Here is a 143,039-nt window from a genome sequence, read left to right as displayed (position 1 = left end):
GCTCCTCACCTGGTGCTGAGGCGAAGCTGGCGGCTGATGCTGATGCTGGGACTGGGATGCGCCACTTGACTGCTGGTGGTAATAGTTGGTCGAATCAGTTGGAACGGTTGTTGAGCTCATTGTCGTGACGGTTGATACTGATGAGGATGACGGTTGATAGTAGTTGGAACGATTCACTGATGAAGGTGTGTTATTATTGGATGCATATGACGGACCTGGACACAAAAATGTACATTTGAGGTATAAGGCATTCTTGTAGCTTAACTAAACTAACTTCGATCAACCCATGCATTTCATTTACGATAAACTACTATACGTTAGTGTTAATAATAAAATCATATTAAAAAGCATTTAGCGTTTTCGAATTTTTCTATTTTAATAATAATTAACCTTCGAATCTCCCAAAGAACTAAATAAGCAGACACATCTAACAATTTTTTTTCAAATCAAGTACAACCACAATACATTTTAATTTTAGTCACCTTTAACCACACCAATTAGGTAAACAGTCAAAATAGTCTTATTTATTGTGTTAAAATCATTTGAAAATTTTAAATTTGTAATATGAATCGTATAATATGTAAGATAATGCAATATTCTCAGAATTGGGAACATTTTTTTTTATTATAGATATTTTAACCATTGGGTCATTCGCCTCTTTATTCGGGTTAGAAAAATTTCTTTTAGAACAATTCCTCACCCTGTGTACGGCAGTGTTGCAAAACGAGCGAGAAGCACATCAAGTCCGTTTGTTCGCGGACGTGTACGCATAGCATGCCTAGCGTTCTTCGTCGTTCGCGCCCGGATGAAGCAAAACCGCGAACGGGAATGCTCGCGAGAAACCCTGACTGTGTTCTTTACAGACACAGTTAACCTCACTTTTCTTGACAGTTCGCTTGTACTGTTTACATGGACTTAGAAAAATTTGTGGACGCCTAAAATGACCTATCCACCAACAGACATGAACGTGGATGATCCCCAGCTAATTCTTCTCTTACTGATACAAGTAACCCCATGACTCAGCACATATCAGTACCCTCCCCAGTTAAATGGGATTTGGGTGATCTGCTTTCGAACTCAATCGAAATCGGACTAATTAGTAAATATTCCAAAGATCTCGCGAGATTTGACTAATCACTATTCACAGATCACAGATAACAAGAGTTGTCGTGGGTAACCTCGTACAGGTGAACCAGATTGCTAGATGCACGCGTTATACGCAGCAGTTTAGTATATATGTACCTGCAAATGCAGTGGAAATCGATGGGGTGGTCGCCGAGCCGAGTCTGACATGCAAAGACTTGTTAAAATATAGGGTTGGGTGCTTTAAGGACCCCTCACTTAAACAGGTTTGGAATGCAAGCAATTGCGTGCAGCAAGAACGGAGAAGAATAATACCTCCTACTCCCAAACAGGCTCGTATCTGGTAACCTTTGCCAAATCGTCTCTACCAGAAGCACGGTGGTCGCAATGGTACCAAAATGTGCACAGCAAAAAAAAATCATGTAACTTTACGTCTTGCCAGATGCACATAAAAGGAGCGTCCGAATTCACATTTTATTACATGTACATTACATGGGACCTATATGCATCAATAATCACCAGTATTGGGTTGCTTTCTGCAGCAAGCGTTAAGATGTTGCCCCGACAGTTTTAAAACCCTACACCTATGTAAAGCACCTACTGCACCTTGATCGTAGCCTAAAAAAATGCAAAACATTTCGACATAGCAACGAAACACAACAATTCTTAGCAATTGAACTTAGCCAATAATTCAAACTATGCACTAAATCGATCATGTAAAGCAAACATAAAACCACGAATTACCTAAGTACCAGATAATTCACCAAGCCATGCAATTTACAGTACTAATAATAGAAAGCATAAAACCACTTACCATTATAGGCAGACGACACCGGACCTGCCCCGTAAGGGGGATGTTGCATTGGCGAACCAGCGTACATTCCGGTTGGTGGTGCAGCTGATCCAGCTGCCGATGGAATTGGAGGTGGTGGTGCTGGTGGTGTTTGTTGTGGGTACATTTGTTGCGATTGAGAATACTGATCGTAGTAACCGGAAGCGGCAGATATTGGCGGATAACCACCATAGGATCCGGTGTTGTTATTGTTGGTGGCCGATGCGGTGCCACCGGGGATTAAATGTTGCGATGACGATACCGGCGTTGCTGTTCCACTAAGGGAACTACTGTTACTGTTCTGGCTGTGGTTCATTACCACTGCCGGTGAGGGGGATGGTGAGGAGGATGCTGAGGATGATGATACTGGGTGATAGGGGGAGGGATTGTTGCGTTTGCTCAAAGCTTTTTTGGCTGCATTGTAGTCATTTTTCGGTTTGGGGGGTTTTTTGGCAGCAGTCTTTTTACTCGATGCGGTTGCTTTCGGTTGATACTCCATGAAATTGTCGGTGGGAGTGGGCGATCGAGTAATGTTGCTGAGGCAAGTTTGAAACTCGCTCTGATTTTGGTTGTTGATTAGAGCGGATGTAGTTTTCTCCAGGAAATTCAAACTGGACTCATACTGTGACGGTGGTGGGAGAGGCTGAGAATGGGATGGCGGTCCATAGTATGTGGATGTACTATTTCCTGTATAAGGGTTCCACGAGGAGTGTTGGGTTTGCGATGGTGCCTGTTGGTGTTGATGTTGTTGCTGTTGATGCTTGTGGCTTCCGTAGGAAGATGAATGCATATGCTGCGGTTGATGGAGTATAGAACTCTTACTGGAGACAGTAGAAGGATTTGGCACACCATAGGTTGGTTGTTGATTATGGGTAGGATAAGCCGAAGACTGCTGATACTGTTGTTGAATTTGTTGTGACTGGTGCGGAGGAATCTGTCTGCCTGTTGCTGGGTAGTGTTGTACCTCAGAAGCAGCTGACACGGGCGGTTGTATTGCAGAAACCTGTTGAGCTTCGACTGTGGCCGCTGGATGTGAAGGGATTTGATTTGACGGAACACCTGAAACACATTCTTCTGGAACTGATTTTGTCGGAGTGGAAGCCTCGGGAGCTTTACCAGCTTTGTGCCTGTAGTTTTTCAACGAAGACTGAGAAACTTTCGTTTTCCTCTCAACCAGATTCGGTTTGTAAACAACCTTTTCTCTAAGGGGCGGTATTTCATCTTCGATTGTTACTGTCGTGGATGGGTGTTGGTGCGTTTGTTGGCTAGGAACTTGAGTATGATTGCCAGTATGCTGGAAGTTTTTAGTGGGTCCATGTTTTTGAGGAGCCAACGAGTAAGCGGACTGAATCATTGGGAACTTTGATGAGCCATGCTCCAAAGCGACTTTTGATGCAGCATTAGAAAACGAAGCTACGCTCGCAAGAGGGATTTTTGTCCTCTTGCAACCTACCATGCCATCTCTAATTTCTCCTTCCTCGAGTTCATCGCTCTTCATGTCACAATCAACTATTTCGCCCTTTTCGGGATAATCGTCAATATTCATAGAATCCCTTTCACTATCGGGGTCCAGCGGAACGATGCTGGAATCGGACTTTTCTTCATCATCCGAGTTGGAAGGAATGCTCAGAGAATTTCCTTCTGAACAATCACCACCAATCTTTGAAGCAGCCCCGGCCTTCGTGGCGGTAGAAGTAACACTAGCTCTCCGACCGGCGGCAGTAGCCAGCGGACCACCCTTGCCAATACCATCCTTATTCTGACCCACTTTAAAGGCCGTTCGAATGGCAATTATCTTACCAGTCTCTAGCTGCATGTAAATTCCTTTCGGTGATTTGAGAACCATAACCTTCTGACCGGCTTTAAGAACAATATTGGATTTGTCCGCTGAACTTGTAGGAATTACCACGTCTAATAGAAGAAAAAGCTTTATCTTCCGATAAAACATAAAAACTAGAAATAAACTCACCAATAGGAAGCGTCATTTCCTGGGCAGTCATTCCCTGTCGCTGCCAAACTTCAGCCGGTATCCATCTGGTAGGTCGGTTGCCACCAATCGCATTTTTGCCAGCGTCTCCGGACTGCATTGGACGCACCTAGTTTCAAAATAATAACCGATCAATAATTAACTTGACAATATCAACTACAAACACTCACCGATGCTACTGGTCGATGGATGATTGAACCGTCCGGAGTTCTAATCGCCCTGTAGGTAGTTCCCATCGATGTGTACGAGTAGCTGGGTTTGGTAGCGGCTTGTTTCTCCAACTCATATCCTCTTTGCGCTTGACGTTTTTCAGCAGACGAGAGTTTCTTCTCTTTCCTGTCAATCAGTAAACTCTCATGGGCAAACGGAGCTTTCGTTAGCTGCTTCGAATAAATTTCCAAAAGACTCTGCATGACCACATCAATAAATTTATCCTTCTCGTCGCTAAAATCCTTCACTTCACTTTCTTCTCCATCATCATAGCACAAACTAGTCACTTCCTTCATCGATAGATGCGCATCCGGATTGCACTCATCCACGATTCGGTCGCTCATGCCTTGCTTGTTGATCTGCCGATCGTAAATTTTCTTCTCCAAGCAGTTATCCATCACCAATCGGTAAACGAAGCAGGGTTTCTTCTGTCCGTAACGATAAACACGACAAACGGCCTGCGTGTCGTGGCATGGATTCCAGCTTGCATCGAACACCACTACCCTGTTCGCCCCGACCAGATTGATGCCGAGCGATCCAGCCCGGGTTGACACGAGGAAGAGATGAATGTTGGGATTGGAGTTGAACTCATTGATCAGCTTTTCCCGCTCCTGGGCTGCCGTCGAACCATCCAAACCTAGAATGCAAATATTCGATAGTTAGGTACGACCATACCCCAACTGAATCTCTGGTACAAATCGTAACAGATCTTCTTTCTAGAATACAAAATCACATAGTTTCGGACAGCTGTGGCATGGCAACAAGTAATGACAATGTGACAATTTCCTTATAATACACTTTTGATGTAGATCAGCTCTGATCAGCATTTCTGCCATTTTTAAAAATTGGTTTCCTTCTCGACCCAAGTTTGAGCTAGTAATTAGCGTATGGGCGCCATATAAAATGTTTTCTCAATATAAATAAGCTTATTTTTATTATTTTTGTTATTCAGTTTTGAATTTTTTATGTTATTTTTTATTTATCTTTTACCCTTCTTCATGCCAATTTCTATTGTATTGTTTAAACTTCTTTCCTTTATCTTTATATTTTTACTTCTATATCTTTCACCGTGTTTTTATCTGTAAAGTACAACGGTTTACAAATGAAGTGCTTCCAGCAATACATCGACAAGCGGTTCTCATACACGTTTCCATTTTCCGTTTCCGTTTCCCAGAATAAGAAATTTCAAATAATTGTACCTTCTTCTGGTTCATTGGTTCGAGATAAACTGACAAAATGCCACTCCTGCTGAACCTAAGTGAAAGAAAACTTCTGGTATTCCTGCTAGGCGTAGTAGCCTTTTCTTGTTCGGAATTTCGTCCTGAGCTAGAAGACTTGGCAACTCTTTTTCTTCTGTAAAACGCTGGAACTCAAACTCCATTTTAATGGTTTAGTTCAATGATCAATTGCTCGTTTCAACGTAGGGCCAAGTTGGCACTTCCTTGTCCAGACCATACTGCTCAAATTGGTTTGGAGAAGTACTGTGAATTGCAGTGATGCAGTGATCGAGAAATATTCCGATCTTCTTTGTATCCGACCTTTTTGGCTGTCATATCACACCTTTTGCAACTGATATGTGAACCAATACTACACTACCAAAACATGTAGTTTTTTGTAGCACGGTAGTCGTCCAGTCCGTGGGATGTCCTTAAAACTGCCGATAACGGTAGCCGATTCATTTGCTGTAGTGACCTGTTTACCCTAAGACTTCGTCAGAAGTCCAGATTCCGAAAGTAAAAATCGCTTAATATTTTCTCATTTGGACCCACAATTCCACCATTATGTTCATGAATTTTCCAAGAACTCGCTCGAGTACTCACTGCTACCGTTGTTACTTTTTATCAAACTGATTTGAGATTAACTGAATATATTCCTTATCCCTCGTGACCGAATGGGACGCTGCTTCTCAGTTCTCCAAAATGAGATGCACTTGGGAGGACTGCAATACCAACGCATGCCTTCGTCCACGCAGAACATATATCCTTTGTCACGGCGTTGCTTGTCATTTAGCAAATGCAAGAGCTCCTAAGTCGGTGCTCCTGCTTCTCCTTGCGATAAACCTACGAAACGCTTGCAGGAATCGATCCGTAAAGACGCCCGAAACTATGTGACCTGCCTTCCTGCATAGGCAAACACTGCCGCTCGCCTTGGGACAGATCTTAAGTAAATTGGCCCAAAATAATCTATCCCTATGTTAGAGAACGGACGATATACAGTCACCCGAGACACTGTTAGTTCTTCCATGAACTACTTTACGAGTGTAGGTTTCGATGAAAAGCATCTCTGACACAAATCTCTCACACGCAAAGGTCAGAAGCGAAGTTTAACGACGCTCAATAGCAGTTGTGGTCCAGCATGAAGCAACCGTTCGTGATAGTGTTGTAATATCATTCTAGTCAAGCGATGACGAGTTGAGAGTGCCATGGGGTGTTTGGTATCTTCTGATTCTTTCAAGTACTTCAATCTGTTATCCACCCTAATGAGCCGAGATTGTACCAGCGCAACGGCGATTGAGCTGATACCGGTTCACTGTCTGTTATTGCTTTTCAGTCCTTGGGAAAGGCCTCCAACTGTACACGGTGGACTAAAACTCGTTCTGCTTCCCGTAGCTCGATACTACAGCAAGAAACCCTGATGGCCGGTCTTCAATAATCGCAATCAAATCGCTGTCCGTCGTAGCAATTCCGACCATGACGAAAATTTGCCCATGCACCAATCGTTGAATTTTGTCACAGATGAAACTGGAACCGCATCCATTGTTCAACGCCTTTCCTCTACTCCCTCAACGCTACTCAAATCGCCAGGGTACTCGGGCCACTGATCATGCGCTTCTGCCAACCAACCTGCACCAGAACTCGTTATTATAATATCTTGTGGGAAAATTCTCCTAGAGATCAAATCAGTAGCAATCAGAAGCGTCCACAAAGCTCAAATCTCGGTATCGTTTGAAATTTTTAAGAGGCAACTCTCGAGTTTGATGCAAACAGGCGAGTGGCGCCTTTCCCTTCTGAATCTGGACTCCGAATATAAATGGACAAAACTTGAATTGTCAAACAAACGTCTCGCGGATTACCTAATGACGGTTGCTGCAGGTGAAACTTTCGACAATTGTTACCCACCGTTGCAGGTATCGGCTGATCCGAATCTAATGTGTTGCAATTTGTGTCTCTCAGGGTCCATAGAAGCCGAATGAATAGTTTGGCGGTTGTGATGGCTATTAGTTCCAATTGGTTAAACAGTGTCGCTATTATTGAAAGTGTGCAACGTTTATAGTGGTGATACCAAGCACCAAAATGTTGAACTGAAACCTGAAAACATCGGTATTGGGCATCCATGTTTGCACCAAGGTTTTCACTGAGGAATTTGAGCCCAAGATGATCCCATCAATACCACGAATCGCTAATTTACTTCTATAATTTCTTTCAACACTAATGCTTAGTTTGAAACCTACTTCTTGAGATGAAATCCCTCGTTGGACATCATCTCGTCTTGTTGGATCCATAGCTTGGGCTCTTCATCAATATCATCCGACCCTGTTAACATCCGTAGGCGAGGGACACCAAAGAATACATCCTCCGATTTGACATCGATTTGTCGAAACATTTCTTCGAAGTCGGCTACAATCATTGATTCTGGCTCTCATGATTATCGACCGTAAATCCTCCTGAATTACCGGCCCCGCCAGTAGTACATCGTTCAAAGAGATTCCCGACGAAGTTTTGCAAGATGTGTCAAAGACCAATCCGTGGTTATCCCTCCTTAACCACCGGATGATGCTGTACTGTTGAAATATACTGCACTTTCACTCTCTTTCGCCAGATTTGAATTGAAAACAAAACTGTTACCATCAGCCTGAGTTGATTGCTTCTATAGCGCTCGAAAATGTTGCCCGGCAAAATTTGGAACATTCCTGAATATTTCACAAAACTGGCATCACTGCAACTCACGCGGTTATCATTCAGAGCGTGTTATGATGCTGATGATGGTATAATGACGTCGGGTACTCATCGGTAGCGACGATGCGCTTGTTTGTGCTTGCTTTTTCGTAATCTCTCGTTCTCTCGTATTCAATCGATCAACTAAATAGAACATCGCTATGGCTAGCGTGGGTTGACGGTAGGATTCCTGTTTCACCACAATGGGACCAGCTTAGTCGACGTCAGTGAAGCTGAACGGAGAGGATAGCGTAACTCGTTATTTCGGTAAGTCTCCCGGCAATTGGGAAACCTCGAATGGTCTTACTCGAAAATACTTGACGCAGGATCTGGTAACTCCTCGTACGGTCGAACGTGACTTGGCAACCAAAACCTTTGATGCAACGTAGAAATTAATGGTGAATGTCCTAAGTGAAGTAGCACGATGTGCATTGTCCGTATTAAAAGCCTCGTTACAGAACTCGTACTCGGAAGAATAAGTTGATGTTTTGCTGCTTCTGGTAGATGAGAATTCATCAGTCGTCCACCGACTAGTAGGAGATTATCAGTATAGATCGGATTCATTGCATTAATGTGTTGGCAAGGAATGTTCGATTGTATTCGCTTGATTTTGTCACCAAGTTCGACATGCTGAATTAGTCGCGCAATAATCACAAGAGAATTGCAGAGCTCACCAATGGTCAACCTGCTACGGATAATACGGTCGGTTTTCGTTTTACGAGCGTTATTGATAAAACGATAGACCCATGCGATAACTTTCTGTATTTTCCGGAACGAACTATACTTAACAAACACCGGCAGCTGTTCCTCGATCAAATCTCGTCGTCAGCTATGTTATATGGTATCTCGATGGTGAACACTGGGTCGTTGAGAAACTGAGAATCACATCCAACTCGTTATAATTGCTGCCAGTAGTTGACCACGCGAAATAATGTCGGCCGAGTTAGCGGCTAATCAAATATAGCTTCACTGCAGACCATCGGTGAGTTGTTGAGTTTTAATAATTCGATTTCGGACGAAGACATAGCGCCGACTAGGATGCTTCTTTAACCATGCCAACACTATTTCGTTATCGGACACACACAGCATGACTTACTGGAATTCAATTTGGATGATTGGAAGCACCTTACCAAGTTCAAGAGCAGGAGCGCTGCACACAGTTCCAATCTCGGAATCGGTACGTCGTGAAGTGGAGCCACCTTCGATGGAGGCGTCAGCAAAACCGTGCAGTTCATACCTTTCTGCTCCATCGAAAGTAATTCACCATGGAGTAGATAAATGCTTCAGAAATGTCGGAGACTACTTGAGTTCGTTCCATTGATGCTCAATTTGGTCGTCCACTGGATCTTCCCAGTCCTTCTTTGTGCGTCAAAGTTATTGTAACCATAGTTTAGCGAGGAAAACGGTTGGCGAATACAATCCTGCAGTTTCGCCACTTGAGAGTACATAATTCTTTTTGTTACTGGATTCGGTTAATGTAGATGGCATATCTGCGAGAAAAATTTCATCGACAGATGGATCCCTGAGTAGCTTAAGAATTTTTATTGCTTGGTTGAGGTCGTTATATATCAATCCGTTTCATTGATTCTCGTTCAGCGATCGGAATGTGTTCAAGGAATTCTGAAAAATTTTAACACCACTTATGGAGTTGGAATCCAACCTTTTCCAACATCGATTTGAGCTGATGATGCGCTTCGACAAAATATCACCGACGTAGCAATCCTTTTTATGGTGTTCGGGGCAAGTGGAAACTTTTCGCCTTCGTCGTTAGCTAGTGGCACCAAGCGGCGGGCTACTTGAAACGGAGCTGATGCAATTCCATAAATGACTGTGGTCAACTCTAGAACCTTCAGATTATCTCTCCAGAAGATTCTCCGGAAACAGGTGTCCTTATGATGCATGCGAATCTGTCATTATATTTTTGAGATGTCTGATGAGAAAATACACCTATGCACTGGTCCCACAGCTAAATTCGTCTCGGATGATTTCGCGCTGGCATAACAGCACTCTGCATTTGGTGGTCAAGCCACTTGATCGAAGCGCTGCGTGATGGGGGGGGGGGGGGGCAGAGTACGTAGCTGCAAAATGTTCCTCACATCCTCGTTCTTCGGATGTAGTGAGTGTGATGTTTGGATCGAATCTTCGATATATTGAATCCATGCCACCTGCGAATATTTGTAGTTCTTCGATTAGAGTGAGGTGTCCTGGCTTCACCAGCTTGAATAAAATGGGGTTTTCGATTGATTGACACCGGTGTAGTGGAGTGCACTGAAACTGCACCGTTTTTGCACTTTCTAGCAGAAGTGCAGAAAACTGGGTATGTTCCATTGACACTTCTGCTAGAAAGTGCAATCCACTACACCGGTGTCAATCAATCGAAAACCCCAAAAGATTCGCTGCGATCAGCATATCAATGTTAATGACCCTCCCGACAAAAGGTTAGATCAGCAAGCTTGAGGAATATTCCAACCTTTGAGATCAATGCTTCCCGATGGAATCGTACCTATGACTCTCGGGATCACCAAGCATTATATTTTTGCTTCGAAATCACGGGAAACAGGAAATCAGACTCATCTCGATCTTCTCACGTGCAGTTGTCTTCCAATTGATTCATCCAGCGATAGGAACAACAGATCTCTGTTTCTAGATGCCTAGACTGTTGGCAATTTTCTCACTGAAGGATTAGGCACAAGCACGTAGTTGACACTGCTTACCCGTTCGATTGAATTGAAACGGAGCAACCTTTTGGTTGGTTTGGTTGATTTGAATTCCTCCTTCTCTACCGTAGACGCTATTTTCACTAGGGAGTCGATTTTTTTGCGGTTTCTGTTTGGAAGCCACTTTGCATCATTCCAAAACTTGGTAATGCGACTCTAATATTTGCTGGAATACCGGAAAGTGTTCCGGCCTAATGTACTACTCCCAATGTTTTCAGGTTGATGTACCAGGTGCCGCTGCCAGCAGGTACACCACAATCAACTCAGACATACATGACATCTCCTGGTTCTGGTACTCTAAACTTTCCACGTGTTTTTCGTGCTGTTGTCTAGAAGCTTACGCGACTTGTAGTGAGATTCATAGATCATGCAATGAAATTAAATGAAACCATACACTAGAGCGAGGACTTCTTTTTCGACCTGGCTGTACCCCGTTTCTTTCGCAGTCAAACTTTTGAACACATAATAAAATGCTTTTTCCGAACCATCCGGAAAACGATGTGCTTTGCGGGCGTTGGAAGCGTCTGCTGAAACAACGATGTCCAGTCGGGGATTGTAATGAGTTAGCAGCAGAGAAAACTTCAGAGCGGCTGGCAATCGTCTGAACATTTCTAAAGCAGATCATATTGTCGGTAGCGAAGAATTCGCATCTCCTTACTGTATTTTCCATAGTAATTTATGGTTCCTAGATACGACCAAAGAGTAGGCACATCGTGGGCATATTCACGACGGCTGCAATTTTCTCCGGAACCTGCTGCATCCAGCAAGTTATATATCGAGGACAATCTGATACTTCACTTAATTCATGAAGAACTGACACTTGCTCATCTTCACGATGAACCCATACTCATGCAGACCTGTTGCAAGTTTTGCGTGAGTTTCTGGCGCGTTTACCCGCCTACGATGTCACCCAAATATGGGCAGGTGCACTGTAGCTCACTGGGCATCGCGTCCATTATTGGCTGGAATGCTCCAGGAGGTTTCCGGCAGAGCGACCGTTAAGTTGAAATAACCCCTTGTGGATGTTGATAACTATCAGCTTCCGACTTTCTTCATTGACTTCCACTTGCAAATATGGATCAGACACATTGCCAAAGATTGTACAATTTGCCATGCGGGCAAAATGTCTTCGGGTAGTGGAAGTGTGTCCGGTGGAAAAATCAGCACAGATCCGAACAGAAGGGTCAGGCTTCCGGACAACTATGATGGGAACTGCCCACAGGCAAACGTTATTGGAATATCATTAATATTTTGTGCTTGTAAGCGCTGTAACTCATTTTCCACGATAGCTTCCATGCTATATGCCACCGGCTTCTTCTACCTGAACACGGACTCAAACGAGATGTACGAGTGATAGATGCATCTGCGTCTTCTTACATAGATCCATGTTTTCCCTAAATACTTCAGGGAACTGCGCTTTAAGCTCAGTCACATTAACATCTTCATCCTGGTTGACCACCAAGTTGCAGATGGATGATAAAGGAACGTCGCATAGACCGAACTGATCCATAGCATCTGTTCCTAAAACATTCAAATTTTGATTTGGTTCGCACACGTAACATTTACCCTCTTTGTGGACTACGCTGATTCTAATGGCAACCGAAAACATTACTCAAATGTTGAATTTGTCTCCGAAGGCAGTTGTAGCGGGCACCCCGCTTTCTCCCAGCTTTGATACGAGAGAATGGTGATATCGGAGACAGAGTCGAGGTGAAGATCTAGTGGTACTCCGTTGATGCCGATTGCAAATCATCGACCTTGTTGCACATTTTCAACTGTTACACTCTTGCTCGAGCGTTGATTCTTCAGCGGATGCTTCTTCTGATTGGGCCAGCTCTCGGCTGAAAACAGAAACAATACCCTTCACGATGGCCGATTTTGTAGCAATCCGTGCAGTTACTGCTTGTATGTGCAACGCTTACATAGTGCTTACCACCAGATGTCCACCACGGTGATTTTGGTGCACTATTGCCCCGCTTTTCGCTGAACTTCGCTTTGTTCTTTAAGTCAGATCGGACCGCATTCGAGGACAGTGAAGTGGATGCTACAGCGTTATTGCTGCTCAAAGTCGTGACCTTGAAATTTTTCAAGATTTTGCATTAATCCACTACTTTTCTGAGCGTCCTGTCATTCCTTTCAGTGATCTTCGGCAACGGGTGCTTGCGAAGGTCCGAGTCCTTCGCTTATTTGATCACAAAGATCAGGCACTTGAAATGCTCCCTCCTGATTAAATATTCGGATTCGTCCTTCGTTGTCTGTAGACATTGATAACGAGGATGAAATATCGGCACTAGTGTGACGCAAATGGATTTCAACCAAAAAGCAACCGGACTTTAGCGGCGTCGTCGAGGCACGATGCGTCCTTCTTAAGCATATCTGCGTATCGTGCAAGTCGATTCGAACGAGCATTCTTTGTCCGCGTCGTAGGCAAACTTCGTGATATTTGTCGCCAGGGAATCCAACACCAACTCCTTCCTCGATAAGCCTTGGCCAGAAGTCTGAATAGAGTGCATTTGTTCCGTAAGCTTTGTCATACATTTGTGCTGATTGCTAAGAATTTGGATGATGCTGACATGGTTGCTCTCCGGTGACTGCTTGATTGGTCGCGATTGCTGCGAACGTTCAAGCACGTGCGCACCGCTCCGCGATCGCTGCTGGTTGACAGGACTGTCGTTGACAGCTTTCACTCCTGCTAACAGGGTCGCCCGCCAACACTTTTCTTCCAGGCTATTGTTTATCTCACTCTCGGGATGAGCCTCGGATATTGAATAATGGTTCATTCTAGATTGACAACAAAGGTAGTTACTTGGGTAGCGATATAACCTTTTCAATATATAAAATTCTACTATCAGAGGTCATCTAGAGTATTCTAATAGAATTTCTGACGGATTTGATTTTTTACCGGTTTCTATGGTTACGCAGCCAAATTCTACGTGAGACTTTTAAGAAAAAGCGTTCTTTACTCGTTGCGGTGTAGCGTAAAAAGAGATAACACTCATTAAAATCAAGTTTGAATGAGTGTACCACAAACTGAACTAATGTAGTGCAATGTTACCTTCCGGCAGTCGCCCAAGTCCAAGTGCAACCTTCCGGCAGTCGCGCTAGGGCGCTGAGAACACGGTGCCCTGAAAATCTAGCGAAATCGTCTTAGAGCAACTGCGGCAGCTCGTTCAGTGAGCCACTTCCGGAGAGTTAAACACGAAAATACCTTGAATTCTTCTCACACAACACTAATGTACCTCCAGCGTCAAAACGGAAACGCTATAAAATCCATAATCATATAGTGATAGTATGTGCAGTCGAGTCTAGTAATACGAGTCCACGTATTACAAGTCCGCGTAGTGGGAGACCCGACTTTACATACTATCACTATAATTATGGATCTTACAACTGAGAATGTACAAAACATAGGATTCCGCAATCCTGCATATAAAAATAGTAAAAAAGCATTACTTACGGTAGTAGTTCGTATTCTTCGCCCATTGATTCTCCGTGCCGGGTATTTTGTGCTTCTGCAGGAACCGCTCGATCAAGTTGAGCGTCAGCAAGCTCTGACTAAATACCAGCATACGATCGCCCAGCTTGATACTATCGATGAGAATGTGGAAAAAAATCTGCATCTTCGGTGCACTCTCCATCAGATCCGGTGTGTAACTTTTCATCAGCTCAAACGCCCACTCGTACGGAATTTCATCCTTGTCCTTACCATTGGCTTTGCTGCCATCTTTTGCACCATCTTTCGTTTCCTTCACTTTGGATTCGTCTTCGGTTTTCACCAGTTCGTCCTTCAGTTTAGTTTCATCAATTTCGTCTTTCGTTTCGGTTGCTTCTTTATCTGCTTTGTCCATAGCTTCCGACTTATCTGTCTCGGTAGCCTCAACTTTAACGGTGATTTCAGATTTGACCTCTTCTTTAACTGCCGTTGCTTCACCGACTCTTGCAACGTCCAACTCAGTTTTTATTTCACTTTTTACTTCGGTCTTAATTTCTTCTTTAATCTCTTCCACCTTGGTGATAACCTTTGTATCCATGTCGACAATTTCCGTCGGTTTCTCCTCTTTCACATCCATCGATTTGACCGGTTCCTTGAGATCTTCCAACGATGGTTGGTCGGCGTACTGGGCATTTGCTTCCTGTTGAGTAACAGCAGGATCAACAGGAGGAGGAAGCACCGGCGTGGGTGGTGGTGGTTGCGTTTGATACATAGGATCTACCGTTGGAGCTGACGGATCCCATTTCTGTTCTTGCTGCTGTGTGTTGTATTGATTGTATTGTTGTTGATCTTGTGGTTGTTGCTGATCGGTATAACCATATTGATTGGTGTTGTTGTAGTAATTACCGTTGAAGGAATTGTTCTGTTGTTGTTGGTAGTAGTTGTTGTTACCCCAATAGTTTGAATTTTGATAGTTGTTTGATGCATAGGTATTCTGGTAATTCTGGTCATAGCCGTAGCCGTAGCCTTGATTATAATTGTAATCGTTACGTCCGTAATAGTTATTACCGTAATTTTGATACGGATCGTTCGATGAGTACTGGTTTCCGTAGTTGTAGTTGTTAGGATCTTGATTCATCACGCCTTGATTATAGTTGTATGGAGCTGGCGGTGCAGCAGGTGGAGCTTGTTGATAACCCTGATTTTGATAGCCAGGGTACATTCCTTGTTGCTGTGGTGGCTGCAGCTGCTGGGCAGGTTGATGTGAATAATCTTGATATTCCTGCTTGATAACATTTGGATCTAGTTCAGTCTTTATCGATGGAGGAATTTCAGGTGGATCCGCCGCTGTTTCTACCGGCGGAATATCTTTCTGTAGTGTACTAGGACTAACTGTTGCAGCAGGAACAATCTTGCCATCCTTCCCAATAGCTTGACTTTTCTGTGCTAATTCCTTCTTGGTAGTTCTCGGCTTACGAGGAGTTCCATCTTTCTTCAAAGCCAATGGCTTGGGGGGTTTTGGAGCTGACGGTTTCTTACCTGGTTTTTTCTTTTCTTTTTCCTCTTTTTTCTTCTCGGGAGGCGGCGGCGGCGGAGGAGGTGGAGGTTTTACCGGTTCCGGTGGTGGCTTGATAACAGGTGTGGCTTCAGCTTCCTCTATTTCTAAATCTAAATCCCGCTCACTCTGTTTCAAAAAGTTGTACAACACATCTGGGTGATTCCAAATCTTGCAACATACGGCAAAGGCTTTGAGTGGGTTTGGGACAGCTTTTGTTCTGACGACTTCGTTCATGAAAACCGTGTACAGTTTTCGTTGAAATTCGGTCATTCTAATCAACAAAACGTACTCTTCTTTTTGGGGAAGACTGGTCTGCAGCACGGAATGCGACCTTCTTTGCACAAAACCGAGCAACAAAGAGTGCAACACATGGGCCCTGTAACGCATTAGCTTGATATCCTGCGGAGTAGAGTCGATACACTGTCCATTTTGAATGGGTCGTTCAAACATGTTACTAAACTCTGTTTTCGTACCGAGATAATTCGGACGAACAAAGTCCACCATACACCAATACTCTAGCAGATTATTCTGCAGAGGATATCCAGTCAGCACAATTCTTCGTTTGGACTTGATTTGTTTCAGCGCAACCGAAATGCTAGCGTGTGAGTTCTTGATACGGTGACCTTCGTCACAAACCACCAAATCCGGACCAGGTTTTACCAGTGCTTCATGGATCTCGTCAAACATATTTTTCTGTTCTTCAGTAGATTCCTTCTCATCATCTACCACCGATGGTTCACCCTTCTTCTTCTTTTTCTTTTTTGTCATCTTTTTCTGGCTAAGCAGCCGATACATCTCATAGCCAATCAGCAAAACCCCTCCGCTTTTAGCCCATTCTAGTACAACCTTTGCTCTAGACTTGAGCGTCTTGTGGCTATCGTTCAAGATAAAAATTTTAAAGTTCCGCGGCCTAACCTCACCGTGATTTTTCAGCGGGCTACTTTCCGGATCCTCCGGCAGCCAAGTGTTAAACTCATTCAACCAATTCTGCAGCGTATTGATGGGCATTATAATCAGCACCGTTTTTGAACTGGTGTGTCTTAAAAATATATCACAGAAGCAAACCAGCTGCAGCGTCTTGCCCAGGCCCATAGAATGTGCCAGAATGCAACCGAATCCGGTAGAGGTGTCGTACCGCTCAATCGATTCAATTATGTTATCGAATAGAAACCGTACACCGCCAATCTGGTGAGGCTTGATGATCCGAGCAATCTGTGGTGCTAAAAATATATCCTCCTCGCCCTCGGCATGACCAACATTGATCACAACTCGACCCTGCTCGTCCGGAACATTGTACGAATCATTCACATGCAGTCCACTATTTTGTGGATCGTCATCCGAATCATCTTCTGGTTCCTCTTCATCATCCGACAGAACAATGCAATCATCATCCGAGGAACTATCAATCGTTACCACTTCTTTTTTCTCCGGCGTGGGAATGATCTCCGCTTCACTGTCCTCGTCCTCATCATCTTCATCATCAAATTCCTCTTCGCTATCGACCATGTCGTCAAAGGCTCGTACCGGAATCGATGGAATCTGAGCTGCCAGCGAGGACGATCCAGTAGACTTCACCGGAGCAATACTTACCGACGGTGTTAAATTAGTTTGAATTGGCCGTGCTTTCGGTGGTCTTCCTCGAGTTTCGAACGGATTCTTCACGTAACCCACCTTCACCGGTGTGGATGTTCCGGGTTGTTGAGTTTTCAGTATCGAAGCATGCCCCTGGAGAAACTGCATCACTTTTTGCTCGGTCTTATTTGTCTGCCTCTCCAGTGCTAGCTGTCGCTGTACCTCGCGGATAATTCTCTGTTGTTCCTGAACTCGAGCCAAACGTTCCAATTCTTGACGTTGAGCAGCCAACGTCGACGCATCCAGCTGGTTGTCGTCCATTACCTCCTTGATGTTCTTTCTCAGATTGCTAACCTTTCGCATTGCGGCATCCTTCTTGGTAATCTCTAACGAAATTTCCTCGGTGCATTCCAATTCCTTCACCCTGCTAGTGCTGGCGTCAGTCTTGGAGACCGGTTTCACACTTATTTCGCCCATTTCTTTCAGCTTTTCGGAAATGTCAAAATCCATCTGCTGCGCTGGCGTAACAGTTGACGCTGGCAGTTCTTGCTGTTCCGTTTCTTCCGCTTTTGGTGATCGTTCGGGTTGGTCGGTTTGAATGCCATCATTTTCGTTTTTAGGTGATTTTTCCTCTTCCGATAACGGCGGCTGTGTTGGTGGTGGTGGTGGAGGTGGTGGTGGAGGTGGTGGGGTCGGCGGTAGTGTCGACTCTTGTGTAGGCTTCTCAGTCTCTGGTACTGGCGATGGGGGTTTTTCCTCAGTCCCGGGCGATTTTTGCTCGGCAGGAGGTTGCTCCTTAGGTTCAACAGATGGCGGCGAAGGAGGAGGCGGTGGTGTTGGTTGCGATTCCACCTTCGGGGGCTTATTATCTTCAAGCAAATTAGATATCTGAAAGGAAGATTTGTTCGAGTCTATAGCGCATCCATTGCTGGTAGTCGGGGTGGTGGAGGCAATCGATTCTTGTGCATCAACAACAGGCGGAGGAACACGCTTATCTTGTTTCTCTGCTTCAAGCTCTTGTTTGGATTTCTTGATTAATACATTATCCAGGATTTCTATTTTACGCTTCGGAGGAATTCCTGGAGCACTATCAGTCGTATCGTGTCCTCCGGAACTGGAGCCAATGAGCATATTCTTATCATCACGAATTGAAGACTTTTGGTCTACAGATGATGCTTTCTCTGGTGATTTCTGAAATCCAGAAGGACCTGGAATCGATGGTATTTGCGGAGTTGCTGGAACGGGATTTTGATTGCTGCTAGGATAAGCCGGATAACTGGATGATGGAGGTCCTCCAACTGGCGGTATTAATGAGTGGTGGCTCACCGGAGGATAGCCAGCAGTCGCCGTCTGATGGTGGTACGCGTGCCCTGCGTAAGGTGCTTGATGATGGTATGAATGCTGGTACGAGTGGTACGGGGCATGCATAGAATATGGATCATAGTGACGAGAGGCAGCGGCTGCTGCAGCGGCATGATGATAATATGGATCCTTTGTATGATGGTCCATCATCGAGGGTGGGGCTCCATAACCGTAGTGCTGATAGTGACCACCTGGAGGTGCTCCCGGGTGCATTGGAGGCATTCCGACCGGTGGTGGCCCTATATCATCACTGCCATCTGGTTTGCCGTCCCCAGCCGAACCTAGGGGCGGGTTACCACTGGCGTTTTCCATGGTGGGATTGTTGCTATCGATTATTTCACCCAGGAACTCATTTTAACCATTTTACAAATATCTGAAACAGAGAATAACAGAACATTATTTAAAATATCATTCAATTTTGAGCAGCATCCCACCCACATCTCATCGCTGTATACGGAATGGGTGGCCTGCAATCAAATCCAACTGAATTGGTTTACTTTGCTCTCTTTATGTACAAGTGGCGAGCTGTGCTGTGTGACGTGCTTCTGCTCCGTTCTTCCTGCAATACATATGTGAAATATTTCATCCATGCGCATTCCCACATTTCGAATCTACCACACCGAGTACTGAATGTGTCTATATCTCCAGTGTTAAACTGCATTGAAAGGACAACAGATGCATTCAGGGGGGAGGGATTTATTATAATTATTATAATTCATCAACCAGGATCCCCTCCAGTAACCGGGCGCAGAGGATGTCTAGTGGTTGGCTGGTAATGCCAAATGGTAACTAGACGAACCGCACTTAGTTACCGCAGTGGCTCCCAGTTTCATCCCGGGGACGGCGGTTATCATGACAGCTGGTGATGACGATGATGAAAATGATAAGTCTTTGCATATTGCAAATATCAGGTTCGAGAAAAGCGAGTTAAGCAACATTTTACGCCGGGAACAAAAAAAAATGCATGACGATGCTATTTTCTAGCTTAGATGGTAACGTTTAGCTTGGATCCTTGATACATTTAACCTGGCCCTCTTGCACATTATTGAACGGGGGATCTAATGACTAATTATCTAGACAAAATATCGTAAATGCTGCCGGCAATTTCGCTTGTGTACAGCACATTTGAAACAATAAGAATTTATTATATCCGTCTATATATTGCGCCAATTAAGTCCTGTTTAAGATTACTGTGTCTCATCCCTGCACTGCCCATAATCGCAAGTCAGTCCCATGTTCTATAGGATTCCCTATCTACATGGGACTGACTTGCGATTATGGGCAGTGCAGCAACAACTCTATGTGATACGATGGAGAGTAAGTTATTCCTAATGGACACTAAGCATAGCTGACATTTTTTATATAATTTAACAGTTCTGATATAACGAACCTTTTGCATAATCATTTTTATAATCAGGAAAATGGTCATACAACATAAAAGAAATTCGATATAATTATACCAAATCGGCTTTAAATTATGTGATTCCATAAAATCATCATGGTCAACTTTCAAAATTCCAGATTCCAAATTTTTTTAAGTAAAATTTAATTCCCTGAAAATTCCAGGTTCAAATTCCTTTGAGCTGTTGGACATCATCCCCGATAATGCCGCAACAGCAGTCGACGCTCTCTTGCATGTATAGTCGAAGTGGCTGCCGAAGGTCAGCTTGTCGTCTATAATGTCTCCGAGAGACTTCAGACTCCGCTGTGAGGTGATCACGACTTCTCCCACATGGATAACTGCATGTTGTGCCGACTTGCGGTTGTTGACGATAACTACCTCCGTCTTATGATGAGCGAGCTCCAGGCCTCTCGCGCTCATCCATTCCTCCACCGCGTTGATCGCGTGTTCTGCTGTTAGTTCTACCTCAGGGATTGACTCCCCGTAGACCTCCAAGGTTACGTCGTCGGCAAAGGCGGAACCTTTTTCTGACCGGCATCGGTCTCGTATAGCAGTACGCGGTTCTGGAAGTAGCTTTCCAGGATCCGGTACAGACCCACCGGTAGGCTAAGCCGGTGTAACGAGAGCGCGATGGCATCCCAGCTTGCGCTGTTGAATGCGTTCTTCACGTCAAGTGTCACTAACGCACAGTATCGAATGCCTTGCCTTTTTCGTTGGATCGCTATCTCGGCAGTCTTTATCAATGAGTTGATAGCGTCCACTGTGGACTTACCCTTCCGAAAGCCAAACTGGTTGCTTGACAGGCCGTCCATACCTTCTGCGTACGGGGTTAGCCTGTTGAGGATGATCCTCTCAAGCAATTTGCCAGTCGTGTCGATCAGACAGATTGGTCTGTACGCCGATGGGTCGCCTGGCGGCTTCTCGGGCTTCGGCAACCACCAATTTCTGCCTTTTCCATCTATCGGGGAAACAGCACTCGGCAAGGCATCTCTGCATAGCTAGCCTGAATATGTTCGGGTTCGCTATGATCGCTGCCTTGAGAGCGCTGTTTGGAACTCCATCCGGCCCTGGAGTTTTGTTCATTGCTAGGGAATTAGCCACTGCGAGTAGTTCTTCATTCGTCACCGGAGCAACCATTTCGGCCGTGCCCGCAATGTCTCGTAATGCAGGTAGCCAGGGGCTTGTAGCTCGAGACGGGAAGAGTACTTCGAAAATCGTCGCCAACCGGTCCGGAGACCGTTCTGGGGGTAAAGAGCCTTTGGTCTTGGCCGTCACGAGTCTGTAGGCGTCACCCCACGGATTCGCGTTGGCACTCTCACACAGGTTGTCGAAACACGCTCTCTTGCTGCTTTTAATGGCCTTGTTAAGGGCCAATTTCGCAGCTCGAAACGCTTCACGGAGGTTCTCTCTTGCATCCTCGGTGCGGTCTCTTTGCATCCTACATCTAGCTCTAAGGCAGGCTGATCGTAGAGCTGCAATCTCGGCACTCCACCAGTATACCGGGCATCTGCCGTTTCTTGGCAGGGTTTTTCTCGGCACAGTGGCGTCGCACGCGCGTGATAGAACGGCTACCAGCGCATCCCCGCTTAGACTGTCAGTGTTGGCCTCCAGTCCCAGGGCCGCGGCGAAAGCTTCGCAGTCGAAGTGATTGGACTTCCACCCGCGTACCTGCCAAGGATCTCCCGCCCTCGAATGCTGCACATCATAGTTGATCCTAAAGCGGATTGCTAAATGATCGCTATGGGTGTAGCCTTCGTCTACCCTCCATTCTATGCCTGGAACCAGACTCGGGCTGGCAAATTTTACGTCAATCGATGCCTCCACCCCGTTTCTACGGAATGTGCTAGCGGAGCCGTTGTTACCTAGCACAGTATCGAGTTTCGCAAGCGCCTCCATTAGCGCTTGGCCCCTGCTATTTGAACAGCGGCTGCCCCACTCTACTGCCCAAGCGTTAGTCTCCCGCTATAACTACCGGTTTCCGGCCCACTAGGTCTGACAAGAGCCTGTCGATCATCTGATTGAACTGTTCTATGGGCCACCTTGGTGGAGCGTAGCAGCTACAATATAACGCACCATTGATCTTGGCAATCGCAATACCCTCGGCGAAGGAGTGTATTACCTCTTGAACCGGGAACCGTCCCGTTGTACAGATTGCCACCATCCCAGGCCCGTCCGACACCCAATTACCGTTGCCGGCAGGGATGTTGTACGGGTCTGATAGGAGGGCGACACGGGTCTGTCCTCGACTCCGAGACCGACTGCCACAACAGCCGTTGGGTTGCTGCACAATGGTTAAGATTTAGCTGTGTGACGTTCACGGCTTCTTCTTATTTGTCTCACCGAAGGGACACGAAGGTCCGCCCATAGCATGGTTGCGGGCTTGCTTCTTAGCGGTGCAGATAAGGCATTTATGCGTCTTAGTGCAGCCCCGCTCCTTATGCCCCTCCTCGCCACAGCGACGACATAGTTTGCTCCTGTCTGTACCCTTACATGCGTACGATTTATGGACGGACTCCAGGCACCGATAGCACCTATCCACTGAAGGCGGCTGTGGTATGCTGATTGCGCATACTGATCAGCCGATCTTCAGTTTACCTATCACGGTAACCTATTTGGCATCTGCTTTCAGTAGCCTGAGGTAGGCTACTTGGGTGCCGGAGGGTCCCCCTCTTAAGTGCACAGAGGCCCGCTCGATTGTTACGTCGCATTGCTCCTTGACGACTGCGACGACATCGTCTGCGGTCGTGAACTCGTCCAGTTGCTTACACTCGAGTCATTTCCGCCCCTAACGACCTCACCTGGGCGCCTTCACCCAGGACCTCTTAGGCCAAGACCTTATTGACAGCACTGGATTGTGCGCCTCTCTTCAGCGCCAAAAGCATTTCTCCTGCATTGGTGCGTCTCACGCTGCGCACGTCTTGCCCGAGAGCCGAGAGGCTTTTGGCCGCCCTCATCGACTTTAGGACGTCGGCGTATTTGTCCTTGTCGGTCTTTAACCACAAGGCCTCGCCTCTGTCCTTGGCCTTCTTCGCGGGCCGCGGTGCATCCGGTGTCGGTGTCGGTGTCGGCTTCTTCTTGGTGACCAGCGTCCAGGGGTTTACACCCCCCTGCCCCGGTTGCGCCGAGTTGCTGGCACCTTCTCTCTGCCCGGCGGGGTCATTTTCGCCCCGGTTTACCTCGACCAAACGACGTTTGGCCGTGACGGTTACACGCCGTATGGTGTTGGTTTTTGCACCCTCGCCTGGTAACTTCCTAGGGCGCTTCGCGTTCGACGTAGTCTTGCGCTTGCCCTTACCCTTCGAGTGGAACTCAGCCGCCGCTTCGAGCGACTTGGCTGCTCCATAGAAGGGGAAGGCCCATGTCTGGGTACCTGTCGGCCTTCTCCCTTCCCTCCCTCTTGGAGGCCACTGTCTGGGTTCCTCTGTCGGACTTTTCTCCACACTCCACCGTCTTGGCGTAAGCCTGCTGTTCCTGTCTTGCGACACGAACAGCCTTCCGGAGCACCAGCAGGCTCTGTTTCAGCTCCTTACTGATATTTTGCTTCGCGTTAGTGAACTCGATTATAGTATCGAGCTGCTCTACCACTTTACGCATCGCGGATAGTGGCCCGCCCAGCGCATTGGTAGGGCTATTTTCTACCACTGCTGGGGAGTTACTGGTGCTGTCGGATGCAGCCCCCGTCGCTCCACTACCCTCCCCACTGGGGGGAGACCTCATCAAACCACCTTTAGCAAAGGGGTTCGGCACCTCCGTTTTTGGTTTTTTATTTTTCACGTCGCTCATTGATCCCACGAGTCGCACGAGAAAGAAAGGTCCGCCACACCAGAGCTCCGCAGTAATGTGGTAAGGGACGCTTACTGTGGGGGTTGCCCAGGTACCCCATAGGCTCCGTTAACGATCGAGCATCTTTTTCACCCCCTCGATCACTCATCCCTCGGCACGGGTCGCTTCACGCCTTGGACTTGGGGTTATGACCTATTTTGCTTTACGTGGTGACCGCGGCCCAGATCATCACAACCATCCTCCTTTACCAGGGCTTTGGACCTGTAGCTCTGGTTCTCAATAGTTCCAAGTACGTAGGTTATTACAGACATGCTACTATTGAGATCCGTCATTCGCTAGCGGAGTCCCCTAGGTCTGAAGCGGATCAATCGACTATTAACTAATTCAGATAGCGCTGATGATCGTAATGTCCACGAATACTAATTTCCCTGTAACTATGTATTCTGCCAGTTATTATTCCTGTTCTAATGTGTATTAATGATTGATTTGTTTGATAACCAGAAATAATTTGAAATTTTAATTTTTAGAGCTAAGAAATAGAGAACAGACATCCATTTTCGAACAAATAAGTTTAAAATGCTTGTTTTTTAATTTTAAAAAAATTTGCTAGACCATTACGACCACCATACTGGCTTCCCTAATACACTTCGTATGATTTAAGAGCCTGTTCTGGGTATCATCCAAACAATATGTGGAATCGTTGCACTATATGAGTTAAAGTTCGTGTATATTTTTTATTAGCGATATCCTATAAGTATAACGATCCCTTGAATATCAATTCAGTAACACTCACGCACTAAACGGAATGACGACAGAACCAGCTTTGGTGGTAACCTTTCAATTTCCTTTGAATGTGCCTTTTACTCAACATTTACGCTTGAGATGGATTGATTCTCAGTTTTGCACGACCCAGCGGAAACTTGGCCTTGATCCCACTGCTCTGTCATCGATGTTACGTGATATTCGTTATGCAATATTAATTGTTTGGGGTCTACTAATAAACGATGTCTCACAGAAAAAAAAAGTCTAAAGATTGTTGTTGGTTTTGTTAACTCCGCTCCACTAGTACGTCTCAGTTTTTTGTTTTTCTCTCGGTAATTCATGACTTTTCCCCGACTGTCAATACGCGACATCATTTATGAACGGCCCTTGGTAATATCTTTAGAGCCGACAATCGAATGAAAAATAAAATTGACAGGATTTTGTGCGTTTTGTTTATTTGTTATACATATTAGGAATACCAAATCGTGTGATGTGATGGCCGGAAGATTAGAGAAGTAACCCCCCCACCCTACCCCCAAAGTAAGGATGCAACCAGATGGCTGATAAAACAGGGACATTGATAAAATCGGGACATATATTTTTCTTTCTTTATAAGAAACCGAAGCATTTAAAGTATTCTTCTTTAGTCCCTATATATAGCCTCGGTTGTATACCATTCCCCCGAAAGCCATTTCCCAGAAAGCCATTCCCCAGAATTCCCTTCCCCAGAATGTACCATTCCCCCGAAAGACATTTCCCAGAATGTACCAATCCCTAGAAAACCATTATCCAGAATGCCACATTCCCCAGAAAGTCATTCCCCAGAAAGTCATTCCCCAGAATGCCCCATTCCCCAGAAAAGTTATCGGTTCTATAGCCGCGTACAGAACAAGAGTAACTGAGCTTCAGGAATCAGAATATATTGGCTTAAATGGCACGTTCCCCGTATGTAGTCTGTATTTGATGCCTGAACTGAGCTTATAGGCTTCATATTGTACATGAGTGCTGTTCAAAAGCCATTTTTGGCGAAATATTCGGCTGATATACAACCTACTCCCACTTTTCTACCGCGCCTATGGAGGAATGTCAAAACAATTTGTGCACTGGTTGAGAAAAAAAACAAAATGAAAATGGAGAAGTTGTTTTTCTTTCTTTCTATCTTTCATGATCTATCAGCCACATGTGTTTAACCTTTTTTCAATACAGCGTTTGATCCAGGCTCGAACTTAAGCTTCTAGAAGCTATGGGATAAAGTTGTTCCAGTGCGCTTGCTGTTTGATTCATTTGGGCATTTGGTTATATGAATGATATTAAATCGAACGATTTTGATTAGAAGTTGATTTCACTCACTGACGACCAAAAGCATGGTTTTGCGATTTTTTTTTTTTCAAATTACCTCCTTTCCTACACAAAACTAAAATTTATTCATCGCAGTTTCCCATCATTTTATGGCTTAAAGATTTGATTCCCTTTAATTTGTTTATTGCTCCTAAGCCGATAAGCTTTTTTGTGCTTACAATGTGCGCCATCTCATATTTGTTTTGATTTGGACTTCATTGTTTTTGATTAATAGAAATGTCAACCATTAACGGCGTTATAACGGCATTGCTGGCTACCGCTTACGGCTTACAACTACATAGTTTTTAGGCTCTAAAGTATAGCTTCATATACCCATATACGGTCTATTTTAATGCTTAATGTTCGTAATGCTTATGAACATTCGCAAAGCTTGTATACAACTTATAAACATTTGCAAAGTTGATATACAGCTTATAAACATTTGTGAAGCCCATATAAAGCTTATAAACATTGGACAGCTCTTATATAGTCAATATGCTGCTTACTTTAGTGCTTAGTGGTTTGCTGGGTCATTATTTGTGGTTATGCCAAAGGTTTACGCATACCTAATTAAAGGAACTTATGCGGTGTTAAGCTGCTGAGGATGTGCCGTCGAGAGCGGCGGCCTCTCGCAAGCAAACCTGTTATCCTCTCGTATAACCGGTTTACTCGAACATAGGACTTGGATCCTTCTTTCAAACATGAGCAGTTCTTTGAATTTGTACGCCAAGTAACTCTTGCACGCAAACTTGTGATCTTTTCGTCTGCCCGGTTTATTCAAACATATATGTTGATTCCGTATTTGGAGCTTTGGTTAAATCCATATTAAAATCGAAACGAATGCATATTTTGACAAATGGTTTCGTGGGTTTTTAGAGCATTTATCTTGCTTTTGTATTGGGAATGTTTCGTACGCAAATGTACGATCCACCCGATTGCTCGGTTTACTCAAATAGGTTGCACTAAATACATTCGAAAGTATTTTCATACCTTACGCCAAATGGTCAGGAATCAGGAATCAGAATATATTGGCTCAAATGGCACGTTCCCCGTACATAGTCGGGGATTTGTGCCTTGCCGTGTGTTTTCATCATTTCCTGAGCGGAAGGAAAGGACAAGGAGGTGTGGGGAAGTAGACTTGGAAGGGTGGGAAAAATAACAGTACAAAACAAAAAATAAACAACAGGTAAGTTAAACTCACAAGTAGTTCAACTTGCCTGCGAATAAGCCTAAAGCTCTTCAACACATTGGATAATAAACTTTAGTATGTCTCTGAGTTTCAGTCGACCAAACATGGTTTCGTCTATATAAGGACGGCTGAAGACTCGTAATCGCAATTGCGCTAGCGCTGGGCAGTTGCATATCAGATGATATGAGGTTCCGTAGTCGGATTCACAAAGATCACATGAAAAAGACTCAGCGCGCTGAATAGTTGCCATGTGATAATTGAGTTTGCAGTGGCCGGTTAAAGCCCTGGTCAGCACGCCGAAGTGGAGCTTCGAAAAATGTAAGAGATTTTTCGAAACCACTGGGCATGGTTGTTCTAGAAACGCCTTTGTTTGGCGACACGTTTGTAGATTTCTCCAATAATTGCGGTGCTCGGACGAAGCCCAGGACCGTATTTTTTCCCTTATCCAACTTGTCGAAATTGGCAGCGCGGGCTCAGGACCAACGAAGTCAATCGCTGAACCTGCCCTGACCAATTCGTCAGCCCATTCATTTCCAGTAATACCGCAATGTCCGGTCCCAGACAAGGTAGATAGTGTTGACAATGCTTAGTTCTTCGATTTGGGTTCGGCACGCGATCACTAGCTTGGACCGGGATTTGTCTGAGCTAAGGGCCTTGATTGCAGCCTGACTATCGGAGCAGAAGTTTATAACTCTGCCGGACAAACTCAGTTGAAGGGCCGATTGCACCCCGCACATAATCGCAAAGATTTCTGCTTGGAATACAGTTCAGTATCTACCTAGTGAGTGAGATTGTTCCAGTCTCATTTCACGACAGTAGACACCAGCACGTCCCTCCATCAGAGAACCGTCAGTGTAACAAACCACTTGCGTTTGTTGTTGTCTTTCCATAAAGCCAGACAACCACTCCTCTCGAGAGGGAATCTTAACATGGAATGTCCTGTAAGGAAAACTACAAGTGAGTGTAATATCGCTGGGAGCAAGAATATCTTCACCTCATGTAACCATTTGTGACCACAATCGTGTATGACTGGTAGCAAGATCAACATGATTACTGTTCCAAAGCCCAGTAACCTGCAGTCTGTATGCACATGATAGTGCTTCTTGTTTTAAGTGTATGTGTAATGGTTTGATATTTAGAAGTGCCTCAAGAGCAGCAGTCGGAGTCGTGGCGAAAGCACCAGTCAACGCCATGAGCGCCATTCTTTGCAGATGGTTTAGCTTTGACTGGACTGTCACCACCTCTCCCCTCTGCCACCACACAAGGCATCCGTATGGCAGTATTGGACGTACAATTGTCGTGTAAATCCAATAGATGTATTTAGGTTTGAGACCCCAGGTCTTTCCAAAAGTTCGTCTGCACTGCCCGAAGGCCATGCACGCTTTCTTGACTCTGAACTCAATGTGAGCAGACCAATTCAGTTTGGAATCCAATATGACTCCAACGTATTTGACTTGATCTGCACACAGCAGCTCAGAATCAAAGAACTGCAAGGGACGAACCCCGGTTGTTATTCGCTTCTTCGTGAAAAGAACCATTGAAGTTTTGCTTGGGTTAACTGATAGTTTAACTTGTCGACACCACTGTTCGACAGCTCTTAATGCCTGTTGCATCAACTCAAAGATTGTTCCGATGCAAAATCCAGTAATTAGTATTTGGTAATCGTCAGCAAACCCGTAGGTTGGAAATCCAAGCTCATTGAGTTTCTTCAACAAGCCGTCAGCTACTAAGTTCCATAACAAAGGTGACAGAACGCCGCCCTGAGGACAACCGCAAATACTCAACTTCCGTATCTCAGCCTGTCGCAGTGACGAGCAAAGTATGCGGTTACTAAGCATTGCGTTTATCCAACCTGAGATACATGCAGGTATCCCATGACCGCGCGTCGCTTCCAGAATAGACTGGAAGGACACATTGTCAAAAGCACTCTCAATATCTAGGAATACACCCAAGCTAGATTGCTTGAGCGAGAAGGCTTTCTCAATGTTGTAAACAACATCGTGAAGCAGAGTGATCGTGGATTTCCCACACTGATATGCATGTTGCATTTTGTGCAGTGGATATTCAACTAAACTAACGTTCCTGATGTGATGATCGATTATCCGTTCCAAAGCTTTCAGAAGAAAAGAACTTAAGCTGATAGGCCTAAAACTCTTGGCTTCTTCATAGCTTGAGCGCCCCCCTTTGGGAATAAATCTAACAGTTATTTCTCGCCATGCTTTCGGGATATACCCGGTAGCAAGACTGGAAAGCAAAATCTTTTTCAAGACATGTTTAAGAATATCAAATCCCTTTTGCAGTAGCACGGGAAGTATTCCATCTTTTCCGGGTGATTTGTATGGAGCAAAGCTGTCAACTGCCCACTTGACCGATTCAGTGGAGACCAATGTGCGTGCTAACGCCCACGAGTCCGAATCACCAGAATGAGATCTGTGAACATTGTTCAACTCCGGATCGTTACAACCTGGAAAGTGTGTGTCGAAGAGACAATTAAGAACATCTTTTTCGTCCGTCACATAAACACCATCTCTGGTTTTTAAGGAGTTCATCTGAAAATCATTCGATTTGGAGAGAATTTTATTTAATCTGCTAGCCTCGTTCAGACTAGAGACATTAGTGCATAGGCTTTGCCAGCCAGCCCGTTCTGCAAATCTAAGACATTTCTTATATGCACTACGAGCTGACCTGAAAGCCCTGGAGTCATCACGCTGATGCCGGTTCCAAGCTCTTCTCATAACTTTCTTCATTCTATCAAGCTCAGCCCTCCACCAAGGGGTTCCCCTAGTCGATTTAACAGTACGAAGTGGACAAGCTTCTTCGTAGGATGCTAATATGAATGAGTTTGTCGTATCCACGACGTCATCTAAGTCGTCTAATTGACTAATTGTTGGAAAATATCCATGAAATTTAGTCGCCAAGTTTTCCAAAAAGAGGTCCCAGTTTGTAGATTTAGGATTACGATATGTCACCACATTGAAGGTGACATCAAAATGCTCGAAAAATATATATTTATGATCGGATAGAGACGGTTCAGTTTCATTTGGAACCTGCCAATTTCCCAGTTCATGCAAAATTCTATCAGAGCAAAGTGTTATGTCTAACACCTCCTCCCTCCCAGACCTCGCAAAAGTTGGTCGGTTTCCCACATTCAGAATATGGAGATTTGTACTACTTATGTACTCCATCAGTTCAGAGCCTCTCAGATTGATGTCTGAGCTGCCCCAAATGATGTGATGAGCATTCGCATCACTGCCGATAATGAGCGGAAGCCCATTTCTGCTACAATATGATACAACGCTTTTGAAATCATCAGAAGGAGATGATTCGTTATGCGGTAGGTATGCTGAACAATATATATATTTTTTGTCTACGTTTCCGACAGTCAATGTAACTGTGACAACACAGATATCGCGAGTTGTGAGCTCCGATATGAGACACGCGTCAATAGCCTTATTTGCAAGAATGCAAGCACGAGGCATTTCACGTGGGTTAGTCATGCCTGTCTTGTTGTAAGCAATGAAGGCAGTGTTAAGTAACTTTCCAAAATAGAAGTTTCCTTTATGGAAATACGGTTCTTGAACCAATGCTATGGAAGCTTTACCTTCCTGCATGAGTCGAGATAAATTCATAGTTGCTGTACGTTTATGTTGGAGATTGACTTGTGCTATTCTAACCATTGTTGATTAGAGAACTGTACATTTCATCTCCAACACAAATTGCACAACAACTAGAGGACACCAAGCGAGTTGGGATGTTAACGCATTTAGCGAGCCATATCAGGTTTAAATGGGACATGATCATTTGATTCCCACGATTTGCGAAGAAAATAATGGTCCACTGTGTCAGAGATTCGCATAACACAGCAAGGGCAAAACCCAAAATGCTCCGTGCGCGACTGGCATATTTTAGACCCTCCAATCATTAAGTCCTCGGCACGGAACTACACCTTGACTTAGGGTCTCCTACTTTCAGTCGCCTCCTACGACATGGCAGCAGGACTCCAGTGGCTCAATTCTAGGCCGGATACCACACGGCCTCTGGGCAGGTTCATCTGTACACATCGAAATTTGATAATCGAGACTCAACAAAACTTCACCGAACTACCATCAGCCGAGAGTCTCTGCAAACCCCCAGCCAACAAAAATTCGCCAAAATTAAGTGGATCATCGGTGAAAAAAAAACGGTGTGTAGAGTGAACGTTCCGCTGCGTAATGCAGCATACTGGGGAGTTCGCCCGACTCTTCCCAGGCTCCGTTCGCCATTGAGAATGTTTTAAACCCCCTCAACAATTTTACCCATAGCACGGGTCGCATGACACTATGGAATTGGGGTTCCCTGTTTGGTAGATTATTACCACTGAAACAGGTAGTCCGTAGTGTAATTCTTAGCCGGTTGAAACAACCACTACCGACACTACACGGCTTATCTAGGCTGTTCGGTGAAAGAAGCTGACATTGAAGAACAGCTTCCATATTTAGATGGGCGAACAGCCGCAGAAGGAAGGAAGGAAGGAAGGATAACGGGAGGAGAGGGATTTGGGCTAAGCGCTTATTTAAAGGCGGCACTGGCTCGCCTTGTCAGGGCTGCTTTAGGGCATGTGGTATTTAGGCCTAGGACGTATAGAGCCCACTACCTCGTCCTACTACACCCGCAGTCAACCCCCGCTGCTGGTTCGGGTCGCGAATCACAACTAGTTGCTATCGCGATTAAGCATTATCCACCACCTATGACCCGCCCGGTTGCTTACAGCTCAGCTTCCCACGTAGCGTTCCTCCACCACCACGGGGCCCGGCTTACGCCAAATGGTACTTTTACCACAGAGTTAGACATAATACTCGACAACAATTATTCGTCAATGTTAGCGATCATTTTGAATTGAATATATTATTAGTTGGGACTGTTATCGCATTTGCGATTATGGCGCTACTGACATATGTGCAAGTATACGGGGGATATACCAATTGCTCGTGGGCCTGAGGGCTGAGTAATTTGTAAATGAGTGGTTGGAAGCGTGTATAAAAGGTGTAGCTGGTGTTTTGGTCGAACTAGTGCAACGATATTTTTGCGAGGAGCCGCCGCTTTCGACGGCTTATCCGTACCAGCATCATGTACAGGTAATGTACAAAGTTTTGGTTTCGCCACATAACCTTACTTACATAACACTGTTTCAATCTTTTAGATCCTAGGAAGGGGGCTACCGCTTTCTATGGTTTCTGTTGAATGGCACAGAAAAACACACCTGTACTGAATTTTGCGATTTGTCCTATATTGCTATTGTCTAATGCTGCTACCAGTGCACTTTTCGAGGGGAGCAATATGGGCAACATACTGAAAAAATGTTTTGATTTTCATCAAAAAAATTTCCCACTTCAAAAAAAATGTCTGGGAAATGGTTATAACTGTGGAATGAACTTATGAGCATTGGTTCATTCTGGATATGGTTTTCTGGAGAATAGTTCTTTCTGGGGAAAACACTTCGGTATCTTAGTTTCTGTGGAATGGTTTTTCGGGAAAGTCAGCTATTCTTTATTTAAATTCGGAATAAATAATGTCATCCTAACTTCCGGTTTCAACACAATGCAAATCATTTCAAATGTGACCGAATCGAAGAATGTCGTTCGATGGAAGTGGGTACGAGTCTAGGGGCAGATCACTCTAGCAATGTATAACAAATTTGCATCAAATTAGAAAAATGCATTTAATTTCCATTTTTGCATCAACTTTGCACTCCCTCGCAGAAAAGTTTGTTCAATAAACGTCCTACGCTGATACAAGTTGTTCGACATTTTTTGGAATGTAAGGCTAGTTTTTTCGTAGGGTTTTGACGTCTTGCACGCAACGCAAAAGACATTGCACGCAAAGCAAAATACATTATGAATTTCTATTTTGATGGAAATAAATGCATTTAATTTCGCTGATTTTTAAAAATGCATCACAAGTGATCTGCCTCTTGGAACGAGTAGTACGTTTGAAAAGATCAAATCAATAAAAAAAGTTAAACTTTTCTGGGGAATGACTTTCTGGGAGATGGTGTATTCTGGGGTATGGAATTCTGGGGAATGGTACATTCTAGGAAATGACTTTCTGGGGAATAGTATATTCTGGGGGATGATTTTCTGGGGAGTGGAATTCTGGGGAATGGCTTTCTGGGGAATGATTTTCGGGGGAATAGTATACAATCTATAGCCTCATAACCCTTTCTGATTATTTTGTTAAAATTTCTCTTCTGCTCTCTTCTAAATTAGAAAATTAAAATTCTTATTTTTGCTTATTTCGGATCTCCAAGATAAGAAAAGTATGCTCAAAAAAGATGGGTGGGTAATGTCTGCGACATAACCGGAGAGATGTAGAATACATAAGGAACACGTTCTTCAAATATGTTGATACTCATTGGAATTTTCGGACAAAAGGTGATTTGGGCGAGGAATATTTCAAATTATTCTTTACAAAAATGATGGTGGTCCTGAAAAGGACCAGTTTTGTTGGCGTTGTTGGCCTTGGTGAGGGAGATGGCTAACGATGAAATTAATTGTTAGCATGAGGAAGTCGCGTAGTACTGGCCAATGGAAGAACAGATAATAATTGATTCCTGAAAATCAATTTTTCTTTATTCATGTAAATTATACATACTTACAAATCTAACAGAAGATTCCTGATCATATTTCTGAATCATTAGTGCGAACATTGTGTAATTTGGTTAAGTACAATGAAAGTTACAAACTTTCCAAACTCGACCTTCTGTTCCTTCAGAAATATTGAAATGGGGTGTCTATATTAAACCGTTAGTCGTGGTCACAATAAAAAAAGATGGGTGGGTAATGTCTGTCACATAACCGGAGCGTCGTGATTTCAATTCGAGACGTTAATTTAAATCTAATAATATTCAACAGAATCACGTTTGAATGGGAAATTTTCAAATAATTCTCTATGGTAATAATGGTGGTTCTGAAAAGAACCTTTGGTATCGGCGTTGGTGTTGATGGTGATGCGCTGGATCGTTGGATATTTTTGGCATGATAGTTACGTGCCTGGCGAACTGTTTTGTAGCCTCGAACAAAACGACAAGACTGGCTTCTTCGGGTCCCATTACGGCTGAACTTTATAAGCTTAGCTCGACTTTGAAATCTTGCACAATCTCACGAATCAGACACTAGTAGGGCCATTTTGTTTGCTACTAGCACGGAGCTGCACAAAAAAACCATTTAATGCAGTTAGTTCACGGGGGCTGCCAAAAAGCTTGAATATAAGCATGCGACTTCAACGTTTCTCTTAAACACATGCAACAACACATTCGTTTTGGTAATACTGATAATAACAGTAGAAAGGAATGAAAAAGCAGTGCACGAAACGAGCGAGAGGATAATTTAAATTTTTGTTCCGTGTGCAAGCTACTTCTTTCCACACAACGTATTATGTTGCTTGTTGAAAATTTGCTACACACCTTAAAATGAAAGTTTCAGTTTAACTCTCATTAGAACACAATTGATTGGTCCTGAAAAGAACCGTTGCTTTTATTGTAATTTACGCCCACTCCCACAAACCGACCAAGTAGGCATCACTGGCTTCATTACGGCTGAGTTTTGTAAGCGTAGCTCGACTTTGAAGTAATACACAACCTTACGAACCAGACGCTGGAATGTTAGCCAGCGGATTAGTTGCTCCGTTGCCCTCTAGTTGGGGCGAAATACTAGCACGGCGACAGTTCCTGATCGGTAGTTGGTTGCGATGGGCCACCAGTAGCTGGGGCACTTTTGCGGACCGTCATCATCGCCAACTTCTTTCCTCCGGTGGACTGGCTGCTTGCTAGTGCTTGAACAAATACGAATGATGAGAAAAACCGACCGACCAATATTCATATATGAAAACACGAGAAAGCACTACTATCGCTCTCCCGCTCGTTTTCGTGCCATTCCTGTGCCTTTCCTTTCCGTTCGGCTACCAATACTAGCATAACCAAAACGAATATTCTGTCCTTCCATCGCCTTCAATTTAGTGGCCAGTGCTAGCAAACTTGCATGTTCAGTTTTTCAATAACAACATTTTCAATATTTTCAAAGAATGTTGCAGATTTGAAAAGGAAGGAGAAGATTTTCACAAATTTAAATTCTTTTGTCTTATTTGTTAGCGCTGATAAAGGCTATTTAGTTTGCTACTAGCAAGGAGCTGCACAAACAAATCGATTTATGCAGTTAATCAACGGAGGCTGCCAAAAAGTTCGAATAAAAGCATGCGACTAGTGTACTTTGCATATTCTATATTTTATCAATACTAGAGAGGATCAATAAAATAATTCAAATTGTTATAGCAACATGCAATTGTGGCAACACTGGCCATGAGATGGTGGGAGAACGCGCACATTCGTTTTAGTTATGATTGTAGTAGCAGCAGAAAGGAATGGAAAAGCAGTGCACGAAAACGAGCGAGAGAGGATAATTTAAATTCTCTTTCTTTCTTTCCACACATCGTATTTCTTATATAGCTTTCTGAAAATTATTTGTTATATACCATAAAATGTAAATTTCAGTTTAACTCTTATTAGAACACAATTAATTGGTCCTGTAAAGAACCGTTTATTGTTTTATTGCGGGAGCATAATTCAGACGCACTCCCCGCGGACACGGTGAGCCCGTTTAACTCTTATTAGAACACAGATTAGTTTCTCTGTTGCCCTTTAGTTGGGGCGAAATTCTTGCAGGGCGACAGTTCCTGATCGGGTTGCGATGAGTCACCAGTAGCTGGGGCACTTTTTCCGACCGTCGTCATCGCCAACTTCTTTCCTCCGGTGGACTGGCTGCTTGCTAGTGCTTGAACGAATACGAATGATGAGAAAAACCGACCGACCAATATTCATATATGAACACACGAGAAAGCGCTACTATCGCTCTCGCTCGTTTTCGTGCCATTCCTGTGCCTTTCCTTTCCGTTCGGCTACCAATACTAGCATAACCAAAACGAATATTCTGTCTTTCCATCGCCTTCAATCTAGTGGCCAGTGCTAGCAAACTTGCATGTTCAGTTTTTCAATAACAACATTCAAACAATATTTTCAAAGAATGCTGCAGATTTGAAAAGAAGGAAAAGATTTTCACAAATTTAAATTCTTTCGTGTTATTTGTTAGCGCTGATAAAGGCTATTTAGTTTGCTACTAGCAAGGAGCTGCACAAACAAATCGATTTATGCAGTTAATCAACGGAGGCTGCCAAAAAGTTCGAATAAAAGCATGCGACTAGTGTACTTTGCACGTTCTATATTTTATCAATACTAGAGAGGATCAATAAAATAATTCAAATTGTAATAGCGACATGCAATTGTGGCAACACTGGCCAATTGCTGGCTGGGGGAACACGCACATTCGTTTTAGTTATGATGGTAGTAGCAGCAGAAAGGAAAGGAAAAGCAGTGCACGAAAACGAGCAAGAGAGGATAATTTAAATTCTCTTTCTTTCTTTCCACACATCGTATTTTTTATATAGCTTTCTGAAAATTATTTGTTATACACCATAAAATGTAAATTTCAGTTTAACTCTTATTACAACACAATTAATTGGTCCTGTAAAGAACCGTTTATTGTTTTATTGCGGGAGCATAATTCAGACGCACTCCCCGCGGACACGGTGAGCCACAAAGCACTATTTTGCATCCTCGAACAAACCGACCAAGTAGGCATCGTTGGCTTCTCGGGGCATCATTACGACTGAGCTTTGTAAGCGTGGCTCGATTTTGCAGTCCTGCACAATCTCACGACCCAGACGCTGGAACGATAGCCTACTCTGTTGCCCTTTAGTTGGGGCGAAATTCTTGCAGGGCGACAGTTCCTGATCGGGTTGCGATGAGTCACCAGTAGCTGGGGCACTTTTTCCGCCGTCGTCATTGCCAACTGCTTTCCTTCGGTGGACTGGCTGCTTGCTAGTGCTTGAACGAATACGAATGATGAGAAAAACCGACCGACAGATATTTATATAATCGCGCTAATATGCACTACTATCGCTTCCTCGCTCGTTCTCGTGCCGTGCATGAGCCTTTCCATTCCGTCCGGCTTCTAATGGCCTAACCAAAGGAATATGCCGTCTTTCCCCCACCAACTGCTCTCGTCAAGCAACCCAATGCGAATAACCATAGGAACAAACATGTAGTGGACCTATATATAAACTTTTCATTATTTTATTGTTCGGTTGGTCCACCATTTTGACGGCTCTGTGCGGGATGGGCTGAAAATTTTCACTTTTCCGAGTCGTTTTCGAAAGATTTTTCAAAACACAATTTTTTGTTATTAGTGCATGTTATACATACTTCAAATTTTAATACAGCATAGAGGAACATATTTGCAACAAATTGGCCTAAAAATCAAATCATTCTGTTAAGTATGATAAAAGTTATTAACGTTCAAAATCTGACGCGGCGCCGCAGCCGATATTTTGAAACGGGACCCCTATATTGAAAGCTTAAATGTATTCTACATTAAAAGGATTTACCTTGTTTGCTTCGGAGTTTTTCCAGTTTTTCCTAGTACTGGAACAAACTAGATTTGACATTTTCCCGTTTTTCCGTCTTAACGTCAAACTACGTCCGAGAGTTCGTATCGCAGTCTTGCACTAGACACATGCGTCCGGAGGCACTCGAGGGATTGGTGTGTGCCTCCGTAACAATAAATATAACTCGATTTGGCTACTCCATTGGGTCTTCTTCGGTGATCAACGTCTCAATTCTCTGATCTGTCTTGCAGTGATAGAGCAATGTGATCAGATCTCCTGGTTTTCCAGGACATGTCCTGGTATTTAACTGACTGTTCTGGTATTCTGGCAATTCGTGTGAATCGCTTGATTCGTTTTGTTTTGTTTTTTTTCTCTAAGTCTAAATTAATCTCGTGAATACGAGTCTACGACTAACGTTTTCAAGATTCAATCTATCGGATAAAACAAGAACGTTAGTAACTTTCATTGTACCGAATCAAAATACACCATGTTACATTATTCAGTTGAAAAAATGTTCAATTTTGTATTAAATTTATATGTATGTAAACAATGCAAAAACTGATTTTCGAAAAAGAAATTCGGAAAAACCGGAATTTCCCAGTCTATTTCAACTAAAGCTACAATATGGTGCAGCTAAGAGACCTAATCGAATATTGAGAAATTATGTTAATCCTGCCAGTATATGTTTGTGCTTTATTCGTAGATCAGTAGTTGAACGAGAACATGTGAATGCACGTTCAAACGAAGCAGTAAAAAGAAGTCATTCTGGATTTTCGTCGCCCTCATATAGTTCCGCATATATCTTTGGTTATTTGCGGGTTACGCTATATTATGATGATCGAAGCCCAATATCTAGTGTTTTGCGGAAAGTTCGACACCAAAAATGTTCCATTACCTTGCTTACTGACCGGTTTGCTGTTGAAAACCGTAACAAACCCATTCATTAAAACTTGAACGATTCTTCGGTGTCTTCCACATCGCGACTCAGGCAGGGTTTTCATACTTCCGTACGACTGTTACGGTTAAGTGCACGATAAAAATGATCACTTCGGGACCGGATTGGGGGCAATTGTTTGTCAATTTAATAGGGTCAGGTATTACAACCTCGAATGGAAGATCAAAGACTTGCCTAATCGGCATGCTTTCAGTATTTACATATTTACGTGCAACTGTTACGAAACAAGCTCCAGAATTTTAGGGTCCCTCATTAAATCCCCCCCAGTAAATATCATTGGAGATCACAGGCTGCCTCCTTTTCGATGTAGGCTAGGTTTAGCATTGCTTCCAGTTCGTCGCTTCGCTGGAGCCTATTTCAATGCCCCTGTGATTGCTAGATAAGCCACTCTTTGTATCTAGTTCCAGGCTAGCCTTTTTTCTTTACTTATATGCAGATTCAATAGCAGTTTACTATTATAACTCTGAGAAATTTCACATACGTTGTAGATTCGATAGTGCTTCCTTCAAGGATAGGCGGTTTTATTGGAACTTTTGTTTTCTTTGTAAGTGGAATCTCGGTGATTTTTTGGATATTTATGCAAAGATGCTGTTCTACACCATAACTATGTCACGTTTAGAGAAGCCCAGTCTATTTCCACTTCAACAACAGCCATGAGGTTTGAGCGATTTGTAGTCACTCCTGCCAACAAAAGACAAAAGGTTAGTCAGTAACATTTTAAGGCTGTTTCTAATGACCAGGCCACTTGTAGTTTTCCCATCTGTATATTTCATATCCTTGCTCTTATTAGAGTACTATGAATAAAATGTCCATAACTTTCCCTACCTAGTAATCTCTAGCTAATTGAATATCGTTAAAAAGTAAAAAAAAAAGTTTAGAGTAGCTTCAGTACGGCTCGATATCGTAGATTTACTCTTACCCTAGCAGTGATGACAATGTCGCTGCGTAGTCCCTCACTTCAGACCCCAAATCTTCCAGGTAATTCGCGGAGTCCGTCTGCTATCAGGGACCACAGAAGGGGTGACAGAGCTCCTTCTTGACGACAGCATCCAGTGGTTCTTATGGTTATAGTCTCGCCTCTTAGCGAAGGCTTCACAGTCTGGCGACACAACATTTCAGTAATCCGTTCGACATCTCGGTTTTGTGGTGAGCTGTTCGCAACTTTACTCCTTGCCCTTATTACATGTGTATTTGTATGTGGGGGATTAATATTTTTTGCAAATGCTCATCTCAACTATCCTCTTTGATCCAACGGCGATAGAATGTTTCCAAGTTGTTGAAACTGCCAATTGATATTGTCACCGAGAAAGCAAAAAAATAAACAAATTATTAGAAATTTCATCAGTTATGGTTCTATGGACGTACGACTCATATATTACAATATGTATGTATGTGTTTATTGCGGCTTCAACCTAGTTGGTCATTCGCCCTTAAACTAGAGAAAGAAATTAGATTGTGTGGACCTAGCGTTTCGGGTTTGAATTAAACTTGTCTTTGACGCAATTATGACCAGTCCAATCTGCTTCGTTTCAAACTTCAGTCGATTATATGTATCTACAATGCTCTAAAAGTCAACATCAACGTCGTAGGCGCAGCTAAAAATCTGAACAGACTTCCGTTAAATCGTACGACTAGTGTCAATACTGGTTCTTCATATTACACCCCCCGAAACAAAATTGAACAGTAGAGAAGAGATAAATTTAACAGAGCTGGAAGGTCTTCTTGATACTCAAACGTAGTAAATCAATCGGTCCGTTACTGATTTGATCAATCTTGTCAGTCGTCCGGGAACCCGTGTATTCGAGTATTATATACCATTGATTTTGATACAGTTTCAAAGAAAGCTCGAAAGAAGCAATGAACCCCTATGTTTGAGTAAACCTGGTAGGCAAAAAGATCACAAGCTGCCTGCAATGAGGGGGTAGGCGTGGCGTAGTTGGAAAATCGATTGCATTGTACGCAGCGCACCTGGGTTCGAGTCCCGACCCCGCACATAGGGTTAGAAATTTTTCATAACAGATTTTTGTAACCCGAAGAGGCGAATGACCTTAAGGGTAAAACCTCTATAATCGAAATAAAAAAAAAAGTTGCGTGCAAGAGTTATTTGGCATACAGATTCACAGAACTGCTCATGTTTAAAAGAAGGAATCAATCACTATGTTCGAGTAAATTGAATATACGAATGAATAGCAGGGTTATTTGCGATGCATCGCCGCTTCCGACGGCTTCTCCTCAGCAGTTTTACACCGCATCAGTTCCTTGACTCAGGTAATGCGCATATTTTAAAATCCACCAACTAGCGCAACGCATAGCATTATTTTATTTTTTTAGATTCTAGAAGCGGTTTACAGCTTCCGATGATTGTTGCCAAATGACTCCTAAAAATACCTGCACTAAATTCTATAAATTTAAAAAGACTGCTATTGTCTAGTGCTGTTAGCAGTGCACTTTTCGAAGGGAACAAAATTGACAACATTCCGAATAAGACTATTGATTTTCATCAATATTATTCTCAATTCAAAGAAAATATGGGTGCTTTCTTTAACTTTCTTTAACATCCAAATTGATTTTCAGTTTTTATCTCGCTAATTCATCTTGCGTTACGCTATACCCTAAGAATTTTATTGCGCTTTTGGAACATCGTTATGTTTGTTATACATACTAATGGGATTTTCGATTGATTGACACCGGTGTAGTGGAGTGCACAGGTTCAGCATCATTTTTGCACTTTCTAGAAAGAGTGCAGAAAACTGGGCATTAGACTGCCCAGAAAAATGATAAATTTTTGAGAACTCAGTCGGCCCACCCCTGAGTCGATTCCTAGTCCACCAGGAGTACTTACTTAACCATTAGTTGTAGAGGGCCACCAACTTCTCATCGAATAGAGATAGAATATCAAGAGGTTCGAAAGAATTACTGAAAAATGCCTTTTTCTATCTTTCTCCGTTGAAGAGTCCCAGGCGGTCCCAGGTGGAACTATAATTTTCTAACATTCGTTTTCGAGCTCTCCATCGAGACAGAGGTTGTTTTTTCTAGTCCGTAGTGCTGTGTGAGGCGATAAAGAATAGTTTTAATCCGCATTCAAGGTTATTTTGCCAGTTCGGTTCGGTCCTCAGTCTTTTGTTCGCGTGTGAGGATTAAACAATAGCCAGCTGTATAAGCTGGATCGGTTCGTCGTTGGACACCAGTTTAAAGCTAAGTGGTTTTTGTCTTTTGTAACACATTTATTGCTTTCTTCCGTCTGCGCGGGCGCTGACCCCGTGCGTTGACGTTTTCTATGGTTCCCTCTCCGGATGGTCAAATGGAAGTTGAATCGGGTTCAACTTCTAAGGCTCCCCCCCGGCCCAAATGCTATCCAGAACTCTCAACTGGTCCATTTGTGGTCTTCTTTCGGCCCAAGACTAAATCACTGAATCTTCTTCAGATTTCTAGAGACCTGACGGAACGGTTCTCGGCTGTGACCGAAATTTCAAAGGTCCGCTCGGACAAGATAAGGGTGTTGCTAGCCAACTCAAAGCAGGCAAACGATATTGCTTGCTGTGAGCACTTTACGCGGGATTATAACGTGTATATTCCGGCTGTAAGAGTACAATCCGAAGGCGTCGTAACCGATGAGAGTTTGACGTGCGAGGATCTGCTGAAGTACGGGGTTGGCCGATTCAGAGACCGCTTACTTCAGCCAGTTAAAATACTTGAGTGCAAACGTTTGCACTCAGTAGTAGTTGCGGGGGATGGTTCAAAAACGTACCCCCAATCAAACTCTTATCGGGTGACCTTCGCTGGTACCGCTCTGCCAAATTTCGTCCTCTTGCACAAGGTTCGTCTGCCTGTGCGTCTGTTTGTGCCGCGGGTCATGAATTGCACAAAGTGTAAACAACTGGGTCACACAGCCACCCATTGTAGCAACAAGGCCCGCTGTGGAAAATGCGGGGAGAATCATCTAGATGATTCGTGCAGTAAGCAAGCCGAAAAGTGTCCTTACTGTGCGGAGAGTCTGCATGATATCTCGGCATGTCCCGCGTACAAACTACGCGGGGATAAACTGAAACGTTCCCTTGCGGGACGATACAAACATTCTTTCGCAGAAATGTTAAAGAATGCTACGCCACCATCCTCAGCAAACATCTATACTCACTTGCCTCCTGACGAGGGCGAGGCTGGTAACCCACAAGAGGGAACATCTACTAGGGTGCCTAGAATTTATAGGAAGAGGAGGAACACTTCCTCTCGTAAAGTTCCTTGTAAAGGCCAGAAGGTGTCCCTTGAGGGGGCTCCGAAAGTCACATCTATTGGAAGTGTTGCAACCAAACCGAAGCAATTAGCTCCTGGTCTCGGAGGATTAAGCTCAGAGAAGGAGTTCCCAGCACTTCCAGGAACATCAAAAATCCCAAGTGTTCCTTTGTTTCAGTTCGAGAGTAATCACAGCACTGGAATTATAAAACTCTCGGACATAGTGGACTGGATAATAAAAACTTTCAATATTACTGATCCTATTAAAAGTCTTATGTTAGCTTTTCTCCCTACAGTGAGAACATTTTTGAAGCAGTTGACTGCTAAATGGCCCCTCCTCTCAGCGATTGTATCCTTCGATGGCTAACTCATCGAACGAGGTCACGGATTTGATCACTGTTCTACAGTGGAATTGCAGAAGTATCATCCCGAAAATCGATTCCTTCAAAATTTTAATAAATAATTTGAGTTGCGATGCATTTGCATTATGTGAAACTTGGTTAACTTCCGACATAGAACTCAACTTCCACGACTTTAATATTATTCGCCTGGATCGAGACACCCCCTATGGAGGAGTGCTTTTGGGGATCAAAAAGTGCTATTCCTTCTACAGAATTAACCTTCCCTCGATAACAGGTATTGAAGTTGTCGCTTGTCAAGTAACAACCAAAGGCAAAAGCCTTTGCATAGCTTCCATATATATTCCCCCCAACACCGCGGTTGGGCACCGACGGCTACAAGACATCTTAGAATCCCTGCCAGCACCGCGACTAGTTTTAGGAGACTTTAACTCTCACGGTACAGCATGGGGTTGCCTCTATGATGATAATCGGTCTTCCTTAATTCAGGATCTTTGCGATAACTTCAATTTGACAATTTTAAACACGGGTGAAATGACACGGATTCCTGCTCCTCCAGCGCGCCCGAGCGCCTTAGACTTGTCCCTTTGCTCAACATCGCTGCGGTTAAATTGCACGTGGAAGGTAATTCCTGATCCCCACGGCAGCGACCATCTGCCGATTGTAGTCTCAATCAATAACGGTTCAAGGCCATTGAAATCAATCAATATTTCGTATGACCTCACACGAAATATCGATTGGAAGAGCTATGCTGCCGCGATATCCGACAACATCGAATCTACCCAAGAACTTCCTCCAGAGGAAGAGTACAGCTTTTTGGCTGGCTTGATTCTCGACAGCGCGAATCAAGCTCAGACTAGGCCAGTACCCGGCGCGAACATACAAAAACGTTCTCCCAATCCCTGGTGGGATAAAGAGTGCTCAGACGTGTACGCAGAGAAGGCCGCCGCGTTTAAGACCTTCCGGAACGACGGGTTACCCGTCAGTTTTCGACAGTACGCGACGTTAGACAAGCGAATGAAGAGTTTGATGAAAGCCAAAAAACGCGATTATTGGCGCCGGTTCGTCGACGGATTAACGAGAGAAACATCGATGAGCACTCTTTGGGGAACAGCCCGACGTATGCGAAATCGAAACAGTACCAATGAGAGCGTGGAATATTCAAACCGTTGGATATTCGATTTCGCCAAGAAGGTTTGTCCGGATTCCGCCCCGGCACAGAAGATTTACCGCGCCGCGTCTCCTCACGATAGCGCGAACGAAACACCTTTTTCGATGGTGGAGTTCTCACTTGCTCTCTTGTCGTGTAACAATAAAGCTCCGGGGCCAGACAGAATCAAATTCAACTTGTTGAAGAATCTGCCTGACTCTGCCAAGAGACGCTTGTTGAACTTATTTAATAAGTTTCTCGAGGCTAACATTGTCCCACTCGATTGGAGACAAGTGAAGGTCATCGCCATCCAAAAACCAGGAAAACCAGCCTCCGACCACAATTCGTACCGTCCGATCGCAATGCTATCCTGTATCCGGAAGTTGTTCGAGAAAATGATCTTGTTTCGCCTCGACAATTGGGTCGAAGCAAATGGCTTACTGTCAGATACACAATTTGGCTTTCGCAAAGGCAAAGGGACGAACGATTGTCTTGCGTTGCTCTCAACTGAAATTCAAATGGCCTATGCTAGCAAAGAGCAGATGGCATCAGTGTTCCTAGATATTAAGGGGGCTTTTGATTCAGTTTCGATCAACATTCTTTCAGAGAAGCTGCACCAGCATGGTCTTTCAGCGACTTTAAACAACTTTTTACTAAACTTGTTGTCGGAAAAGCACATGCATTTTTCGCATGGTGACTTATCGACATCACGATTTAGCTACATGGGCCTTCCCCAGGGCTCATGTCTAAGCCCCCTTTTATACAATTTCTATGTCAACGACATTGATGAATGTCTTGACAATTCCTGCACGTTAAGGCAACTTGCAGACGATGGCGTGGTGTCTGTTACGGGACCCAAAGCTGTCGATCTACAAGGACCATTACAGAATACCCTGGACAATTTGTCTGCTTGGGCTATTAAGCTGGGTATCGAATTCTCCACGGAGAAAACTGAGCTAGTTGTATTTTCAAGGAAGCGTGAACCAGCACAACTACAGCTTCTATTAATGGGTCAAACTATCGCTCAGGTCTTCACAGTAAAATATCTAGGGGTCTGGTTCGACTCGAAAGGTACTTGGGGATGCCATATTCGGTATCTGAAACAGAAATGCCAACAAAGGATCAACTTTCTTCGTACAATAACCGGAACATGGTGGGGTGCCCACCCAGGAGACCTAATTAGGTTGTATCAAACAACGATACTGTCGGTAATGGAATACGGATGCTTCTGCTTTCGCTCCGCCGCGAACATACATTTCATCAAACTCGAAAGAATTCAGTATCGTTGTTTGCGTATCGCCTTAGGGTGCATGCAGTCGACCCATACGATGAGTCTCGAAGTGCTGTCGGGCGTTCTCCCGTTGAAAAATCGATTTTGGGAACTCTCATATCGATTGCTCATTCAATGCGATATCTTGAACCCGGTCGTGATTGAAAATTTCGAAAGGCTTGTTGAGCTCAATTCTCAGACCCGTTTCATGTCCCTGTACTTTGACTACATGGCGCAGAATATTAACCCTTCTTCTTACAATCCCAACCGTGTGCATTTCATAAATACTTCTGAATCTACTGTTTTCTTCGACACATCCATGAAAGACGAGATTAGTGGAATTCCGGACCACATACGCCCACAAGTGGTTCCAAACATTTTTTATAATAAATTCCGAGAAGTCGACTGTTCTAAGATGTTTTATACTGACGGATCAAACCTCGAAGGATCCACTGGCTTCGGTATTTTCAATCAAAAGTTCACCGCCTCCTACAAACTCAGTGACCCTGCTTCAGTTTACGCCGCAGAACTAGCTGCCATTCAGTATACCCTTGGAGTCATTGAAACATTACCCGCAGACCATTACTTCATCGTTTCGGATAGCCTCAGTTCCATTGACGCTATTCGCTCGATGAAACAAGGCAAGCACTCCTCGTATTTTTTGGGGAAAATACGGGAGCTACTGAGTGCTTTATCTGACAACTCTTTCCAGATTACCTTGGTATGGGTCCCTTCTCATTGCTCCATTCCGGGCAATGAGAAGGCAAACTCCTTAGCTAAGGTGGGTGCCTTAGAAGGAGACGTTTTTGAAAGACCAATTTGCTTCAGCGAATTTTTCAGTATTACTCATCAGAGAACCCTCGAAAGTTGGCAAACTTCGTGGAGCAGTGGAGAGCTGGGAAGGTGGCTACATTCGATAATCCCTAAGGTATCGACGAAACCTTGGTTCAAGGGGATGGATGTGGGTCGTGACTTCATTCGTGTGATGTCCCGACTCATGGCAAACCATTACACGCTGGATGCACATCTCCGGCGTATTGGGCTCGTGGATAGTGGTATCTGCGCTTGTGGCGACGGCTATCACGACATCGAGCACATTGTCTGGGCGTGCACCGAGTACAGTTCCGCTAGGTCTCGGCTAATGGATACCCTGCGGGCCCGAGGAAGACCAACCAACGTCCCGGTTCGAGATGTGCTGGCAAGCCGCGATGTTCTCTATATGTCCCTTATATACACCTTTGTGAAAACCATCAATATACAAGTCTAACTGCCCCTTGTTATCTCCTTATCATTCTCAGAACGCTCTTCCACCTGTATCAAACCATCTGTATCGAATGAGCCAACAAACACGGGACCTACGGCACGAACATAACACGCTTAACTCGAAATGTAGCCGATCCACATCTGAGCCGTACTACGAAATCGTCTGGAAAAACCCCTGCCATCTTGAGGAGGACCACCCGGCGTCCCAGTACATGATTCCCCTGATGAAGGCCACCCAAGTTTGTAATCCATCCGTTGATCTCACGATGCCTGAAACTGAAATAATTTTCTCTCCCTGCCATCTTTGTCTACCCTCCCTCCCCTGACTCTTATACCCAGAAGTAACACCCCTACCCCCCCCCCCCCCCCCCCCAATATCATCACGAAGCATTTAGCTCGTCTTGTCTCTTCTAGTTTTAACTATTATATTATATAATCTCGTTGAAATTGCCCAACTCTACTACCCACAAAAATAACTATAATTACGAATCTTTACAAAATTCAATCATGCCCTCTAGTTATTCCTAGTTTTAAGTTAGTCGTAAAAAATTGTCCCCCTTAATTAAACATTATTTGCTCCAATAATCTCACTGATAAAAATGTCAAACCATATTGCCACAAAAACTAAATGACCCCCCTAATCTTACGAAAACAATATTATCCCCTTGTGTAGATATATAAGATAGCTATAAAATCGCATTAGTTTCATTTTAAAAAATTCAATATGTAATCCCCTAGTTTTAAGCAATTTAAAATGTAAAACAAAACAAAATTGGCACCTTTAAGCTAACGCAACGTGCCTTATCAAATAAACGATTTGAATAAAAAAAAAAAAATATAATTTTCTAACAAAAACATAACACGTATCATGTACTACAATTCTTCTAAACATACTATTCAGCTAAATTTAAGCATTATCGCATAAAAATGTATAGTTGGTGGGAATCAAGTACCGATACATAACCATGCACTGCTAGGCCTGACTCAGACATCACTTCGTTAAAAGTTTAATAACTTCTTTTAACAAAACCGGATTGACTAGCAGTCTTCGACAAAGTTGTAGACAATTAAATTGTCCTTCTTTTCCTCACTTACAGTGATAATACGATGCATACAGTGCCGTCTAGCGGCGAAAATGCACGCTAATGGGTTTTCTCCATGTAAATTATCGGAAAGTCCCATACAAACTTCAGGGACGTTGGTCCGGTGGTTAGACTTGTTCAATTTGTTTCAAATATGGAGCAAGTACTCCTGGTGGGAGTAGGAATCGGGCCGATAAGGATAATTTTTTCTTGTCACTCTACTGGACATGTTCCATTGAAAGTACAAAACCAGTGCACTCCGCTACGACGGTGCACATCAATCGAAAGTCCGACAAGAATACCAAATCATATGATGTGATAGCCGGAAGATTAGAGAAGCAACCCCCCTTCCCTTCCCTCAAATTTGATCAAATGAGACTTGTTATAGTATGTTATAGTATAACTAAATAATCAAGCAAAAAAACTAACAGAACCTAAACACGTTCAGCTTTTCTCAGCAATGAATATATTGTCAATTTACATTCGTGATTAAGAATTTAAATAGAAGATGGCGTAATTTATATGAGAAAGATAAATAATATTTGAATTGATCGGTTTTTGTCGTAAGAACTACGGGCGAAAGTGCCAGTAGTAAAGAGTTTACTGGTTTTGTGGATATCCGAATATCCTATCATACTGGTTTGGAGTAGAAAATTCAACTGACCTTTCTCAGAATTTTGGTAAAAATCTCAATGATAAAAATGTGAATCACTTTCACTAACATCGAAACTGTTCCAGCAATGACGGAGCGACTGCCCATTTTATTTAAATATAATTATTATTGAAAATCCCGGATTGTTTCATGCCGGAAGGAAATACGTCCAAGGTAATATTTATGTTTCAAGCAAGATACGAAGCAAAGCTATCCATCAATTTTTTACATCGAAGTCAAGTGACTTTCCAGGTTCAATCACCAGTTCAGTGTTTGTTTAAATTTGCTGCATCTGCCTACCCGATTTCGCACGACAAAACTAGAAGCAGAATATAATTTAATCCTCTGCGCAACGTTTTACGAACACTACCACCAGGGCGGTAAATGAAAATGGAATGGCAGTAAACAAATAAAGGTGGAACGTACTTTACCACGACCACATAAGTAATGCAATTTGCTCCGTTATCTTGATGTTCCGACAATGCAATCTGCTTTCTAATATGTTAGGATAACTATTTTGAACATGTTTGACTATTGTCTCTTCAACATACCTCCTAGTCCAAGGGAACCCTTCTTCCAGCTCATCAGTACGATAGATTCGTTTTGTTCATCCAGCTGAACTCATTCGCAATGAGCGAGTTTCATAAAATATTCAACTACCAGCAGCGACAAGTTGAATATTGATTTGCAATTTCTTTTTCAAAAAAATATAAAGCTCAAGAGTGAGCACATAAATACATTACACACTCCACACAGAACGAGACATGAGCCCTTTGCCACTGACTGGTTTGCTTGCTGTAGTCTGCCTGAGCTTGGCTCATTGTGTGTGTCCCGGGGAACTCGTTGCACTAGCGTTATACACTCTACTAGTGGACCCACAAAGCTCGAGCCAACTCCCCATCAGCAGTGGCAGCCGCACAGCAGACTCATCAACATTCCGGGCACCATTTTAATATGTATCCGTGGAAGAGCCAATACTAACAATGGAGCTTCTTGAAAAAATCACTGTCCACGAACCGTGACATCCTTTTTAACCATATTTTACTTTTCTGCACACGGATAATTTTTCACAACCTATCATTCACTACATTAAGCCAGAACAAAATCCAATCGACCGTGAATGGAGAAAAGTAAAAGAAAAAATCTAGAACTTTGTTCAAATTTACCTCCAAAATATCCGTTTTCAAGTCAAAGAACACTTGCAAACTACAACACACTTCACTGGTAAGCCTTTTCGCTTGTTTTCTGCTGTTCAGTTCTTGATTCTTCACCAAATAAACCAATTTTTCACACCGATTCAATCAAGACTTTGCAGGCAGCCATTAAAACGAACGGCGTTTCTTCGCTCTGCTGCTTCTCTTTCACGTCGCGGACCGTCTTCTTTTGCCAAACGTAGCACTCTTTCGGCTGATGATGGCTCGACGGCACCAACACCAGTGCGCGTTGCGAAAATCAAAACATTTTTTTGCTAATGACAGCTGTCAGAAAAACATCGCAAGCACTGAGAAAAATGTTTCAGCAACTAAAAATTGATTTTGCTTGAAACGACAGACTAGATACGGGGAACGTGCCAGAAGAGCCAACATATTCTGATACCTAATTGAGTTTGGGAAACCTGACACGGAATTTGAGCCGCTATGTATTTTGAATAGAGCCCGGGATTTTAAATGCCGCCGTAGGAAATGAGTCTCCACAAAACCGGCCAAAAGAAAAACCTTTTTGCTGAGTCTTCGCTTAACTCATTCTGGTCGCAACGTAAACACATCGAAAAGGTTCCGATCGAGCACCAAACTACCTACGGTACACATTTATGCGGGAATATATTTCATAAATCTCGCGGGTTTTTTGTAAACGGCCAATAAGCATGCTGTCAAAATTCCCTTTGAGAGAAAATTCCGGACAAACCGTAACTTGTCGAGAATGGATGTTAACATTTTATGAAAGAGAAAAGTTTTCTCTGTCGTCTACTGCTATGAATTATAGTCTGCGATTAATGGTTTGTCCGGAATTTTCCTTCAAAGTGAATTTTGACAGCATGCTTATTGGCCCTTTTCAAAAAACACGCGTGAAATAATTAATTGGCGATTCTACGTTGAAACCGCTCGCAGATAGCGCTGGAAGGAAAGTGTTGCTGATTTTATTCTGTTCTGTCATAGTGCATATATTTTATGTAAACATTGGTAAAAAATGACTTTTAAACACCAAATTACCGATCAATTTGTTGATAATTGTTTATGAAAATGAAGGAAAACCATCATTTTATAAGATGATGAGTAAACATCTTGCGAAAAGAGTGTAAAACATAGTGGTTTCTAACATTATTCGCAGAGCTATATGCGCGCTGTTTCGAAATGTAATTTGTTGAGCACCGTAGCCGCCGCAACAGCATTTCCCGTTCGTCCTAAGTTAAGCTAAACCTTCATGAGATGGTGTAAATTCATGAAACTCTCCAGATCACGTGAGGAAAGAATATATCCGGCTAATAGGAAAGTGTTAGCTTTGTATCATGCACAGCCGATCCTTCTCTCCGATAGTCTTCACTGAATCTCCTACGTAGTTCAAAATATAAAGGAGTTTGACATTGGTGCTGATTGGGTCTCGATTTCGAGTTGGAACTTTATTTATGGAACGATTTTTTATAACCACAATAATACCCCGATTACATTTCGAAAAAATGTATGAGTCAAATAGTTGCAAATGGCTGTACTTTCAGAATAATTGCAAATAAAACTAAATTTCTTACTCGTTTCATTCATATTTTGGCAGTGGTTAGCTTTTTCCGAGAAGATAATGAAGATTTTGTTGTGAGCTACGACTCACTTACGGGTGAAAAAAAGCAAATTGTATCACTTTGCCAGTTCATGAGCTGAATCATAGGTGTCGCATGACTAATTTTGGTTTTGCCGCAAATCGCCAATTGTTGTCCAATTTTGGATGAAATTCGTTAAAAAAGTTTTTTTTTGCCTTTTAAAGCAGGCCGTCCCCGTGAACGAGAACTGGCGAGCGCGAATCATTTTTTTAATTGCTAGTTTATTTGACACAGCACGTGCGTTAGTTTTAAGGTTCTGAGATATTTGCGTTAGCTTATATATCTGTTCTCTGTGTTAAAACTATGACGAACAATTTGATAATTATCATTTTGCTGAGGTGGAATCCTTGAATAGTACTGGCTTTTAAGAGTTTTCTCGTTGTTACTGACAGTAGCTAGAGTTAGCGTATGATTTAGTTTTGGAGTCAAGACAAAACGGCATTAGTGTACACTGCCGGTTTACACATAATTGTCCCATGTGCATTCCCATAGAACATAGGACAATTATGCATATAGCGGCAGTACACGTCTAACCTTGCATCTAACTAAAATTTAAAAAAATGTCATTAAGCAGAAAAGGGTGCTTGTAAAAAGGGTTCAGGAACTTTGATAATGTTGATTATGATATAATACAGTACAGAAATTTTAATTAACAAGACACAAATGAACCATTTTAGCCTGGTAACCTGATTACAGCAATTGTCGCTATCTTCTGAATGATTGTTATTAGATCGGTTTTTCCGGCATTTAAAAAATTCTACAAACATCGGAATTAGGCAATGGCAAATAATCAAACATTTTGCATAAATTCGTGTATGAGAGCTCTGAAAAGAGCTTTTAATTTTTCTAGTAATGAAATCAAAACTTCATTCAACATTTAATTTACCTGACCTTAATACAACATTTCCGAAGATAACTGCTGCATTCGAATTAGCAGGTTGTGTATATAGACACTATTTGCTGGAACATAAACCTAATATGTGTATTTACAAGAAATGTTAATCTTAAATTTACATTTCATAACTATAAGGCAAATAAAACCCGATTCAAAAAAAAATACGCACATATAACTTATGTGTGTACATAAGCATTTGTTCGAGCATTTGGTTGTTTATGAAATCTATCTTTCCATTGATATGATTGAGAATGAATTCTAATCTGAATTATGCAAACTGCTTTGAGATATTCCGTTTGAACAAGGCTAATTATGATTGATTTTATTTAAATTTATTTATAAATGTTAATCAGCAACAGGCCGCAATCGGCTGCGATAATGATGTCCTAATCTAAAAACTTTAAAAACAATTCAAAACCTTGTCCTAATCACATTACGAGTTAAATTAAAGTCGAACAGGTGTGATTAAAAGTTCGCTGTAATCCAGTGATGGCCGCATTCGCTGTGTGGTTGAACCGCCGAAGAGGTACTCTCAAAAGATTATTGCTGCGCAACGCCCTAGTTCTATCTTGGACGTTTACTCGTTCGAACGAGGCTGTATCTCTGCGATGCTGGAGAGTGTCGAGTTGAATTAGTAGGCAGCGGCTCACATAGCTAGGTAGTCTAAAACGATCCCGCCAGGGTAACTGTCTCAAGACGAATCGTATAAACTTGCGTTGGATACATTCAATATCGGTCACAACCGTTCATATAGTGCGGGCTCCAAATAGTCGAACAATACTCGAGCGATGACCGAACTAGGGAACAGTACAGGCTCTTTAGGCAGTATATATCCGTGAATGATTTGGCAGCAGGGATGATGAACCCCAGGTGTCGTGATGCCCGGCCAATAACATATGAGACAAGTTGCTTGAAAGTGAGTTTGGAATCTAACATCACTCCAGGATCCTTCACGCAACATTCTCGCGGAATAAGCAGTCCTGAGAGATTGTAGTCGAAACTAATAGATTCTCTTTTCCTCGAGAAGATTATTGCAGTGCATTTTGCGGGATTTAGAACCATTCGATTATCGACACACCACCCGCAGAGATGAAAGAAGTGAACGACAATAAATTTGTCATAGTCGATCGGCTAGGCATGAATCCATGTTGGTCCTCAGAGATATATTGCTTGCAGAAAAAGAACATCGGCTCCATCACAACTAATTCGAAAAGCTGCGCATAGTGCAGAAATTCCGCGATAGTTTTCTGCGTTCTTCCTGTCCCCTTTCTTATGAACTGGAAACACAAAAGCTAATTTCCACAACGATGAAAACGTTCCGGTGGCAAGCAATAACTCGAATAACCCGCGAAATGGCTCGGCAAGGCCGGGAATACATTTTTTTCAAAAGCACAGACGGAATACCGTCCGGGCCAGGAGATGGTGATTATTTTAGCTTGGATGCTGCTGAGATAATATGAAAATTACTCACTTGAAGCTCATTTATCGAACGTTCAAGTTGAGGTACACTACTAGTGGCCGCAACGATCTGGTCCGCTGATAAGGTTTCTGCGACAAAAACGGAAGAAAATTTTGTGGCGAAAAATTTACAAATACCTTGTGAATCATTCACAACTTCGCCGTCTAAAAACATCGTCGAAGGCAAACCGGTTTCATTTCGCTGCTCATTCACATATCTCCAGAAGGATTTTGGGTCCGCTTTCAGCTTGCGTTGCATCTTTCGTTCGTAGCTGGAGAAACAATGTGCACTCATTTTTTAAAGTCGTGATTTAGCCGGATGTAATGATTTCTGAGTGACAGAGTGCGGTGTTTGCTAAATTTTCTTAGCGCTGCTCGTTTAGCTATTTTTAGTCGACGAAGTTCTGCAGTATGCCATGGTCGTCCAACTTGATGATTATTTATTTTCGGGACATGGCAATCTATCAGGTAACTCAGGATATTGCAGAAAGTCTATGTGGCTATGTTTATATCTTCGCAATCCAGAACGATATCCTGCAGTACATTCAAAATACTGACGTAATCGGCGTGCTTGAAGTTGTAAGAGATACCAGTCGAGCCTTCTAAAAAATTCTGACTTGGACCATCCTCGAGCGAAAGAAGTAACGGAGGGTGGTGTTGGACGTGCTTCACTAGCGGTGTGGAGGCGGTGTCAATTTGTGGTGCTGTATCTCGGGCACTGACGAAGCACAGATCCAAAGTGCGGCCGTTCTCATTTGTAATGATGTTGATCTGCTGAAATGTAGCCGAGCTGTAACTATCTAAGATACACAGAAAAAAATATTGGTAAAAGTAAGAGTGTTCCGCTCTTAGCAAAAATCAACCAACGCCAACTATTTGGTTGAAAGTAAAACTTTTAAATTAATCAAGAATAATAATCAAAGTAAAAGTTTTCCTTCCAAGCAAATGAAGAATAGTAATCAAAACAAAAGTTTTATTTTTAAACTAAGAGTATGCGTTGGTTGTTTTTTGCTAAGAGTGAAAAACTTATTTTACCAACATTTTTTTTCTGTGTGTAGTGATAGCAGCGGGATGAAGCTGAGATTCATCCAAATAGGATAAAGAAAACCGCTGTGAGCTGGTCGCCATTTTATTGAGGTAGATTAAAATCGCCTAGGAAAATAATTTCATCTGCAGGTTGTGCCACCGCAACGATGGAAGCTAGTGACTGCGAATGCACATCAATCAACGAGGTTTCGCGTATCCTGTCTGTCGCTAATTATTTTGATTCGCTACAGACATTTAGTATTTCTTCGAAGCAGCACAGCTTTTGGTTTGATGGTTTGGTTTGGAAATTTTTCCTGATAAAAATTCGACACAAATGCTTGCGAAAATCCGTGACTCATTTTCCTGTAGTGTACAGCCCAATTGCATGGTTAATGCTACGATCTTTTCAACAACTAAGAATCCTTTTTGGCTGGAGCTCGACCAAACAACGAATTGAGTCGTAAGACCAATATGATACTAATAAGAAATGTTTCCAAAATTGCATTTTGATTAAATTAAGTGCTGTCAACTCTAGGGGCAGATCACTCTATAAATGTACATAAAATTTCCATCGAATTGTATTTAATGCCCATTTTTGCATCAACTTTACACTCCCTCGACAAATTCCTTGCATCGATCCACTTCGTTCGATGTTTTGTTGGATGTAGAGCTAGTTTCTTGCAAGGCTTTGACGTCTTAGACGCAACGCAAAATGCGTACTAAATTTCCATTTTGATAGCATGAGAATGAAATTAATATTGTTGATTTTTGAAAATGCATCACAAGTGATCTTCCCCTAGAACTGAGCCGTGAGACTACACTAAGAAAAATAGTGTCGTAACATTTACCATATGAGGAGATAAATTCGACCTTGTTGGTATAGTGATTATTAGCCGACCACAGCATTAGGTGACTTTAACTATATGCATATTCAAGTATACTATACATGAGATCAGTAAGATAATAGTAATATTGAACACTCCATTGTAAGTATAACCAATGTATGTACAACGATCAGCGTAACAATATGCATAGTAATATTCACCTGAAAATGTTTGTACTAACAAACCCAGAAGAATCATACTATCATAGTAAAATTGAACACTCGACGTTGTGTGAATCACCATTGTAAGAAGGATGCTTGACATAACAAAAAATCTAGTCATTTTAACCTGGGACTGTTCGTAATAACTAAAACGGTGTGATTTTGACATTTGTTGATTGGTTATTTCAAAATGGAATTTGTGGTTGAATTGAAAATGACGTAGGGTAATATAACCAGCTACACGAGGGATGAATTATAACGAATTCCGAAAAAATAGGAATTGAATTTACTTCGATCTTTTTCTTTTTATTATCTTGATATATGATAAAATATTTGGTTTGTTTATAATGTTGTATCTTATTTATAGTACCTACTTTTTTAACTTAATCAGGTGCATGTTGCCAATTTTATAAATGTTTGGAGGAGGCTCAGCGTTTGCTTCTGCATTGTAAACTGCAGATTTAAATGGACAATCATTCACTTCGAACAAGCAAAAGCAAACCAACAAGAAATAAAATTGTGTACGTATCCAAGTACCAGCCATTCACTATTGAGTATTGAAGATCTTCAAGATAATTGGCAATTATAGCCCTCAGCCTTCTTTTTCCTGACATCTCTCTAAATCCAGAAAACATTAAAAAAATAATAATTTTAGGACGTCCAGATTCTTCATTTAAGAAAATGCTGAAGTATTTACTTACTTGATGCAATATTGATCCAATAAATCCGAGAAAAATCTAATTATTTAAAAGCACTTTGCGCGAAACTTTTCATTGTAATGGCGGCGTTATGTAGAAATACAAAAATGAGAAGACAATCATTGACAAGATGCATAGTCAATAGTAATACAAAGCATAGTCGGCTGAAAAACACTATACGCCAATGGTGCTTCCGATGAGAATCACGTTCACACAAAGAATGTATTTAGTTATTTTAACATTTGCATTTTTAGAAGTACTAAAAAGTTTGTCTTTGTGACTTATTATTATATTGTAAAGAGGACAATTAAAAGAAAAGTAGTCATGACATTATAACTGATTATATTTAAGTTGTTTATATATTAATTTTTACTTTAAAATGGTCATTCCAACAATAATTGCCATTTCAAAACTGACAATAGAATAGTCTGAATTATCATACGAGGTGTTTTATTTTATTCCATGATCATTTTTGAGATGGCAAATATTGTTACAGTGACAATAGTCGAAACGTCATAAATACCAAGAGCATAGTTAAGCGGTAGTCATTTTTATAGTATTTTATACGATACAGAAGTGTAGTTTTACCGATCTTAGGGTCATTACTACTATTTTGGCAAATGGTTGAAACAACCAGAAAAGTCTGGTCGTAGATACTATAATTCTTTTCTCAGTGTAGGATGATACTAATAACACATCTGCGCTAATAATGAAGGTTTCCAAAATCGAACGTTGAATAAATTAATGGCGATTTCGCTTGAACCTGAAACTGAGTCAGGTTCTAACCCCAACAGCTGTCAGTTCATACATTTTGACAGCAGTTGGGGTTAGGAACTGACTCAGTTTCGCCTCAAACAAAAACCACATAAGTGCTGTCAACTACTCTATGCGTAACTCTTTTAATACAAACTCTGATATCACAGTATATTTTGCATTGACAGTTTCAACAATTTATTCGATGAAAAAAATAAAAACACACTATAATCATCGAACTGTCATCATTACAAATTGCTGCATGCATTGGAAAAGTTCAATAATAAATTTCAATTTTACTCATACGGATCGCTAAACAGGTTTAAAGCTTGTACGTTTTCGGCGGATAGCGATAGTATCGCAAATAAAATAATAGATAATTTGTTACCCGTTGCACGGTAAGAATGGATGTACTTTCGAGACCGGCGGAGGAATTCGGCAATGATAGCACTGTGGAGGAGCTGTGGGCTATGAAAGCCGTCGAACATGCTGAAATTTACTTTAACCTCCTGTGCAGTGTTGATCCCCGACAGCTTCACTTGACACCATATGACAACGAAATTTACGAAGAGTTCCGCAAACAGTTCCCAGACATGAATGTGGCAGTGGTGAACGAAAATGAGCTGAAGAGTGCGGAAGGCAAGACAAAGTGGAGAATGTATATGGACAAATTCAACCGACTGGAAGATTACAGCTATGGCACACTGTTGAGGGCTGATGCTAGAGAAGAATTTCAACCGGGTAATGCTATCTTAGTTGTAAGGATCCAGTTCTGGGCGATAGAAATCGCGAGAAATAGAGAAGGGCACAACGATGGGATACGGCAGAACTTTCGCGGACTAAGCAAAAAAGAGGAATAAAATTAAACTTTTTTTTACAAATACCTCTTTGATATGATTGCCTTCGGATATGGTGACAATATTAGTCGAGAAGCTCACTTCTAACATCGAATCCACCTTGTTTTTATTTATTACAAAGAATTGGTATAAAAACGTGGTAGCTCTGCTTTCGAATGTGGCTAGTAACGTTCAAAGAAACATCAAACGGCTTTTTGATAAAAGATATTATTTGCCGATTAGGCGTGTAGTTCACGAGCTTGCTTTTTCTCGATTCTTTGCTTTCTCAGCAACAACCGCTTTTCCCGCTCGTATTCCTTCATTCGGTAAATGTAACTATAACAATTGTTTTAGAGCATGAGTAAATTTAATACTTAATCAGAAACAACGGAATACTCACTCTTCGTATTGGCAGTTTAGGTATTCGTGCTTTTCATGGGCACATTTGTACGCCCAGGGCCACACATCCGCCCGACATGCCATATGAGCCAGTAGCTTGTGAGCACAATAATCCCGATCTTCAAGTGGTAACTTGGCAGCTTCCATTTCCCTTTCAGTTGCAATCATTACTATAGGAAGGTAAAATCCAATAACTATTTGTAGCAATCTAGTAAGCTAACCCCCGTGTAAAATTAGACAATATTGAAGACCGTAAACCGATCACAGGTAAAAATTGTTTACAATTTGATCTGCACTGATTGTGGCCTTTCATAGAATTCGGAAGAAACAGAGCAAAAAACGGCAGATTTATCGGCTAATGTCCCAGACGACTGTGCCATATTCATCTGTCAAGAATGTTATTGTTTTCTATATAGACGTACACTACTTGAAAGCAATTCTTTAGCCACTAGCTATTCATCCATTTGTTATGTAATTTCAAATAAACACACGGGAACTGATTGTAAAACTTGAATTGTCTCTTGATGATCATTCCTGGGGAATGTTTGCATCAAGCCATAACTGCAATAAATGTAACATACCTCGTTCTTTGCGACCATTGGGAAATCCGAAGTTGGCATCGAAACTCGGCTTAACGAGCGGCTCCGGGGTTGCTTCCGGATTGGTGACATACCGCGCAAAATAATTGCCCATTTCAATTTTTGTTACCACTAGAGCCTTCGTAAAAGGTTGATAACAAATAATAGGATCGAAGACTAGATAAAACGCAACTGTTCAACCAACCTATTACGAGCCTCCGAAATTCGTCCGCAATCAACCAAATTCCACTTGGGAGCTGCTGATTTGATTGGTGAAAAATCTCAAAAACACAAGAGAAACGTCAGTGTATGCACCCATTGAAAAAAACAACTTCGAGTTTGGGGTCGAACCTGCACTGATGGAAAAGTGCTTTTTATAAATTTCAATGACACACAAAAACCATAAAAAACCCTACAGAATAAGTTCTTTTAACTTAAATTTAATTATTTTTGAGTTGTGCGTCGCTTTCGCACTTATTAGTGTCGTCAAAAACAAAAACGAGAGATTCGACTCAGTCGAGGTCTTCCGTGCAGTAAGGTACTTTTGAGTTGTTTGGGTATACTCAAAATAAGGTAAATTCAACTTAAATTGAAGTAAATTAAACTCAAGGTTGAGTTATGATTTTTGCCGTAGTTAAATGAAAACTACCTTCAACACGGTTTACCTAAAGACGCTGAATCCCTCTGGATAAAGACTCGCCAACTCTATCTTATTCTTATTATTTACCAGTAAGTGTCATTCCAATCGAGCACAAGACCTGTCAAAAGCCTTCAATCCGAAGAAAATCGCTTCGAATCCTTCTGGAACGAGGGCCATTGACAGGTCTCGTGCTCGATTGGAATGACACTGACAGATAAATGGTAAACAAACGATTGACGTGTCGAGTCTTTATCCAGAGGGATTCAGCGTCGTTAGGTTTACCTAATTTAGCCTTCCTGCACGATACCACGAGATTGAGTCAAAAGTACTCAATTTTAGGTAGTTTTCCGGTGGCGTGTAGATTTTAACCACCCACATAGATATTAACAATAGTATTTAATAGGGTAACCAACCTGATTTGGACCCCTACATATTTTGGACTCTGTTAATGTATTTGCCTCCTACATTGCCAAGTTTCTCTGCATTTGTTTGGTTTGATACAGCAATTACATTCCTTGGGTTGTCTATTAAGTTTCAATATCATTAGTTCATCTCTAATTGTTTAAAATTAAACAGAATCCACAGTTTTCAAAAATATCACCGAAAACGTTTCATGTTTCAACGATAGCCAAAAGGAACCGGTGGATATGATACATTTTCAAATTGAATTTAAATGTACAATTATAATATTTTTTGATAATAAGAGTGTGTTTGCTGAATTCCTAGAATCGCCTGAAACACTCACACGAACAGGAACATCACGATTCAAGCGACGTAGTCCTGCTGTTTTAACATTGCGCCGAACAGTCGAATACCACAAGGCGAAAACTGAAGAAAAAAGGAAAGTAAAGGAAGAGAAACAAAGAAAAACTGAGCTTAAAGAATAACAAGAAACCACCTCGTAAACAAAAGAATTAAAAATTAATTATCAGTACAAGAAGATTCCTGACGAACTTTGAACCTTGATTTATCATCCACTTGAGGATGTTACTCCATAATACTGCTACAGATGAATTGTTACACGAAATATATTATTGTTAACTCTATTGCATAACATTTAATGCTGCTTTGTTAAGTCTGCAGTAACCTAATTGTAGTTTTTCTATTTCTTAAAATAATAGAACTGAAAAAAATACTTCATGCAGTCAGCCTTCCATATAAAGATTAATGTACCATTTTTGATTGGCAGTCACTGATTTGCTTATGTTCTTCTTTCATGCATTAAATATGCTGCAAAGAGAACGAGTGAGTAGGCCAGTTTAGTAGAAAAAACTTCACTGTTTCCAAAATATATTCAGTCTTATTCAGTGTGTCCAAAATATGCTTGGAACACTGTCCAAATTAGTGTGGAAGGGTCCGAAATGTGAGAAATTCATGCTGTGTAGAAATGTCATTTTCTAGTTTATGTCAATGTATAAAACATCCATTGACAGTTTTCTTTCAAGAACAGTAATTTTGGAGCAGACTCGTGCATGTATTGCATTAAAAAACATAGGCAAGCAAATATTTTTTGACGTTCACGTAATTTCACTTCGTCTAGGGGTCCAAAATTTGTTGGTTACCCTATATCTACAGCAATCAATTATTGCTGTCCGCAACAATAACGGTGCCGTACCTCGAAATACAAAGTTGATACCAAACTCCAGAATCCCGAATAATAATGAGTATCCGAAGTCGCATCCACCGACAAATGTTCTGCATCTCGGGCCGAGACCGGAAATTGTACCCTCGATAATACCATCACCTTTAGGATTCCACGCGAATGGGAACGGTATTTCAGTCAGCGTAGGGTCGAATAATGAGCAAGTAGCAGCTCGGCAAGTAATGCCACGCGAATTGCCGAGGTTTAGCGGAGATCCTCAGGAGTGGCCTATGTTCCACAGTTTTTTTCCAAAACAGTGTAGTTTGGGAGAGGCAGCACTGGAAGCAGTTAGAAGCCACTTACCCCTGCCAGCATCTGTACCGTACGTGATGGAAACGCTACATAAACTGTACGGTAGACCAGAGATTCTTATAAGTTCTCTTCTGAAGAAAGTGAGGAATGTACCGCCACCAGAGTCGGGTAACCTGAGCTTGATCGTTGCAAATCCGTAGATTGGTGATTCTAAATTTTGTCGAGTATAGTCGTGATTCGCTGGTTGGACACTTTTTAACTAGACCACTTTTAGTTGGACCTCCGCTAGTTGGACCCTTGTTTAACTAAAAAGCATCTGAACGTCAAACTAACAGTCGGTCAAACTAACGAATTAAATTCGTTAGTTGGACATAGGCTGTGGCCTAGGGGCAGATCACTCTAAGAATGTATAACAAATTTGCATCAAATTGAAAAAAAATACATTTAATTTCCATTTTTGCATCAGCTTTGCACTGCCTCGCAAAAAAGTTTGTTTAACAAACGTCCTACGCTGATCCACTTTGTTCGACGTTTTGTTAAATGTAGGGCTAGTTTTTCTGTAGGGTTTTGACGTCACGAACGCAAACAATATTGCACGCAACGCAAAATACATTATGAATTTCTATTTTGGTGAAAATAAATGCATTTAATTTCGCTGATTTTTAAAAATGTATCACAAGTGATCTGCCCCTAGGCTGTGGCCCAACCAACGAATCACGACTGTATATTATTTTTTCAGATGAACAAGCACATTTGTGGAATCCAATGTTGCTTCAGGAGTTACGACAAACTCATTGGATACGACAAACTCATTCATATTAGCATCCTACGAAGAAGCTTGTCCACTTCGTACTGTTAAATCGACTAGGGGAACCCCTTGGTGGAGGGCTGAGCTTGAAAGAATGAAAAAAGTTATGAGAAGAGCTTGGAACCGGCGTCAGCGTGATGACTCCAGGGCTTTCAGGTCAGCTCGTAGTGCATATAAGAAATGTCTTAGATTTGCAGAACGGGCTGGCTGGCAAAGCCTATGCACTAATGTCTCTAGTCTGAACGAGGCTAGCAGATTAAATAAAATTCTCTCCAAATCGAATGATTTTCAGATGAACTCCTTAAAAACCAGAGATGGTGTTTATGTGACGGACGAAAAAGATGTTCTTAATTGTCTCTTCGACACACACTTTCCAGGTTGTAACGATCCGGAGTTGAACAATGTTCACAGATCTCATTCTGGTGATTCGGACTCGTGGGCGTTAGCACGCACATTGGTCTCCACTGATTCGGTCAAGTGGGCAGTTGACAGCTTTGCTCCATACAAATCACCCGGAAAAGATGGAATACTTCCCGTGCTATTGCAAAAGGGATTTGATATTCTTAAACATGTCTTGAAAAAGACTTTGCTTTCCAGTCTTGCTACCGGGTATATCCCGAAAGTATGGCGAGAAATAACTGTTAGATTTATTCCCAAAGGGGGGCGCTCAAGCTATGAAGAAGCCAAGAGTTTTAGGCCTATCAGCTTAAGTTCTTTTCTTCTGAAAGCTTTGGAACGGATAATCGATCATCACATCAGGATCGCTAGTTTAGTTGAATATCCACTGCACAAAATGCAACATGCATATCAGTGTGGGAAATCCACGATCACTCTGCTTAACGATGTTGTTTACAACATTGAGAAAGCCTTCTCGCTCAAGCAAACTAGCTTGGGTGTATTCCTAGATATTGAGGGTGCTATTGACAATTCCAGTCTATTCTGGAAGCGACGCGCGGTCATGGGATATCTGCATGTATCTCAGGTTGGATAAACGCAATGCTTAGTAACCGCATACTTTGCTCGTCACTGCGACAGGCTGAGATACGGAAGTTGAGTATTTGCGGTTGTCCTCAGGGCGGCGTTCTGTCACCTTTGTTATGGAACTTAGTAGCTGACGGCTTGTTGAAGAAACTCAATGAGCTTGGATTTCCAACCTACGGGTTTGCTGACGATTACCAAATACTAATTACTGGATTTTGCATCGGAACAATCTTTGACTTAATGCAACAGGCATTAAGAGCCGTCGAACAGTGGTGTCGACAAGTTAAACTATCAGTTAACCCAAGCAAAACTTCAATGGTTCTTTTCACGAAGAAGCGAATAACAACCGGGGTTCGTCCCTTGCAGTTCTTTGATTCTGAGCTACTGTGTGCAGATCAAGTCAAATACGTTGGAGTCATATTGGATTCCAAACTGAATTGGTCTGCTCACATTGAGTTCAGAGTCAAGAAAGCGCGCATGGCTTTCGGGCAGTGCAGACGAACTTTTGGAAAGACCTGGGGTTTCAAACCTAAATACATCTATTGGATTTACACGACAATTGTACGTCCAATACTGTCATACGGATGCCTTGTGTGGTGGCAGAGGGGAGAGGTGGTGACAGTCCAGTCAAAGCTAAACCATCTGCAAAGAATGGCGCTCATGGCGTTGACTGGTGCTTTCGCCACGACTCCGACTGCTGCTCTTGAGGCACTTTTAAATATCAAACCATTACACATACACTTGAAACAAGAAGCACTATCATGTGCATACAGACTGCAGGTTACTGGGCTTTGGAACAGTAATCATGTTGATCTTGCTACCAGTCATACACGATTGTGGTCACAAATGGTTACATGGGGTGAAGATATTCTTGCTCTCAGCGATATTACACTCACTTGTAGTTTTCCTTACAGGACATTCCATGTGAAGATTCCCTCTCGAGAGAAGTGGTTGTCTGGCTTTATGGAAAGACAACAACAAACGCAAGTAGTCTGTTACACTGACGGTTCTCTGATGGAGGGACGTGCTGGTGCTGGTGTCTACTGTCGTGAAATGAGATTGGAACAATCTCACTCATTAGGTAGATACTGTACCAACGACACGACCTGAAACTTGATGAAAAATTGTGAAAAAAAAATGATCCGATTCATTTACTGCCAGTTACCAGTATATTGAGTGACCCCTTGATTCGAACGAAAAAAATATTTCTTCAGCAACACTTCTTTGTTTATTGATTTTCAGTTGCTATATAGCAACCATGGTATGTATACAAAATCAACTGCCTAGTTACAGGAAAAACTGGAAAAAAAGTAATTGACATCGTAAGCACTCTCGTTCTTCTTACGAGGAACCTGCAACGGTTGTAGAAACAAGAAGCGGCTATTCTTCAAAGGATACATCACCTGAGGTTGAGCACAAGAAGGTAATGAGGTCAAATTTCTGTATTGTATACATTAATTAAACCAATATAATTCTGATTCTAGTTTAGAGACTCCAGCGATAGAGGTCCGATTTTGATGCGCTTTACTGCCTAACGGGTGTACTCCAATCCAAACAAACCAAATCTGAGAGCGTAAATGCAAAATTCCCAACCAAAGCCTAATAAACTGAAAAAATAAGTTGCGCTGAACAACACTCTCAACAATAATAGTGCAGTGCTTTAACGAGTGAGCTCACGCAGCGGAGCCAGTGTGATGCGGTTCCGCCGCTTATCCGAGGCCAAGGATCCGAAGCGGCGTAAAACCGCTGAGGTTAAGTTGGACGAGGCGTTGATCAACCCGTCGCCGGAGCCACAAGCACACCTGTGACCCTCTCGCTGCCCGGCCCACTCAAACACTTAAAACCGACTGAGTGGCTGCGAAATCGGACAGCACACCAAAAAGCGATGCGGCGCAGCCACACTAGTCAACCGAACACTGATTAATGGGTTGATCAACGCCTCGTCCAACGTAACCTCAGCGGCCCCACGCCGCTTCGGATCCCTGTCCTTGGATATGCAGCCAAGCCGCACCACAGTCACCCCGCTGAACAAGCCCGCTTGTTAAAGCACTGCACTGTCATTGTTATGAGTGTCACCAAGGACAACTCATTTTTTCAGTTTATCAAACTCTGGTCAAAAATTCCACACTTCCGCTCTCGGACTTGGTCCATTTAGGTCAAAATACACCTCTTTGGCAAAAAACCGCATTAAAATCGGACCTCCATCACCAAAGTCCCCAAACTAGACAATTGCCCAGAAAAAGAAAAATGAAGGAAGATGGAAAACGTTGCTCTCGTTCCGTTGGCCGAGGAAGCAGTCCTGTTGCTAGGCATCGAATTGTGGAAATCGGTTGAAATGGCAGTTCCTCGTCGCCCCAAACGTATCGAATGCGGCGTTGAGTTGGAGTAAGAATTGCAAAGGGCTGCTTGTCTGCCGCAACTTAACGAACAGTTAAACGAGTGATCCCAGTGGGTACTGACGTCTAATTTTCTCTCAGTGGGTCGCAAAAGACAGCGACACTGAAGTAGCAGCAATTTGCAAGGGCAAAATTGTATCTCCTTGAACTACAGATGAAAAATATAAGCGATTTAGCAACAGTGGATGTTGTAACTAGTCTATTTTATACTTTTCGAAAATTCCGCAGTATATGCACGATTAATCTGTTAAGTAAAATTTTTCGTTGTTGGGACTCATTCATTCGAGCCCGAACCAGAAAGCCATTTTTTATCTCATTGTAAGTTGCATATTAAGGTTGGACAGAGAAAGGGTAAAATTCGCAAACGAAAAAAGCAGTTTTTTTCCACACCGTATGTCAGATCTTCATAAAAATCAATCAGCAGTACTGTAACAACATTCTACATACGCTGATTGATTTTTATGAAGATCTGACATACGGTGTGGAAAAAAACTGCTTTTTTCGTTTGCGAATTTTGCGCATTCTCTGTCCAACCTTAATGATTACGAATGTTCGAGTAACACCATTATTGTATAAGACAGTGAATTCAATTGTCGCTGCATATACCATCTAAGTGTGTCGAACCTTCCAAGCGATATCTCACGTACCAGAGAACACTCGACTCGGGTGAGTTGAGATTCCCCATTGCGGTTAAATGGGCTTCTCACGTCACCTGAAGTGACTCTTCAGAATTGGGTGGGAAAAGCCACGTAGAGTGAGGTGAGATTAGTCGTTTCACGTCACACGCCGCGCAGAATAGGGCCGACTGTAGTAAGTTGCCTCGATGGAGTGAGGTGAGCATCGGTCGGACAATGAAAAGGATATTGAAGCAAACTGACCTTCAGTAGTCACTTCACAAATCCTTAATACTCAATACACAAATGGAGTGAGACTAAAATTCATGCTCACAGCCAGGCATGGGAAAATTCATTCACTCGCGCGACTGTTGCTGACTGTGGATCACCAAGTAACCACAATTTTGTGCTCACTAAATAACGATGAACAACGCACCAAGGGAGAAAAGTAAAAACTTCACAGTAGGTCACTAGATAAGCAAACTGCGAATAAACAGTGAAGCTTTAAATTTTTAAGAGCAGCGTTTATTGTTCGCTCGTGAATGTTTATCACGTAGCTTCGCGAAGCTCATAAAGGTTTCTTGATGAATGAATAAAACATACCCCATATTTTTTCACAGGATTTTTTGCTCACAGAGTGCGTTATGGGTAGTTTTGTGATACACTACAAGTAATTTGATCTACTAAAGTTTTTTTGCGGTCATTTTTTCAGCGGTGCATTGTTGCAAGTTTTGAAAAACGTTGATTATCGGCTAGTTTTAAAACGGTAGATGGTTTTCCAAGCATTAATTATTTTGTACGAATATGAAAATGAAATAAAACTATATAATGAAAATCCTATGCAAATCGCGAACCGCTCGAGAAGAGCTTCGCGAACGAAGCTATCCGCGTTGGGGAAGGATAGAATAAAGACGCAACTGATGTGCTTCTTCGTTGGTTGTTATAGCTTTGGCTCGCGTGTGTCCGTAGCTACAGGTTGCTAGGTATCATTTTCGAAGCTAACAGAATTCATCACAACTGAAGAAAGTTTGCTTATGAAGTGCGAACGAACAGTTCACGATGCGATTTTTCCCATGCTTGCTCACAGCTCAATCGTTCGTTCAATCGTGATTAAATCACTCCAGTGATAACCTGCCGGATCAAAATGAGAGCCTTATACAACAGAGTAGATTTGCATATCAACTGTGTGGTGACTCTTTCAAAGTTCAGCTCATGATTTTCATTAATCTGAGGGCCACTTAGAACCAGACCCAGGAAGTTCTAACAAGGACGGTAAGATTGGTGATCCGCAAAATTTCTAGAAAATGCTGGAGCTTGGGTACGCAACACGTTTCACAAGACTTCAGTCAAGGAACCGAGAGTTACCTCTACCTGCAAAATATGCGGTAACGACGTCGTCGTAGCACCATCACTTTAACCAGCGTGTGCCGCATCAGACAACGCTGGCGAGATCAGCGAAACCGAGGAAATAGGGCATCAAACACAGCACTAGTATCTGTCACCCATGCAAGCAGATATTACAAAAGGGATAGATTTTAGTGACCAGTTCGACAAGAGCGGCCCTATTCTGCACGTCGTGTGACGTGAGACGACTAATCTCACCTCACTCTACGTGACTTTTCTCACCCAATTCTGAAGAGTCACTTCGGGTGAACTGGGACGCCCATTTAACCGCAATAGGGAATCTCATCTCACCCGAGTCGACTCTCAGAATCGCGCGAGAAAAGTCACGGAAAGTGAGGTGAGATTAGTCGTCTCCCGTCACACGCCGCGCAGAATAGGGCCGGAGATTCATATTCATGCCGGGAGCGATAACTTTGTGCTGTTTAACTATTTCTAAATCAGGTGGACTTCCATGAACACGATAAAGCGCCATCGGGCTGGACGTGGACTTCTAATCATATTTTGTTTTTATAAGATACCAAAATCATCATTGTCTAAAACGCTTTATTTATACCTTTAATATGTTCAATATCAATTAATGTCGTGCTAACCAAATACCAAATTGAATTCGTTTTAACATTTTTGCTGCACTATCCACCATACTAGGCAAGGGAAGATGTTTTGATTTTAGGGAGCGATTTGTTTAACAAAACAGGTATCGATCATTCGAGGGTGCTGAAAGTAGGATGAGTCGTCAATAGCTAGTTCTTAATTAATTAAATAACTTACCTCTGGAAAGCAGCGCTAATTTTGTAATTTATTGCCGAATATACTTTTCACATTTGCAGCCAACGTCAACGGTTTAATTATTTTGTTGATTTATTTTCGTCGGCGTAACCAGGGATTGCAACGGAGCATAATCGTTGTTAGGAAAAAATAACAGCTTCATTAGTGCTGCTAGTTTTGTATATTTTCTAACCATATATCAAATTTGACAGTACCAGTTACCTGAGTCACTGAGGGGTAGTCAGATTTGAGATACAGTTTTGGAATGCAAGTGTCTAGTCGTGTCGTTGACTGTACTGTATTCCAAGCAGAAATCTTTGCGATTATGTGCGGGGTACAATCGACCTTCAACTGAGTTTGTCCGGCAGAGTTATAAACTTCTGCTCCGATAGTCAGGCTGCAATCAAGGCCCTTAGCTCAGACAAATCCCGGTCCAAGCTAGTGATCGCGTGCCGAACCCAAATCGAAGAACTAAGCATTGTCAACACTATCTACCTTGTCTGGGTGCCCGGACATTGCGGTATTACTGGAAATGAATGGGCTGATGAATTGGCCAGGGCAGGTTCAGCGATTGACTTCGTTGGTCCTGAGCCCGCGCTGCCAATTTCGACAAGTTGGATACGGGAAAAAATACGGTCCTGGGCTTCGTCCGAGCACCGCAATTATTGGAGAAATCTACAAACGTGTCGCCAAACAAAGGCGTTTCTAGAACAACCATGCCCAGTGGTTTCGAAAAATCTCTTACATTTTTCGAAGCTCCACTGCGGCATGCTGACCAGGGCTTTAACCGGCCACTGCAAAATCAATTATCACATGGCAACTATTCAGCGCGCTGAATCTTTTTCATGTGATCTTTGTGAATCCGACTACGGAACCTCATATCATCTGATATGCAACTGTCCAGCGGTAGCGCAATTGCGATTTCGAGTCTTCAGCCGTCCTTATATAGACGAAACCATGTTTGGTCGACTGAAACTGAGAGACATACTAAAGTTTCTTATCCAATGTGGTAAAGAGCTTTAGGCTTATTCGCAGGCAAGTTGAACTACTTGTGAGTTTAACTTACCTGTTGTTTATTTTTGTTTTGAGCTGTTATTTTTCCCACCCTTCCAATTCTACTTCCCCACACCTCCTTGTCCTTTCCTTCCGCTCAGGAAATGATGAAAACACACGGCAAGGCACAAATCCCCGACTATGTACGGGGAACGTGCCATTTGAGCCAATATATTCTGATTCCTGATTCCTGCTTCAGGAGTTGATCGATAAATTACTCACCTCACTGAAGATGCAGTACATTCAAGCAAGCGTTTGCGAGCGTCAAATTGGTGACGTTCAACAGTTTCATGTCGGGATTAGTAATCCTCATATATATGACGTTATGAGTAAAAGGTATAGAATTGTTTTCTCGATTCGAGGTTGATGTGGCTTAGGCCCTTTGGCCGGTTAACGTTCTAAATATTTTGTTTTATATAAACTTTTGTTTCAGTGCAAAATTGGAAAATGTCATTTCAGTCGCGAAACAGTCGAAGACGGACGCAAAATAGATAGGTAGTCGAAAAAAACAAAATACGTGTAATAAAAATTTCGTCTACAGGTATTAATATTATCTGTTCTAATCTAATAGCTCCAATCATCCAGTTGCGATGATGACATGGTAGTACGAGGCCGACAGCAGATAGGATCATGAACAATTTGAAGGCACCGTCTCTGCACTCGCTGCTAGATTCGGACCACGGTTCGAATGACAGCCTGCTTGCCGAATCACTGCAGCTAGATATAGAGGAGGTAGGCGTCGAGTGATAAGCCTTATCGGAACCATTTTTAATGGCTAGCGCAATTAAAAATCTATATTTCAGCTGGATGACGAAGAATACTCCTTACCAGCGGTCGATCAGCTACCAACACTGGAAAGTGTCCTCAGTGAAATCGATAGTGACTTGGACAGTGCTTCGGCTCTGGGAAGATGCATCGTGGATGGTGTATCAACAGCTTCTGGTGCAACAGCAAGTGACCGCGGTTGTGGGGTTTTGGGGTCTACTCCGACTCCTTTGCTGAGCGATGATTACATGCGCATGGAGTCCATATTGAGACATGTCGTGCTGCAGGGAGTTACCGCCCAAGTTACATCCGCGGTAGATCGAGTTGATGCTGGTTTGGCTACTTCGTGTACAATTTCCCAGATGATTGCCGTAGGAACATCGCATGGTCACATCCTGGCGTTTGATTGTACACAAACGTTGAAATGGTGCTGCCAGGATGGAATCTCCCAAGGAGCGGTCTCAGCGCTGGCCTTCAACGAGGACAATACTAGATTACTGGCGGGGTTTGCCAGAGGAAGCATTCTTATGATTGATACGTATACTGGAGACGTTATTCGAAGTCTAAACGAGGTTATCACTCCAAACACGGGAGTATTACATCTGAAGTGGACGAACAAACCGGCGTTGGCGTTATGTTCCGATTCGGGGGGTTCAGTGTGGAGCTTGAGTTTTACCAGACGGCTTGGAATACGAGGCTGTGATTCGCGCTGTCTCTTTAGCGGTGCTCGGGGAGAAGTTTGTACGATAGAACCGTTGCTGCTTGGCGATGAAGAGCATCCTCTGAAGAATTATACCCTTGTTGCGCTGGCCACTTTGAGTAAATTTTTCGTCGTAATGATCCGCCCTAGACTGAAAGTAGTCAAGTTTCATCCAATGGCTGGTTATCCGGATTGTTTGCCGCTACTGGCCTGGCAAATGGTTTTGATTCAAGCAGCTGACTCTTCACGGACCATTGATCCTGTTCTGGCAGCCGCCCGGGGATCGGACCTTTACTTCCATCAAATAAGCTACTGCAGTGGTCGGATTTCGCTTATCTTCCTTAGGCACATTCAGCTCAATTATAGACTGCTAGCGCTTCATTGGCTCGGTCCGAAAACGATCGCCTGTTTGGACACGATGGAAGTTCTCCATCTATCCGATGTGCGAACTAATAAAGAATTGGAATCCATCGAATTGGCCAACGTTGGATTAATGTACAATTCGGCGCAGTTCAAAGGGTTGGCTACCGGGGGTAATGTGAGTCCAGCACTTGCCCTCGCTGGAGGTTCCGCTTGTTACAACACGGTTGTTTCCCACGGCAATCAGCTCTATCTGTTGGCTGGGAAAAGTTTGCACGGAATAGGTGCTAGGGCTTGGAGTGATCGGATATCATATCTAACATCGATGCAACGATGGGACGAAGCGATCGAACTGGCCGTAGAAGGGTACAGAGCCGCGGCGGGCAGACATCGACGACAAGCGGTGGCGAAGGAAAGGATTCTGCGTATGTTTGATGAGTATTTGACGGCTACGAGGAAAACACCCGACGTTTGTTTGGAGGCGATGGTGGCTTGTTTGATAGAAATCAATGAAAAGTGAGTTGTTCGAGTTCTCGAAGCTCAAAAACTATTAATCATTTCAATTGCAGAAATCTCTTGTGGCAGGATTTGTACGACCGCCTTCCAACGCCGGATCACTATTTGTCCATCGTAGCGCAGCACATCGAAAACGATGAGCTGGACTCGATTGCACCGGCGGTCGCTCAGGTATTGTGCGATACATTCTGGCGAAAACGGTCCATCGTACGGTTGGAGAATCTGATCCTTAAGCTCGATTGGCAGTGTCTGGATTTGCATCAGGTGCTAACGATTTGCCGGAAGGAGAAGATGTACCGGGCTCAGATGTATCTCAATACGAAAGCCTTGGGTGATTATACGATTTCGCTGACGGATTTGATTCCGCTGTTAAATGACGAAGGTGAGAATGATCACCACAATTTGGGGAACTGTCTATTGGTGTACATATCCAGTTGCCTCGCTGGTCGGGGTTATCCCACCGGGGATATTGCACCAGAAATGATTGCCACGGTAAAACACGAGGTCTTGCGCTGCCTCACCGTGGTGCACTCAAAGCAAGCCCCCGAAGGAGAATTGCCGTATCCGTTTTTGCGAACACTACTGGAATTTGATACGAGAGAAACGTTGAATGTTATTTCACTTGCCTTCCAGGAGAAAGAGTTTAACGGCGAGCTCGGGCTGTCACAGCGTCAGCGAATCATTAACATTCTGGTGGAGATTCTGACCCCCGAGCATGCCAGTTGGTCACAGATTGGATGTCTGCTGAATTTTATTGCCCAACAGATAGCAACCCGACTGCTCCCGGAAAATGATCTGCTGCTGGAAAGGGTGGTAAGCTATTTGACCAGGCAGAGTCAGGAAAGGGAAGACGCTGGGATGACTCGTAGAGAACATTCTGAGCAGGAACAGACATGGCTTGAACTGCTACGTTCCAACTGCTTGAGTCACATCCCGAATGAAGAACTGTTACGAATTTCCAGACAGAGCAGGTGCTATCGGGTTACCGAATACATTTTAGAAGAACTTGGCCGATATGAGGAAATATTTGACTGTTACCTTTTGGACGAGTTCCGACATAATGAGCTATTCACCTACATCGTCCAATACTGCGAAAATGGAAGAAGACAAGTTTTACCCTTACTCATGCAGAACTTTAAGCGTATTCTTGATATCAACGCCGAACAAACGACAAGGGTTGTAACTGAGCATTTCATGAGACATTTGAACCGCTTTCTGCAGCTGCTAGAAGATTCGCCCGAGAAACTGTTTCTTTTCCTCCGACAACTTTTGAAACAGTCAATTCAGCTGGAGACTCGGGATTGTGAGAAATACCTACAGCTGCTCTGTCAATACCAACCGGACGAAGTGATCGAGTTCCTGAAATCAAACGACTCCTACCGGTTGGATTACGCCGTCAGCACTATCAGGAGCCATGGCATGAGTACGGCGTTGATATATTTGTACGAAAAACAGGGTGACTATCAGTCGGCTTACGGAATTGCAGTGGAAGCCCTAAAGGATGCTCCGGAGAGTACAGCTGAGATATGTGCGCTGCAGGTAAGATTTTATTTAGTTCATAGAAGAACGACCAGTTACTACAACATTTATTATTCACAGGTCTCTGGTCTATGCACCCGTGCTTCCGCCCTTCTATCGGAAGCAGAACGCGAGGAACTTTGGTTTTCTCTGTTGAAGATTGTGCTCTCCCGGACTGACCTCACTCAGATCACGAAAAACATTCTTACCTCGGCTAGCGAATTTGTCGATCTGGCGAAGTTGGTTCAGCTGGTGTTGACGTCCGGAACGAAAACCGGCAATTTCGGTGACATCAAACACGTCCTAATCGGTATGCTATCGAATTCGGCCTACGAAACAGTTCTGCTGGAGACCACTTCACGCATTCTCGGCAAGGATCTGCACTCGGTGCTGGAAAGAGATCGACGCTTTGCCCGAAAAGGTCTTTGTGTGAAATCGATCAAGTGTACCATCTGCCGATCGAAGTTGTACAATGCGGCCAAAGATTCGATCGTGGTTTTCGGTAATTGTGGACACGCACTACACAAAGAATGTGCCAGTCGATTTTGTACGGTGACCGTAGAATCACCTGCTGCCGAAGCAAGTAGTCTGACCAGGCTGAGATGCCCCCGCTGTGACGCGGTAATAAGTGAGCGGGAATCGGTGAAAACTTCCGAATGTCGTTTTGATCTTAGAATGACCCGAACTGTTCGTAGCGATGACGCTGAAGTGCTTAAGGTCAGTGCTCCTCCACGGATTGGACTGTGAGTCGGTGGGGTCCGATTGAGAGTTTTTTATTTTCGTGCATGTATCATTACTCATTTCATCGGAGAGTCCGACCGTAAACCGAAAGCCATCTTCAGCTCCGTTCATGGTAAGCTTTTAGAATTCTTGTCCATACTATATCGATGTAAAACAACACTCTGAATAATTTAGGTAAGTTTAATCATTTTAACAAATCTTGATTAGGCGAAAATGAACACTGATTAAACGTTCATATAACGCAAATTCTGTTACATAGGTTAAACAGTTTATATTACTATTACCATTATTTATGAAAGCTTAAGAACTGTATGAGTAAAAGTTATATGAAACATTCAACCAATAGACATCAATTCCTATCATCTATATTGCAGTTATTTATCATTACCGAGAATAGTCTAAGTGGCATTGTGCGATATATCGTGCGAAAGCCGTTCGATAAGCGAAACGAAATAGGCAAATAAATGTTTTGTCAACTGTAAATGTTCACAGAATCGCAAAAGTGCTTACTGGATGACTGCCAGTTTAATCATTTGAACCGAAGGGTACACTGGGCATAGTCAAATAAAAATAAATGTGCTGTCAAGTATGTATGCGATGAATTTTGGGTATGTTGCTTGTACCCTTTTGTTTTCAGTAATATTTTTTTATAGAAAGGTTTAAAAAACTTTAACAGCCAGGTCTGTAGTGTTGTAGCACTGTGTGGGACTCACGACTCACTTTCGTGTTTAACCACAAAAACACTCCTTACTCTTTTCTCGCACTTCTTCCCATGGGAACTACATTGAGGTATTGCTTCTTGTTTCCATCTATTACGTTGCCATTTAGTTCTCGTCCCAGTGAGCCGCTGCTGATTCCATGAGCCATTTAGCTCCCGCTTCCGTGAGCCATTCAACTCCCAGCCACGCCAACGATCTACTCGGATAGTCGTGAAGTCACCTTACTCCGATTGAGAGTTCCCTGATGGATGAATTTCTCCCGACACAGATAATATACTTCCGTGAACCATTTAGCTCCCAGTTTTATCGAGATCTACTCGGATATTATCCGGCGGTTAAATACCCCACTCCGGCTAAGAGTTGTCTGGCAGCGGACTTTCTCTCGGTAGCGATGTCTGTTTCGTGAGCCAATTAGTTCCCATTTTTGTCAAGGATAGTCCACGGCCGTCAATCTACCCTACTGTGAATTCCCCGACGGTAGATTTCTCCCGATACCGATGTTCGACTCCGTGAGCTATTTAGCTCCCCGGTTCATCTCGATCTACTCGATCTAGTCCACGGCGGTGAACCTAACGGGCCAGCGTAGCTTTCGGTTCACTGGCGCCCCAACGATCCTACTCTTGAACTACTTGGTAGGGTGTCGCAGTCGGTTCGGCGATTCCGGTGAAGCCTGACGTTTGGTTCATTGGCGCCCTGAACCCGGTGTTACGCCGACTACTCAACTGCTTCCCGGCGGTGGACCTAGTCAACAACGACGGAGATTTCCTCGGCGACCGTAATTCTCCGAAACCCGATTTGTGGTTTGACGGCGGCTTTCTAGATGATGCCATTGCTTTGTTAATCCTTTCGCCACTTCCTCTGCAGCTCGGAAAGTATACTCGTAACCACTCTGTTGACAGCGTCCCAGATATGCTCGTCGTGGCACATCTCTTCGGCGATATTGTCAACTGTCACACCAGGCATAGCCCTTCGAACTTCTTCCCACCTAGGGCATTTGAAGACCACGTGTTCCGGTGTCTCTTGCACGACTCTCTGGACAAAGGGGTGACAAAGCATGTCCAAACCGATGCAGTTACTTCCGGAAGCATCTATGCCCAGATAATGACGCATACCGCCTTCGACGATATCGATCTGTACACAAGCACGAAAAGTGGTTGTCAACTTAGTTAGGTTCCGATTTGAATTCAGGGCAGCAGCCCAGGCCGGTACGCCATACCTTAGTATTGTACTCTATGTCGATTGTTGGTATTTCTTCTGGTAGTCGGGCTCGGGCCCGTCTGCCGGTCGGTATCAGTGTGATCAGGGAGTCTTGGTGGGACTCAATGGCCTGTATGAATGGGTGAATTGAAGTTTCTGATGCGATGTCCCGTAGAACTGACTGTCAGTTATAATAAAGTGGGGGCGATGTTTTTAGTAACGCCGCCACCCCGAGCAAATACTCATGGGTTCAAACACCACATAGCCCCTTGAAAAGACCTTCAACATGATCCGTGCCAATATTCACAACCATCAAGACACCATAAAATGGTCTCAGTAACCCATAAATAAACCAACATATGGTATTTTATATGGGATCTACCAGACCATGGTGATGGTGTTTTCATGGGTTGAACCCATTTCAAACACCCATGTCAAACCCCATGGGCATGGGTGTATTATGGGCTTTTCGTTTGCTCGGGACTGCATCTCATTGCTGGCAACATATGCGAGAGAAACAAGTATTAAACAGTGTATACGAAACGACGAAATAAAAGACGTATAAATCGATCGGTCCCGTGTCGTAATTTTATTTCATTTTTACCTACGCGAGTCCCTACGGTTAGTTCCGGCTGTTCCGTTTCGGGGAAACTGGTTAACCTGTTCGTTGGGAACCGAGTTTCCCACAGGTTATGGGCCCAGATTTGGTGAAGAAATAAGTTTTTTACGGGACAAAGAGTGCTTCTAGGACAATGAGGTATATATAGGTGTGGCAGAACACACGGTTTGCTAGTCTTGGCAACCAGAAATATGTATACAATCCAGAAGCACAATGGGTCGACGTCATAGCGGTCACACGATTCAATGGGAGCGGAACGACCGCTATGACGAAAGCAAGTCGATTTATACTGTGATCACTCACACCACTCATGTAAGATTCATCTTACGAATACCAAAGTGCCATCTTCTCCAGACCTGTATATACGACATTGCTTCTAGGAAGCTATCAGTGCGCGAAAACTTTCGGCGTCGGTACAGTTCTCACGTTAGCTACTTTTGGTTCGAGTTGCTACACTCAAAAAAAAATAAACGTTATGCCTATTGATTTTACACATAGATTTTTGCAATTAACGGAGGCATATAGACACTATTTGCTGGCACATAAACCTAATGTGTGTATTTACAAAAAATATTAATCTTACATTCACATTTCATAACTATTAGGCACATAAAACCCCATTCTATAATAATATGCACATATAACTTATGTGTGTGCATACATAGTCTATACAGTTGACACATAGAAGGTATGTGTGCGCGTGATAACAATAGCATTTCTTCTTCATATGAATTTTAAGCGGTTTGAAGCAAATAGAATTAACGTTTGGATTTTTTTCAGTGTACGCAGCGCACGGCTGCGATAGTGTGCGTGTGTTTTTTCGAGTGGTGTTTTTTTCTCGTTCTCGTGTGCTTCCTACATGATAGGAGAGAAAAATGAATGAGAAATTTCTTTTCACTCGCCTGAACAACCAGAACTTTCCTGTGTGGAGAACACGTATGGAAATGTATCTGAAGCGTGAAGAACTGTGGAAAGTGTTAATGGGTGTGAAGCCCGAGCCGGTCACTGATGACTGGACGAAGGTAGATGAGAAAGCGCTGGCTATTATTGTTTTGTGTGCGTGGATGACAGTCAGCTTAATCTCGTACGCAATGCTGAGTCAGCGTTAGATGCGTGGAATAAGTTAAAAGCTTTTCACGAGAAGACCTCGATGACGTCGAGAGTGGCTTTGCTACGTTGTATTTGCAGCCTGAATATGACCGAAGGTGACGATATTGAGAAGCATCTGTCCGAGCTTGATGAGCTTTTCGACAAGTTGGCCTGTGCCGGTCAGGAGATGGAGACGTCACTAAAAATCGCGATGATTTAACGGAGCTTGCCTGAGTCTTATGGCAGTCTAGTCACCGCCGTCGAAAGTAGACCAGATGCCAGATCAGACAATGGAGCTGGTGAAGCAAAAGCTGATTGATGAGCATCAGCGTCGGCGAGAGCGTTCGTGTGAAGCTGGTGAAAAAGCGATGAAACTGCAGAATAAGAAGAAAATTGAGAGAGTGTGCTATCAGTGCGGTAAACCGGTGCATTTTCGTCGAAATTGTACACAGCTTCATCAGCAGCCGAAAGGTGATGCGGGGGGTGATAGTGACGTGAAACGTGAAGAAAAGCCTAAATCGGGAAGTGCAAAAGCCAAGCAGGCTGAAGAAAGTGATTCAGCGATTTGTTTTGTAGCGGGGACAAAATGTAGTGGACCCTGGATCGTTGATAGTGGGTGTTCCAGCCACATGACGAACGACAAATCGTTTTTCGATAAATTTGACACTAGCCTAAAAGTGAAAGTGGTATTAGCCGATGGGTCAGAGACAATTTCCGGTGGATTCGGAGAGGGCACTGTGAAATGTGTGAACGGCGAGAAATCTTTCGTGGACATTGGGTTCAAAGATGTCCTATATGTGCCTTCGCTGGACAGTGGACTCATATCAGTGAGAAAGCTGGTGAAGAGAGGACTGAAAGTGGAATTCAGTGGTTCGCGATGTGAAATTTCGTCTGCGCAAGGCAAAGTAGTGGCTGTTGTGGAACCGGGCGGAAATTTATTCGTGTTGAAGGTTGCAGAGGAAGCTCGGCTGGCAGAGAAGCTCGGCACCTGCAGTATTGCCAGCATCCCTGGAATCGCCGGTTTGGCCACCGGGATCCAGCGGCATTGGATGAGATCCGGAAGAACGAGCTAAGTGACGACTTCAAGATTCAGGACTGCGGGATCCGGCAGGTTTGTCAACCTTGCCTTGAAGGTAAATCAGCTAGAATTCCATTTCCCAAAACAGCGAGCAATCGGACCCAACGTGTACTGGATGTTGTCCACACTGATGTGTGCGGGCCGATGTCAAACGTGACACCGGGAGGTGCCCGATATTGCATGACAATCATTGACGATTACAGTAGATACACCGTCGTGTGATGGTGGAGTACATTGGTCATGACCTGAAGAGGTTTTATGAACAAGAAGGTATACAGGCACAGTATGCTGCGGCCTATTCCCCTCAGCAAAATGGAGTGGCCGAGCGGAAGAATCGCTCCCTCCAAGAGATGGTCACTTGTATGCTGCTGGATGCAGGGCTTGATAAAAAGGCCTGGGGGAAGGCGGTGGCCACAGCTGCGTACTTACAGAATAGATTGCCATCTCGTGCCGTAGATAGAACACCGTACGAAAGGTGGTATGGTAAGAAACCAACACTAGCTCATTTAAAGGTATTTGGTTGTACAGCATTCGTTCACATCCCCGATGTCAAACGGTCTAAATTAGACAGTAAGGCGAAGAAACTGTTGTTCGTGGGTTACTGCAATGATAAAAAGGCCTACAGATTCTTGGACACGAATACAGATGAAATCACCATTAGTCGCGATGCTCGATTTACGGAGCTTCGGGAGGAGTCACCAAAGTCGGGTGGACTGTCCCCAGCGGAAGAACATGTTGAAGTGGAGATCACGACCGACGTAACCAAGAGTCCAAGTACGCTTATTGGTCCTGTGCAGCCAAGAGACCAGGATGATTCGGAGGAAGAAGATTTCTTCGGGTGGGATGATGAACAGGGGCAGCTCGACCAAACGGAAGCGACAGCGCGAGACCAAAAACGAAGCACCAGAGCCGTTCTGCCAAGGCGGTTGGAAGACTACGTCGTCAGTGCCGCTATGCTAGCACAGGAGGAGCCAGCAACTTATGAAGAAGCCGTCACTGGTGCCGAACAAGGGCTATGGAAAGAAGCGATGGCAGAGGAATACCAGTCACTTATGGATAACAAAACGTGGAAGCTTGTTGAACTGCCGGAAGATCGTACACCAATTAGCAGCAAGTGGGTGTATAAGAAAAAAGCATGACAGCGTTGGAAATGTGTGCCGTTTCAAAGCCCGGCTTGTAGCGAGAGGGTTCTCGCAGAAATTCGGGGTTGATTTTGATGCCGTTTTTGCTCCGGTAGCGACTCAGACGACGTTGCGGATTCTCCTAACGGTTGCTGGTCAAAAGAAGTTATTCGTTCATCATCTGGATGTTAAGAGTGCTTATCTGCATGGAAAGCTCAAGGAAGAAGTGTACATGCAGCAACCTAAAGGTTTTGTTGTTCCTGGAAAGGAGAAGTTAGTGTGTCGGCTTGAGCGTAGCCTGTATGGCTTGAAGCAAACCGCGCGGGTATGGAACGAGACTATCAGCACGATGTTGAAGGACCTTGGTTTCACACAGTCAATATCAGATCCGTGTCTGTATGTGAAAAGACTCCCCGATGGTGTATTCGTCTACCTCTTAATCTATGTCGATGACATGATTGTCTCAAGCAACTCCGTTTGTTAAGTGGCTCTAGGGATCAATCGTAACGAGCACACCGATCATCCGACTTTGATCTTACCGGCCGACACAAACTAGTTGGTTGCTTTTGAGCTTGTCCCCGATCTACGGCCATTTCAGCAAGTTATGGGCATGCCGGGAGTTCACTTTGACAAATGCCCGTTCCATTTGCGATCGTAAAGAAGTACTGTACCAGAAGACAAGTTTTTACCGCCGCATTTGGTTTTGCCAGAATCCACCACGAAGAGCAGATCAGTAATGAGAATTACGAAAGCTGGAGTTGTTAAGAGTCTGCTGGTGCGGGAGTGAAAGTACGCAGTTAATCCACAACTAGACCATGTGACTGGTCCCTGGCAAAATGGAGGCGCCAAAATCTAGGGTGCAATATCCTTGTTTGTTGGCATCCTCCGCAAAACCACTAATCTGAAACTGCACAGATTCTGAATGCGAGTACGAACCAGGATCGAAGTTATGTCCCATTATTTGAGGATGTCTCCATCAAAATATACTCTTATCACACTTTTAAGGAATGTATACTTCTGTAATAGTCAAATTGGTTGTGAAGAGCGCAATACAATACAATGCTTCAATAAACTACATTCTTTGTGCTACCTAATCAGCATTACAAGCTCATTTTTTTTCACAAATAATCTCAAAATAAGGCTTTGGTGTCTAGTGTATCATGAAACTACACATGAAATGATGACAATTTGTTCAATGTAACAAATCCGTTATGTGACCGGGGTCGGTGGTAGTCTATCTATTATAGTTGTAGCCTAAAATGAAAATATTATTTGGATAAATCCACACGTTAGAATAATCCTGACATATCTAAAGCGCGCGTGGGGAAATTATAAGCAGAGCACCACGGCTCGTATAAACGTAACTAACCGTTTTGAACCACATCGATTCCGGTTTGAACATCATTCTCGATATAAATCCCATGCTACTAACTGGTGCTATTCCGTGCATATGCAAATGCTTCACCGTTGTAAACGGTGGAATATGGAAACCGAACAGAACCGTAGTGTCGTCAACCTGGAACTGATCCTTCAGAACGTTAGAGAGTTCCGTTCTCATCTCTTCCACTGCAAAACATTATTGTCAATCAAATTGAAAAATTCAATGAAAGTAGACTTACGCAGAGGTTTATCACTGACTGTTAGTGGCCGCACATCGCCTATGTGGTGCTTCGGTATAGCCAGCAGGTGGTTATCGGCCGCAGGTCGAATATCTTTGAAGATACAAATTCGTTCATTTTCGAACAGAATGACGGTGCTGGCGTCCTTCCCAGAGGCAATCTTGCAGAAGATGCACCCGTCCGAAAATTGTGTGGAAGCCATTGGATGATTATGCGCTTATCATATACTGATCAGGTGTGACAGCATTTGTGCACTTTGTACAGAGTTTCAAAGGGTTGATTAAAATATTACGTAACGCAATTTTTATCATGTTCAAATCGCTTTCCAATTTTTATGTTGCAAAATGATACATAAGTATTATTTTATGAAACCATTGTCAAATTAGACTGATAGTGTCATACAAGGGCCCTATTATGTCTTTTTATGGGGGGAGGGGAGGGATGTAAGGTTAATTCCATGAGAAAATATTTTTTTTAATTTGTTGTGGCGATAGAGTGCTAGTACACTCAATCAATTTTCAAATAATAATACCACAATTCAATTAAACATTATATTCTCATAATTTCATTGCAAAATACTACAACAAAATCGAGTGACAGTGAATCTCCGCAGGTGCCTCGTCGAAAACTTGTTTTGCGGTGTACATAATAACTCAAAATCCACTAGATCAATCGTTTGGAAATTTCGCACTGTTTTTCCTCACTTAATTCCCCAGGTAACTACAGGAGCTTTTATTTTTTACTCGATATTCGAATTTTTCGTAGCACTTTGAAGCCAAAAGTTCGTTTTTGCTAAAAAAACGATTGATATATTATTGTAAAAATAATATTAAATATTTTGCAAAAAATTCCTGTAGTTACCTGGGATATGGATCTTGACAAAACAATAACAAAGCAAAAACTTTATAGCCCGATACGCAATATTTGAACGAACCGAAAATGTTTTGGATGGCTTTGTTCCAGTATCTGCAGAAACTGGAAGTACTCCGGAACAAACTGGACAAGTCGTTCCTGGTTTATCTGACGTTTAAAATGTTTAAAATACACACTGCACGGTTAAATAAAACAACCTGCAGAATAAGTTCTTTTAACTTACTTTTGAGTTGTTCGTCGCTTTCGCACTTATTAGTGTTGTCAAAAACAAAAAGAGAGATTCGACTCAGTCGAGGTCTTCCGTGGAGGAAGGTACTTTTGAGTTGTTTGGGTTGAACTCAAAATTAGGTAAATTCAACTTAAATTTGAGTATAAAAAACCTATCAATGAGTTGTAATTTTTGCCGTGGTTAAATGGAAACTACCTTCAACACGGTTTACCTAATTTTAAGTTCCCCCACGATACCACGAGATTGAGTCAAAGGAACTCAATTTTAGGTAGTTTTTCGTTTCCGTGTATTTTTATTACAGTTGTGATTCGCTGGTTGGGTCACACCCTCTTTCCAACCAAAGGCTACTGTACACATGTTGAATTGTTTCCGGCCGGATTTTTGGTTCGGAGAATTTTTAAAATCCGTGACGTTTTCCAGAATTGGGTTTACACTTCGGGAATGTTGATTTTTCCGTGACTTTCTTTCCGTCACGGAAAATAGAAAATCTATCTCCCATTTCAAATGGCTGGGGAACAAAATCCCGCGATCAAATTCCCGAGGTGTACAGTAGCCTGAACAGTGCAATCTAAGGGAACAAATCATAATCGAACTACAGAGAATAACAAAGAACGTCAATGGAAATTAAGTCAACACACCGCTGCTGGACTTATCCTTCGCCTGCTCCTTTCTTCCCGAAGATTTTTTTCATTGGCCTGGTGAGGGCTAAAGTAAGTACTACCCAAACCCCATGTAAAATTCGGCCATCAGATGCCACCAAAAAGAAGTGTATCCAAATCGCAATGAGGAATACGCATTTGTAGAAGGAAACCCTTGTACAGAATAAAGTAATTGTATCAACTGCGGCGACAAACGTTCTGCGAGAGATAGAAGATGTCCGATACTGAAGGATTACACCGGGCTGTGATGAAAAAAACCGAATAATTTGCAGATTAAGAGATGTGGTCGCCAAACTAAAAGAACAGTCGGCAAATCGATCGCATACTGCAGCTAAAGATGACGAAATCAAAAAGTTAAGAGAGGAACTGACGATAACGAGAACAGAGAAAAAAAAGGCCGGAATGAGAAGTACGCTAGGAAAAACGCGCTTTCAGCGACTTGAAAAATCACTTGATGGCGAAAAGGCAAGAGGAACAAACCAAAAACATTGGGACCTTCAAATACCTCGGCGAATATATCCAGCAAGGATAAAATAACTATGCCAACTATGACAGGACGATAAACTCCCAAGAGAATGTACATCAGCCAGCACCCGACGACAGAAGGATGAGCCGCAACAAAACCAAAGCAGAGCGTTTAGCGGAATCGTCTGACACATCACGCAGTCCACTTAGCAGTGAAAGAAAGAAGAGGGCTATCGAAGGAACGATGTTGACGGAAAGATCGGCCTACAAAGAAGGCAAAAACTGCGATGAACCAGCGGCTATAGTACACCAATTAACACAAAAACAAAACAACACTAACAACAACAGAGGCAGTCGCATGAAAGATAAAAGCAATCACGAGCCACCAGGAACAACAGATCCACGACGCAAACAACATAAACAAAACACAGACTAACTCACGCAATCGAAAAAGATTACCAATAGGTCTTCCAACAGCACGGAATCGACAAATACCTAACACGTCGAACGAAAAATCAGAAAAGATCCAATTCTGACCAACAGTAAAACTCAAAAGCAGCACAACTACCAGACAACCGAGCCCAACCCCAGGTTGCTCATGGTTTCCAATCACTATAAGCCCGAATAGCACCAGAATTAACAAAGCTAACAGCCCCCCATCAATATGAATAAACGTGAATACAAAATAGCGGAAGACGACGCACTGGCCCTCGGCCCGAGAGGTACCTACTTACAACGAAGAGCCCCGGGCGGCTGCTGGTACGAGGAACTTGACAAATCCGCACTCATCGAACTCCAAATATATCTCGCAAGTCCAACTACTTCACCAACGATAGTAAGAAAAGAATCCCCACACAGTACACAACCAGGATGCCACGATAAAGCCTTTGCACTGCAGTTCAGCATGAATGGCATGCGGTCCAACCTCGGTGATTTACAACAGCTAGTGCATGACGACCTACCCTTGCTGTAACAGAGGGGACGCGATAAACAAGGCAATTGAAAATACCAACAGCATCACGTTGAACGACGGTAGTCAAACCTCTTCAGAGGTCAATTTACGTCCGCGATTGACCTCACGGTGCGCTCCCGAGTCATCGTTGGCTCTTGCACGTTGAACACAATGAAAGATATACACATGGAAGAAAGCATGTACCGACACAGATTCCACCAGCAACCGCTAGAACTAGATTGTGATTTGATCGCGTTAACTGGGAGGAGTACGAAGCGAACCTCGAAGGTTTTATGGTTTGGGAACACAATAAGGTGGCGGAGAACCAACGCGCTTTGGTGTTCTCGAACGGAAAGTGATACTAAAGATCTACGGTGGGGTGCAGATGGAAGACGGAATGTGGAGAAGGCGCATGACCCTTGAATTGCAATAGTTGCTTAGATAATCGCGCAACGAAAATTGGGCATCAGCGATGAGTTAGGCATGTCGTCAGAATGGCTACATACAACGCTGTAGTAACAGACTTGAAACAATTCCGACAGTTACAAGAAGGAGAGGTGCGTTACCTACTGCTCGCTATCCTTTTTTATTTTAGTCAACCTAGTCGCCATTTAGTTTACTGGGTTGTAACGCTGTACCGTTACAATTGATCAGGGTCCACAAGTTGCATGCAAGTTACATTTGGAAAGGTTTTGAATGATCTGACATTTCACCGCAATCGCTTTATTACCTCACAAAAAAAACATTAAAATTATAAACATTTGACTATGTGCACAAACTAGGTAAATTATCACCAAAACTGCGTGGAAAAAGTTGTTTCAACTGTTTTGAAACTAGTGGGGATAGTTTTGTGATCCAATACGAGAAAAAGTTGTTTCCCAAATAAGTGAAACGAGCGTAATCTACGATAAACCTTCCAAATAAAAACAAGAACACTATGTCAGTATGTAGTACTCATAATTGAAGTTAATTAAAAGTGGTTGCCATAGCATGAAACGTAGCAGGAAACAAATTTGAATAAGTATTCAATTCATCCAATCGATCTGTGGGCACCAGTCGGGCAATCATGGCGGAGATGAAACTTGACATGGTATGAAGGGGGTGTAAATGTTCAATGAACAAAGATTAATTTATGTGCTATTTTAGCCCGCCGAAGATGATATGGCTACCAGGGTATTCTGGGAGATACTTTCACCTCTTGGTTACATTCCGCAACCGGTGAAAGAAGCACTAAAATCAACCGGATTCGACAATCTACTTTCTCTGTCCGCTATGCGAGAGTCAGACCTGGAAGATATCTCCGGGCAGCACAAGTTACCGATGGGTCATCGGCGATTGATAAAAGTTTTATCGGAGCGCATCAACCAGCTTGGAATAGATGACCTGACAGCGAAACTATTGCGAAAGTTAGACCGACAGGCAACAACGGTGGTCAAAGTATCTAAACCGACACCTCCCAATCCTACGAGCAGTGACTCGCGAGACGAATTACCGCTTTCACGACCGGTACCCTCCGGGGAAGCACTGGTCGAAATTTATCGAACCAAGCTACAGCAGAATATTCTTTCCTGGCTGACCACCCACGGCGAACTCGGTTCGAAGGATGTTGAGCTGCAAGATATCAACATCAACGTTTCTATACAGGAGGGAAAATTGCAGGGTTCCGTTATTTGTCCTTTCTGCCGCATGGAAATCAAGATTTACATTCGAGCCCCGGATGCAGACAGTAGTGGAGCGATAGCCAATTCGAACTACATCAAACACTACAACCGAATGCACCGGAAGGTACCGTTGCCTCCAAAATCCCCCGCAGCAAATAGTTGGTCATCCCCGTTCAGTCATGGTACACCTCCGCCAGGCACAATGATGGCCCTGGAACAGCACCAGCAAGCATTGGCTCAGCTGCATGCGGAACAGCATGCTGCGGCCTACGCTGCCGTAACGGCCGCCGCAAGTGCTGGTGCGGTTGGGGTTGGGCCGAATGGAAGCAGCAGCAGCACGGCGGGAAGTTCCAGCGGACAGCTTCCTAATCCGGCCGCCATGTACGAGTTGCTGTTTAAACAGGAATCTAACAGCTGGGATGAATAGTTTGAAGATACGTTTTTGATTTTCTTGTGTGTGAATGTTCATGTCCTTAGGATAAGGATTTGATGTCCTCGCTAGGTTAACACTATAGTGATACATTGTATCAGACTCGCCGATAGTTTCTATAACTGTATTATGTAAAAAAAAGCGAAATGTTGCGGAAATAAGGTAGACATTTGATTAGGCAATATCTTATATAACCTAATTAAAAATATTCGGACAAAAATACGATCCCCATGTATACGTTGCTAAAATATACTGTTGTATACATTGTGAAACAGATTAATCAGTGTCATGCTTTGTCTTAGAATAGTAATCTCTTCTGACTGGTAAAGAAGACAATAATCGAAAGAGAAACATTTTATTCACTCCTTCCAGATTCAGTTGCTGGGCTGATGATAGACTTACCTGTTCAAACAATCTTGCTACAAGCACCTATTTTGTCGCCCCGATGGCTGCATCACTGCAGGAATGAATGGAATTTTGGAAGAAACGAGCTGGCCTAGTCTTGAAACTTTCCAGTCACATTCTATATAGATTCATGCTTAATGCTTTCGTATATTGATTAATTTTCTTTATGATGATCTATGCTCTTCTATGCTAGCCAATCATGGCCCTATTCTCACAGTCACGTCACCCAGTGACTAGAAGAAAATTTTGCTCTAGTCACTACGTGACGTTACTGTGAGAATAGGGCCCCATATACAACTTCACGATATAGTCGTTAGATAGCCAGACTATAAGAATAACACTTTACTCGGAACCCTTCCATGCATCATCATGAAATATCACAAGGAATACATCCATTTTCAGAAAACAATAGAATAATATACATCTCATAAACACTCGCTGTTAATCAACATCTGGTAGTGCTGCACATATTCGGTGCATTGTTCATCTGTAAAAGGTACAAACATTCGCTGCCATCGTTAGCTTGAAACCAAATAAAGAAAAAACTTACGCTTCAAAAAGTCCGGCGACCCACGCAGTCTCACGTTCTTCGCCTGGAAAAAGTTGTACACCGAGTGAAACACTAGTGGATCTTTTGTTTTGCTGGCTGCTTCCAGATACTTTCTTGCTGGGAGTGAATCCGCACCGGGCAGCTGCTTAGCGATTCGCAGCGCTTCAATTACTTGACCCTTTTCCAGCAGGACTTCCAAAATGATTTCGCTGGCATTCAATCGAGACAGCATATCCAGGGCCATCTGAGAGATGGAGGGGTCCGAGTTGGAAAGGGATAGCAGAAAACACGCCAGTGGCTTTGATTCGTTGAGGGCCGAGTACTTCAACAACTGCTGCAACGTATCAAACTGTTTGTTCTTGACCAGATCGATGATGATCTGCTTGCTCAGTTCGTGGTTTGCGGAGATTCCGTGGCGTACCAAAGAGTGAAGATAGAGCAGAAGGATCTTTCCAAGCTGTTCCGTGTCGGTTATGGTAGCAAATACTCCGGTATACATGTCCGATTGGTCAATAACGACTCGCGGAGCCAACGATGATTTGTTGGACTGTGCTTTGCTGGACAGACTCATCAGTGCCATTTGGCTCTGGAGTTCACTATCCAAAACACTTTTGTACAGAGAATTTAGTTTGTTGAAGACACTCTCGATTATCGGCAGCATAGTTCCACTATAATTGGTGCTCATCATTTCTTTTAACACACGGAGTAAAACAAGCTTTCCATCAGTCCGCTGCAGCAGAAATTCTACCAACCGTAGGCGATCTGTGATCAGAGTACACAGGGAGTTCAGCTTCAGTAGAACAAACCACATGCAACCAAGTTTTGCATCAATTACAATATTCGGCTGGAACAGAACCCAGTGTTGAGAGTCTGAAAAATATGCATGTATTAGTAGGCAAACAACGCTAAAATCAAGCTACTAACAAAGATCACAATTAATAGTTTTCCCGTCCAGCGAAATACTTGGCACTTCCAGTGCGAACGGTTTGATTGGCTTAGCCGGAATGATTGGCTGATGAATAACTGCACCGGAACCGGGTTCAACTTCAGCTCCCCCTAGCGCGATGTCAAACAGCATCGAAGTGGAAGTGGCCTGATGGTGAACCACCACTACATCATCGACTATATTCATTGCGAAACGACCGTTTTGACCCAAGCGTAATATGTGGGACTTCTTCGGAGCTAATCCCGGCCCATTCAGCAAATAGATAACAATTTCAAACTGACGATTCTGCAACTGTTTCAAGATCAAAATAGCATTTGTCCCGTACAACTGCGCCAGGGTAACGTCTCGTCCTGAACAACCCTGACCGGTTCCCAGTTCCAACCGCGGTAGCTTAGTTATTGTCGATGGTTTTAACATAAGCGGTGTCAGAATCGTTCCCATATTCGAAGACAGCAAAGCAAAGTTAGAGGTGGGACAAAAACTGAACCAATTAACCGTTATGTTCAGCGATTTGATCGACTTTAAAACCCGTTTCTCGAAATTCGGTTGGAAAATCTCCACTCCGGCGTTGGAAATGAGCGCAACCTGACGCTCCTGTACCCACACAAAGCCGTAGATGATGTTCTTTCCTTGATGGATCAGCATTTCCTGCACATTCGGCTGATGGTTAGCGTTGAAGGGAACAAACTCCACCGAAGTTTCATTACGCTGGATAGCCAACACCTGGTTATCCGAGGAGAACTTGATTGATCGGATGGTGCCACGATCCTCCATGCAGAAGGATAAGTTCTGAGCATCGGTAGCACTTTTCACCACGATCCCGGTCGCTCCACCAGAACGGACCGCAAAGACCTGTGGTGTGAGAGATACTCGTTAGATGGAATCAGTGCAACTATTCTCAATGACCAGAACTCACCTGCTGTTTTGCGTCGTCAAAGAACACATTAGTCAGCTGACTGACGGCGTCGAACCTCACCGGTTCTGCCGACAGTTCCAGATAGTAGTGCTGAAAGTCGACGGTCTTGTCCATTGGTATTTTTTATTGTTATTGATTCAAAAACAGAAAAAAAATTGTAACAACCCTACAGGTGACTCATCATACTTGCTTGAACGATGTGTATGATGTTTGTTTACATCGTTTATGTACGACGAGGCGAAAAGAGAAGCAAACGGAAAGTGTCAAAAAATATGAAATGAGATTGCGAGAGAATTGAGAGAGTAATATGTGAACATGCCAAGCATACCGACCATACACAAACATAAGTCAGCTGTTTTCAATCAAAAGTTTTATACAAATTTGCGTCAGCTGTAATTTTATTTAAAAGAATATGAAATAATTTATAATAATCGCTTTATAGAACGGACGTTTTCACTATAATCTGCAGTATTATATTAGTTTCAACCATGAATGCAATAATCGCACTATGTCATTTTTGTGAAGCTCATGGTAAGTACATAAACATACCCTATTTTAAAGTTGATGCGATTGAAATCATACTGAGATAGATAGTCCCGTAGTTTCCATCGCATATGATAAAATCAACATAGTATTTGCGTTGCCATCTGTTATAGTTACAAGAATTATTCTAATAGAAAATTTAATACTCGTTCAATAATAGGGTAACCAACCAACTGTGGACGTAAGTTACCGGCCAATTCCTGACAGCAAACACTTATTTTAAAGGACATGTCCTTAATTTCAATGATTTTGGAAAGCGTCTTTAATTTTTCTTCAAATGTCCTTAGTTTTAGTCCATGGTATATTTAAAATCAATCAGTTTAACTGGTCTCTTCCCTACAGTACTTTTGATTTGTTATGTTCAGATTAATGATTCAAAAGCATTGATTAAGTTCATTTGTTGAAGTAATGTTTCAACCTAAAACTTGTTTCATGTTTCTTATCTTGTAGGGTGTCGGCAGAAAAAAGGATTTTGTCTTCAAATTCGAGCCAACACATTTTGAAAAGCTATAATTTTCTAGCATAGGGTTCTAGTCCTCGTGGTAGTCAGGATCCACAGGGTTCTAGTCCTCATGGTAGTTATCTCGGACTTTCATATTTTTGCGCTACTTAAACGACTTAACCATTTGTTGAAGTGCATGAAATTTTCGTTTACTGACGACTTTAGATTCTTTCTCCTCATCAGGAATGCCAAAGACGCAATTCTTGCAGTCCCAGTTGGATGTATTCGGGAATAACCTGTTAAAGATTAAGAAGTCTACTTAGATTCCGAACTAAGCTTTAAGCACCACATTGAGTATATTATTTCCAAAGCCTCAAAACTGCGAGGATTCATTTTTAGAGTCTGTAAGAACTTTTCCGATATACATTGTGTCTGTTTTCAGAGTTAGCATCAACCCGGCACTTGCTTATTCCTGGAACTAAGTTAGTGTCGGATTCTGATGAGACGAAGTCGTAACGCAAATTGCATAACTAATCAATTTTGTAGTATTATACAGGGCCGTAGCGTAGTCTTCTGGCGCCCTAGGTGCAGTCTCAGTTCTGTACCCTTTTGGTGGAAGACTTAGTTTATGACTTATTCTCATTAGATTTATGAAGCAGATCAACATTTACTCTCCTGGCGGCGTCCTTGACAAGCGGCAAACCACCCGGCTACCAGTTCGCTACGGGTACGTGCAGCTGAAAAAGAATTATAGAATGTTGCGACATTTGTCATAGCTAGCAGCATTGTCAGCAAATATGCCGCGTGATTATTTACATATACAAATGAAAACCACACATAACATCCCACTGACAGAAACGATGAAAAAATGTGGAAACCAATTTTTAACAAAATCTTTGAAAGCGTTGCGAAAAACCGATTTTTCACAGCCCTATTTCGGATAAAGCCATATATACGAAGCACCAATAGAACATTAAAATTTCGTAAAATTATAAGCATAGGTTCATCGCAGTTTTGTCTGTTATAATATTATAACGGCGTTTGAAGGCGACGGACAGAGCATTTTTCCAGAAAAATACGTACAGATCGGCTTACTGAGTGGACAATTTAATGGGGAATTCAACCTACCTTTATCGCACAAAAAATCGCAAATCTTGAACTTTAGAATCTTGAAACCATTGTAGGGTTAACGTGCCCTTATTCATCTCATTAGTCACGATGTCACTCTATTTCGCTGATAACTCGGCTTACACTGATTGGATTGCGCTTAAATAGGTATCAACATTTTTGCTTTGTTCTGAAGAAGCAGATCAATAAAAAATCTGGCTTGGAAAATGTAAAATACTCGCGGTAGAGCGAAGCGAAAAGTCGAGTCCAACGCACCTTTATTCATCTCACCATTTGAGCTAATGCGTTGAATAGAGATAGCAGACACTGCTCTAACTAATGTGTTCAAATGGGTGGGATGAATGGAGGTGCTAAGATGAATTAGGGCGCAGTAACCCTATGTACTTGTGTTTGAATACCCAAACTTTGCCGAAAACCCGCCTACATTGGCCAAAGGCCAAAGATCTGCGACTATAATTTCAGAGTCAAAGAACGGCAACGGACGAGTTCCGGTCGTAATCCGTCGTTGCGTGAAAATCACCATTGATGTTTTATTTGGATTAACCCTTTCATGCCCAATTTTTTCCTAGTGCATGTAGGGTTTCAACACTATTTTTTCTTGAAAACGGTGGGGTCAAGAAACACGAAAATTCTATTTTTTATAAAGATAGGTGCTGCCATGGCAGTGCTAGAAGCTGGTCTATTTTTACCTTCTAATACTCAATACAATTCTCCTAGAATAATTACAATAGTCCAATTACGTGGAAAACGTAGCCAACGACAGTCTAAATTGATAAGTTTTATCAGTTTTCAATAATATTGCACCATAACGAAGATATATGGAAAAATCATTTTCCGTCGTCAACGTAAAATGTCCCTGGCAGCACTGCTCCATCGGAATCCAATCAGACTAATTGCAATAATTTCAGTTCTAGAATTGATCCTTGTAACAGTTAATACTAAAATTAAAGGCAATAATCACATTAATGAGCCTTATTTGTTTTTTGAGCAAATCTCGTCTCAATCAAAAGTTATAGCTGTTTAAAAACGTTGTTGTCCACAAACAACATGGACATGAATTGGTTAACTGATAGTCCAACATGAAGACATCATTGCTAGACAACACATATGCATCAAATAAAAAAGTGTGTTAATGCAAATATCAGTGATCATATATAGTAATCATCGAAACGAAGCTCATTAAGTTTCCTAAACAAGCAATCGGCGACAAGGTTCCATAGAAATGGTGGCAGCACACTACCTTGGGGACATCCGCTGATACTCAGTTTCCTTATCTCTACTTGTCTTAACGATGAGCAACGATTGTTAACCATTGCGTTTATCCAGTTCGTGATATATGAAGGTACTCCATGACCTCTTGCTGCTTCCCAAATGGATTCGAAAGACACGTTGTCAAAAGAACCTTCAATATCAAGAAAAACTTCTAAATTTGATTGCTTTTGCGAAAAAACTTTTTCAATGTTGTAATGTTGTGTAACAGGGTAGTAGACTTCCCCCCGTTGATATGCATGTTGGATTGCATGCTCACCCAAGCTAGCATCCCGAATGTAGTGGCCGATTAAACGTTCCACTGTTTTGAGAAGGAAGAAGGCGAGACTTATCGGTTTAAAGCTCTATGACTGCTCATAAGTGACGTGGCCACCTTTAGGAATGAGTTTTACAATTATTTCTCGCCACGCTATTGGAATGTATCCTGTTGCAAGACTACAATTAAGAACCTTTGTCAAAATATGCCTAAAGTGTTCATATCCTCTTCGTAGTAGAACTGGAATGATTCCTTCTATTCCTGAAGACTTATACATACGGAGCAAAACTTTCAATCGCCCAGTTCATCGATTCGGTTGTCATAATTCTACGTTCAAATGCCCAAGAATCAGAACTACCTAAAAAGAACTCAGGGGCAGTCGTCGGTAATGGCTCCGTACAGCCTGGAAAGTGTGTGTCAAAAAGACAGTTGAGTACTACATCTTCGTCAGACGAATATTTACCATTACCAGTTCTAATTGAACTGACATGGAAATCTCGATTTTAAAAGTTATCTATTTAATCTGCTTGAGACATTTGTGTAGGGAAATTTTCCAACCTCTTCGCTCAGAGGGTCGAAGGGCTTTTCTGTATACTTTGCGAGCCAACTTAAATGCTTCTGATCCGTCCCTGCGTCTACGATTCCAACCTCTTCTACGTCACTTTTTGAGTCGAACAAGTTCGGTATTTCACCAAGGCGTTGCTCTAGAAGTACGCATAACTCGAAGCGGACAAGCCTCTTGGTATGCCGCTACTATGAATACGTTTGTTTTATCCACGACCTCATCCATGTCTAGGACTTGGAGTCAGTTTGACAACTCATGCGTAATACCGTCAGGGCAGAGAGTTACATCCAACACCTGTTCTCTGCCAGCTCGTGCAAGTGTTGAGCGATTTCCTACATTAAGTATGTGCAGATTTGTATTACTTAAGGAGGCGTCACAAAATATGTGGTGGGTATTTGCATCACTGTTTATGCTATCAACAGTCATATTCACCGTGACAGCACAAATATCGCTACTTTGTGAGGTCGGGTAAAATACATGCGTCAATAGATTTCTGTTGTTTATACATGCATGAGGCATTTCACGTGGATTTGTCATTTGGAATGCTACTTACTGAAAGTAGTTTCAGTAAGTAGCATTCCAAAATCACCCCGGCGGCAGAATTCGAACCTGAAAACCTTGACTCCAGTCCTATAACCCTTATGCTATCCTTAGATATAATGACGTCCCAAGAATCGTCACGATTATCGCATTGGCGACAGTGATCGTACCGCTACCTCTAAAGTAAGATCACACACAATAGCCGCTGACACTTTTGATTTTTATCATCTACTGGTGTCTGATTTTTGTTTATTACCCATCGGGCTTCGGTGGGTAACAGAGCTAATGGAGACTGTCGAATTCTGTGACTTGTCCGTTATACCGCTGTTCACTAGGTTGGTCGTGCAGGGGGGGGGGGGGCTTCGTATGCCACGATCGAGGCATCAGAGAAACCGTCCAACTCAACGTTATAGGTTTGATAATGATCTTAGAAGTTTTTGCCACATTGGTGCATCATCTTTGTCGATCGGGTCGTCCCAATCTACCTTGATTCTCCACTCCATTTTGGTGCGGTTGGTGATTATGGGCCGAGAGAATCGTAAAATTGGACGACTTCGGCGTAGAACAACGGTTTGGTCACAACGCCCCTTATTATCGCTGAGTTGAACTGGTTGGGGAGGGGTAATATAGAGTGCTTGTAGATCCCATTGTTGATGTGAATGGTACATTTTGGATGTATCTGTCGTAAGAGCTGCTGGATGAGGAACAGCACGCTACACCACAGGACCGACGAAAAGTACGTCCTGGAGACGCAGAAAATTCGATCTTCAAAGCCACTTACTTTCATCGTTCTGTTAATTTGTTGCCTTATCGGCCGGGCTTGATTATGGAACCCATTTAAAAACGCTCGTGGATTCAAGGATGTCCCGCTGTGCTACGAAAGATCGATAGTTATGTAGATCCGCTTGTATCCACGACACTGTGGTGGATGAATTGACATGAGTTTTATTGCGGCCACCTTTGCCTTGTCTGCTACTAGAGTGCATTGAGGATTCTATGTGTAGTTGTCCCAGTGGATCAAATATAACGCAACGCAACCGTTACGCCTCGAATCTGCTGTACCTAACTTCATTCATAACATAGTATGGAAAATCACGCTCAAACCGATGTTATTTACATCGACTAATCTGCCGCTTCCGATGGGGTGAATCACGGTATTACAATCGCAAACACGAATAGATTTGGATTCAATGGTTGAATGTTCTTCAATGTTTTCGATGCCACCTCACAATGTCAGTGGAGTTTTCCCTATGCCCACATTTTCTTATACGGTAGGAATCCCTCAAGGAAGCCATTTGGGTCCGTCTATCTTTCTGATGCACTTTAATGATGTTCAGCTTATGCTAAAGATTTCGCGATTGTCGTTCTACCACTTGTACATAAGTTTAATTTTTATATTCTATTTCTTACCTCTCATACTGCATTTTCGTATAAATATAGACAATATAAACAATATAGACTCACCGTCGCAACGAAACTTCTTTTCACTCCACAGGACCGGGACCACTATTCTGCACACAAACCCTACGCGAAACGAACATCCACCAGCTGGACATTCACTTCGATAGCGAGCGAAAAGGTTGTCCCGCGTGTAACTCGGTCGGAAACAGTATGGGCATGGTGAGCGAAGATCCGGACAGTAATGCTCACTTTGTCAGCAGTCAGGTACCGGTCATTAGCGAAACGATCGAACTGGTGAAGAAGGCAGCCTTCCGTAGTATCAGCAGTGAAGTGAGCAGTTGCTCGTCGACCGCATCGGGCAGTGATGGTGGGTTGGTGTTTTTCGGTGATGCTCACCGAGGTCACGTATTGAGCCATACGTTTCAACTGATGGATTGGGAGGCGCGTGGCTTTAGCAAGCTGTTTTCGATTGTGATTCTGATGAAGGATAAAATGTTCCTGTTGAACATACAACCGTTTCTAGCTGACGCACTGGGAAAAATTTCGAAGGAGCTGCAGGGTTACGCGAAGACGGTCTACGAGGAAGATTTGAAAGCACAAGGGTCACAACGGGCACAACGCATAACACAGGGCTATGCGAATAATCCGACGACGACGCGATCACTGGTGGAGTTGACTGGGAAAGAATCAATATTTGCTTATTTGCATGCCCATTTTTCCTTTGTTCTCTGGGCTGGAGCGAGATATCTAACGGAGAGCATTACCCTCGGTAGCCCTTCTGTGCCACCTTGGTTAGGGCGGGACACGGAGGAAGGTTTTGCACTGGTGCAAAACGATAAAGAAGGCTATTTGATGCGACGAATGGGGCTTGGGAAACTTGAAGACGATAGCGGTCACATTGACGAACATATAAAGGCAAAATATTCGCTTCGAATGTTTCGTCAGATACTGAAGAGTGACTTTCTTTCGGTTTGCTTCTGCGTTCTGACGGGAATACAGATCGTCATTCGAGGGCCTATAGCAAAGGGAACTTGTTTGGTGCGAAATTTGAAGAAACTACTGCCGGAACCAATGTACAAGCTTGCCCGATCCCATGCCGAGTCCTACAAAGCAGCGAACGAATGTCGAATAATCAATCTAAGTCAGGATGCTGTAGCCCCTAATCCTTCAGCTGGCATTATGAGAATAGATTTGGTTGATGATCGCGATAGGGACACAGTTGCTGTTTGCGTCTGGGAAGGGGCTTTGCCATCTAAATGTAAGTATTGACAATCATTACCCGTTTGCGGCAAAGTTTAAAACCAATCATTCTTACTTGCGATTGCAGTACCGACACTGCTACAAAAGATCCTGAAAGCTGTCGACGAAGATCTCTTCACCGATTTGGTTTTGGACAAGCACTTGCGAGCGATGATCGAGGAATGGAAGAAGTAAGACAGCTATTCTACATCACGCCAATAAACTAACGAATGGAATTTTTTCAGCAAAGTGGTTTGCATCCGAAAGATGAGCTCCAACCAGGACGTGGCCAAAATCAAAAAAATCATGGGCATTCAACAACAGGACCAAGTCATCATCACCTACTGGTACAGCCACTTATGACACACAAGGTTTCAACTTTCGCGGAATCTTTTCCTCTTTATATTTCACTTAGTTACACAAAAAATAAAAGGAATTGGATATTATTTCCTTTGAACCGATGAAAAGGTTGTTTTAATTCTTGAAACCACAGCTGCTACGGCGACCACGAGCCTTCTCGTACTTGCGTCCCTTGGACTGTACATACGGCCGGGTATTGGAGTGTGGCACACCAGGAGCACGGCCAAAGTGGGTGAAGGCCTCGCGGGCGGTGCGTTCACCTTGCATTAAAACGGTATTCTTTCCGGTCGGTGCAATGAGCGCCAGCTGATCGAAGGTGTAGATTTTTCCTCCCCATTTCAGGATTCGCTCGCGAGCCTTTTCCGTCACACGCAGCGCACAAACGTTCATCTTCGGCACGTACAGTTTGCGGTCATCGTTAGTCACGGTTCCAACCACAACAGCGATAGTTTTTTCATCCTTACCGCGCAGTTTCAGCAACTTGGCCACTCGCGATAGCGAAATCGGGGGCTGGTTTGTACGGCTCATAAACAAGCGACGTAGAACAATTTTATTGAACTTCTTGTGAGTTCTGCGGTACAGGAAACGGTAAAGCTGAAGGTGAGAAAGATGCAGATGTTTACAATTCTTGTTCTTAACCTCGCTGAACTCATGTAAACAAAGTAATTGAGATTACTACTCACCTTAACTAGCAGTCGCAGGTAGACATCCAGCGATTTCGGCTTAGTACGGCGAACCTTGCGGTCCCACTTGTGATTGATATCGATACCCTGAAAGCATGAAACAAGCAAAACATCATTCGTTAGCAAACGTCAACACTGAACGGAGTGGGCAAATCGTGACACCGGATGATACGCATGCAACATATTCATAATGCATATCAGGCAAATTATCGTGGAAAAATGTTTCTCCAACAATTCTTCACTTATATCATCAATGGAACTATTCGTTGTTTGATAAACACCATAAATAAATACTATTTTTACCATTATTTGAGCTAAAAATCACAGCCTAATATATTTGCAACAGAAAGACTCTTACCATCTTCAAGACCGGAAAAAGAAAGAACCAGCGCTGCCAACAGGAACTTCGATTCAGCTGTCAAATGGGTGACGTTTGCAACAATGCCCGCTTTGACAAGTATTGTGGGTTTGGCCCAGAGGCGGGATAATTTTATGCACTGAAATAAAAAGTGTAAGTAAAATTCCAATCAAGAATAAGGCGGGCGAATATTTTTCAACGAGCTGAACAGTTCTCGACAAACATATGATTACGACCTAAAAGCCAACTGTCAAAATCCACTTTGAATGGAAATTCCGGACAAACCGTTACACGCCAATCACAGATGTAGGTAGTAAACGAAAGAGAAAAGTTTTCTCCACAGAGAACAGACGCCAAATATATTTAAGACGAACAAAAATATTTAAAAAACGTGTGTAAACATTTGAATTAATATATTAAAAACACTAGCGCCGCCACACCAACCTATCCCAACTATCCGTCAAATCGATTCCGGAACCGGTTCGAAATCCTGGATGGATTCTGCATGGAATCTAGCTCAAAGAAAACAACCGATTTCGACTCTATCGGTTGACGCATTTGAGCTAGAATTCATGCTGGAAGTCCGAATCGGTTCCGGACTAGTTTGACCGGGTAGAGGAATAACCGCTGTCAATTCTGTCGCACTCAGCCACAAAAAAACATGACGACAGTAGCGCACCTGGTTTAGATATCCAAACTACTTTCGAAACCGTTAGAGATTTTACACAAGTTGAATGCTGAAGATGGACGTCTGTTCTCTGTGATTAAACAGCATCCACGGTTTTCAAAAATATCACCGAAAACGTTTCATGTTTCAACGATAGCCCTTTTTTGACGGCTGAAAATGAACCTGATGCGACTCACAGTGAATAGAAAAAATATTCATTCAAATATCCATGTTATTCATTCAGTTGAATATCGTACAGTATATTCATTTCACTAATTATATAGGAAAATGTTTTCAAATGCCGGTAAAGCATATGAAACAACAATCATCATCGCTTACATTGTGCCAGGGCCTACTTTGATGCGTTTGATTCGTTGCTACACGGCCGCTTCGTGTAATAATCGAAGACGAATGAAAATCTGCATGGATGAATGGGCGGTTTGTTCGTTTGACGTTTTCAGCTGCGTCACTGAATATTGAAAATGAATGCGGCTGAATATGACCATTTTTCATGCAATGAATTTGAATATTTTTAACTCTGGCCAAGAGGAACCGGTGGAAATAATACATTTTCAAATTGGATTTAAATTATAATTTGAACTTTGAACCTTTATTTATCATCCACTTGAGGATGTTACTCCATAATACTGCTACAGATGAATTGTTACATGAAATATATTAATGTTAACTCTATTGCATAACACTTAATGCTGCTTTGTTAACTCTGCAGTAACCTAATTGTACCGAAAGTTTTTCTATTTCTCAAAATGAGAGAACTAAAAAAAATACTTCATGCAGTCAGCCTATAAAGATTATTGTACCATTTTTGATTGGCAGTCACTGATTTGCTTATGTTCTTCTTTTATGCATTAAATATACTGCAAAGAGAACGAGTCAGTACACGGTTAAATAAAACAACCTGCAGCATAAGTTCTATTAACTTACTTTTGAGTTGTGCGTCGCTTTCGCACTTATTAGTGTTGTCAAAAACAAAGCGAGAGATTCGACTCAGTCGAGGTCTTCCGTGGAGGAAGGTACTCTTGAGTTGTTTGGGATATACTCAAAATTAGGTAAATTCAACTTAAATTTGAGTATAAAAAACCTATCAATGCATTGTAATTTTTACCGTGGTTAAATGGAAACTACCTTCAACACGGTTTACCTAATTTTAAGTTCCCCCACGATACCACGAGATTGAGTCAAAGGAACTCAATTTTAGGTAGTTTTTCGTTTCCGTGTAGGTCAGTTTAGTAGAAAAAACTTCACTGTTTCCAAAATATATTTAGTCACATTCAGTGTGTCCAAAATATGCTTGAAACACTGTCCAAATTAGTGTGGAAGGGTCCGAAATGTGAAAAATTCATGCTGTGAAGAAATGTCATTTTTGAGTTTATGTCAATGTATAAAACATCCATTGACATTTTTTCTTTTTAGAACAGTAATTTTGGATCAGAATCGTGCATGTATTGCATCAAAAAACAAAGACAACCAAATATTTTTTGACGTTCACGTCATTTCACTTCCTCTAGGGGTCCAAAATCGATTGGTTATCCTACCCCTAGTGTTCAGTGGCAGCAAAATCTCTTATTGAAGTTTTTTTTTCTTTTTTCCGGTGACAGCCGATTTCTTCGGTTTCTTCTGGGCCTTTTTGGCAGCGGAATTGCCTGGATATTAGGCAACACTCCAGCTTGGGAAATAATCACGCCAAAGAGCAATTTGTTCAGTTCTTCGTCATTTCGAATGGCCAGCTGTAGATGACGGGAGATGATCCTGGTCTACTTGTTATCACAGGCAGCGTTTACTGCAGCTCCAATACTTCGGCGATAAGATATTCCATCACTGCTGTCAGGTAGACGAGTGTTCGCTCACCGACACACTCGGCCTTGTGACCCTTTCTCAGCAAACGATGGATTTGACCTACAGGACATGCGGGTGTAGCCAGCACGAGTGTAGCACAAAAATTATGCCGCACTCGCATACGACCCCCAGTTTTTTACTGGGTTTAGTTCACGTTCGAAGCCAAAGGGGGCGGCCATCGAACAAAAATAGTTTACTTCCATCATCAAACAGGAGATGCTAGTGTGGCTCGTTTTCAATCGAATTGTACGAACCAAGTATGGTGCAAATAAATACTGGCTCTAAAATGACATCTAAGGCCTCAAATAGGTTTTGTCCCACCTTTGTTGGATTGGTCCCACTGTGTAGCCGGCCAGCAATCGATTTACGGACCTTGCATGCAAACTTTGATACAGCAGTGTTTCACGCATGTGAACCTGCGTGCGATGATGATTTTCAACGTATTTTCATTTAAATGCTTACAGAGGTTTTTCGGATAAATTTGTTCTAGCCTATACGTCTGTTCTCTGTGCCAGAACCTGCCAAAATTCCGGCTCACTTACAGGAACTTAATGGTATGCCCCACATACTGAAAAGTGAAATCGAGCCTTGTTTTCAGCTAAGCATTTTGTTATTATTTTGGCTGCGGTTTGTCCGAAGAACTGTGATAGTATTATCTTTAATAAACGTCTAAATACTAAAATGGACAGCAACATATATTTTCATACCAATCGTGAACGGCACAGGCATTTATAGTGATATTTTCGGAAAAGCTATTGTTAATCCTAAATACATCTAAATACTGGTAGCAGTGGCTCGTCACTTAAAAAAGAACCCGCAATAAAAATTGTACAAGTTACGAACATGGTTCAAATTCACAGAAAATAACTAATCAGCCCTTAAATTTCTCCACCAACTCTTCCCAACACCGCATACTCCGCAAAAGTTTCAACTTGCTGTTGGGGCTCGGTAGGAAGATCTTGTCAACCTTTCTAACCTGAATCAACTCATTTTTACTAGTCCACACGTTTACATTAAGTCCGGCAAGTAGCACAGCTCCGAGTGCTGAAGCATCCGCAACATCTCCCCGTTCCACTGGCAGACTTGTAATGTCGGCCAGCATCTGACAAATAAAGTCATTTTGCGCTACACTTCCATCTACTTTAATTGTAGAAAAAGGTTCCAGTGACTGGTTCAGAATTTCCTTGTGTGCACTAACATATAATAAAGCGATTCGGTAGACCATACTTTCTAGTAACGCTCGGACTAAATGTTCTTTCCTGGTTGCCTTCTTGATACCGACGAAGCTTGAACCAGCGGTGATATCACACCGCCCCAGCACATTGAACTCTGATACGAAAAATACTCCATTTGAGTCCGATACGGAGCAAGCTAGGGTGGACGCTTCACGGTAGTCGGCAAAGAGACCAATTTTAATACCCCAATCAATAACTGTGGTGCATTCCGTGGACGTTTCCTCAAGCACATAGACAATCTCGTGCTGGTTTCCGTTCGAATGTTTATAACCGATTCCTGTGGACATCCCACGTACTGAAGCTAGACAAGTTGATCTGGTAATAATGTTGACAACAGCTGTAGTATCCATTCGAATGTACAAATCAGTTCTATCGAAGCAACAATTTCCCCATAATGCGGCTGATGTGTCTGAAATCTGTGCTCAGTATTAGATTTCCTTTAAATTGGTCTATAAATGATTCATTACCGATGTTCCTATTTTTATAGAGCTTCCAAACAGCGATGGATGAACATATCCAAAATCGAAAGAGTTCGTTACAACAGTTGGAAGTATGCTCCTCTGAAATCAATTTTGAAAGGTACATCTGTAGTGTCAATTTAAAAACTGTTACCTTAATTGGGTATAACATGGTTGCCCATTCAGTCCATTCCTGAGTGAAAGGATCGTAAAACCCGCTAGCTGCACAATTCGTTATATCACTGATATGCTCAATCTCTTTATCAGCATCAACGCCTTTTCGCAGGTGGAACAACAACCAAGCATCGATCGTTCCATAGACAACGTCACCCTGTTTCAGATCCTGCTGCAACCCAGGACAATTTTCAAGTAACCAAGCAAGACGCATTGTTACATGTGCACTGGTTACATTAAACACACTTTGACTAAGGTAGCGTTGACTTTTTGTAACACAGTATAGCAGGCATGCACTTGCCTTGAACGCTCTGAACAAAAGTCTTCCGTTGCAGTCCTTGACCATGTGATCCGCCCGTAGATCCTGTGCGGTGATAAAATTGTGATAAGCAGTTCCGCTTGATCGGTTCCAGCAGGTGAATGAACCACGATGGGAGCTGATGGCGATAAATGCAATCTGAGCTGCGGTTAGGTTAGCTTCTAGAATGGTAAGTTTTGATTTTCCATAAAAAATTATCATTTAGAATAATGGTTGACCGTTTTACCTGCTATAGCCGCTTTGATCGTGTTTTGGACGCTGTTCCATAATTTGACGGGGTCGATTTCTTCACGTCCTGTTGCTGGGTGTAAAAATTCAATCTTAAAAAGAGAGTTGTTAATTAGAAATTAGGTAGATAAGTCGAGCAATGAGAACAAACGCCAATCTAAATTTCCTGTTTGTAATCTATAACAAATCTACTTCTATTTTGTTTCTAGGGATTTTCCACTTTCAACATGGTATACAATTAATAAAATTTTTTTGAAGAAAAATAGAAATATATGCATCAAAAACTTGTGATCTAAGTATTACGATTGGCTATACAGCTACTATCAAACCATAAATGTTACTAGGGAATTGATTCCGGAGGAAGAATACAAATAACTCACTGACTTGATCCTCGGTGCCGCGACTCAAGCGTAGACGAATCGACTACGCAATACGCAAACGGTCTTCAAACCATTTGTGGGATAAAAAGTGCACATTAGTGTACACGACAAAGTACTTCGCGTTAAAAGCATTTGAGAAAAATGAAACAGTCAACGAGAACGGAAAATATGAAAAACACTGTCGAACTAGTTCTAAGAAAATATCAAAATTCTTCAGTATAACATAAGCAAAACTGAAACCATCCAACCCTATCGGCCCAATCCGTATACAGTCGTGATTTGCTGGTTGGGTCACAACCTCTATCCAACTAACGAATTTGATTCGCCAGTTGGACCAACTGACAGATGTCAAAAACTCTCCAAAGGGGACGTTAGTAGTGTAATTGAATCTGTACACATCTCTAATTATTGTCAGAATGATTTTCAAAGTAAATTTGACATAAGATTTCATTCATTCATTCAGATGCTATACTACAACGCTCGCTTTCAACTGCGTGAACCATGCGAAACTTATGGCGTTTTCGTTTTTTCTTGGTGATACACCGGTGTAGTGCAAAGAAAGAGATAGACTGATTACACCCAAGTTTGAATGAGTGTAGCATCGACTACACCGGTGTAGTGCACTGTCAAAAACGAATATGCCATTAAAGACAAACTACTTGATGAGTTTCTATCCGCAACAGAAGCATGTGAGCTAAGGTGGACCACACTTTTTTAACAATAAACGGCAAGTAGCCTAGAACAAAGTTCCAATAGCCTACATCGCCAGCATCTAGTTTAACGCGCCTAGCCGCCTTTTCGTTTTCTGGAGGTGGTCAGCTATTTTCGTCCGCGTTTCTTTTGAAAGGAGATTCATCAGCAGTGCTATCTTTGAAAATGATGTAACAGAATTGGTCTAGGTCACCCAAATCGCAAGAAAGAAATGTCACAAATCAAGCTTATATTTAATGCATGGGAGAAGAAAAGCAAAGTGCACTCAACTACATCCCTGCTGGATCAGACGGTCATCGTCCGACCGGTGCCTCATGAGTCTGATATTGCCAATTGAATTACACAACCTTTTTCCGATTTTACTCTTCACACGGTTCCGTCTCTCTTCCAATCAGTTTTACAAAGCCTTTTCTTCCAGCCCGGTGGACAGTGGGTCTTCTTCTAAAAAACGAGTAGCAGGCGTGGAGTCATCGGGATTTATTCCATTTAAGGTTGGACAGAGAATGCGCGAGGTTTGCAAGCGAGGGAGGCGGTTTTTTCCCGCACCGTGTGTCGGATCTTCATGAAAATCAATCAGCGTATGTAGAATGTTGTTACAGTACTGCTGATTGATTTTTGTGAAGATCTGACATACGGTGTGGGAAGGGGCTGCTTTTTTCGTTTGCGGATTTTTCCCTTTCTCTGTACAACCTTAAAACTTCACTGAGCTTCGATCTAGGGGCAGATCACTTGTGATGCATTTTTAAAAATCAGCGAAATTAAATGCATTTATTTCCATCAAAATAGAAATTCATAATGTATTTTGCGTTGCGTGCAATGATTTTGCGTTGCGTGCAATGTTGTTTGCGTTGCGTGTAAGACGTCAAAACCCTACAGAAAAACTTAGCCCTACATTTAACAAAACGTCGAACAAAGTGGATCAGCGTAGGACGTTTGTTAAACAAACTTTTCTGCGAGGGAGTGCAAAGCTGATGCAAAAATGGAAATTAAATGCATTTTTTCTAATTTGATGCAAATTTGTTATACATTCTTAGAGTGATCTGCCCCTAGGCTTCGATGCAGTTGTCGAATCAGTGGGCCTAGGGGAACTGGGGGGAAGCCCGACACCCTGGGTAAGCCCGACACCCCACGACTTTTCCCAGATATCAAATTTTAAATCATACAATAATGACAAGCTATTATTAGTACGACTTTTTGAGGCATTTCGATATATATCGTTGCCATATGGGTTCATTAAACGTCAACAAAATAAACAAAACAAGCGAAAGCAAAGTTGATGCGCTTTTGGATGTTATTTTTAGTTGATACATTTTAAGGTTTTAATAACATAAAAGCTTTGAAAATGACCAGTTTTTTTGTCACACATTCAATTCTACTCTCCATATCGTTATTTGTGTGTATTGAAGATAAGTTGGAGTATTTCAATATTGTTAATTGAGCATTTAACAAAAATGTGCGCTGTTGGGGTAAGACCGACAGTTTTTGGGTGGGGTAAGGCCGACACGGTGTTTGGATGATTGGGTTCGTTTTTTATTCGATACAAACGACTCAGTATATTTGTTGTGTTCGATTATACTATAATTACGTCATGTTAACAATTGAAATACACGGAAACTATGTTTTTTGCATTTATTTATAAGTATTGTCTCAAGCCGACCAAAAAAAATTAAAAATTAAATTGAACGTGATTCATAACAATATTACAAAAAGAAACGAAAAGTATTAACTAATATGAGATTTTGAAATGATATTGTTTAAAATTTTTTATTGACCGTCGGATTGTTGATCAACAGTGTTCCGAACCGGATAGCTTACTACGAAGCGTGCGTCACTTTTAAGTGAATGAGTCCTAGTAACAGCGTATATAATCTGCTTGCAGAACAGCTCTTCCTCGTTAGAATGGCTATACAAGTGGCAATAAAGCTCGAAATAATTACTTGAGAAAACCTGTACCATAATATAAACCACGCGTTAAACATTATTTATTCATAACACCACGCATTAGAATGCTCTTTCTCTTGCTACGCGATGAAACTACAGAAAGCATGCGTTTGCATCACACATACTCATATACACATAATTTCACTTTATCACACATACACAATACATTTTCAATGGAAAATATTGGACAAAAAGAAAGTTAAAAAGGGGGTCGGTCTTGCCCCTTTGGGGTGTCGGTCTTACCCGCAGCGTTTTTAAAATGTAATTTTTTTCCATTTTTTGGCAACCAATAATTTTTAATGAATTCAATTTTTTGAAACGCTGAAAAAATTATATTTTGTTAAGAACCACCTAAGCAAGGATTATGCACAGAATATTCAATTTTAGAAGCTGTGTGGAATTTTAGAAAAATTATTGCGCTTAAGGTGTCGGACTTGCCCCGCGGCCCCCTACTGGTACAGTTTCATTAAATATTTTCTTACCACGGATGGTGGCTTTTGGAATGGTCTGGAATTTTCGTTGATCTGAAAGTCGTCGAAGGTTAGACACGACGTTGTCTCGTGTCTTGAAGAAATAGAACTGGATGGATTTCAAATCATAATTGTTCAAGCCGCACCGTTTGATAACCTCGGTTGGATGAAACGAAAAATGGAAAATAATGCTAGATGCATTCAATTGGGGTCCTCCTTCAACTCGAGTATATGTATGTAATTGTGTATATGTGTGTAGGGATGTATACATGTATTACAATGCGTATATGTATGTATTTGTATATGTATGTGTGTATGAATGTATGTGTATATTTTTTATGTATACATGTGTGTATCTATGTATGTATATATGCACAGAAATTTTTTTTTTTAAATTTTAAATTTATTTTCGTGCACATATTTGGTCGATGTTGGGTCAGACCGGACTGAGTGACAATGCATTGATTTCGAGAAAAACGCGTTTAAATTTTGAATCGCAGCATCCTTTACATTACAGTTGGAAAATAATTTTTGTCATAATTCTTGTTTATTGTTTCTTATTTCAAATCTGGTAAAAGTGGAATGTAGCTGAAGAAATTCTTTATCCACTGCTATCATTAACTCATTTTTTGATGTTTTGCGACTTAGTCCGGTCTGACTTAACACCGACCAATACACTTTAATGTATTTTTAATCCAATATTGCTGTAAAATAAATGACATGTAATATTACACGAACGAAAGTGTAAAATCATATGTTTTTTGATGCTCCCATTGAGTGCATCGAGTTCAACTTAATTGTCAATCAGATTTTTGTTTCAAGCTTTGTATGTTTACATTCGTATTGATTTACATGTCGTTTAAATTTCATTTTTTGTGTGTGTGTGTGTGTGTGTGTGTGTGTGTGTGTGTGTGTGTGTGTGTGTGTGTGTGTGTGTGTGTGTGTGTGTATGTGGGTATATGTACATATAAATGTTCAAAAATTGGTTGCATTATACACGTTTGTGTATAATGTTTGTGTTGGTTTGTGTGTGCACTACATAATAAATTAATGTGAAAAACTGATACTTCTGGATAGAAGTCAGTTCTTTCTCCAATTACAGCCCCTTGGAGATCTCCAATGGAACAACTTACACAAGTCCAACAGGCAGTGACACCAGACTAAGAGAAACGAAAGCGTTGAGGAAAACACGGAGTCTATCGTTTTTTTTTTATTGTTTCCCCTTTTCTTTCTTAAATAAGCAGGAATTCAAGAAATGTGGATGAGAGTCAAAGGAGACATAAATGGGAGATAGAAATGAAGGTAGAAAACTGCAAAAATGGTAAGTTTTCTAGTACACATGTGTTATGTTATATATATATATATATATATATATATATATATATATATATATATATATATATATATATATATATATATATATATATATATATATATATATATATATATATATATATATATATATATATATATATATATATATATATATATATATATATATATATATATATATATATATATATATATATATATATATATATATATATATATATATATATATATATATATATGTTGGAAAATCAATTTTCGGTATGTAATATCAATTCATCATTACTATGTTTATTCTGTACACCTGTACACTCGGGATACCACAAGAGAGCAATATTGCGAGAGAGAAAGCTTTAGCCATTAGTTCGGACGATGCCGACGCTCTGAGTAGGGAAGGTAGTAAAGTGATGAGTATCCATCGCTGTCGAACTAGGGAGTAGAATAAAGACATAGGCGACTCATACAATGTAATGTAACTCTAAACTCGAAGGTACTTTGAGTCGATCATACCGATACTAAAGAATGGTCAAATAAAGAATGCGAAAGGCATATTATTTGAACTGTTTCTGGGTTGCGGTATTATTTATGATTTATGAAAGAAAACCCTTTTACAGGTTCGTTGAAGTGTGGTGAAGACCCTACCCGGTTTTCTCACACAACTACACTCTGCTAACAGGTTATGGGCCCAGAGTAAATTGTCCTAACAGATAATTGCTTTGGAAGAATTGAGAATTGTTCAGGCGGAGACCACCCTTTCTGCGGAACAATTATTCTCGATTATTTTTGTTGGGTTCAGAGGCTTTTTGTGGAGTGACTTTTCGTTGCATTTGCTCAGACAGAGATCTGTTTTGTCTGTGGGGCAAAGCTCCGAATATTGTCTACACAGCTAGTGCTCTATGTTGAAAGAAGGGGAAATTATTTAATTTCTAACATTTGTAAGGTTTCCAGGTATTGACATATCTTCAATTATGGACAACCGATTGAAAAGAGTAATCGTTCCGGTATTCAAAGGAGACGAAAAATCTTTCCCTCTTTGGCGAAAGAGGATGGAGCAACACTTCAAGCATGAAGGTTTGTTGCATGCCCTCGAGAAAACTCCCGAGGAAGAAGAATATTTTGAAGCGGCAGTAGGGGCTTCAGCCGAACAGGAAGCTGAAAGGAAAGAGAAACTGGCAAAACGTCTGAAAGATGACGACGCTGCTGTTAATGAGCTTTGGCTGGCACTAGATGATGAACCGATGGGGCATGTGCTGCATTGTAAATATGCAAGAGAAATCATGACTCGGTTGGATCAAGTTTACCAGAAGCAAGGTGCGGTAGCCATGCTTGGGCTGCGAACAAGATTGTACACGCTCAAGACGCAGAGATTTAAATCTCTCAAAGAGCTTTTTGCTTCTCACGAAGAGATTGTTCGACAACTTGAGTGTATGGGAGAAACTGTTACCAGTATTGAGCAGTTAAATACACTACTGGTTGCCATACCGGAGAGATATCAACATATTCTCGGAGCGTTGTCGGTTGTGAGAAAGGACGACATAGAGAAGATGTCGCTTGATCAGATAAGACGCATTTTTCTGGACGCGGAGAATTCTGGTGCGAGCGGACAAAATTTCGATCGACAAGTGGCGATGGTTGGGAACGGCAAGCAGCCAACGCAAAAACCACAGAAGAAACAACTTGTTTGCTTCCATTGTGGTAAGCCAGGCCACAAACAACGTTTTTGTCGACAGTGGAGGAATAAAAAGCAGCAGGATAAGCCTCAGGTAGAGATGCACGCGGATGGAAAGCATCGGGATGTAGCGTTAGTCACACGTCAGAATGGTAGCTTCATGGTACGAGTGCCATTAAAAAGGCTGAACGACGATTTTGTGCAGGACTCTCGAGTTTTCTGTATGGACTCACGAAAATTTCCCGTTCAATCGACAACGTTTATTCCAGTGGTGATGGATTCCGGCGCTACTCAACATATGTTTAAAGACATAAGAGCGTTCAACGAGATGTGGGACTGCCAGGAACTAAAAATTGATACCGCTAAAACTGGTACCGGTATCATTGGTAAGAGACAGGGAAACTGTTGTTTGAGGACCAATAAAATGCGTAAGGTTGATATTTACGACGTGCTTTTCATTCCGGAATTAAGCTCAAATCTCCTATCAGTTTCTCGTATTGAATCTACTGGAAAATCAGTTGTTTTCAGGAATGATATGGTGGAAATACTTGATGAGACAGGTCATGTTATTATCACAGGTAAAAAGGTAAATGGTCTCTATATTTTGGAACTGTTTTTAGTTCAAAATATTGGTAAAGCATTAACAGGTAAAGGATTGAATGAAACTGAATTATGGCATGCTCGTTTTGGACACTTGGGAATGCAAAGTTTATCCAGACTGGTAAGAGACAATATGGTTGAGAGGTTGAATCTAGTACCATCTTCCATGATTGCGAGCCCGTTTGGATGCAATTCATGCATTTTTGGGAAACAAACGCGAGAAAAATTTAACATTGATCCAAGAATACGATCATCAAGGCCATTAGAACTAGTTCATTCCGATGTTTGTGGTAAATTGCCTGAAGTGACACATGATGGTTACAGGTATTTTGTTACTTTCACAGATGATTTCACACATTTTGTCATGGTCTACTTGTTGAGTCAAAAAAGTGAAGTTCTTGAAAAATTTAAAGAATTTGAGGCTATTGCTAATTCTCATTTCTCTCTTCGTATTTCTAAACTGAGGTCTGATAACGGAGGCGAGTATTATGGTAAAGAATTTTTGGCCTTCTGTCGAGGAAGAGGAATACAAATGATACCTACCGCTCCGTATACACCTCAACAAAATGGGGTAAGCGAGAGAATGAACCGAAGCCTAATGGAAAAAGTAAGAACCATTTTACATGAAAGTAATGCACCAATGAGTTTGTGGGGGGAAGCATTATATGCTTCATGCTATACACTAAATCGTAGTCCAACAAGTGCGTTGAAGGTGTTGAAAACACCGTATGAAATGTGGTTTGGAAGTAAGCCCGATGTAAGTAAGCTCAAAGTATTTGGTTGTTTAGCTTATGCACACGTTAATAAAGAACATCGGACGAAATTAGACAAACGAAGTAAAGTTCTTACTATGGTTGGGTACGCACCAAATGGATATAGACTATGGGACGAAGACGAAGGGAAAATAATAATTTCACGAGACGTAAAATTCGATGAAAATAATTTCTATTTCCGAAGTTTTATTGACGAGGAACGCAAGCAAGTTGAATTTCACGAGAAAGAAATTTTAACAGAATGCGAAATAGAAAATGAACAAGAATTAATAGACCCTCAGATTGAATCAGCTAATGCTTCTGATAGTGAAGATGAATTTGTGGACACCGAGAATGTTTCTAATGACCTCGAAGATATAGCTATTGATGAGAGACGCCGAAGTCAAAGAAACACGAGAACCCCAGCATGGCTGAATAATTTTGAAACTAGTTTTGTTATGTCTCATAATTCTGAAGAGGTACCACAACGAATTGATGAATTAATGCAACGCGACGATTGGCACAAGTGGGAACAAGCAATGAATGAAGAGCTTATGGCTTTGGATGATAACAACACGTGGACATTGGTTAGTGGGCTTCCTAAGGGAAGAAAAACTATCAATTCCATGTGGGTGTTCGGCATCAAAAATGAAGGTGGTTTACCACGGTACAAAGCTCGACTTGTTGCCAAAGGTTGCTCACAGAGGCCAGGGTTAGATTATTCGGAAACCTTTGCGCCAGTTGCGAAAATGACCACGGTTAGGACTATGCTGGCAATTGCTGTGAAGAAAAAGTGGTTAATTCATCAAATGGACGTAAAAACTGCCTTCCTATATGGGAATTTGGAAGAAGAAATATTTATGAATTTACCTCGAACCAAGAATGAAAATACAAGAATTTGCAAACTAAACAAGAGTTTGTATGGTTTAAAACAAGCGGGTAGAAGTTGGAATCATCATTTCACTGAAACTATTTCTAAGTTGGGTTTCAAACAGCTGAACAGTGATACTTGCCTGTATGCTTGTTTTGAAAAAGGGTTATTCATTGTATTATACGTTGACGATATTCTTATTTTTGGATGTAATACCGAGAATGTCCATTGGATTAAAAACAATCTTTCTAAAATATTTAAAATGAAGGATTTGGGACAGTTGAAAACTTTCTTAGGGCTGGAATGTACACGAAATATTGAAAAGGGATCATTAGAATTATTTCAATCGACTTACATTGCCAAAATATTGAACAGATTTGGAATGACAGATTGTAAACCAGTTGCCACCCCTATGGATGCAAATTGTAAATGGGTGAAATCAGGAAACTTAACTAATGAACCGTATAAGGAACTTCTGGGTTGTTTGCAGTATTTATCCCTGATGTCTAGACCTGATATAACAATTGCTGTAAATATTTTGAGTCAATTTCAGAGCTGTCCAAGTGAGGAACACTGGATTGGGTTGAAGAGGATTCTTCGATACCTTAAAGGGACGATATCTTTTCGTTTGCTATATCATCAAGATAAAGACGACGTGCCACTTAAGGGTTATGCGGATGCTGACTTCGCGAATGACGTTGAGGAACGTCGGTCTAATTCGGGATATGCTTTTACGGTGTACGGAAACATCGTGTCCTGGAGCAGCAAGAGGCAACAGCTCGTGACACTTTCGTCTACAGAGGCTGAGTTGGTTTCGCTTTGCTATGCTTCTAAAGAAGGTGTATGGATGTCGGGTATATTGCGTGAAGTTGGGATACAATTTGTCCCGTTCACTATATACGAGGACAACATACCCTGTATTAGAATAGCAGGAGAGCCAAGAGAACATCAAAGAAGCAAACACATCGATATTAAATATATGTATATGAGAAATCTGATTAAAGAGAAGAAAATGATACTGGAATACATTAAAAGTGAAGATCAGATTGCAGATTTGTTTACTAAACCATTATATAAAACTCGATTTTGCAAATTAGTTAGCAGTTTAGGAATGATAAATTGAGAGGAAGTGTTGGAAAATCAATTTTCGGTATGTAATATCAATTCATCATTACTATGTTTATTCTGTACACCTGTACACTCGGGATACCACAAGAGAGCAATATTGCGAGAGAGAAAGCTTTAGCCATTAGTTCGGACGATGCCGACGCTCTGAGTAGGGAAGGTAGTAAAGTGATGAGTATCCATCGCTGTCGAACTAGGGAGTAGAATAAAGACATAGGCGACTCATACAATGTAATGTAACTCTAAACTCGAAGGTACTTTGAGTCGATCATACCGATACTAAAGAATGGTCAAATAAAGAATGCGAAAGGCATATTATTTGAACTGTTTCTGGGTTGCGGTATTATTTATGATTTATGAAAGAAAACCCTTTTACAGGTTCGTTGAAGTGTGGTGAAGACCCTACCCGGTTTTCTCACACAACTACACTCTGCTAACAATATATATATATATATATATATATATATATATATATATATATATATATATATATATATATATATATATATATATATATATATATATATATATATATATATATATATATATATATATATATATATATATATATATATATATATATATATATATATATATATATATATATATATATATATATATATATATAAATTGAACCAATATACTAAATACGCGTCGATTGTAGAATGTAGAATGTTGTGGGGCGTCAAATGCGCATCTCTTGCAGTGTACGCTAATCTCTTATTACTCGCATTGAACATTTAAATTACAAATCTTACTGTAACTAATTTTTTTCCGATCTTTTTTATTGCAAATAAATGGTAGTCTTCATGCTTGTTGATTTAATGGCATTGGACGGGAATACGCATTCGTCGGATGATACCAATCGCGCCTAGAATCGCGCTGATATTTCGTTGGATTGAGTAAATTAATTTCTTCGCAGGGCATAGAATATGCGTGAGAAATACGCATGATTCAGTCTAAGCGGAATGATGACTGTTGAATCATGTATGAGGGTTAAAAACTGACGATTCGCGAGAAGGATAAAAAACAGTTACCAATTTACGGCGACATGTAAAATCATGTTTCGCGAGGGACTTGAATAAATTGAAGAAATGACAACAACGTTCCTAAAGAAATATTGCTATTCAAATTAAACCGATTTAGGTTTATGAACATTCGCCGTTTTTTTTATTGAATGTCATAGTTCAGTATGTAGCCGTTTTTCGCAAGAAATTCCAAATATCGGTGTGCTGTATTTCCGCTGTAATCGACTTGGTTCTCAGCACTTCCAAGCAAACTGCTAAAGGATTATGAAAATCTAGTTTTATCAAAACATACAAATTTGTCAAACTTTCTTGGGATTCCCACTTATCTTCTTCTATTATTGTTTCTGCCAGGTACAATTTTGTTCGTTATCAGGAGAGAACCAAACAATACCATACATTATTGCGCACTTCCCACTAATCACTTTCAAAACAAATATATTTCAAGTGATAGAGATGCTACTCTCATAGACAGGCCAGTCGAACTAACCAGTCTATGAGAAGAATTTATAAGAAGAATGTTAAGTGCGCAAGTTATAAGAAGAATGATAAGTGTCGCCTTCTAATGCGCCCAGAAGGCGACACTTACGAAAGACCAATTTGCTTCAATGAATTTTTCAGTATCTCTCGTCAGAGTACGCTCGATAGCTGGCAAATTTCGTGGAGAAATGGGCATCTGGGACGGTGGTTACTTTCCATTATCCCAAAGGTATCAACGAATGCTTGGTTTAAGGGCTTGTATGTGAACCGGGACTTTATTCGATGTCAAGGCTCATGTCCAACCATTACACGTTTGATGTGCATCTCGGTCGTATAGGGCTTGCTGACAGTAATCATTGTGTTTGTGAGAACGGCTATCACGACATCGAGCTGTTTGTTTGGCTGTGCGCAGAGTACCGTGTTGCCAGGTCCCAACTAATAGATTCCCTTCGGGCCCGAGGTAGATCATCCTATGTGCCAGTCCGAGACGTCGTGGCTAGCCGTGACCACCCCTACATTTTACTTATCTATATTTTTTGAAAATAATTGATGTCCAAGTTTAATACATTTTCCTCTGTCATTCACAGTAGAATCTCAACCTCTCCCTGTATCTGCAATATGGCATTCCTTCGTGAGTCTACGATGTATACCCTTCTTGATAAGCGTCCATCCAGAACATCATGACAGCATCGGAGTGCCAATAATTATCTGAAATATCCACCCTCCCCTCGCCCCTGCGATTACAGGCTGGAAACCACTACAACAAAGTGTGCATATCCGCCACAATGAGCAACCAACCAATGATAATGTCAATATACAATGTATCCTACTTCATACATTTTCCCTTACTAACATAAAGGGGAGCAAGCCGCCCCTAAATACGGCGTTTCCTTCCCCCACTAACACCTGAAATGTAAATAAAATGAATAATCGGCCTCGTTAAGCTACCGCATTTGGGCCTAAATAAACATAATTAAATAAAAAAAAAGTGCGCAGATGTGGTTCGAAATTTTGGTACCACAAGCAATAAGCCAAATCCACTGAAAGTGGGGACGAAAGAGTTAGGAGGGATTGAAAAGAGACACCCGTGAAGATCATCCTTCAGCGCAATCGAAAAGTGACATTTCTCCAACCTTGTTTGCACTCGATAAGTATTGAGACTCGAAGGCTCTATATAATGACCCGTCCCAGGTAACCAACAAGCATTAGTGTATGCAGTAAAGTAGCGTAAAATTTGCATTTCGGATGCTTCTTGCCGTATGCTAGCATTAGGGAGTAGAATAAAGACATAGGCGACTCATACAATGTAATGTAACTCTAAACTCGAAGGTACTTTGAGTCGATCATACCGATACTAAAGAATGGTCAAATAAAGAATGCGAAAGGCATATTATTTGAACTGTTTCTGGGTTGCGGTATTATTTATGATTTATGAAAGAAAACCCTTTTACAGGTTCGTTGAAGTGTGGTGAAGACCCTACCCGGTTTTCTCACACAACTACACTCTGCTAACAATATATATATATATATATATATATATATATATATATATATATATATATATATATATATATATATATATATATATATATATATATATATATATATATATATATATATATATATATATATATATATATATATATATATATATATATATATATATATATATATATATATATATATATATATATATATATATATATATATATATATATATATATATATATATAAATTGAACCAATATACTAAATACGCGTCGATTGTAGAATGTAGAATGTTGTGGGGCGTCAAATGCGCATCTCTTGCAGTGTACGCTAATCTCTTATTACTCGCATTGAACATTTAAATTACAAATCTTACTGTAACTAATTTTTTTCCGATCTTTTTTATTGCAAATAAATGGTAGTCTTCATGCTTGTTGATTTAATGGCATTGGACGGGAATACGCATTCGTCGGATGATACCAATCGCGCCTAGAATCGCGCTGATATTTCGTTGGATTGAGTAAATTAATTTCTTCGCAGGGCATAGAATATGCGTGAGAAATACGCATGATTCAGTCTAAGCGGAATGATGACTGTTGAATCATGTATGAGGGTTAAAAACTGACGATTCGCGAGAAGGATAAAAAACAGTTACCAATTTACGGCGACATGTAAAATCATGTTTCGCGAGGGACTTGAATAAATTGAAGAAATGACAACAACGTTCCTAAAGAAATATTGCTATTCAAATTAAACCGATTTAGGTTTATGAACATTCGCCGTTTTTTTTATTGAATGTCATAGTTCAGTATGTAGCCGTTTTTCGCAAGAAATTCCAAATATCGGTGTGCTGTATTTCCGCTGTAATCGACTTGGTTCTCAGCACTTCCAAGCAAACTGCTAAAGGATTATGAAAATCTAGTTTTATCAAAACATACAAATTTGTCAAACTTTCTTGGGATTCCCACTTATCTTCTTCTATTATTGTTTCTGCCAGGTACAATTTTGTTCGTTATCAGGAGAGAACCAAACAATACCATACATTATTGCGCACTTCCCACTAATCACTTTCAAAACAAATATATTTCAAGTGATAGAGATGCTACTCTCATAGACAGGCCAGTCGAACTAACCAGTCTATGAGAAGAATTTATAAGAAGAATGTTAAGTGCGCAAGTTATAAGAAGAATGATAAGTGTCGCCTTCTAATGCGCCCAGAAGGCGACACTTACGAAAGACCAATTTGCTTCAATGAATTTTTCAGTATCTCTCGTCAGAGTACGCTCGATAGCTGGCAAATTTCGTGGAGAAATGGGCATCTGGGACGGTGGTTACTTTCCATTATCCCAAAGGTATCAACGAATGCTTGGTTTAAGGGCTTGTATGTGAACCGGGACTTTATTCGATGTCAAGGCTCATGTCCAACCATTACACGTTTGATGTGCATCTCGGTCGTATAGGGCTTGCTGACAGTAATCATTGTGTTTGTGAGAACGGCTATCACGACATCGAGCTGTTTGTTTGGCTGTGCGCAGAGTACCGTGTTGCCAGGTCCCAACTAATAGATTCCCTTCGGGCCCGAGGTAGATCATCCTATGTGCCAGTCCGAGACGTCGTGGCTAGCCGTGACCACCCCTACATTTTACTTATCTATATTTTTTGAAAATAATTGATGTCCAAGTTTAATACATTTTCCTCTGTCATTCACAGTAGAATCTCAACCTCTCCCTGTATCTGCAATATGGCATTCCTTCGTGAGTCTACGATGTATACCCTTCTTGATAAGCGTCCATCCAGAACATCATGACAGCATCGGAGTGCCAATAATTATCTGAAATATCCACCCTCCCCTCGCCCCTGCGATTACAGGCTGGAAACCACTACAACAAAGTGTGCATATCCGCCACAATGAGCAACCAACCAATGATAATGTCAATATACAATGTATCCTACTTCATACATTTTCCCTTACTAACATAAAGGGGAGCAAGCCGCCCCTAAATACGGCGTTTCCTTCCCCCACTAACACCTGAAATGTAAATAAAATGAATAATCGGCCTCGTTAAGCTACCGCATTTGGGCCTAAATAAACATAATTAAATAAAAAAAAAGTGCGCAGATGTGGTTCGAAATTTTGGTACCACAAGCAATAAGCCAAATCCACTGAAAGTGGGGACGAAAGAGTTAGGAGGGATTGAAAAGAGACACCCGTGAAGATCATCCTTCAGCGCAATCGAAAAGTGACATTTCTCCAACCTTGTTTGCACTCGATAAGTATTGAGACTCGAAGGCTCTATATAATGACCCGTCCCAGGTAACCAACAAGCATTAGTGTATGCAGTAAAGTAGCGTAAAATTTGCATTTCGGATGCTTCTTGCCGTATGCTAGCATTAGGGAGTAGAATAAAGACATAGGCGACTCATACAATGTAATGTAACTCTAAACTCGAAGGTACTTTGAGTCGATCATACCGATACTAAAGAATGGTCAAATAAAGAATGCGAAAGGCATATTATTTGAACTGTTTCTGGGTTGCGGTATTATTTATGATTTATGAAAGAAAACCCTTTTACAGGTTCGTTGAAGTGTGGTGAAGACCCTACCCGGTTTTCTCACACAACTACACTCTGCTAACAATATATATATATATATATATATATATATATATATATATATATATATATATATATATATATATATATATATATATATATATATATATATATATATATATATATATATATATATATATATATATATATATATATATATATATATATATATATATATATATATATATATATATATATATATATATATATATATATATATATATATATATATATATATATATATAAATTGAACCAATATACTAAATACGCGTCGATTGTAGAATGTAGAATGTTGTGGGGCGTCAAATGCGCATCTCTTGCAGTGTACGCTAATCTCTTATTACTCGCATTGAACATTTAAATTACAAATCTTACTGTAACTAATTTTTTTCCGATCTTTTTTATTGCAAATAAATGGTAGTCTTCATGCTTGTTGATTTAATGGCATTGGACGGGAATACGCATTCGTCGGATGATACCAATCGCGCCTAGAATCGCGCTGATATTTCGTTGGATTGAGTAAATTAATTTCTTCGCAGGGCATAGAATATGCGTGAGAAATACGCATGATTCAGTCTAAGCGGAATGATGACTGTTGAATCATGTATGAGGGTTAAAAACTGACGATTCGCGAGAAGGATAAAAAACAGTTACCAATTTACGGCGACATGTAAAATCATGTTTCGCGAGGGACTTGAATAAATTGAAGAAATGACAACAACGTTCCTAAAGAAATATTGCTATTCAAATTAAACCGATTTAGGTTTATGAACATTCGCCGTTTTTTTTATTGAATGTCATAGTTCAGTATGTAGCCGTTTTTCGCAAGAAATTCCAAATATCGGTGTGCTGTATTTCCGCTGTAATCGACTTGGTTCTCAGCACTTCCAAGCAAACTGCTAAAGGATTATGAAAATCTAGTTTTATCAAAACATACAAATTTGTCAAACTTTCTTGGGATTCCCACTTATCTTCTTCTATTATTGTTTCTGCCAGGTACAATTTTGTTCGTTATCAGGAGAGAACCAAACAATACCATACATTATTGCGCACTTCCCACTAATCACTTTCAAAACAAATATATTTCAAGTGATAGAGATGCTACTCTCATAGACAGGCCAGTCGAACTAACCAGTCTATGAGAAGAATTTATAAGAAGAATGTTAAGTGCGCAAGTTATAAGAAGAATGATAAGTGTCGCCTTCTAATGCGCCCAGAAGGCGACACTTACGAAAGACCAATTTGCTTCAATGAATTTTTCAGTATCTCTCGTCAGAGTACGCTCGATAGCTGGCAAATTTCGTGGAGAAATGGGCATCTGGGACGGTGGTTACTTTCCATTATCCCAAAGGTATCAACGAATGCTTGGTTTAAGGGCTTGTATGTGAACCGGGACTTTATTCGATGTCAAGGCTCATGTCCAACCATTACACGTTTGATGTGCATCTCGGTCGTATAGGGCTTGCTGACAGTAATCATTGTGTTTGTGAGAACGGCTATCACGACATCGAGCTGTTTGTTTGGCTGTGCGCAGAGTACCGTGTTGCCAGGTCCCAACTAATAGATTCCCTTCGGGCCCGAGGTAGATCATCCTATGTGCCAGTCCGAGACGTCGTGGCTAGCCGTGACCACCCCTACATTTTACTTATCTATATTTTTTGAAAATAATTGATGTCCAAGTTTAATACATTTTCCTCTGTCATTCACAGTAGAATCTCAACCTCTCCCTGTATCTGCAATATGGCATTCCTTCGTGAGTCTACGATGTATACCCTTCTTGATAAGCGTCCATCCAGAACATCATGACAGCATCGGAGTGCCAATAATTATCTGAAATATCCACCCTCCCCTCGCCCCTGCGATTACAGGCTGGAAACCACTACAACAAAGTGTGCATATCCGCCACAATGAGCAACCAACCAATGATAATGTCAATATACAATGTATCCTACTTCATACATTTTCCCTTACTAACATAAAGGGGAGCAAGCCGCCCCTAAATACGGCGTTTCCTTCCCCCACTAACACCTGAAATGTAAATAAAATGAATAATCGGCCTCGTTAAGCTACCGCATTTGGGCCTAAATAAACATAATTAAATAAAAAAAAAGTGCGCAGATGTGGTTCGAAATTTTGGTACCACAAGCAATAAGCCAAATCCACTGAAAGTGGGGACGAAAGAGTTAGGAGGGATTGAAAAGAGACACCCGTGAAGATCATCCTTCAGCGCAATCGAAAAGTGACATTTCTCCAACCTTGTTTGCACTCGATAAGTATTGAGACTCGAAGGCTCTATATAATGACCCGTCCCAGGTAACCAACAAGCATTAGTGTATGCAGTAAAGTAGCGTAAAATTTGCATTTCGGATGCTTCTTGCCGTATGCTAGCATTCGTTATGCATAACTGTTGTTAATCAACATTCGAAAAACTGTTTAAAAACTTCTTGCCACTAAGCAGCATTCTGAATGCACAACAGCAGTAAAAAAGCAGTTTCATGACACAGCAATAATTTAGCCGTATATTTTGCCAAAAGCGACTTTCAAATTGCATTTAATATGACTTGAGTGCTTATCAAGTAGCCGTTAAGATGCATTTACCATGCTTATTGGTTACCTGGGGTGTTTTAGAAATCATCTCTGCGATTGAGCTTTTTTCTTTGATTTTTATCAAAATCTTTACACATTTTTAAGGGATGAAAGGCGCGCTTCTCGTAACTATCATTATTCGCACTTGATATTGTGAGAAGTGAGTCAATTTTTGATTTACCGAAAATTCAAAATGATTTTCAACGGTTTGATCAAAAAGAATGGGGATTTACATGCTCTCTTCACAGTCTACGCCGTCAAATCCAATTTTATACTTCCACTTATTCAAATTTGAATTATTACACAGTAGAACCGAAAGAGGCTGCTACATTTAGTCGTTCAAATGGTCCATGACAATGTACTGATGATCAGATAGCGACTGTTCGAGCTCGTTGGGTGCAAGCCAGTTGGTCAACTCAGAGATCTAACACCTCTTCTCTTCTAGATCGTGCAAATGTTGGGCGATTTCCTACATTAAGAGGAAATGCAGATTTGTGCTACTTAAGTATTCCATCAAATCGGTGCCTCTCAAAATTGATATCTGAGCCACCCCAAATTATGCGATGCGCATTTGCATCACTACCGACTATGAGTGGAAACCTATTTCTACCACAGTATGATACTACCATTTTGAAATCATCAGAAGGTGATCATTATGCGGTAAATAAGCCGAAGAATATGATGTATTGTAATCATCTTTATATAACGCTTTTAAATATGCCGTCAAGTATAGCTCGTTAGATAGTATAGATGGAAGCGCTGCATACGTCTTGAGATAAAATGTTAAACATCACTATCGTAGAATGTCGTGAGACCCTAGCTGGCATATTCATTTTCTGTATCCTTATTTTTGTACACATATGAATGGTAAATATACAAGAGTAAACTAAAACTAGTGTCTACTCAATTTTTGAAGATCGAACACTAAAGGTAAAGCTCTGGTGATGGTCTCAAGTCAGTAGATAAACTGATTGAGCATATTCACTTGTCAAAAGGAAAACTTGCACAGGTTGGTTATAGTCTTGGCGGTCATTTTACTGCAAGACATTTTCACTCCACTTTCCGTTCAATACAGTAGACGTATTTTCTGTTTATGTATCAACAGTATATTGACTGAAAGATTTGAGCCCGCCGGAACATGGCTTCAAATCGTATTCACGTATCTGATATAGTGTGTATAAAACATTGTTCTAAGCAACTCACCCCTTGGTGAATATCGATGTTTTTCTCGTTAACCCGTGGACAGATTGGCACCAATGGACGCTTTCTTGGCTTTCACCAAGCGCCTGATTTTCGTTTCCAATGTCGCGTACTTCCTGAAATTATCCGGCGTTCTAACATTCTGGAAGTCTTTATATGTGAAAGATTCCTCCGTGTACAAATTTAGACCCTTCACGGGACGGGAGATTATCCGCGTCTGGTACGCGAATCGCGATGTCGAGAATTAACTTGAACGAAGAGGACATAATTTTGCAAAGCAAGCTTGGCGAATGTCACCCGATACAAGTCTGAATGTGTCTTTTGTGATTTATCCTGAGTGCAACCACTTGCCAACTAAAATTTTTACTGGCTAGAGTAGTGGGTTTTGGGAACAGCCATTATTTCTACTTTTTGGGCGGATACATAGACACCTAAGAATCTCCTTCGTAAGAATCTTGTTTCCAACAATGTCATTTGCTTGATTTACGGCGCAAATCACAACTATGAGCTTATCTGAGTCGATTTTTGAAATTTCGATCAAGGGCGAATATCGTTCTGTCAGCTTTCAAAATCTTAGGAAGTCTTAGAAATGATCTTCCACACACCAATGGTACACTTCAAGTGTAAATCTCAACTCTATGCAGACGACTTACAGATATATGTAACTGGATAGACGATGTAGACAGACTAATAGTATCTGTAAACAGAGATGGCATGGCACACATCATATATGCGCACTCTCACACATCTTCCATAAATTGTGCGCGCAGCTCTGTTTCTCACTTCTACCACTGCGAAGCCCACTCATTTACAAACCGGATAATACTGCGCGAGGGCAATATTGTGTGAGCGGTAGAAAATCTTCTATGAGTGCTGCTGTACTGTGAGATGTTCTCTATAGCTTATCTTTCGTAAATATGCGAAAGCACAGCAGCATGCTCTGCGTGCTCATGGAAACTTCTCTGTGCACAGTTTTCTGCGCACAGTCAGCTGAACTCTTCTGTTTTCAATGCAAACTGATCTCATCGAGTAAACAGCAGCAATCAGGTAAATGCGTGCGTTTTGTCTGATGTGAAAATGGCGAAGAGCATGTTAGCAGAAAGCAGTGGCGGATCCAGAGGGACCTAGGGTTCGTCGCGGTTGCGGTAATTACCGCAACCGCGCGGTATTTACCGCACCCGCACCGCGAAATCTGCGGTGCGGTGAGACACTTTTTACCGCAGATGCGGTGCGGGAAAGAGCTTTTACCGCGCGGTTTTACCGCAACCGCACCGCAAAAAAAATTGATAAAGTAATAATTTTGATTATTCTAAATTGATAAACAGACTGCTATAACGAAAGAAAATCTAGCTGTGTCCGAAATATTTGGCGCTATTATTTTTACGACATATTTTGGACTAGTTATTTTATACTTCTAAGTAAAACTTCACAAACTAACCATTTCAAATACATAAAATTCAAGAACCCAATAGGGACAAAATTATTAGATCATTTAAAATAATAAATTTGTACTCTTAAATCCTATTTAAAAGTGCATCACTTCTCCCGATTTCTGTTGGAAATCGTGAAATTATGAATCGTTTTCGATATCAATTTTTCAGCTGTGAATTTTGACTAATTTAATGGAATTAGAGATGAACTAATTATGCTAGGACTTAAACACAACCCTCTTCATCAAACCAAACGAATTTGGAGTAATTGGCAGTAAAGGATACAAATGTATGAAAGCGTCCAAAATAAGGAGGGATCCAAATTACGATGATTATTCTATCATTCGTTCATCAACATCGTATTTCTATCTTCTTTGATTGCTGTGTAAATTCAATGTGAATATTCTGCAGTCAATTTTATTGGACTCTTTCTCAAAAAGTATGCTACATAACTTTTTTTGCGTACTTTTATTCAAATTTACTATAATTTTCTATCAAATTAAGTCCTAATATTTTTCAGTTAAGACTATTTTGTAGCTTTTATGAAGCCACAAATACCACATAGTTTGACTCCGGTTCACTTCAATTGAAGTTTTTGCCATTGGCTCTTTGGGAAAAAATTATAGGAAAATACATTAAATGCTAGAACTTTCGAACTAGCCTTTAGAAAAGTACACTTCGTACATTTTTAAAGGGAGCAATCCTAGTTTTTGAATGATAATACATCTGTTTCTTGAAGAATGCGGAAGTTAGAGTTTTGGGATATTTTGTCCGTAAAACCCCCTATTTTTAAAAACCATACATTTTTTGCAGTTTTTCTAATGCTCAATAATTCTGTACCGGTTGAGACCGGACTCCTGCTTAGATGTAATGTATAGAGCATTTTTATTTCGTCAAATATGGCGTCGTTCTTATTGATGAAATACAATATGTTTTTATTTCACTGTATTGGAATATATGCGGTACTATATAGAAGTACTGGTATTTCGACTTTATTTTTTTGGTGAGATTCCTTTAAGAATGAAAGGTGGTTTTTACTACGTAAATGTGAAAATCATCCGTTTCATTTTCATATGTCAAAAACATTGAAAATATGAAAATTTAAAGAAAAAATATGCAACTTCATTTCTTATTACATTTTTATTCCACATTTTTCAATTAACTGAAGGGTTGCTAAAATAAAAGTTTTCCTATTACTGCAGTAGAACGTTTTTGAATGTATAATGTTTGCCTTAAAATGTACGGAATTTTATTAATAGAAAATACAAAAGTTGATTTTTTTCATAAACATTACATTCTGAGGAGTCTCTTAAAGTTAAATTTTCGTGTGAATAAGAATAACATTTTATTATATATGGTATGTACAATTTTTCAACACTATTTTTAAAAATATAAAAATTTTACCGCATTTACCGCATTACCGCGCGGTGCGGTGCGGTAAATAAATTGCGGTTGCGGTAAGCGGTGCGGTTTTATAATTTTTTTGCGGTTGCGGTGCGGACAATCCATTTACCGCCCACATCCGCACCGCGACGGAGAGGGACCCCCTCCGAAAATTTTCAACTTGGTGAGAAATTTTGAATATGAGTTTCGATTTTATATTAGTTTCAAACTTAAAATCATTGCAAACCAAATTTGACCACCAAAACTGGTTTTCATTAAATGAGGTTGTTACACATAACGTATTGTACAATGTTCATTCAAAAATCAAAATTTCGGACCCCCCCCTCGAAATTTTTTTCTGGATCCGCTCCTGCCAGAAAGTGTGGTCGAGAACTTCTTTTTCGAGAAAGCAGATTGATAACGGAAGTGGAAAACTTGTTAAAGTTGCATGTTGTAATTTGTGTGATGTAAACGCAAAGCAGTTATCATTGTTAGGGGAAAGTGCTGATTAATTTTTCATGAAGATTTAGCAAAATAACCGGATTGATCTAAACCGCATAACTAGCCTATACTCAAATGGTTCTTCTGACGCTGCAGACTCGCTACCTGCGAATATTTCTCCATCACTATCATTTTTGTTCTCAGAAGTTGAATTTCAAAAATATCAACATTGAACATGATAATCAAACAATGAATACGAAGTTGACTATTTTGTTAAAGAAGAAAATCTTTGATGTGGATGGCAATTACCAATATAGATCTCTACGTGTCATATAATATATCAAATAATGTAGCCTCTTTAAACGTGCTTTATTTCAATTCTGCTCACTCATAACACTGTGCATAGCTCTGTGCATACAACTGTAAACTACGCAGAGCTGTGCGAGCTGCGTACACATTTCTTCGTCTATTTCAGTTGTGTGAGAACTGATTTTATCATTTTATTTTGCCTGTGCACAGTTCTGAAGCGAGCTGTGTGAGATGCCCGAGATCGTGCGATGGCATTGTGTGTAAGAGACCTACCGGCGCGCACTCGCACTCTCAATGAAAATACGTGTGTAGCGTGTGATAGCTCTTTTCTCTCAACGAACACTGATGAGCAAACCATCTCTGTCTGTAAATCAATAATGGAAATGGATAATGCTCCGAATGCTAATCCCAAAAAATCACTGGCACGATCCAATCAAACGTTGGTATTATTTTCTGTTTCGAGAACATAAAAATAACCGAAAAAGTTGTCAATCTCAGCATACGGATGGATAAGAACCTTCGTTGATCAGTGCATGTTAACTGCGTCCCAATAAAGATCTTTGGAACACTACACACATTCTGGAAATTTACTACAATATTATCTTCTACCATGCGGATGAGACACATTTAAACAGTACTGATTCCGTTTTTCACATACTGTGATATCGTGTATCATTCTGGCATATCTGCTACGCACAAGGAACAACTAAATAGATCATTCGTAACCGAGCGCTCTTTCGTTACACACGCGAGTTGTTTGTTGGAACATTGCCTTGAGTTAGGCGATATCGGTGAAGGTGTTTATCGCAGCGAGGGCTGGAATATATCAAAGTTTACCAGGATGGATCCGCTGGTCCTTGGGTGACATACTTTCGGCCCAAAAATAAACCGTTAAACAGCCATAACTGCTGTGCGGGAGCTGACAAAACGTTACTCGGCTGTAACCGAGATTAAAAGGGTACAGTCAGATAAACAGCGCGTAGTCGTTACTGACTTGAACAGGCCAATGATATCGTTAGCAATAGCCTCTTTACGATGAAGTATCGCGTCTACATTCCTTCTCGTGATGTGGAGATTGACGGTGTGGTAAGTTATGCGGGTCTAACTGTCGATGATCTGATGAATGATGGGGTTGGCCGCTTTAAGGACTCTAAACTTCAATCAGTTAAGATGTTGGAGTGCAAGCAATTGCATTCAAAGTCCATCGAAGATGGGAATTACTATCTATCGGACTTGTTTCGTGTAACCTTCGCTGGATCTGCACTTCCGAGCTACGTTGAAGTGGTAGGAGATCGTCTACCTGTGCGTCTGCTTGTACCGCGGGTCATGAATTGTTCCAATTGCAAGCAGCTAGGTCATACGGCCACCTAGTGTAGCAACGGTGCGGTAAATGTGGGGATCGCCATGCGGATGATACTTGCAGTAGGCCCGCTGAGAAGTGTGTTTACTGTGGGGAGAATGCGCATGCACTTCTGAGATGCAACTGGAAGTGCTGCTACAAATCCGAAGATAATACCTCCTGGTTTTGGGAAATTGAGATACAACCAGGAGTTCCCAGCACTCCCCGGGGTACCAAAAATCCCAAGTGCTCCCATTTTACAGTCAGAAACTCAACTTAAAACAGGATTCCTTAAATTCTCTGACATTGTGGACTGGATATCCACAGCTTTCAACATTACCGATTACCATTGGTGATTGAAAATTGTGAACGGTTTGTCGGAGCTTAATTCTCAGACCCGATTCATGTCCTTGTACTTCGATTACATGGCACAGAACATCAATTCATCTTCGTGTAACGTTAACCGTGCTCATCTCTTAGATACTTCTGATCCAACTGTATTTTTCGACACATCCATGAAGGAAGAGATTCGTTGACTCCCGGATCACATCCGCCCACAGGTGGTCCCAAAAATATTTTCTTTAATAAATACCATCAAGTCGACTGCAGAAAAATGTTCTACACTAACGGATCAATTCTCGACGGGTCCACAGGCTATGGTATCTTCAACGAAAATCCTGCTTCAATTTACGTTGCAGAATTAGCTGCCATTCAGTATACTCTCGGGATCATTGACACCCTGCCCGCAGACCATTACTTCATCGTTTCGGACAGTCTCAGCTCCATTGAGGCCACCCATGCGGTGAAGCCTGGAGAGCACTCACCGTATTTCCTGGGGAAAACACGGGAATATCTGAGTGCTTTATCTGAAGAATCTTATCAGATTACCTTGGTTTGGTTCCCGTCACATTGTTCTATTGCGGGCAATGAGAAGGTGGACTCTTTAGCGAAGGTGGGCGCATTAGAAGGCGACACTTACGAAAGACCAATTTGCTTGAATGAATTTTTCAGTATCTCTCGTCAGCGGACGCGCGATAGTTGGCAAATTTCATGGAGCAATGGGTATCTGGGACGGTGGCTATATTCTATTATCCCGGAATAATCGACCTCGTTAAGCTACCGCATTTGGGCCTGAATAAACATAGTTAAATAGATGCTTCGTAACTGCAGTAAAGTTTGTCTTCAACCTGCAAGAGCAGTTGTATGAAACAGGATCCTCGGTCACGAACTCGAAACAAATTACCAGAACCGTTTCTTCAGCTTCATTCGGTTAGGGTACACAAGAACTCTACCTGTGTATCTGCAACAACACCTGCAACTGGAACTGGTTCGAAATTTTACCATTCTTCGTCACATCACATCCGAAAAGAGAAGTGTGCTTATTGCTAGCCTTCTTACATGGAATAGACTGCTCTTAAACGTGAAACAACAACCTACAATGTCAACCTTTAAACCTGCTCTTCGGAGGCGATAACTTTCATTTTATAAGTACGTCTGTAATCACTAATAGAAATAAGCAGCAGTTACTGTGTAGTATCTTAATGTAACAATATATAACTGTTTTTTCCTTAAGCCTGGCCTAAGGTATACAAATGTAACCAACAGAATATCGTGAATTACAATTACAACTAAAAATAGGCGGCGTTTGAAAAGATATCGGAAAACCTAATCAAAGCAAAAAATTGGGGTTACTGGCGCAGGTTTGTCGGTGGGCTTACAAGAGAAACATCGATGAGCACTTTCTGATACACAGCTTATTTCGTATCTCCAAAGTCTACAATTTTTAAACTGTTCTTCCCTTAAAAGTTTATAACTTGAGAACGCAAAATATAAATATAGGTACGCTATTCGCCTTAGAGCACAAATGTATACTATGCATAATGTAAACAGCCACTTAGGTATGTGTTTTAACTTTCATTTTTTCTTTATTTTCAATCTCACTTTCATAATTGGTGAAATAAAATATGGGATTTTTTTGAGTAAGATTTGTACACTTCACCAAGATCCGAAAACAAAAAAAACGCGCTTAAGGAATTAGACGGCCACTTCATTAACCACACTCCACACCCAAATTAATTATTTCACACTACAATTAGAGGTACTCACCTGTTCAATCGCGGATCCAACGACTTCGATTCGCGATGTATCCCGAAACAGTGCGTAGATGAAGCATTTCACCAGCCTCTGATCCACGTTTAGGGCGGCAACGTATTTAATCGCCGTTTCCATCTTGCTCACGCTCAAAATTCAAACAAATCTGACCACCTGCGGCACGCTCAAACAGATGACTGACAATCAAAATCATCCATTTGTTCACCGAACCAATAGCAAAACAAACGCAGCGTAAATTGATAAATAATTTATGAGGAAATTGGCACATATAATGGCGTTAAACTTCGTTCATAAAAAGTTTAGTTTCAGGAAAAAGCTTCTTGGCACACATCCTGCATCTGCATGACCCACGGTTCACGGTGTGAAAAGGAAGGACAAAATTTATACGTTCGGTTTGAAATATATTTTATTGCAACAAAAAAATAACGATAACTGTACCAAAAAGGCACTTTCAAGTTAGCTTGTTCAGTTCTTCGGCAATATACCACCGCTTGAAGCGTTCCACTGCGCGTTCCCACGACTGCATACTTATCATGCAGTGTCTTTTGTTCGCCGCGTTCGGCTGAAAAATCCGTTCGATTTTTCTAATATGAATAAGTTCCTGCTTATTACGCCAGATGCCGACGTTTAGCCCGGCCAGGAACATTGCTCCCAGTGCCGTTGAGTCAGTTACTTCGCCTCGTTCCACCGGGAGCCCGGTAAGATCGGCCAGCGTTTGGCAAATGAAATCGTTCCGGGACACTCCGCCATCGACCTTGATCCGGGTGAATGTGAACCGTGTTTCGTCCAGTGTGCTCACATACAACAGTGCGATTCGATAGGCTAGGCTTTCGAGAATGGCTCTAACCAAGTGTTCTTTCCGGGTTGATGCTTTGATGCCGATAAAACCGGTGCCGGCGGTGTCGTCACGGATCGGTGGCTGAAAATGGTGTGATTTTCAATTAGCGGTGAAGGTAGGTATCAGATAATCGAACTTGAAAAATGTTATGATGTGACCGACTGACACATAGGAAGAAAATTGTCAGATCAGTAAGTGTGATTTATGAAATTGATGGAGCGCCGAATTATTTGGAAAGACATAAAATATTACCCCCAATCCACTGAAAGCCGGAATGAACGAAACTCCGTCCGAATCGGGAACCGAGAGAGCCATTCCGGACGTTTCGCTAGGATCGACGAACAGTCCAATATTCATTGCCCATTCGATGATGGAACCGTTATCGTTGGACGCCCCCTCCATTAGATAGACTAATTCTGTACCGTGAGGGGATGTCATTTTGTATCCAACCAGCGGATACAATCCATGGACTGAAGCCAAACACGTGGAACCAGTGTTGACGTTTAGGAATGATCCTGTTCCTAGTGTTATCTTAACATCTCCCTTATCGAAGCAGCAGTTCCCCCACAGCGATGCGGATTGATCTGAAATCTGGTAATCTTAGTCAGATGAAGCACTATGCGCAAACCCTTCCAACTATTACCGATGCACCAATTTTAATACGACTTCCAAACAGTGATTCATGCACATAGCCGAAGTCATAAGAGTTATCCACTGCCTTGGGAAGCAGTTCTTTCTATAAAATGTTAAAACATACATCAGAAATCGTCCTTCCTGAAACCATTTTCCGACAAACCTTAATAGAGAACAAATTGAGTGCCCATCCGGCCCATTCCTGTCCGAAGGGATCGTAGAACCCGCTCGCGGTGCAGTTCGTCACATCACTGATATGTTCGACAAAGCGCGTCCGGTCGGTGCCCTGCCGCAGTCGATAAAGCAGCCACGAGTCGATCGTTCCGTACAGGACATTACCGTTCTTCACGTCGCGCTGTAGATCGCCGTTGTTCTGAAGTACCCAAGCGAGTCGCAGGGTGACCTGCGGGTTCATCATTTTGATGACACTTCCGGCCAGAAAACGCTTGCTACGAGAAAAGAAGTGCAGGAATCGGGCGCCGAATTTGAGCATTCTGAAATGGGTGAAGCGGTAAAAAAAAATTTCAAGAGATACGATGTATGTGACAAGAGTACCTTAGCTTCAAGCTGTTGTTCCATTGATGGACGAGTTTATCCGCGCGTAAATCTTTCCAAGTGATGAAATTGTGGTATATCTTTCCGGTGAGACGATTCCAGCAAGTGAACGTATTCCTTTGGGTTGATATGCTCAGACAGTCGATTCGCTCGGCGCTTAGTGAGGCGTCTGAAATTAGAAGCAGAAGAGTTTCAGGTGGAGTACACTTGAATTCAATTTCGTTTTTTGCTTTTGTCTGATTACAAATTTTGTTATCTTACAGCCAATTTAAGATTTGGTTGTTTGATTCCCAGCCTGTTAGGGCATGTCTTCCGTAGACAGATTCACAAAGATCACATGAAAATGACTCAGCGCGCTGAATAGTTGCCATGTGATAACTGAGTTTGCAGTGGCCGGTTAAAGCCCTGATCAGCATGCCGCATGGGGGTTTCGAAAAATGTAGAAGAACACCTTTGTTTGGCGATAGGTTTGTAGATTTCTCCAATAATTGCGATGATCGGACGAAGCCCAGGACCGCATTTTTTCTCTTATCCAACTTGTCGAAATTGGTAGGGTGGGCTCAAGACAAACGAAATCAATCGCTGCACTGCCCTGATCAATTCGTCAGCCCATTCATTTCCAGTAATACCGGAGTGTTCGGGCACCCAGACAAGGTAGATAGTGTTGACAATGCCTAGTTAATTTAGGTTCGGCATGCGATCACTAGCTTGGACCGTTATTTGTCTGAGCTAAGAGCCTTGATTGCAGCCTGAATATCGGAATTTATAACTTTGCCGGACAAGCTATGTTGAAGGGCCGATTGTACCTCGTACATAATCGATGCTCGTGCTACTTGCTAGCTCTAACTTATCGAAAACCAGCACAAGCACTAGCTCAATGAACTTAGCTCTGACAGACTGTGAGCTAGTGCACAGGAATAGGACACAGTGCAGCACCGTTCTTGTGCATAAATGTGAGTTAGCTACTGGAAACTCCACATAATTGTCCCATGTGTATTCACTCTAGTTCTGGATCACTAGGAGGTTGATATTAGTCAATTATTTTCTCCGAACCAGGCCCGCACGCAGAAAATCTTCTAGGGAGAGGTTTTGATGTTTTTCGGTTCCTTGTATAAGAAGGGGAATAGAAACACTCAAATGTTGACGATTTTTTCCGAGGCCCGGAGGACTGAGTCTTGTGTCGACTCGGCTCAACAAATGGAGACAATGCCTGTTATCGAGAGGGAGTCTTGATCAGAGTAAGTGTGTAAGCCTACCGACTAAATATAAACATATTATCCTTCCGGGCCACCGTTAAGTATTACTTCAGAAGGGATTGTGCTCTGGCTCTTTTTGTTTTGTGTTAATCGTTCGTGTTTTTCCATTTAGTCGGTTTCTTGCTTGCTGTCCAGCCTTCGTGGTATAACTGAGCTGCTCAGGTCAGCTGCAAATATCGTCACCTGCCGAGACTCGATCCAATCCAGAGATGCCGAATATAACTACTTACATCTCTTTAGAACAATCTTAGCAGGATTTGTTATCCTTTTTGGCGATACTCCTTCCTATTTATCTACTAGTTGGTGCTGAGAGTTTACTGATGGCGGAAATTCTCTGGATACCGATGCCCATTTTCGTGAGCTATGTAGTTCTCAGCCACTTTGGTATAGATATCACCTGATATTTCTGTAGACGATGATATCCCAATTTCCTCCGAGTTGTTCAATCGTTATTATTCCTCCTTGGCTGCTGTTGCTAGCTCGCTGACTGACCTTTGCTGTGTAACTGATCTACTCACAACTCTTGCTAATACCGAAACATGTCGAGACGTGAAACAATCCTGCGGTGCCGATTAACTGGACTTACATCCTTTTACAATTCCCCTCGCAGGGTTTCCTCAAAAACTTGTTTGTAGAATGACCGAACTCAAATGATATTTTGTGTATCAAAACGGCTCAAACTATATTTTTTCCAGATCAGGAAGTTAAGAAATTTTCAAAAAACCTCATGGGAGGGGTTTGAACCCCCAAAACCCTTCCCTTGCGCACGGGCTTGCTTCGGACAAAACCAGCCTAGAGACTGTGTGGCATCCGGCGGGATGAAGTATCTCATCCAAGAATTGATCCACTGGGTTCCTGCTCCCATGTCGTAAAAGGCGGCTGAAAACAGGAGTCCTCAAGTCGAGATGTGTCTCCGTGCCGAGAACTAAAATATGCTTGTCGCGCACGGAGTGTCGTGGGTCTTACACTTGCTGTGGGAATCTCGGACACAGTGGACGTTCGTTCCTTCGCAAATAGTGGGATTTAAATGATGGTCATTTCCCGAATACCCATTTCGGGGTTCGCTATAGGCGATTATAAGCCAATGTGTCTGGTATCTTCTAGTTGCTGTACAACATGTGCTGATGATGAAATGTGTAGTGCTGTGATCGAGTATAGTTAGAGTAGCACAAATTATTCGTCGGCATAAACGGACAGCCACGATGAATCTATCCAGCCTTCTGCAGGAAGGAAAAGCTTCCATAGATTTGGTTCAATAACCGCATTTCCATATTCGAAACTTCTATGCGGTAAAGCTACTAAACCCCATCTTCGTAGCTTTCAACAAAAAATGGCATGACAAATCCACGTGAAATGCCTCGTGCATGTATATTTACGAATAGTGCTATTGACGCATGTCTTATATGCGACTTCCGAACTCGCGATATTTGTTCTTTCACAATTAATATGACTGTTGATAACACAAACGGGAAATACGTCTATTCTTCGGCATATTTACCGCGTGATTCGCTATCACCTTCTGATGATTTCAAAAGGGTTGTATCATACTGTAGCAAAAATGGGTTTCCCGTCATAATCGGCGGTGATGCAAATGCACACCACATAGTTTGGGGCAGCTCAGATATAAATTTGAGAGGCACCGACTTGCTGGCATACTTATTTAGTACAAATTTGTACATACTTAATGTAGGAAACCGCCCAACATTTGCACGAGCTGACAGAGAAGTGGTGTTAGATGTAACTCACTGCTCGGCGGGTTTACGCATGAGTCGGCAAACTGGCTTGTACCAAACGAGATGGAACCGTCGTTATCTGATCATGAGTACATCGTCTTTGATAATTTAATCAATACGAATGCGAACTTGAACCTCTACGAAGAGGGCTTGGTGACTAGGTGTCATGGGTATCTACCGACGATTGAATCTCCAAGTGACTTGAATGAGGTCGTGGATAAAACAAACTCACTCATAGTAGCAGCATACCAAGAAGGTTGTTCGCTTCGAGTTATGATTACTTCCAGAGTAATATCTTGGTGAAATACTAAACTTGTTCGACACAAAAAGTTTTGTAAAAGATCTTGGAAGAAGATCTTGGAATCGCAGATGCAGGGACAGGTCGGAGGCCTTTAAGTTGGCCCGCAAAGTATACAGAAATGTCCGTCGATCCTCTAAGCGAAGTGGTCGGAAAAACCTCTCCACAAATGTCTCAAGTTTCAACGAGACTAGCAGATTAAATAAGTGACTTTCGAAACCGAAAGACTTTCATGTCAGTTCGATTAGAACTGCTAATGGTGATTACTCGTCTGACGGAGATGTAGTACTCAACTGTCTTTTTGACACCCACACTTTCCAAGCTGTATGGAGCCATCACTGACGACAGCCCCTGAGTTCTTTTCAGCTAGTTCTGATTCTTGGGCATCTGATCGAAGAATTATGACAACCAAATCGATCAAATGGGCGATTGAAAGTTTTTCTCGGTATAAGTCTCCGGGAAAAGATGGAATCATTCCAGTTCTACTTCAAAGAGGATATGAACACTTCAAGCATATGTTCAAAAAGGTTCTTACTCATAACAGTGAAACGCTTAATCGAACATGTTAGCTTGGTTGAGCTAACATGTTTGGTTCAATTTTTGACTTTTATTTCCACCAGGCTCTACTGATTCCTTTCATGGCCCTTAGTAATTATGCAAATTTTGGTACCGATCGGTTGTGTCTACGGACCCTCCAAAAATTTAAATGTTTATATGGAAATTAGTATGGAAAATCGGTTAAAATTGAAAATAAATTCTTAAAAAATCACCTTATCAATCAATTCATAAGAACACTATATATTTCTAAAGATATTCTTCTACTGAACACATTCGTGGAAAATTGTAAGTTTGTGAAAATTTGCTGATAAATGTTATTAACTAAAGAAGCAGCATGACTTCAAAACAAGTGGATTTTATTATTAATCATAGCAACCCTGTTGGAATAGCTGCATCTGCCATACGGGAGCGGTGGGTGGTAAGCCTAGTTTACACTTATAGAACGATGTGTTTAAGGGGGGCGTTTGGTGTAGTGAACAAAGAAATCGACTTCTTTTTATTCGCTTAATTTTTAATATTTGCTATAACACACGCAGATTTCAATCTATCGGCAACAATTTTCGAAAAAAACTGACAGCGACTGCGTGTAAACAGCGTAAACAATACACTCTAAACTACTTCTACCCAAATTCTCAAGAGAAAACCTCTATGGGACATTTTCTACAGCGTTTTTCGGTGATGAAATTTGATTTGAAACACCCTTTACTAGCGTTTTTCATGAAAAATTGGCGAGTACGATAACTCAAAAACTAATCAACGAATTGGCTTGATATTTAATGAGAATGCACAATATGTGCAGCCTGTCGATGAACCACAATTTTTTCTCCCTATTATTTTGAAGAAATATGAGCGAATTTGACAGTAAATATGAGATTTTTCGAGTTTCATTCACTCTGGTTGTGGTCCACTAGGAGGTTGACAACACTCTATTATTTTAATCCGGACAAAACCAGCCTAGAGACCGTGTGGCATCCGGCGGGTTGGAGTATCTCATCCAAGAATTAGGAGTCCTCAAGTCAAGTTGTTTCTCAGTGCAGAGGACTGAATGGCATGCAGGACTTAAATATGCCTGTCGCGCACGGAGTGTCGTGGTTCGATGTAAAATGAGCGAATTTTACAGTAAATATATGAGATTTTTCGGTTACCATGAACTTTTTTCTATTTTTGTGGATCATCGACTAACTACACGTCTAAGCTTTACAAAACTTGTTGAATTTCATGTATCAGACAATTTTATCGAGAGTTATCGTGTTTGCCGCTTCTCAACATGGAAATGGTTGGACGTCTACTCTTGGAACGCTCGTATGTGTGGCTCTGTATGACTGAAAATATTTTTTTTTATTCGTGCACAATAAATGTATACATAAATCTTAATATTACAAAAAAGGGCGCCTTCAAAATCGTAAACCAAAATAACCTTTGGTTTTAGCACTTTACACCCGACGCCTCCCTTAAACCTTTTTTAAGCAATACGCGCGGCTATGTATTCTGGTTGCAGTTGAAAACTGGAAAATGCAACCAGCGACAATCGTATTTTTTCTGGTTCTAAACAATGGAATCATGTCGGAAGTAGTGCGATGTATACGTACAATGATGCGCTATACAGCGCACTACTACCAACATCATGAATTAGCACTAAACAAGAGAAAAAACTATTGTCGCTGGCTGGATTTTCCAGTTTTCAACTGCAATCAGAATATAACTGCATATCGATAACACCATCTATTATATATGCTATTATATGTCAATAGATGTCTATCGCTGAAGTATACGCCTTTTTGAAACATTAAATGCGAACAGAATTCGTGAAAAAATCATAATTGTTTAATTTTATTTTGTTGCTGCTTTCTATCATTAGATTTTTTGGGTTTCTTACTTGATTCTACCCTCGAAAATATCGCGCCCCAAGTTCTTCTCCGAACGACGTTAAACTGAATTTCAACCAAATCTTGCTGAAAGACAGTTTAACGCGTAATGTTCATATTCTGGAAATTTGCTGAAATTTCTTTGCATAGTTTGGTAAATTTAAAGATTTTTTTTTTAAATTCACGCGACGAGAAAATTCAGCCAACTAAAAAATTAAATTAAAAAATAAGCTAGCAAACCGCAAAAATGTAGTACGCCACAGTTTCGAGAGAGCGTGATATTTACCGTCAGAGATTAGTTTAATATCGTCGTAAAATAGAAACAAACAATAATTCGAAATTGGCCGGGATATTTTTGGTATTGCAAGCAATCTGCTGTTGCGACAAGCGAAGTCAGATTAGGTCACAATCGGGATTATGAACCAGAAAAGAGAATTTATCACAAAAAGTTCCTTCAGAAACGTCGACTACCTCTTTTAGACAAGACTGTTATTCATCGATGTTTTGGCCTGATATGACATCGTGCCGTTATGCTAAATCAGATCTAGAGTTTTATAGAGTTATCAAAATACATTTTGTGCCCAAAGACTGCAATACGCCAAATTACCCGGAATATCAGTGAATTGACAGATACAATTATGGCAATTACGAAGCAGCAGCTAAAAAGTTCAGATAATACTAAAAATGAAATAAAATTAGAAGAAAGCTGGGAAGAAACTGTTTTCAAATATTATTTATGACAACCTGCATCTTTTTTTAAATTTGAATAACGAATTCATTTTTGGCTACGGATTCTACTTAGTGCAATAATTTCTTGGATTACCCACAGATAACAGACGTTTAGGCTAAAACAAAATTTCTTCAAAAACCTGTGTAAACTTTCAAATTGATATACGTTGAAAATCCGTGTTTCACTATTGCCATCTGCGCAACTGTTTGCTACACGTGTTTGACAGCTGCACTCTACCTGCATTGTAGTGATCACTGCGCCATCTGCAAACGTTTGCCAAACATGTTTCAGATGTCTGATTTATTCGGAATTTCAGCAGCGGGTATTTACACACGATTCAAATCGAGCCTAAACGCCTGTTATCTGTGGATTACCTTTCATTCTAAAGCTAAATATATCTAAAATACTAGAAGTACACGTGAAATAAACTACATCAATACCGCTCATTTTGATGCGTTTAAAATCGGCTTGAGCTAATTAAAATCAGAAATGCATGTGCCGAGGGTTCGTTTGTCTGTTCCATTTGACCATGCATTTTAATACGACTGATCAAACAATATGACAATCTACGAAAATCAAGCAACAATATGCCAAAAAAAATTAACTTTTAAAAATATATCTTGATTACGATTTCAACACGAAGGTGTCTTTAAACGAATGTATTGCCTAAAATTTGATCTTTATTTTTAAAATCACTTACAAAATTATTATTCTTAACATATTGAACGTGAGCAGTACTACGTTTCTGATGTGATGAAACTGGACACAATGTGACAATGAAGACTGTGCAATCAATCAATATTGTGTTGTTGTGTTTCCTACAGATGATTTAGAATAAGGATGATTCATTTTCAAGTCTTGCATTTTCTGCTAAAGAATAGGATAAGTAATAACGATTCTTTGGTTGACCTAGTGTCTCTTGCCGTGGCCCATAATTTATCTTTGCAGTTGAAGTTAAACCGGTTTAACCAAAACTGAAATCAGCATATAAAGGATGTCCTTCTTATGATCGGTATAATAATAATCCAAGAATGATCATCAAAATATATTTCGAATCAAAAAAAAATTGGTCCGCTCTTTTCTTTTGAAGTTTTCAAGGAGCCCGGTTCCAGTGTGCTCATACGTAAAGACAGTACTGGCAGAAGGGAGGAGTCATGATAATCCAATCAAAGTTAAACCATCTTCAGAGAATGGTTTTGATGGCGATGACTAGTGCGTTCTCGACAACACCTACTGTTGCCCCAGAAACACTCTTGAACATAAAACACATATGGTGTCTGGTGAAGCACTCTCTTGTGCATACCGTTTCCATATTACTGAGCTCTGGAACAGTAACTCGATAGATCGTGCAACTAGCCACACAAGACTGTAGCTCCAAATGGTTACTTGGGATGAGTATACACTTGCTCCTAGTGACCTTAGACTCACATTTAGTTTGCTTTTGAAACTTTCAATGTGAGAATTCCTCATCGCGAGGGATGGCTATCTGGATGGATGAAGCGACAGAAGATTGCATAGCTTTCTATACTGACGATTTTTTGTTGGAGGACTGAAGGAGATGAGATGATTATTTTTTTTTGTTCCGGAGCGCTTGGCTGCGGAAGTCTGAGATTGTTCATATAGAGCATTCCGTTCATAAAATTGGAACAAGGAGATCTGATTTTCGTACCGGAAAAAATAAAGGATAGGCAAATTCTTACAATACGGATACCGTTGTTAAGAGTTTTATAGCAATTAGTCGTGCGCGTGGGTAATATTAGAAACATAACCATAACCATAATCTCGACATTGGTTGACCAAACTCTTGCATTTTTGAATCATTATCAAACATTATTCAACAGATTAGATAAAACAAAGCGCCATTAGATCTGCCTGATTTCGTTATTATCAATCGCAGTTTTTACTACGTCCTAGACGACAAACATTATCATAAACGTGTACTTACCCGCCATTGCATTTTTGATCGTACGTATCACGCTGTCCCACAGTTGACTGGGGACGATCTCCACTTGTCCAGGCGATGGATACAATAGTTCGACCTTTCATTTTCATGAAACAGAAACATCGAATTAGGAAGGTTTAAGCTCGTACAAAAAATGATTACCTACTTGCTCATGGGCTGTGCCAACGACATCCAGTTGTGCGATATCACGATTGGCAGCATAGATAAAGCATTTAATCGTAGTGGTGCCAATGTCCAGCGAGGCGATATATTTTTCCCCGGCTAAATTCACAACGTGGTTATTATTCCCCAGATCCATGGCGTGCGTGGAGAGAAGACAAAATTTTAAAGGTTTAATTAAACCACTTAAACTATCACTTGAAGGTAGTCATAAACCACTACAAACTAGTAAACAAATCACAGCGCTACACTCGCGTGCGCAACGGATGATAAGGTAGACTGTAAGTAAATGTGATTTACACAGGCTCGCCTCACGGTGGAAGCGCTCGTCGGCAATGACGTCGCCCAACTGATCGATGCATTACTTCATCGCATAGGAAACACCACCAGCAGCGAATGGGATTCGTTAACGGGCTGTGTGTTGTTGAATGTTTTGTAATTTTCATACGCTCATTTGTATGCGGACTTGTGGCGTAGATGCATCCATAAACTGCGTGCCAATGTTATTTCAATGTACGATCAGTTCACTCTGGCTGGTGGTATATCAGCGCCAGTATACCGGTTTGTGCTCGATGTGATAAGTTAAAGTTGCACAATTCAATTTTTGAAGCGCTATTTATGGAACAGATTCATTTCATTCATTACAACCAATTATCGCACAAATAAATTGTGTTGTATTCGTAGTGCCCGTACTGCCGACGGTGTGTTGTATAAGCATAAGTTGACTGCAAACATTCCTCATAGAAAAATTGTGTTCGAATTTCGATCGGTTCCAGGAAATCTAATCATCAGACATTTGAAGTGATAATATGTCAAAATGTTTTAGGTACAATACTACTTTAAGCTGAAGATCAAGTTGCCGTTATAAAGAGCGATACATAGCGCTTACTACTATTGTATTTGTCTTTATATACTGAATCCAATACTCGTACATGAATTGGATCACGCAAGGTTGTTGCACTGGATTGTCTTTTACTGTCGTTGTTTATTTCATCAATCAGACCCATTAACCCAGTAACTTCTAAGACACTACTCTATAAATGCAAAAGAGGCTAATTATCGCAGTACAAACTCGAGAAAAAAACATTTCTTTCGAGAAACAATGCTCACCGTACACTTACTTAGAAACTATAATGAACATATCATTTGCTTATCATTCGAAAAAGGTGGAACGCGATATAAGATCATCTCATAAACTAGTTTCAATACGTTCGAGTGAAATGGATTATTAATTCCATCAGTACATATACTAAAGAATCCAGCCCCAAACCGGAAGGTTTGTTAATAGTCAGTAGGATCGTAGCACTAGCCCTGCAATTGTCTCGTTTACTAATAATCGATTGATCTATCTAGAAGGTACTATTCCGTATAGCACCCAGGTATTTACTTTTTTGGGATCGTTAGATCATAAATGTCCACTGCTTAAATATTGCGATTTTCCGGTGTCTTACACTGAACGTCAGTCTTTATTTCACTGAACCATACCTTTAAATCCGCTGGATTCTGTCAGTGATTTCTTGGTAGTAGGAATCTGCAACCGCATTATAAACGCCTTTTAGTTTGCATCGTTAAATGACATACAAAATTAACACAAACAGTTGCACAATTACGTTATTATTATGCCTAATTAGCGAATAATTCACTCGAAACTACGAGCTTCTCGTGATAAGTGACAATTTTGATTTGTTATGTTAGGGGCCGTACACAAATGACGTAGCATTTTTTCGTCGATTTTTGACCCCTCCCTCCCCCCACGTAGCATTTGGTCACAAAATTCTAACCTCCCCCTCGTAAATAACGTAGCATTTACCTACCCCCTCCCCCTCGTCCCATGCAAAGCGCTCGGGTGATGAAAAAAAATTACATATGTTTTTCAATTATTTTAAATACACCTCCTTTCAAAATTTTTCACGACTTTTATCAACATTTTCATTATGACAGCAAATTGCGTTCAAAATAAGCCCATTTTATGACAAATATATAGTGTTGATAGTTATGTTTTGAATTTTATATGTGAAGGAGAGCATGAAGGCAAGTTCTCTCAGTTCAAAATCGTGCAGCTGCCAATGATTCTAAGAACCAAACGTTCATCTAAATTACTAAATTTTGTTTGATTGAATCCGAACTGAAAATTTAATTCAGCTTATAAATTAAGTCTACTAGTTACAATATTAGATAACTAATGTAGCAAGCATACAAAATCTTTTCGTATTTTTGCGAACCTGTAATTCCGCGAATCGTAAAATTTACCTCATGAAAAACCGCATGTTTGAATTTAAATTCATTTCTCTTGGCAATGGAGGATCATTATTTAAAACTCATTGTTTTCTCTAAACAATGGGTTTCAAACTTAATGCTACGTCGCGCAACTTCTGACCCTACCCTCCCCCTCGTCACACTTCGTCACAAATTTGGTATACCCTCCCTACCCCCCAAAATGCTACGTCATTTATGCATGGCCCCTTAATAAATATGTATTCCCTCAAGTAAACATTTCTTATGCGCATGTGCGGAACATATTACCACGTGTTTACATGGGGTAACATTATTTCCACAGTATTTCATGCGTATGTACCCAGTCAAATACATTTGGATTTTGAATTGAAGTTTTGACCCGATTTTGTCACAATTTCAGCTCAAATCAATCAATCGATCAAGTCAGAATGTGCTGTGTCTTTTGAGCCTGAGTTCTGGCAGAA

The 143,039-nt window shown here is 41.6% G+C and overlaps 11 protein-coding genes and 1 long non-coding RNA gene across 23 annotated transcripts in view; 4 read left to right on the top strand and 8 right to left on the bottom strand.

Moving 5' to 3' along the window:
* Nucleotides 1-50,000, bottom strand: part of LOC131692641 (uncharacterized) — a 52,654-nt gene extending 2,654 nt beyond the window's left edge. Inside the window, exons 1-9 of one of the 7 annotated variants that reach the window (XM_058979799.1) lie at nt 49,764-50,000; nt 49,149-49,681; nt 39,511-39,873; nt 19,124-19,248; nt 14,222-19,062; nt 4,073-4,749; nt 3,885-4,011; nt 1,898-3,826; nt 1-215 (exon numbers count right to left, since the gene is read on the bottom strand). The exon at nt 1-215 is cut by the window's left edge and continues 2,654 nt beyond it. In XM_058979799.1, coding sequence (XP_058835782.1) covers nt 1-215; nt 1,898-3,826; nt 3,885-4,011; nt 4,073-4,749; nt 14,222-19,001 — 7,728 coding nt within the window. In that variant the 5' untranslated portion in view covers nt 19,002-19,062; nt 19,124-19,248; nt 39,511-39,873; nt 49,149-49,681; nt 49,764-50,000. The remainder of the gene's footprint in view (nt 216-1,897; nt 3,827-3,884; nt 4,012-4,072; nt 4,750-14,221; nt 19,063-19,123; nt 19,249-39,510; nt 39,874-49,148; nt 49,682-49,763) is intronic. The other 6 variants (XM_058979798.1, XM_058979795.1, XM_058979800.1 and 3 more) reach the window with 6 other exon arrangements.
* Nucleotides 50,001-57,520: 7,520 nt separating this feature from the next.
* On the top strand, nt 57,521-58,162 carry LOC131690129 (protein PBDC1). The gene has a single exon (XM_058975669.1). It carries the CDS (start codon nt 57,686-57,688, stop codon nt 58,139-58,141), a length of 456 nt encoding a protein of 151 aa, XP_058831652.1. The 5' UTR covers nt 57,521-57,685; the 3' UTR covers nt 58,142-58,162.
* Nucleotides 58,163-58,219: 57 nt separating this feature from the next.
* On the bottom strand, nt 58,220-59,406 carry LOC131692672 (NADH dehydrogenase [ubiquinone] 1 beta subcomplex subunit 7). Of its 2 annotated transcripts, XM_058979838.1 has the most exons (4): nt 59,300-59,406; nt 59,098-59,233; nt 58,518-58,686; nt 58,220-58,453 (listed from the first exon to the last, which is right to left on the bottom strand). In XM_058979838.1, the coding sequence occupies exons 2-4, from the start codon at nt 59,207-59,209 to the stop codon at nt 58,357-58,359; spliced, it is 378 nt and encodes a 125-aa protein (XP_058835821.1). In that variant the 5' UTR covers nt 59,210-59,233; nt 59,300-59,406; the 3' UTR covers nt 58,220-58,356. The 2 variants fall into 2 exon arrangements, with proteins under 2 accessions (XP_058835821.1, XP_058835820.1); XM_058979837.1 differs by having other exon boundaries at nt 59,098-59,380.
* An 8,951-nt stretch (nt 59,407-68,357) lies between these two features.
* On the bottom strand, nt 68,358-68,842 carry LOC131693410 (uncharacterized). Its single transcript, XR_009306244.1, has 2 exons — nt 68,600-68,842; nt 68,358-68,545 (listed from the first exon to the last, which is right to left on the bottom strand). It is a non-coding gene; the product is annotated as an uncharacterized LOC131693410 (long non-coding RNA).
* A 1,240-nt stretch (nt 68,843-70,082) lies between these two features.
* Nucleotides 70,083-74,743, top strand: LOC131689233 (vacuolar protein sorting-associated protein 8 homolog). The gene is made up of 5 exons (XM_058974180.1): nt 70,083-70,144; nt 70,221-70,381; nt 70,453-71,990; nt 72,044-73,529; nt 73,590-74,743. The coding sequence occupies exons 2-5, from the start codon at nt 70,280-70,282 to the stop codon at nt 74,253-74,255; spliced, it is 3,792 nt and encodes a 1,263-aa protein (XP_058830163.1). The 5' UTR covers nt 70,083-70,144; nt 70,221-70,279; the 3' UTR covers nt 74,256-74,743.
* Nucleotides 74,744-74,950: 207 nt separating this feature from the next.
* LOC131689234 (adenosine 5'-monophosphoramidase HINT3-like) lies at nt 74,951-81,974 on the bottom strand. 4 transcript variants are annotated; one of them, XR_009305364.1, is made up of 4 exons: nt 81,692-81,974; nt 81,442-81,638; nt 77,702-78,247; nt 74,951-77,639 (listed from the first exon to the last, which is right to left on the bottom strand). XR_009305364.1 is itself a non-coding variant. In XM_058974181.1 (3 exons), the coding sequence occupies exons 1-3, from the start codon at nt 81,891-81,893 to the stop codon at nt 78,125-78,127; spliced, it is 522 nt and encodes a 173-aa protein (XP_058830164.1). In that variant the 5' UTR covers nt 81,894-81,974; the 3' UTR covers nt 74,952-78,124. The 4 variants fall into 4 exon arrangements, 2 of the variants coding, with proteins under 2 accessions (XP_058830164.1, XP_058830165.1); XR_009305365.1 differs by having other exon boundaries at nt 74,951-77,635; XM_058974181.1 differs by having other exon boundaries at nt 74,952-78,247.
* A 3,603-nt stretch (nt 81,975-85,577) lies between these two features.
* On the top strand, nt 85,578-87,235 carry LOC131688952 (uncharacterized). The gene is made up of 2 exons (XM_058973606.1): nt 85,578-85,959; nt 86,016-87,235. The coding sequence occupies exons 1-2, from the start codon at nt 85,936-85,938 to the stop codon at nt 86,955-86,957; spliced, it is 966 nt and encodes a 321-aa protein (XP_058829589.1). The 5' UTR covers nt 85,578-85,935; the 3' UTR covers nt 86,958-87,235.
* A 257-nt stretch (nt 87,236-87,492) lies between these two features.
* Nucleotides 87,493-90,004, bottom strand: LOC131688950 (regulator of MON1-CCZ1 complex). The gene is made up of 4 exons (XM_058973604.1): nt 89,778-90,004; nt 88,840-89,713; nt 87,916-88,785; nt 87,493-87,852 (listed from the first exon to the last, which is right to left on the bottom strand). Exons 1-4 carry the CDS (start codon nt 89,889-89,891, stop codon nt 87,791-87,793), a joined length of 1,920 nt encoding a protein of 639 aa, XP_058829587.1. The 5' UTR covers nt 89,892-90,004; the 3' UTR covers nt 87,493-87,790.
* On the top strand, nt 89,943-97,545 carry LOC131688951 (folliculin). Its single transcript, XM_058973605.1, has 4 exons — nt 89,943-90,308; nt 96,016-97,179; nt 97,249-97,351; nt 97,406-97,545. Exons 1-4 carry the CDS (start codon nt 90,266-90,268, stop codon nt 97,521-97,523), a joined length of 1,428 nt encoding a protein of 475 aa, XP_058829588.1. The 5' UTR covers nt 89,943-90,265; the 3' UTR covers nt 97,524-97,545.
* Nucleotides 97,533-98,582, bottom strand: LOC131688953 (large ribosomal subunit protein eL18). Of its 2 annotated transcripts, none has more exons than XM_058973608.1 (3): nt 98,562-98,582; nt 98,204-98,290; nt 97,533-98,114 (listed from the first exon to the last, which is right to left on the bottom strand). In XM_058973608.1, the coding sequence occupies exons 1-3, from the start codon at nt 98,562-98,564 to the stop codon at nt 97,635-97,637; spliced, it is 570 nt and encodes a 189-aa protein (XP_058829591.1). In that variant the 5' UTR covers nt 98,565-98,582; the 3' UTR covers nt 97,533-97,634. The 2 variants fall into 2 exon arrangements, with proteins under 2 accessions (XP_058829591.1, XP_058829590.1); XM_058973607.1 differs by lacking the exon at nt 98,562-98,582 and adding an exon at nt 98,507-98,555.
* Nucleotides 98,583-101,815: 3,233 nt separating this feature from the next.
* LOC131689486 (putative glycerol kinase 5) lies at nt 101,816-129,928 on the bottom strand. Its single transcript, XM_058974595.1, has 5 exons — nt 129,747-129,928; nt 103,498-103,591; nt 102,933-103,432; nt 102,788-102,880; nt 101,816-102,736 (listed from the first exon to the last, which is right to left on the bottom strand). Exons 1-5 carry the CDS (start codon nt 129,867-129,869, stop codon nt 101,957-101,959), a joined length of 1,590 nt encoding a protein of 529 aa, XP_058830578.1. The 5' UTR covers nt 129,870-129,928; the 3' UTR covers nt 101,816-101,956.
* Nucleotides 129,929-130,145: 217 nt separating this feature from the next.
* LOC131690768 (putative glycerol kinase 5) lies at nt 130,146-142,028 on the bottom strand. Its single transcript, XM_058976759.1, has 8 exons — nt 141,826-142,028; nt 140,327-140,442; nt 140,164-140,257; nt 131,779-131,947; nt 131,387-131,717; nt 131,234-131,326; nt 130,843-131,181; nt 130,146-130,671 (listed from the first exon to the last, which is right to left on the bottom strand). The coding sequence occupies exons 1-8, from the start codon at nt 141,881-141,883 to the stop codon at nt 130,204-130,206; spliced, it is 1,668 nt and encodes a 555-aa protein (XP_058832742.1). The 5' UTR covers nt 141,884-142,028; the 3' UTR covers nt 130,146-130,203.
* Between the last annotated feature and the right edge of the window lie 1,011 nt (nt 142,029-143,039).

This window comes from Topomyia yanbarensis, chromosome 3, assembly GCF_030247195.1.
Source record: "Topomyia yanbarensis strain Yona2022 chromosome 3, ASM3024719v1, whole genome shotgun sequence".
Taxonomy (NCBI): domain Eukaryota; kingdom Metazoa; phylum Arthropoda; class Insecta; order Diptera; family Culicidae; genus Topomyia; species Topomyia yanbarensis.
Note: the sequence above shows the minus strand (reverse complement) of the source record. Positions and strands in the feature narration are given on the sequence as shown.

Excerpts from the sequence above, each read along its gene's own strand:
- LOC131690129 (XM_058975669.1), top strand. The coding sequence starts at position 57,686 with ATGGATGTACTTTCGAGACCGGCGGAGGAATTCGGCAATGATAGCACT.
- LOC131688953 (XM_058973608.1), bottom strand. Across the intron at positions 98,115-98,203 it reads ACCTGCGACTGCTAGTTAAG|CTTTACCGTTTCCTGTACCG; the intron begins GTGAGTAGTAAT and ends TCTCACCTTCAG.
- LOC131690768 (XM_058976759.1), bottom strand. The coding sequence starts at position 141,883 with ATGCGGTTGCAGATTCCTACTACCAAGAAATCACTGACAGAATCCAGC. Across the intron at positions 131,182-131,233 it reads GTATTAAAATTGGTGCATCG|ATTTCAGATCAATCCGCATC; the intron begins GTAATAGTTGGA and ends TAAGATTACCAG. Across the intron at positions 130,672-130,842 it reads CGGCTTTCAGTGGATTGGGG|CCACCGATCCGTGACGACAC; the intron begins GTAATATTTTAT and ends CACCATTTTCAG.
- LOC131689234 (XM_058974181.1), bottom strand. The coding sequence starts at position 81,893 with ATGGCTTCCACACAATTTTCGGACGGGTGCATCTTCTGCAAGATTGCC. Across the intron at positions 81,639-81,691 it reads AGTCAGTGATAAACCTCTGC|TGGAAGAGATGAGAACGGAA; the intron begins GTAAGTCTACTT and ends AATGTTTTGCAG. Across the intron at positions 78,248-81,441 it reads AATCGATGTGGTTCAAAACG|TTTCATCGCTTTTTCACCAG; the intron begins GTTAGTTACGTT and ends CTTATTCTGCAG.
- LOC131688951 (XM_058973605.1), top strand. The coding sequence starts at position 90,266 with ATGAATGCAATAATCGCACTATGTCATTTTTGTGAAGCTCATG. Across the intron at positions 90,309-96,015 it reads TCATTTTTGTGAAGCTCATG|GACCGGGACCACTATTCTGC; the intron begins GTAAGTACATAA and ends TTCACTCCACAG. Across the intron at positions 97,352-97,405 it reads ATGATCGAGGAATGGAAGAA|CAAAGTGGTTTGCATCCGAA; the intron begins GTAAGACAGCTA and ends GAATTTTTTCAG.
- LOC131689233 (XM_058974180.1), top strand. The coding sequence starts at position 70,280 with ATGAACAATTTGAAGGCACCGTCTCTGCACTCGCTGCTAGATTCGGAC. Across the intron at positions 71,991-72,043 it reads TTGATAGAAATCAATGAAAA|AAATCTCTTGTGGCAGGATT; the intron begins GTGAGTTGTTCG and ends TTTCAATTGCAG. Across the intron at positions 73,530-73,589 it reads CTGAGATATGTGCGCTGCAG|GTCTCTGGTCTATGCACCCG; the intron begins GTAAGATTTTAT and ends TATTATTCACAG.
- LOC131692672 (XM_058979838.1), bottom strand. The coding sequence starts at position 59,209 with ATGGGCAATTATTTTGCGCGGTATGTCACCAATCCGGAAGCAACCCCG. Across the intron at positions 58,687-59,097 it reads CAATGGTCGCAAAGAACGAG|TAATGATTGCAACTGAAAGG; the intron begins GTATGTTACATT and ends ACCTTCCTATAG. Across the intron at positions 58,454-58,517 it reads CTAAACTGCCAATACGAAGA|TTACATTTACCGAATGAAGG; the intron begins GTGAGTATTCCG and ends CAATTGTTATAG.
- LOC131689486 (XM_058974595.1), bottom strand. The coding sequence starts at position 129,869 with ATGGAAACGGCGATTAAATACGTTGCCGCCCTAAACGTGGATCAGAGG. Across the intron at positions 103,433-103,497 it reads GATCAAAGCGGCTATAGCAG|AAGCTAACCTAACCGCAGCT; the intron begins GTAAAACGGTCA and ends TTACCATTCTAG. Across the intron at positions 102,737-102,787 it reads CTATAAAAATAGGAACATCG|ATTTCAGACACATCAGCCGC; the intron begins GTAATGAATCAT and ends TACTGAGCACAG.
- LOC131688950 (XM_058973604.1), bottom strand. The coding sequence starts at position 89,891 with ATGGACAAGACCGTCGACTTTCAGCACTACTATCTGGAACTGTCGGCA. Across the intron at positions 89,714-89,777 it reads TTGACGACGCAAAACAGCAG|GTCTTTGCGGTCCGTTCTGG; the intron begins GTGAGTTCTGGT and ends CTCACACCACAG. Across the intron at positions 87,853-87,915 it reads GTCGCCGGACTTTTTGAAGC|ATGAACAATGCACCGAATAT; the intron begins GTAAGTTTTTTC and ends TACCTTTTACAG.
- LOC131688952 (XM_058973606.1), top strand. The coding sequence starts at position 85,936 with ATGGCGGAGATGAAACTTGACATG. Across the intron at positions 85,960-86,015 it reads CGGAGATGAAACTTGACATG|CCCGCCGAAGATGATATGGC; the intron begins GTATGAAGGGGG and ends GTGCTATTTTAG.